The sequence below is a fragment of the Engystomops pustulosus genome, chromosome 5, assembly GCF_040894005.1.
Source record: "Engystomops pustulosus chromosome 5, aEngPut4.maternal, whole genome shotgun sequence".
Classification (NCBI taxonomy): domain Eukaryota; kingdom Metazoa; phylum Chordata; class Amphibia; order Anura; family Leptodactylidae; genus Engystomops; species Engystomops pustulosus.
The window spans coordinates 210824327-210968505 of NC_092415.1; positions in this window are offsets into that span (position 1 = coordinate 210824327).

Below are 144179 nucleotides of genomic sequence, written 5' to 3' on the forward strand. Positions count from 1 at the left end.
CTATATACTATATAATAATGTGACCGTACACTGTCCATATAATACTGCTATATACTATATAATAATGTGACCCTACACTGTCCATATAATACTGCTATATACTATATAATAATGTGACCATACACTGTCCATATAATACTGCTATATACTATATAATAATGTGACCATACACTGTCCATATAATACTGCTATATACTACATAATAATGTGACCATACACTGTCCATATAATACTTCTATATACTATATAATAATGTGACCATACACTGTCCATATAATACTGCTATATACTATATAATAATGTGACCATACACTGTCCATATAATACTGCTATATACTATATAATAATGTGACCATACACTGTCCATATAATACTGCTATATACTATATAATAAAGTGACCATACACTGTGCATATAATACTGCTATATACTATATAATAATGTGACCATACACTGTCCATATAATACTGCTATATACTATATAATAATGTGACCATATACAGTCCATATAATACTGCTATATACTATATAATAATGTCACCATACACTGTCCATATAATACTGCAATATACTATATAATAATGTGACCATACACTGTCCATATAATACTGCTATATACTATATAATACTGTGACCCTACACTGTCCATATAATACTGCTATATACTATATAATAATGTGACCATACACTTTCCATATAATACTGCTATATACTATATAATAATGTGACCATACACTGTCCATATAATACTGCTATATACTATATAATAATGTGACCATACACTGTCCATATAATACTGCTATATACTATATAATAATGTGACCATACACTGTCCATATAATACTGCTATATACTATATAATACTGCTATATACTATATAATAATGTGACCATACACTGTCCATATAATACTGCTATATACTATATAATAATGTGACCATACACTGTCCATATAATACTGCTATATACTATATAATAAAGTGACCATACACTGTGCATATAATACTGCTATATACTATATAATAATGTGACCATACACTGTCCATATAATACTGCTATATACTATATAATAATGTGACCATATACAGTCCATATAATACTGCTATATACTATATAATAATGTCACCATACACTGTCCATATAATACTGCAATATACTATATAATAATGTGACCATACACTGTCCATATAATACTGCTATATACTATATAATACTGTGACCCTACACTGTCCATATAATACTGCTATATACTATATAATAATGTGACCATACACTTTCCATATAATACTGCTATATACTATATAATAATGTGACCATACACTGTCCATATAATACTGCTATATACTATATAATAATGTGACCATACACTGTCCATATAATACTGCTATATACTATATAATAATGTGACCATACACTGTCCATATAATACTGCTATATACTATATAATACTGCTATATACTATATAATACTGTGACCCTACACTGTCCATATAATACTGCTATATACTATATAATAATGTGACCATACACTGTCCATATAATACTGCTATATACTATATAATAATGTGACCATACACTGTCCATATAATACTGCTATATACTATATAATAATGTGACCATACACTGTCCATATAATACTGCTATATACTATATAATAATGTGACCATACACTGTCTATATAATACTGCTATATACTATATAATAATGTGACCATACACTGTCCATATAATACTGCTATATACTATATAATAATGTGACCATACACTGTCCATATAATACTGCTATATACTATATAATAATGTGACCATACACTGTCTACATAATACTGCTATATACTATATAATAATGTGACCATACTCTGTACCTATAATATTGCTATATACTATATTATAATGTGATCATACACTGTCCATATAATACCGCTATATACTATATAATAATGTGACCCTACACTGTCCATATAATACTGCTATATACTATATAATAATGTGATCATACACTGTCCATATAATACCGCTATATACTATATAATAATGTGACCCTACACTGTCCATATAATACTGCTATATACTATATAATAATGTGACCATACACTGTCCATATAATACTGCTATATACTATATAATAATGTGACCATACACTGCCCATATAATACTGCTATATACTGTATAATAATGTGACCATACACTGTCCATATAATACTGCTATATACTATATAATAATGTCACCATACACTGTCCATATAATACTGCTATATACTATATAATAATGTGACCATACACTGCCCATATAATACTGCTATATACTATATAATAATGTGACCATACACTGTCCATATAATACCGCTATATACTATATAATAATGTGACCATACACTGTCCATATAATACTGCTATATACTATATAATAATGTGACCATACACTGCCCATATAATACTGTTATATACTATATAATAATGTGACCATACACTGTCCATATAATACTGCTATATACTATATAATAATGTGACCGTACACTGTCCATATAATACTGCTATATACTATATAATAATGTGACCATACACTGCCCATATAATACTGCTATATACTATATAATAATGTAACCATACACTGTGCATATAATACTGCTATATACTATATAATAATGTGACCGTACACTGTCCATATAATACTGCTATATACTATATAATAATGTGACCATACACTGCCCATATAATACTGCTATACACTATATAATAATGTCACCATACACTGTCCATATAATACTGCTATATACTATATAATAATGTCACCATACACTGTCCATATAATACTGCTATATACTATATAATAATGTGACCATACACTGTCCATATAATACCGCTATATACTATATAATAATGTGACCATACACTGTCCATATAATACTGCTATATACTATATAATAATGTCACCATACACTGTCCATATAATACTGCTATATACTATATAATAATGTGACCCTACACTGTCCATATAATACTGCTATATACTATATAATAATGTCACCATACACTGTCCATATAATACCGCTATATACTATATAATAATGTGACCATACACTGTCCATATAATACTGCTATATACTATATAATAATGTGACCATACACTGTCCATATAATACTGCTATATACTATATAATAATGTGACCATACACTGTCCATATAATACTGCTATATACTACATAATAATGTGACCATACACTGTCCATATAATACTGCTATATACTATATAATACTGTGACCATACACTGTCCATATAATACTGCTATATACTATATAATAATGTGACCATACACTGTCCATATAATACTGCTATATACTACATAATAATGTGACCATACACTGTCCATATAATACTTCTATATACTATATAATAATGTGACCATACACTGTCCATATAATACTGCTATATACTATATAATAATGTGACCATATACAGTCCATATAATACTGCTATATACTATATAATAATGTGACCATACACTGTCCATATAATACTGCTATATACTATATAATAATGTCACCATACACTGTCCATATAATACTGCTATATACTATATAATAATGTGACCATACACTGTCCATATAATACTGCTATATACTATATAATAATGTGACCATACACTGTCCATATAATACTGCTATATACTATATAATAATGTGACCATACACTGTCCATATAATACTGCTATATACTATATAATAATGTGACCATACACTGTCCATATAATACTGCTATATACTATATAATAATGTGACCATACATTGTCCACATAATACTGCTATATACTATATAATAATGTGACCATACACTGTACATATAATACTGCTATATACTATATAATAATGTGACCATACACTGTCCATATAATACTGCTATATACTATATAATAATGTGACCATATACAGTCCATATAATACTGCTATATACTATATAATAATGTGACCATACACTGTCCATATAATACTGCTATATACTATATAATAATGTCACCATACACTGTCCATATAATACTGCTATATACTATATAATAATGTGACCATACACTGTCCATATAATACCGCTATATACTATATAATAATGTGACCATACACTGCCCATATAATACTGCTAAATACTACATAATAATGTCACCATACACTGCCCATATACTACTGCTATATACTATATAATAATGTGATCATACACTGTCCATATAATACTGCTATATACTATATAATAATGTGACCATACACTGTCCATATAATACTGCTATATACTATATAATAATGTGACCGTACACTGTCCATATAATACTGCTATATACTATATAATAATGTGACCGTACACTGTCCATATAATACTGCTATATACTATATAATAATGTGACCATACACTGTCCATATAATACTGCTATATACTATATAATACTGTGACCATACACTGTACATATAATACTGCAATATATACTATATAATAATGTTACAATACACTGTCCATATAATACTGCTATATACTATATAATAATGTGACCATACACTGTCCATATAATACTGCTATATACTATATAATAATGTGACCATACACTGTCCATATAATACCGCTATATACTATATAATAATGTGACCATACACTGTCCATATAATACTGCTATATACTATATAATAATGTGATCATACACTGTCCATATAATACCGCTATATACTATATAATAATGTGACCCTATACTGTCCATATAATACTGCTATATACTATATAATAATGTGACCATACACTGTCCATATAATACTGCTATATACTATATAATAATGTGACCATACACTGTCCATATAATACTGCTATATAATACATAATAATGTCACCATACACTGACCATATAATACTGCTATATACTATATAATAATGTGACCATACACTGTCTATATAATACTGCTATATACTATATAATAATGTGACCCTACACTGTCCATATAATACTGCTATATACTATATAATAATGTGACCATACACTGTCCATATAATACTGCTATATACTATATAATAATGTGACCGTACACTGTCCATATAATACCGCTATATACTATATAATAATGTGACCATACACTGTCCATATAATACTGCTATATACTATATAATAATGTGACCGTACACTGTCCATATAATACTGCTATATACTATATAATAATGTGACCCTACACTGTCCATATAATACTGCTATATACTATATAATAATGTGACCATACACTGTCCATATAATACTGCTATATACTATATAATAATGTGACCATACACTGTCCATATAATACTGCTATATACTACATAATAATGTGACCATACACTGTCCATATAATACTTCTATATACTATATAATAATGTGACCATACACTGTCCATATAATACTGCTATATACTATATAATAATGTGACCATACACTGTCCATATAATACTGCTATATACTATATAATAATGTGACCATACACTGTCCATATAATACTGCTATATACTATATAATAAAGTGACCATACACTGTGCATATAATACTGCTATATACTATATAATAATGTGACCATACACTGTCCATATAATACTGCTATATACTATATAATAATGTGACCATATACAGTCCATATAATACTGCTATATACTATATAATAATGTCACCATACACTGTCCATATAATACTGCAATATACTATATAATAATGTGACCATACACTGTCCATATAATACTGCTATATACTATATAATACTGTGACCCTACACTGTCCATATAATACTGCTATATACTATATAATAATGTGACCATACACTTTCCATATAATACTGCTATATACTATATAATAATGTGACCATACACTGTCCATATAATACTGCTATATACTATATAATAATGTGACCATACACTGTCCATATAATACTGCTATATACTATATAATAATGTGACCATACACTGTCCATATAATACTGCTATATACTATATAATACTGCTATATACTATATAATAATGTGACCATATACAGTCCATATAATACTGCTATATACTATATAATAATGTGACCATACACTGTCCATATAATACTGCTATATACTATATAATAATGTGACCATACACTGTCCAAATAATACTGCTATATACTATATAATACTGTGACCCTACACTGTCCATATAATACTGCTATATACTATATAATAATGTGACCATACACTGTCCATATAATACTGCTATATACTATATAATAATGTGACCATACACTGTCCATATAATACTGCTATATACTATATAATAATGTGACCATACACTGTCCATATAATACTGCTATATACTATATAATAATGTGACCATACACTGTCTATATAATACTGCTATATACTATATAATAATGTGACCATACACTGTCCATATAATACTGCTATATACTATATAATAATGTGACCATACACTGTCCATATAATACTGCTATATACTATATAATAATGTGACCATACACTGTCTACATAATACTGCTATATACTATATAATAATGTGACCATACACTGTCCATATAATACTGCTATATACTATATAATAATGTGACCATACACTGTCTATATAATACTGCTATATACTATATAATAATGTGACCATACACTGTCCATATAATACTGCTATATACTATATAATAATGTGACCATACACTGTCCATATAATACTGCTATATACTATATAATAATGTGACCATACTCTGTACCTATAATATTGCTATATACTATATAATAATGTGATCATACACTGTCCATATAATACCGCTATATACTATATAATAATGTGACCCTACACTGTCCATATAATACTGCTATATACTATATAATAATGTGACCATACACTGTCCATATAATACTGCTATATACTATATAATAATGTGACCATACACTGTCCATATAATACTGCTATATACTATATAATAATGTGACCATACACTGTCCACATAATACTGCTATATACTATATAATAATGTCACCATACACTGTCCATATAATACTGCTATATACTATATAATAATGTGACCATACACTGCCCATATAATACTGCTATATACTATATAATAATGTGACCATACACTGTCCATATAATACCGCTATATACTATATAATAATGTGACCATACACTGTCCATATAATACTGCTATATACTATATAATAATGTGACCATACACTGCCCATATAATACTGTTATATACTATATAATAATGTGACCATACACTGTCCATATAATACTGCTATATACTATATAATAATGTGACCGTACACTGTCCATATAATACTGCTATATACTATATAATAATGTGACCATACACTGCCCATATAATACTGCTATATACTATATAATAATGTAACCATACACTGTGCATATAATACTGCTATATACTATATAATAATGTGACCGTACACTGTCCATATAATACTGCTATATACTATATAATAATGTGACCATACACTGCCCATATAATACTGCTATACACTATATAATAATGTCACCATACACTGTCCATATAATACTGCTATATACTATATAATAATGTCACCATACACTGTCCATATAATACCGCTATATACTATATAATAATGTGACCATACACTGTCCATATAATACTGCTATATACTATATAATAATGTGACCATACACTGTCCATATAATACTGCTATATACTATATAATAATGTCACCATACACTGTCCATATAATACTGCTATATACTATATAATAATGTGACCATACACTGTCCATATAATACCGCTATATACTATATAATAATGTGACCATACACTGTCCATATAATACTGCTATATACTATATAATAATGTGACCATACACTGTCCATATAATACTGCTATATACTACATAATAATGTGACCATACACTGTCCATATAATACTGCTATATACTATATAATACTGTGACCATACACTGTCCATATAATACTGCTATATACTATATAATAATGTGACCATACACTGTCCATATAATACTGCTATATACTACATAATAATGTGACCATACACTGTCCATATAATACTTCTATATACTATATAATAATGTGACCATACACTGTCCATATAATACTGCTATATACTATATAATAATGTGACCATATACAGTCCATATAATACTGCTATATACTATATAATAATGTCACCATACACTGTCCATATAATACTGCTATATACTATATAATAATGTGACCATACACTGTCCATATAATACTGCTATATACTATATAATAATGTGACCATACACTCTCCATATAATACTGCTATATACTATATAATAATGTGACCATATACAGTCCATATAATACTGCTATATACTATATAATAATGTGACCCTACACTGTCCATATAATACTGCTATATACTATATAATAATGTGACCCTACACTGTCCATATAATACTGCTATATACTATATAATAATGTGACCATACACTGTCCATATAATACTGCTATATACTATATAATAATGTGACCATACACTGTCCATATAATACTGCTATATACTATATAATAATGTGACCATACACTGTCCATATAATACTGCTATATACTATATAATAATGTGACCATACACTGTCATTATAATACTGCTATATACTATATAATAATGTGACCATACACTGTCCATATAATACTGCTATATACTATATAATAATGTCACCATACACTGTCCATATAATACTGCTATATACTATATAATAATGTGACCCTACACTGTCCATATAATACTGCTATATACTATATAATAATGTGACCATACACTGTCCATATAATACTGCTATATACTATATAATAATGTCGCCATACACTGTCCATATAATACTGCTATATACTATATAATAATGTCACCATACACTGTCCATATAATACTGCTATATACTATATAATAATGTGACCATACACTGTCCATATAATACTGCTATATACTATATAATAATGTGACCATACACTGTCCATATAATACTTCTATATACTATATAATAATGTGACCATACACTGTCCATATAATACTGCTATATACTATATAATAATGTGACCATACACTCTCCATATAATACTGCTATATACTATATAATAATGTGACCATACACTGTCCATATAATACTGCTATATACTATATAATAATGTGACCATACACTCTCCATATAATACTGCTATATACTATATAATAATGTGACCATACACTGTCCATATAATTCCGCTATATACTACATAATAATGTGACCATACACTGTCCATATAATACTGCTATATACTATATAATAATGTGACCATACACTCTCCATATAATACTGCTATATACTATATAATAATGTGACCATACACTGTCCATATAATACTGCTATATACTATATAATAAGGTGACCCTACGCTGTACATATAATACCGCTATATACTATATAATAATGTCACCATACACTGTCCATATAATACTGCTATATACTATATAATAATGTGACCCTACACTGTCTATATAATACTGCCATATACTATATAATAATGTGACCATACACTGTCCATATAATACTGCTATATACTATATAATAATGTGACCCTACACTGTCCATATAATACTGCTATATACTATATAATAATGTGACCATACACTGTCCATATAATACTGCTATATACTATATAATAATGTGACCATACACTGTCCATATAATACTGCTATATACTATATAATGATGTGACCATACACTGTCCATATAATACTGCTATATACTATATAATAATGTGACCATACACTGTCCACATAATACTGCTATATACTATATAATAATGTCACCATACACTGTCCATATAATACTGCTATATACTATATAATAATGTGACCATACACTGCCCATATAATACTGCTATATACTATATAATAATGTGACCATACACTGTCCATATAATACCGCTATGTACTATATAATAATGTGACCATACACTGTCCATATAATACTGCTATATACTATATAATAATGTGACCATACACTGCCCATATAATACTGTTATATACTATATAATAATGTGACCATACACTGTCCATATAATACTCCTATATACTATATAATAATGTGACCGTACACTGTCCATATAATACTGCTATATACTATATAATAATGTGACCATACACTGCCCATATAATACTGCTATATACTATATAATAATGTAACCATACACTGTGCATATAATACTGCTATATACTATATAATAATGTGACCGTACACTGTCCATATAATACTGCTATATACTATATAATAATGTGACCATACACTGCCCATATAATACTGCTATACACTATATAATAATGTCACCATACACTGTCCATATAATACTGCTATATACTATATAATAATGTCACCATACACTGTCCATATAATACCGCTATATACTATATAATAATGTGACCATACACTGTCCATATAATACTGCTATATACTATATAATAATGTGACCATACACTGTCCATATAATACTGCTATATACTATATAATAATGTGACCCTACACTGTCCATATAATACTGCTATATACTATATAATAATGTGACCATACACTGTCCATATAATACCGCTATATACTATATAATAATGTGACCATACACTGTCCATATAATACCGCTATATACTATATAATAATGTGACCATACACTGTCCATATAATACTGCTATATACTATATAATAATGTGACCATACACTGTCCATATAATACTGCTATATACTATATAATAATGTGACCATACACTGTCCATATAATACTGCTATATACTACATAATAATGTGACCATACACTGTCCATATAATACTGCTATATACTATATAATACTGTGACCATACACTGTCCATATAATACTGCTATATACTATATAATAATGTGACCATACACTGTCCATATAATACTGCTATATACTACATAATAATGTGACCATACACTGTCCATATAATACTTCTATATACTATATAATAATGTGACCATACACTGTCCATATAATACTGCTATATACTATATAATAATGTGACCATATACAGTCCATATAATACTGCTATATACTATATAATAATGTCACCATACACTGTCCATATAATACTGCTATATACTATATAATAATGTGACCATACACTGTCCATATAATACTGCTATATACTATATAATAATGTTACCATACACTGTCCATATAATACTGCTATATACTATATAATAATGTGACCATACACTGTCCATATAATACTGCTATATACTATATAATAATGTGACCATACACTGTCTACATAATACTGCTATATACTATATAATAATGTGACCATACACTGTCCATATAATACTGCTATATACTATATAATAATGTGACCATACACTTTCTATATAATACTGCTATATACTATATAATAATGTGACCATACACTGTCCATATAATACTGCTATATACTATATAATAATGTGACCATACACTGTCCATATAATACTGCTATATACTATATAATAATGTGACCATACACTGTCCATATAATACTGCTATATACTACATAATAATGTGACCATACACTGTCCATATAATACTGCTATATACTATATAATACTGTGACCATACACTGTCCATATAATACTGCTATATACTATATAATAATGTGACCATACACTGTCCATATAATACTGCTATATACTACATAATAATGTGACCATACACTGTCCATATAATACTTCTATATACTATATAATAATGTGACCATACACTGTCCATATAATACTGCTATATACTATATAATAATGTGACCATATACAGTCCATATAATACTGCTATATACTATATAATAATGTCACCATACACTGTCCATATAATACTGCTATATACTATATAATAATGTGACCATACACTGTCCATATAATACTGCTATATACTATATAATAATGTCGCCATACACTGTCCATATAATACTGCTATATACTATATAATAATGTCACCATACACTGTCCATATAATACTGCTATATACTATATAATAATGTGACCATACACTGTCCATATAATACTGCTATATACTATATAATAATGTGACCATACACTGTCCATATAATACTTCTATATACTATATAATAATGTGACCATACACTGTCCATATAATACTGCTATATACTATATAATAATGTGACCATACACTCTCCATATAATACTGCTATATACTATATAATAATGTGACCATACACTGTCCATATAATACTGCTATATACTATATAATAATGTGACCATACACTCTCCATATAATACTGCTATATACTATATAATAATGTGACCATACACTGTCCATATAATTCCGCTATATACTACATAATAATGTGACCATACACTGTCCATATAATACTGCTATATACTATATAATAATGTGACCATACACTCTCCATATAATACTGCTATATACTATATAATAATGTGACCATACACTCTCCATATAATACTGCTATATACTATATAATAATGTGACCATACACTGTCCATATAATACTGCTATATACTATATAATAAGGTGACCCTACGCTGTACATATAATACTGCTATATACTATATAATAATGTGACCCTACACTGTCTATATAATACTGCCATATACTATATAATAATGTGACCATACACTGTCCATATAATACTGCTATATACTATATAATAATGTGACCCTACACTGTCCATATAATACTGCTATATACTATATAATAATGTGACCATACACTGTCCATATAATACTGCTATATACTATATAATAATGTGACCATACACTGTCCATATAATACTGCTATATACTATATAATGATGTGACCATACACTGTCCATATAATACTGCTATATACTATATAATAATGTGACCATACACTGTCCATATAATACTGCTATACACTATATAATAATGTGACCATACACTGTCCATATAATACTGCTATATACTATATAATAATGTAACCATACACTGTCCATATAATACTGCTATATACTATATAATAATGTGACCATACACTGTCCATATAATACCGCTATATACTATATAATAATGTGACCATACACTGTCCATATAATAGTGCTATATACTATATAATAATGTGACCATACACTGTCCATATAATAGTGCTATATACTATATAATAATGTGACCCTACACTGTTCATATAATACTGCTGTATACTATATAATAATGTGACCATACACTGTCCATATAATACTGCTATATACTATATAATGATGTGACCATACACTGTCCATATAATACTGCTATATACTATATAATGATGTGACCATACACTGTCCACATAATACTTCTATATACTATATAATAATGTGACCATACACTGTCCATATAATACTGCTATATACTATATAATAATGTGACCATACACTCTCCATATAATACTGCTATATACTATATAATAATGTGACCATACACTCTCCATATAATACTGCTATATACTATATAATAATGTGACCATACACTGTCCATATAATACTGCTATACACTATATAATAATGTGACCATACACTGTCCATATAATACCGCTATATACTATATATTAATGTGACCCTACACTGTTTATATAATACCGCTATATACTACATAATAAGGTGACCATACACTGTCCATATAATACTGCTATATACTATATAATAATGTGACCATACACTGTCCATATAATACTGCTATATACTATATAATAATGTGACCATACACTGTCCATATAATACTGCTATATACTATATAATAATGTCACCATACACTGTCCACATAATACTGCTATATATTATATAATAATGTCACCATACACTGTCCATATAATACCGCTATATACTATATAATAATGTGACCCTACACTACCATATAATACTGCTATATACTATATAATAATGTGACCATACACTGTCCATATAATACTGCTATATACTATATAATGAAGTGACCATACACTGTCCATATAATACCGCTATATACTACATAATAAGGTGACCATACACTGTCCATATAATACTGCTATATACTATATAATAATGTGACCATACACTGTCCATATAATACTGCTATATACTATATAATAATGTGACCATACACTGTCCATATAATACTGCTATATACTATATAATAATGTCACCATACACTGTCCACATAATACTGCTATATACTATATAATAATGTCACCATACACTGTCCATATAATACCGCTATATACTATATAATAATGTGACCCTACACTACCATATAATACTGCTATATACTATATAATAATGTGACCATACACTGTCCATATAATACTGCTATATACTATATAATGAAGTGACCATACACTGTCCATATAATACTGCTATATACTATATAATAATGTGACCATACACTGTCCATATAATACCGCTATATACTATATAATAATGTGACCATACACTGCCCATATAATACTGCTAAATACTACATAATAATGTCACCATACATTGTCCACATAATACTGCTATATACTATATAATAATGTGACCATACACTGTCCATATAATACTGCTATATACTAATACTGTGACCCTACACTGTCCATATAATACTGCTATATACTATATAATAATGTGACCATACACTGTCCATATAATACTGCTATATACTATATAATAATGTGACCATACACTGTCCATATAATACTGCTATATACTATATAATAATGTGACCATACACTCTCCATATAATACTGCTATATACTATATAATAATGTGACCGTACACTGTCCATATAATACTGCTATATACTATATAATAATGTGACCATACACTGTCCATATAATACTGCTATATACTATATAATACTGTGACCATACACTGTACATATAATACTGCTATATACTATATAATAATGTTACAATACACTGTCCATATAATACTGCTATATACTATATAATAATGTGACCATACACTGTCCATATAATACTGCTATATACTATATAATAATGTGACCGTACACTGTCCATATAATACTGCTATATACTATATAATAATGTGACCATACACTGTCCATATAATACTGCTATATACTATATAATACTGTGACCATACACTGTACATATAATACTGCTATATACTATATAATAATGTTACAATACACTGTCCATATAATACTGCTATATACTATATAATAATGTCACCATACACTGTCCATATAATACTGTTATATACTATATAATAATGTGACCATACACTGTCCATATAATACTGCTATATACTATATAATAATGTGACCATACACTGTCCATATAATACCGCTATATACTATATAATAATGTGACCATACACTGTCCATATAATACTGCTATATACTATATAATAATGTGATCATACACTGTCCATATAATACCGCTATATACTATATAATAATGTGACCCTATACTGTCCATATAATACTGCTATATAATACATAATAATGTCACCATACACTGACCATATAATACTGCTATATACTATATAATAATGTGACCATACACTGTCTATATAATACTGCTATATACTATATAATAATGTGACCATACACTGTCTATATAATACTGCTATATACTATATAATAATGTGACCATACACTGTCCATATAATACTGCTATATACTATATAATACTGTGACCATACACTGTACATATAATACTGCTATATACTATATAATAATGTGACCATACACTGTCTATATAATACTGCTATATACTATATAATAATGTGACCCTACACTGTCCATATAATACTGCTATATACTATATAATAATGTGACCATACACTGTCCATATAATACCGCTATATACTATATAATAATGTGACCATACACTGTCCATATAATACTGCTATATACTATATAATAATGTGATCATACACTGTCCATATAATACCGCTATATACTATATAATAATGTGACCCTATACTGTCCATATAATACTGCTATATAATACATAATAATGTCACCATACACTGACCATATAATACTGCTATATACTATATAATAATGTGACCATACACTGTCTATATAATACTGCTATATACTATATAATAATGTGACCATACACTGTCTATATAATACTGCTATATACTATATAATAATGTGACCATACACTGTCCATATAATACTGCTATATACTATATAATACTGTGACCATACACTGTACATATAATACTGCTATATACTATATAATAATGTGACCATACACTGTCTATATAATACTGCTATATACTATATAATAATGTGACCCTACACTGTCCATATAATACTGCTATATACTATATAATAATGTGACCATACACTGTCCATATAATACTGCTATATACTATATAATAATGTGACCGTACACTGTCCATATAATACTGCTATATACTATATAATAATGTGACCATACACTGTCCATATAATACTGCTATATACTATATAATAATGTGACCATACACTGTCCATATAATACTGCTATATACTATATAATACTGCTATATACTATATAATAATGTGACCGTACACTGTCCATATAATACTGCTATATACTATATAATAATGTGACCCTACACTGTCCATATAATACTGCTATATACTATATAATAATGTGACCATACACTGTCCATATAATACTGCTATATACTATATAATAATGTGACCATACACTGTCCATATAATACTGCTATATACTACATAATAATGTGACCATACACTGTCCATATAATACTTCTATATACTATATAATAATGTGACCATACACTGTCCATATAATACTGCTATATACTATATAATAATGTGACCATACACTGTCCATATAATACTGCTATATACTATATAATAATGTGACCATACACTGTCCATATAATACTGCTATATACTATATAATAAAGTGACCATACACTGTGCATATAATACTGCTATATACTATATAATAATGTGACCATACACTGTCCATATAATACTGCTATATACTATATAATAATGTGACCATACACTGTCCATATAATACTGCTATATACTATATAATAATGTGACCATACTCTGTACCTATAATATTGCTATATACTATATAATAATGTGATCATACACTGTCCATATAATACTGTTATATACTATATAATAATGTGACCATACACTCTCCATATAATACTGCTATATACTGTATAATAATGTGACCATACACTGTCCATATAATACTGCTATATACTATATAATAATGTGACCATACACTGTCCATATAATACTGCTATATACTATATAATAATGTGACCCTACACTGTCCATATAATACTGCTATATACTATATAATAATGTGACCATACACTGTCCATATAATACTGCTATATACTATATAATAAGGTGTCCATACACTGTCCATATAATACTGCTATATACTACATAATAATGTGACCATACACAGTCCATATAATACTGCTATATACTATATAATAATGTGACCATACACTGTCCATATAATACTGCTATATACTATATAATAATGTGACCATACACTGTCCATATAATACTGCTATATACTATATAATAATGTGACCATACACTGTCCATATAATACTGCTATATACTATATAATAATGTGACCATACACTGTCCATATAATACTGCTATATACTATATAATACTGCTATATACTATATAATAATGTGACCATATACAGTCCATATAATACTGCTATATACTATATAATAATGTCACCATACACTGTCCATATAATACTGCTATATACTATATAATAATGTGACCATACACTGTCCAAATAATACTGCTATATACTATATAATACTGTGACCCTACACTGTCCATATAATACTGCTATATACTATATAATAATGTGACCATACACTGTCCATATAATACTGCTATATACTATATAATAATGTGACCATACACTGTCCATATAATACTGCTATATACTATATAATAATAAGACCATACACTGTCCATATAATACTGCTATATACTATATAATAATGTGACCATACACTGTCCATATAATACTGCTATATACTATATAATAATGTGACCATACACTGTCCATATAATACTGCTATATACTATATAATAATGTGACCATACACTGTCTACATAATACTGCTATATACTATATAATAATGTGACCATACACTGCCCATATAATACCGCTATACACTATATAATAATGTGACCATACACTGTCCATATAATACTGCTATATACTATATAATAATGTGACCATACACTGTCTATATAATACTGCTATATACTATATAATAATGTGACCATACACTGTCCATATAATACTGCTATATACTATATAATAATGTGACCATACACTGCCCATATAATACTGCTATATACTATATAATAATGTGACCATACTCTGTACCTATAATATTGCTATATACTATATAATAATGTGATCATACACTGTCCATATAATACCGCTATATACTATATAATAATGTGACCCTACACTGTCCATATAATACTGCTATATACTATATAATAATGTGATCATACACTGTCCATATAATACCGCTATATACTATATAATAATGTGACCATACACTGTCCACATAATACTGCTATATGCTATATAATAATGTCACCATACACTGTCCATATAATACTGCTATATACTATATAATAATGTGACCATACACTGCCCATATAATACTGCTATATACTATATAATAATGTGACCATACACTGTCCATATAATACTGCTATATACTATATAATAATGTGACCATACACTGCCCATATAATACTGTTATATACTATATAATAATGTGACCCTACACTGTCCATATAATACTGCTATATACTATATAATAATGTGACCGTACTCTGTCCATATAATACTGCTATATACTATATAATAATGTGACCATACACTGCCCATATAATACTGCTATATACTATATAATAATGTAACCATACACTGTGCATATAATACTGCTATATACTATATAATAATGTGACCGTACACTGTCCATATAATACTGCTATATACTATATAATAATGTGACCATACACTGCCCATATAATACTGCTATACACTATATAATAATGTCACCATACACTGTCCATATAATACTGCTATATACTATATAATAATGTCACCATACACTGTCCATATAATACTGCTATATACTATATAATAATGTGACCATACACTGTCCATATAATACTGCTATATACTATATAATAATGTGACCATACACTGTCCATATAATACTGCTATATACTATATAATAATGTGACCATACACTGTCCATATAATACCGCTATATACTATATAATAATGTCACCATACACTGTCCATATAATACCGCTATATACTATATAATAATGTGACCATACACTGTCCATATAATACTGCTATATACTATATAATACTGTGACCATACACTGTCCATATAATACTGCTATATACTATATAATAATGTGACCATACACTGTCCATATAATACTGCTATATACTACATAATAATGTGACCATACACTGTCCATATAATACTTCTATATACTATATAATAATGTGACCATACACTGTCCATATAATACTGCTATATACTATATAATAATGTGACCATATACAGTCCATATAATACTGCTATATACTATATAATAATGTCACCATACACTGTCCATATAATACTGCTATATACTATATAATAATGTGACCATACACTGTCCATATAATACTGCTATATACTATATAATAATGTGACCATACACTGTCCATATAATACTGCTATATACTATATAATAATGTGACCATACACTGTCCATATAATACTGCTATATACTATATAATAATGTGACCATACACTGTCCATATAATACTGCTATATACTATATAATAATGTGACCATACACTGTCCATATAATACTGCTATATACTATATAATAATGTGACCATACACTATCCATATAATACTGCTATATACTATATAATAATGTGACCATACACTGTCCATATAATACTGCTATATACTATATAATAATGTGACCATACACTGTCCATATAATACTGCTATATACTATATAATAATGTGACCATATACAGTCCATATAATACTGCTATATACTATATAATAATGTCACCATACACTGTCCATATAATACTGCAATATACTATATAATAATGTGACCATACACTGTCCATATAATACTGCTATATACTATATAATACTGTGACCCTACACTGTCCATATAATACTGCTATATACTATATAATAATGTGACCATACACTGTCCATATAATACTGCTATATACTATATAATAATGTGACCATACACTGTCCATATACTACCGCTATATACTATATAATAATGTGACCATACACTGTCCATATAATACTGCTATATACTACATAATAATGTGACCATACACTGTCCATATAATACTGCTATATACTATATAATAATGTGACCCTACACTGTCCATATAATACTGCTATATACTATATAATAATGTGACCATACACTGTCTATATAATACTGCTATATACTATATAATAATGTGACCATACATTGTCCATATAATACTGCTATATACTATATAATAATGTGACCATACACTCTCCATATAATACTGCTATATACTATATAATAATGTAACCATACACTGTGCATATAATACTGCTATATACTATATAATAATGTGACCATATACAGTCCATATAATACTGCTATATACTATATAATAATGTCACCATACACTGTCCATATAATACTGCTATATACTATATAATAATGTGACCATACACTGTCCATATAATACTGCTATATACTATATAATAATGTGACCCTACACTGTCCATATAATACTGCTATATACTATATAATACTGTGACCTTACACTGTCCATATAATACTGCTATATACTATATAATAATGTGACCATACACTGTCCATATAATACTGCTATATACTATATAATAATGTGACCATACACTGTCCATATAATACTGCTATATACTATATAATAATGTGACCATACACTGTCCATATAATACTGCTATATACTATATAATAATGTGACCATACACTGTCCATATAATACTGCTATATACTATATAATAATGTGACCATACACTGTCTACATAATACTGCTATATACTATATAATAATGTGACCATACACTGTCCATATAATACTGCTATATACTATATAATAATGTGACCATACACTGTCCATATAATACTGCTATATACTATATAATAATGTGACCATACTCTGTACCTATAATATTGCTATATACTACATAATAATGTGATCATACACTGTCCATATAATACCGCTATATACTATATAATAATGTGACCCTACACTGTCCATATAATACTGCTATATACTATATAATAATGTGACCATACTCTGTACCTATAATATTGCTATATACTATATAATAATGTGATCATACACTGTCCATATAATACCGCTATATACTATATAATAATGTGACCCTACACTGTCCATATAATACTGCTATATACTATATAATAATGTGATCATACACTGTCCATATAATACTGCTATATACTATATAATAATGTCACCATACACTGTCCATATAATACTGCTATATACTACATAATAATGTGACCATACACTGTCCATATAATACTGCTATATACTATATAATAATGTGACCGTACACTGTCCATATAATACTGCTATATACTATATAATAATGTGATCATACACTGTCCATATAATACTGCTATATACTATATAATAATGTCACCATACACTGTCCATATAATACTGCTATATACTATATAATAATGTGACCATACACTGTCCATATAATACTGCTATATACTATATAATAATGTGACCGTACACTGTCCATATAATACTGCTATATACTATATAATAATGTGACCATACGCTGCCCATATAATACTGCTATACACTATATAATAATGTCACCATACACTGTCCATATAATACTGCTATATACTATATAATAATGTGACCATACACTGTCCATATAATACTGCTATATACTATATAATAATGTGACCATACACTGTCCATATAATACTGCTATATACTATATAATAATGTGACCATATACAGTCCATATAATACTGCTATATACTATATAATAATGTGACCATACACTATCCATATAATACTGCTATATACTATATAATAATGTGACCATATACAGTCCATATAATACTGCTATATACTATATAATAATGTGACCATACACTGTCCATATAATACTGCTATATACTATATAATAATGTGACCATACACTGTCCATATAATACTGCTATATACTATATAATAATGTGACCATACACTGTCCATATAATACTGCTATATACTATATAATAATGTGACCATATACAGTCCATATAATACTGCTATATACTATATAATAATGTCACCATACACTGTCCATATAATACTGCAATATACTATATAATAATGTGACCATACACTGTCCATATAATACTGCTATATACTATATAATACTGTGACCCTACACTGTCCATATAATACTGCTATATACTATATAATAATGTGACCATACACTGTCCATATAATACTGCTATATACTATATAATAATGTGACCATACACTGTCCATATAATACTGCTATATACTATATAATAATGTGACCATACACTGTCCATATAATACTGCTATATACTATATAATAATGTGACCCTACACTGTCCATATAATACTGCTATATACTATATAATAATGTGACCATACACTGTCCATATAATACTGCTATATACTATATAATAATGTGACCATACACTGTCCATATAATACTGCTATATACTATATAATACTGCTATATACTATATAATAATGTGACCATATACAGTCCATATAATACTGCTATATACTATATAATAATGTGACCATACACTGTCCATATAATACTGCTATATACTATATAATAATGTGACCATACACTGTCCATATAATACTGCTATATACTATATAATAATGTGACCATACACTGTCCATATAATACTGCTATATACTATATAATAATGTGACCATACACTGTCCATATAATACTGCTATATACTATATAATACTGCTATATACTATATAATAATGTGACCATATACAGTCCATATAATACTGCTATATACTATATAATAATGTGACCATACACTGTCCATATAATACTGCTATATACTATATAATACTGTGACCCTACACTGTCCATATAATACTGCTATATACTATATAATAATGTGACCATACACTGTCCATATAATACTGCTATATACTATATAATAATGTGACCATACACTGTCCATATAATACTGCTATATACTATATAATAATGTTACCATACACTGTCCATATAATACCGCTATATACTATACAATAATGTGACCATACACTGTCCATATAATACTGCTATATACTATATAATAATGTGACCATACACTGTCCATATAATACTGCTATATACTATATAATAATGTGACCATACACTGTCCATATAATACTGCTATATACTATATAATAATGTGAACATACACTGTCTATATAATACTGCTATATACTATATAATAATGTGACCATACACTGTCCATATAATACTGCTATATACTATATAATAATGTTACCATACACTGTCCATATAATACTGCTATATACTATATAATAATGTGACCATACACTGTCCATATAATACTGCTATATACTATATAATAATGTGACCATACACTGTCTACATAATACTGCTATATACTATATAATAATGTGACCATACACTGTCCATATAATACTGCTATATACTATATAATAATGTGACCATACACTGTCCATATAATACTGCTATATACTATATAATAATGTGACCATACACTGTCCATATAATACTGCTATATACTATATAATAATGTGACCATACACTGTCCATATAATACTGCTATATACTATATAATAATGTGACCATACACTCTCCATATAATACTGCTATATACTATATAATAATGTGACCATACACTGTCCATATAATACTGCTATATACTATATAATAATGTGACCATACACTGTCCATATAATACTGCTATATACTATATAATAATGTGACCATACACTGTCCATATAATACTGCTATATACTATATAATAATGTGACCATACTCTGTACCTATAATATTGCTATATACTATATAATAATGTGATCATACACTGTCCATATAATACCGCTATATACTATATAATAATGTGACCCTACACTGTCCATATAATACTGCTATATACTATATAATAATGTGATCATACACTGTCCATATAATACTGCTATATACTATATAATAATGTGACCATACACTGCCCATATAATACTGCTATACACTATATAATAATGTCACCATACACTGTCCATATAATACTGCTATATACTACATAATAATGTGACCATACACTGTCCATATAATACTGCTATATACTATATAATAATGTGACCATACACTGTCTATATAATACTGCTATATACTACATAATAATGTGACCATACACTGTCCATATAATACTGCTATATACTATATAATAATGTGACCATACACTGTCCATATAATACTGCTATATACTATATAATAATGTGACCATACACTGTCCATATAATACTGCTATATACTATATAATAATGTGACCATACACTGTCCATATAATACTGCTAAATACTATATAATAATGTGACCATACACTGTCCATATAATACTGCTATATACTATATAATAATGTGACCATACACTGTCCATATAATACTGCTATATACTATATAATAATGTGACCATACACTGTCCATATAATACTGCTATATACTATATAATAATGTGACCATACACTGTCCATATAATACTGCTATATACTATATAATAATGTGACCGTACACTGTCCATATAATACTGCTATATACTATATAATAATGTGACCATACACTGTCCATATAATACTGCTATATACTATATAATAATGTGACCATACACTGTCCATATAATACTGCTATATACTATATAATAATGTGACCATACACTCTCCATATAATACTGCTATATACTATATAATAATGTGACCATACACTGTCTATATAATACTGCTATATACTATATAATAATGTGACCATAAACTGTCCATATAATACTGCTATACACTATATAATAATGTGACCATACACTGTCCATATAATACTGCTATATACTACATAATAATGTGACCCTACACTGTCCATATAATACTGCTATATACTATATAATAATGTGACTCTACACTGTCCATATAATACTGCTATATACTATTTAATAATGTGACCCTACACTGTCCATATAATACTGCTATATACTATATAATAATGTGACCATACACTGTCCATATAATACTGCTATATACTATATAATAATGTGACCATACACTGTCCATATAATACTGCTATATACTATATAATAATGTGACCATACACTGTCCATATAATACTGCTATATACTATATAATACTGTGACCATACACTGTCCATATAATACCGCTATATACTATATAATAATGTGACCATACACTGTCCATATAATACTGCTATATACTATATAATAATGTAACCATACACTGTTCATATAATACTGCTATATACTATATAATAATGTGACCATACACTGTCCATATAATACTGCTATACACTACATAATAATGTGACCATACACTGTCCATATAATACCGCTATATACTATATAATAATGTGACCCTACACTGTCCATATAATACTGCTATATACTATATAATAATGTGACCATACACTGTCCATATAATACTGCTATATACTATATAATAATGTGACCCTACACTGTCCATATAATACTGCTATATACTATATAATAATGTGACCATACACTGTCCATATAATACTGCTATATACTATATAATACTGTGACCATACACTGTCCATATAATACCGCTATATACTATATAATAATGTGACCATACACTGTCCATATAATACCGCTATATACTATATAATAATGTGACCATACACTGTCCATATAATACCGCTATATACTATATAATAATGTCACCATACACTGTCCTTATAATACTGCTATATACTATATAATAATGTGACCATACACTGTCCATATAATACTGCTATATACTATATAATAATGTGACCATACACTGTCTATATAATACTGCTATATACTATATAATAATGTCACCATACACTGTCCATATAATACTGCTATATACTATATAATAATGTGACCATACACTGTCCATATAATACTGCTATATACTATATAATAATGTAACCATACACTGTTCATATAATACTGCTATATACTATATAATAATGTGACCATACACTGTCCATATAATACTGCTATATACTATATAATAATGTGACCCTACACTGTCCATATAATACTGCTATATACTATATAATAATGTGACCCTACACTGTCCATATAATACTGCTATATACTATATAATAATGTGACCATACACTGTCCATATAATACTGCTATATACTATATAATAATGTGACCCTACACTGTCCATATAATACTGCTATATACTATATAATAATGTGACCATACACTGTGCATATAATACTGCTATATACTATATAATAATGTGACCATACACTGTCCATATAATACTGCTATATACTATATAATAATGTGACCCTACACTGTCCATATAATACTGCTATATACTATATAATAATGTGACCCTACACTGTCCATATAATACTGCTATATACTATATAATACTGTGACCCTACACTGTCCATATAATACTGCTATATACTATATAATAATGTGACCATACACTGTCCATATAATACTGCTATATACTATATAATACTGTGACCCTACACTGTCCATATAATACTGCTATATACTACATAATAATGTGACCATACACTGTCCTTATAATACTGCTATATACTATATAATAATGTGACCATACACTGTCCATATAATACTGCTATATACTACATAATAATGTGATCATACACTGTCCATATAATACCGCTATATACTATATAATAATGTGACCATACACTGTCCATATAATACTGCTATATACTATATAATAATGTGACCATACACTGTCCATATAATATTGCTATATACTATATAATACTGTGATCATACACTGTCCATATAATACTGCTATATACTATATAATAATGTGACCATACACTGTCCATATAATACTGCTATATACTATATAATAATGTGACCATACACTGTCCATATAATACTGCTATATACTACATAATAATGTGACCATACACTGTCCATATAATACTGCTATATACTACATAATAATGTGATCATACACTGTCCATATAATACTGCTATATACTACATAATAATGTGACCATACACTGTCCATATAATACTGCTATATACTACATAATAATGTGATCATACACTGTCCATATAATACTGCTATATACTACATAATAATGTGACCATACACTGCCCATATAATACTGATATATACTATATAATACTGTGACCATACACTGCCCATATAATACTGCTATATACTATATAATACTGTGACCATACACTGTCCATATAATACTGCTATATACTATATAATAATGTGACCATACACTGTCCATATAATACTGCTATATACTACATAATAATGTGACCATACACTGTCCATATAATACTGCTATATACTATATAATAATGTGACCATACACTGTCCATATAATACTGCTATATACTATATAATAATGTGACCATACACTGTCCATATAATACTGCTATATACTATATAATAATGTGACCATACACTGTCCATATAATACTGCTATATACTATATAATAATGTGACCATACACTGTCCATATAATACCGCTATATACTATATAATAATGTGACCATACACTGTCCATATAATACTGCTATATACTATATAATAATGTGACCATACACTGTCCATATAATACTGCTATATACTATATAATAATGTGACCATATACTGTCCATATAATACTGCTATATACTATATAATACTGTGACCCTACACTGTCCATATAATACTGCTATACACTATATAATAATGTGACCATACACTGTCCATATAATACTGTTATATACTATATAATAATGTGACCCTACACTGTCCATATAATACTGCTATATACTATATAATAATGTGACCATACACTGTCCATATAATACTGCTATATACTATATAATAATGTGACCATATACTGTCCATATAATACTGCTATATACTATATAATAATGTCGCCATACACTGTCCATATAATACTGCTATATACTATATAATAATGTGACTATACACTGTCCATATAATACTGCTATATACTATATAATAATGTGACCATACACTCTCCATATAATACTGCTATATACTATATAATAATGTGACCATACACTCTCCATATAATACTGCTATATACTATATAATAATGTGACCATACACTGTCCATATAATACTGCTATATACTATATAATAATGTGACCATACACTGTCCATATAATACTGCTATATACTATATAATAATGTGACCATACACTGTCCATATAATACTGCTATATACTATATAATAATGTCGCCATACACTGTCCATATAATACTGCTATATACTATATAATAATGTGACTATACACTGTCCATATAATACTGCTATATACTATATAATAATGTGACCATACACTGTCCATATAATACTGCTATATACTACATAATAATGTGACCATACACTGTCCATATAATACTGCTATATACTATATAATAATGTCACCATACACTGTCCATATAATACTGCTATATACTATATAATAATGTGACCATACACTGTCCATATAATACTGCTATATACTATATAATAATGTGACCATACACTGTCCATATAATACTGTTATATACTATATAATACTGTGACCATACACTGTCTATATAATACCGCTATATACTATATAATAATGTGACCATACACTGTCCATATAATACCGCTATATACTATATAATAATGTGACCATACACTGTCCATATAATACTGCTATATACTATATAATAATGTGACCATACACTGTCCATATAATACTGCTATATACTATATAATAATGTGACCATACACTGTCCATATAATACCGCTATATACTTTATAATAATGTGACCATACACTGTCCATATAATACTGCTATTTACTATATAATAATGTGACCATATACAGTCCATATAATACTGCTATATACTATATAATAATGTCACCATACACTGTCCATATAATACTGCTATATACTATATAATAATGTGACCCTACACTGTCCATATAATACTGCTATATACTATATAATAATGTGACCATACACTGTCCATATAATACTGCTATATACTATATAATAATGTCACCATACACTGTCCATATAATACTGCTATATACTATATAATAATGTGACCCTACACTGTCCATATAATACCGCTATATACTATATAATAATGTGACCATACACTGTCCATATAATACTGCAATATACTATATAATAATGTGACCCTACACTGTCCATATAATACTGCTATATACTATATAATAATGTGACCATACACTGTCCATATAATACTGCTATATACTATATAATAATGTGACCATACACTGTCCATATAATACCGCTATATACTTTATAATAATGTGACCATACACTGTCCATATAATACTGCTATTTACTATATAATAATGTGACCATATACAGTCCATATAATACTGCTATATACTATATAATAATGTCACCTTACACTGTCCATATAATACTGCTATATACTATATAATAATGTGACCATATACTGTCCATATAATACTGCTATATACTATATAATGATGTGACCATACACTGTCCATATAATAGTGCTATATACTATATAATAATGTGACCATACACTGTCCATATAATACCGCTATATACTATATAATAATGTGACCATACACTGTCCATATAATACTGCTATATACTATATAATGAAGTGACCATACACTGTCCATATAATACTGCTATATACTATATAATAATGTGACCATACACTGTCCATATAATACTGCTATATACTATATAATAATGTGACCATACACTGCCCATATAATACTGCTATATACTATATAATAATGTGACCATACACTGTGCATATAATACTGCTATATACTATATAATAATGTGACCATACACTCTCCATATAATACCGCTATATACTATATAATAATGTGACCATACACTGTCCATATAATACTGCTATATACTGTATAATACTGTGACCATACACTGTCCATATAATACTTCTATATACTATATAATATTGTGACCCTACACTGTCCATATAATACTGCTATATACTATATAATAATGTGACCATACACTGTCCATATAATACTGCTATATACTATATAATAATGTGACCATACACTGTCCATATAATACTGCTATATACTATATAATAATGTGACCATACACTGTCCATATAATACTGCTATATACTATATAATAATGTGACCATACACTGTCCATATAATACTGCTATATACTATATAATAATGTGACCATACACTGTCCATATAATACTGCTATATACTATATAATAATGTGACCATACACTGTCCATATAATACTGCTATATACTATATAATATTGTGACCATACACTGTCCATATAATACTGCTATATACTATATAATAATGTGACCCTACACTGTCCATATAATACTGCTATATACTATATAATAATGTGACCATACACTGTCCATATAATACTGCTATATACTATATAATAATGTGACTCTACACTGTCCATATAATACTGCTATATACTATATAATAATGTGACCATACACTCTCCATATAATACCGCTATATACTATATAATAATGTGACCATACACTGTCCATATAATACTGCTATATACTATATAATAATGTGACCATACACTGTCCATATAATACTGCTATATACTATATAATAATGTGACCCTACACTGTCCATATAATACTGCTATATACTATATAATAATGTGACCATACACTCTCCATATAATACTGCTATATACTATATAATAATGTGACCATACACTCTCCATATAATACTGCTATATACTATATAATAATGTGACCATACACTCTCCATATAATACTGCTATATACTATATAATAATGTGACCATACACTGTCCATATAATACTGCTATATACTATATAATAATGTGACCATACACTGTCCATATAATACTGCTATATACTATATAATAATGTGACCATACACTGTCCATATAATACTGCTATATACTATATAATACTGCTATATACTATATAATAATGTGACCATACACTGTCCAAATAATACTGCTATATACTATATAATAATGTGACCATACACTGTCTATATAATACTGCTATACACTATATAATAATGTGACCATACACTGTCCATATAATACTGCTATATACTATATCATAATGTGACCATACACTGTCCATATAATACTGCTATATACTATATAATAATGTGACCATACACTGTCCATATAATACTGCTATATACTATATAATAATGTGACCATACACTGTCCATATAATACTGCTATATACTATATAATAATGTGACCATACACTGTCCATATAATACTGCTATATACTATATAATAATGTGACCATACACTGTCCATATAATACTGCTATATACTATATAATAATGTGACCATACACTGTCTATATAATACTGCTATACACTATATAATAATGTGACCATACACTGTCCATATAATACTGCTATATACTATATCATAATGTGACCATACACTGTCCATATAATACTGCTATATACTATATAATAATGTGACCATACACTGTCCATATAATACTGCTATATACTATATAATAATGTGACCATACACTGTCCATATAATACTGCTATATACTATATAATAATGTGACCATACACTGTCCATATAATACTGCTATATACTATATAATAATGTGACCATACACTGTCCATATAATACTGCTATACACTATATAATAATGTGACCATACACTGTCCATATTATACTGCTATATACTATATAATAATGTGACCATACACTGTCCATATAATACTGCTATATACTATATAATAATGTGACCCTACACTGTCCATATAATACCACTATATACTATATAATAATGTGACCATACACTGTCCATATAATACTGCTATATACTATATAATAATGTGACCATATACTGTCCATATAATACTGCTATATACTATATAATAATGTGACCATACACTGTCCATATAATACTGCTATATACTATATAATACTGTGACCCTACACTGTCCATATAATACTGCTATATACTATATAATAATGTGACCATACACTGTCCATATAATACTGCTATATACTATATAATAATGTGACCATACACTGTCCATATAATACTGCTATATACTATATAATAATGTCACCATACACTGTCCATATAATACTGCTATATACTATATAATAATGTGACCATACACTGTCCATATAATACTGCTATATACTATATAATAATGTGACCCTACACTGTCCATATAATACTGCTATATACTATATAATAATGTGACCATACACTGCCCATATAATACTGCTATATACTATATAATAATGTGACCATACACTGTCCATATAATACTGCTATATACTATATAATAATGTGACCATACACTGTCCATATAATACTGCTATATACTATATAATAATGTGACCATACACTGTCCATATAATACCGCTATATACTACATAATAATGTGACCATACACTGCCCATATAATACTGCTATATACTATATAATAATGTGACCATACACTGCCCATATAATACTGCTATATACTATATAATACTGTGACCATACACTGTCCATATAATACTTCTATATACTATATAATAATGTGACCATACACTGCCCATATAATACTGCTATATACTATATAATAATGTGACCATACACTGCCCATATAATACTGCTATATACTATATAATACTGTGACCATACACTGTCCATATAATACTTCTATATACTATATAATAATGTGACCCTACACTGTCCATATAATACTGCTATATACTATATAATAATGTGACCAAACACTGTCCATATAATACTGCTATATACTATATAATAATGTGACCATACACTGTCTATATAATACTGCTATATACTATATAATAATGTGACCATACACTGTCCATATAATACTCCTATATACTATATAATAATGTGACCATACACTGTCTATATAATACTGATATATACTATATAATAATGTGACCATACACTGTCTATATAATACTGCTATATACTATATAATAATGTGACCATACACTGTCCATATAATACTGCTATATACTATATAATAATGTGACCATACACTGTCCATATAATACTCCTATATACTATATAATAATGTGACCCTACACTGTCCATATAATACTGCTATATACTATATAATACTGTGACCCTACACTGTCCATATAATACTGCAATATACTACATAATAATGTGACCATACACTGTCCATATAATACTGCTATATACTATATAATACTGTGACCCTACACTGTCCATATAATACTGCTATGTACTACATAATAATGTGACCATACACTGTCCATATAATACCGCTATATACTATATAATAATGTGACCATACACTGTCCATATAATACTGCTATATACTATATAATAATGTGACCCTACACTGTCCATATAATACTGCTATATACTATATAATAATGTGACCATACACTGTACATATAATACTGCTATATACTACATAATAATGTGACCATACACTGTCCATATAATACTGCTATATACTATATAATAATGTGACCATACACTGTCCATATAATACTGGTATATACTATATAATAATGTGACCATACACTGCCCATATAATACCGCTATATACTATATAATAATGTGACCATACACTGTCCATATAATACCGCTATATACTATATAATAATGTGACCATACACTGTCCATATAATACTGCTATATACTATATAATAATGTGACCTTACACTGCCCATATAATACTGCTATATACTATATAATAATGTGACCCTACACTGTCCATATAATACTGCTATATACTATATAATAATGTGACCCTACACTCTCCATATAATACCGCTATATACTATATAATAATGTGACCCTACACTCTCCATATAATACCGCTATATACTATATAATAATGTGATCATACACTGTCCATATAATACTGCTATATACTATATAATAATGTGACCTTACACTGCCCATATAATACTGCTATATACTATACAATAATGTGACCATACACTGTCCATATAATACCGCTATATACTATATAATAATGTGACCCTACACTGTCCATATAATACTGCTATATACTATATAATAATGTGACCATACACTGTCTATATAATACTGCTATATACTATATAATAATGTGACCCTACACTGTCCATATAATACTGCTATATACTATATAATAATGTGACCCTACACTCTCCATATAATACTGCTATATACTATATAATAATGTGACCATACACTCTCCATATAATACTGCTATATACTATATAATAATGTGATCATACACTCTCCATATAATACTGCTATATACTATATAATAATGTGACCTTACACTGTCCATATAATACTGCTATATACTATATAATAATGTGATCATACACTCTCCATATAATACTGCTATATACTATATAATAATGTGACCTTACACTGTCCATATAATACTGCTATATACTATATAATAATGTGACCCTACACTGTCCATATAATACTGCTATATACTATATAATAATGTGACCCTACACTGTCCATATAATACTGCTATATACTATATAATAATGTGACCATACACTCTCCATATAATACTGCTATATACTATATAATAATGTGACCTTACACTGCCCATATAATACTGCTATATACTATATAATAATGTGACCCTACACTGTCCATATAATACTGCTATATACTATATAATAATGTGACCCTACACTGTCCATATAATACTGCTATATACTAAATAATAATGTGACCATACACTGTCCATATAATACCGCTATATACTATATAATAATGTGACCATACACTGTCCATATAATACTGCTATATACTATATAATAATGTGACCATACACTGTCCATATAATACTGCTATATACTATATAATAATGTGACCATACACTGTCCATATAATACTGCTATATACTATATATTAATGTGACCATACACTGTCCATATAATACTGCTATATACTATATAATAATGTGACCATACACTGTCCATATAATACTGCTATATACTATATAATAATGTGACCATACACTGTCTATATAATACTCCTATATACTATATAATAATGTGACCATACACTGTCCATATAATACTGCAATATACTATATAATAATGTGACCATACACTGTCCATATAATACTGCTATATACTATATAATAATGTGACTATACACTGTGCATATAATACTGCTATATACTATATAATAATGTGACCATACACTGTCCATATAATACTGCTATATACTATATAATAATGTGACCATACACTGCCCATATAATACTGCTATATACTATATAATAATGTGACCACACACTCTCCATACAATACTGCTATATACTATATAATAATGTGACCACACAATGTCTATATAATACTGCTACATACTATATAATAATGTGACCATACACTGTCCATATAATACTGCTATATACTATATAATAATGTGACCATACACTGTCCATATAATACTGCTATATACTATATAATAATGTGACCATACACTGCCCATATTATACTGCTTTATACTATATAATAATGTGACCATACACTGTCTATATAATACCGGTATATACTATATAATAATGTGACCATACACTGTCCATATAATACCGCTATATACTATATAATAATGTGACCATACACTGTCCATATAATACTGCTATATACTATATAATAATGTGACCCTACACTGTCCATATAATACTGCTATATACTATATAATAATGTGACCATACACTGTCCATATAATACCGCTATATACTATATAATAATGTGACCATACACTGTCCATATAATACTGCTATATACTATATAATAATGTGACCATACACTGTCCATATAATACCGCTATATACTATATAATAATGTGACCATACACTGTCCATATAATACTGCTATATACTATATAATAATGTGACCATACACTGTCCATATAATACTGCTATTTACTATATAATAATGTGACCATACACTGTCCATATAATACTGCTATATACTATATAATAATGTGACCATACACTGTCTATATAATACTGCTATATACTATATAATAATGTGACCCTACACTGTCCATATAATACTGCTATATACTATATAATAATGTGATCATACACTGTCCATATAATACTGCTATATACTGTATAATAATGTGACCCTACACTGTCCATATAATACTGCTATATACTATATAATAATGTGACCATACACTGCCCATATAATACTGCTATATACTATATAATAATGTGACCATACACTGTCCATATAATACTGCTATATACTATATAATAATGTGACCATACACTGTCCATATAATACTGCTATTTACTATATAATAATGTGACCATACACTGCCCATATTATACTGCTTTATACTATATAATAATGTGACCATACACTGTCCATATAATACCGCTATATACTATATAATAATGTGACCATACACTGTCCATATAATACTGCTATATACTATATAATAATGTGACCATACACTGTCCATATAATACTGCTATATACTATATAATAATGTGACCATACACTGTCCATATAATACTGCTATATACTATATAATAATGTGACCATACACTGTCCATATAATACCGCTATATACTATATAATAATGTGACCCTACACTGTCCATATAATACTGCTATATACTATATAATAATGTGACCATACACTGTCCATATAATACTGCTATATACTATATAATAATGTGACCATACACTGTCCATATAATACTGCTATTTACTATATAATAATGTGACCATACACTGTCTATATAATACTGCTATATACTATATAATAATGTGACCATACACTGTCCATATAATACTGCTATATACTATATAATAATGTGACCCTACACTGTCCATATAATACTGCTATATACTATATAATAATGTGACCCTACACTGTCCATATAATACCGCTATATACTATATAATAATGTGACCCTACACTGTCCATATAATACTGCTATATACTATATAATAATGTGACCATACACTGTCCATATAATACTGCTATATACTATATAATAATGTGACCCTACACTGTCCATATAATACCGCTATATACTATATAATAATGTGACCATACACTCTCCATATAATACTGCTATATACTATATAATAATGTGACCATACACTGTCCATATAATACTGCTATATACTATATAATAATGTGACCATACACTGTCCATATAATACTGCTATATACTATATAATAATGTGACCATACACTGTCCATATAATACCGCTATATACTATATAATAATGTGACCCTACACTGTCCATATAATACTGCTATTTACTATATAATAATGTGACCATACACTGTCCATATAATACTGCTATATACTATATAATAATGTGACCATACACTGTCTATATAATACTGCTATATACTATATAATAATGTGACCATACACTCTCCATATAATACTGCTATATACTATATAATAATGTGACCTTACACTGTTCATATAATACTGCTATATACTATATAATAATGTGACCCTACACTGTCCATATAATACTGCTATATACTATATAATAATGTGACCCTACACTGTCCATATAATACTGCTATATACTATATTATAATGTGACCCTACACTGTCCATATAATACTGCTATATGCTATATAATAATGTGACCACACACTGTCTATATAATACTGCTATATACTATATAATAATGTGACCATACACTGTCCATATAGTACTGCTATATACTACATAATAATGTGACCATACACTGTCCATATAATACTGCTATATACTATATAATAATGTGACCATACACTGTCCATATAATACTGCTATATACTATATTATAATGTGACCCTACACTGTCCATATAATACTGCTATATACTATATAATAATGTGACCACACACTGTCTATATAATACTGCTATATACTATATAATAATGTGACCACACACTGTCTATATAATACTGCTATATACTATATAATAATGTGACCACACACTGTCTATATAATACTGCTATATACTATATAATAATGTGACCATACACTGTCCATATAATACTGCTATATACTATATAATAATGTGACCCTACACTGTCCATATAATACTGCTATATACTATATTATAATGTGACCCTACACTGTCCATATAATACTGCTATATGCTATATAATAATGTGACCACACACTGTCTATATAATACTGCTATATACTATATAATAATGTGACCATACACTGTCCATATAGTACTGCTATATACTACATAATAATGTGACCATACACTGTCCATATAATACTGCTATATACTATATAATAATGTGACCATACACTGTCCATATAATACTGCTATATACTATATAATAATGTGACCATACACTGCCCATATAATACTGCTATATACTATATAATAATGTGACCATACACTGTCCATATAATACTGCTATATACTACATAATAATGTGACCATACACTGTCCATATAATACTGCTATATACTATATAATAATGTGACCATACACTGTCCATATAATACTGCTATATACTATATAATAATGTGACCATACACTGCCCATATAATACTGCTATATACTATATAATAATGTGACCATACACTGTCCATATAATACTGCTATATACTACATAATAATGTGACCATACACTGTCCATATAATACTGCTATATACTATATAATAATGTGACCATACACTGTCCATATAATACTGCTATATACTATATAATAATGTGACCATACACTGTCCATATAATACTGCTATATACTATATAATAATGTGACCATACACTGTACATATAATACTGCTATATACTATATAATAATGTGACCATACACTGTCCATATAATACTGCTATATACTATATAATAATGTGACCCTACACTGTCCATATAATACTGCTATATACTATATAATACTGTGACCATACACTGTCCATATAATACTGCTATATACTACATAATAATGTGACCATACACTGTCCATATAATACTGCTATATACTATATAATACTGTGACCATACACTGTCCATATAATACTGCTATATACTACATAATAATGTGACCATACACTATCCATATAATACTGCTATATACTATATAATAATGTGACCCTACACTGTCCATATAATACTGCTATATACTATATAATACTGTGACCATACACTGTCCATATAATACTGCTATATACTACATAATAATGTGACCATACACTGTCCATATAATACTGCTATATACTATATAATAATGTGACCATACACTGTCCATATAATACTGCTATATACTACATAATAATGTGATCATACACTGTCCATATAATACTGCTATATACTATATAATAATGTGACCATACACTGTCCATATAATACTGCTATATACTATATAATAATGTGACCATACACTGTCCATATAATACTGCTATATACTATATAATAATGTGACCATACACTGTACATATAATACTGCTATATACTATATAATAATGTGACCATACACTCTCCATATAATACTGCTATATACTATATAATAATGTGACCTTACACTGCCCATATAATACTGCTATATACTATATAATAATGTGACCCTACACTGTCCATATAATACTGCTATATACTATATAATAATGTGACCCTACACTGTCCATATAATACTGCTATATACTATATAATAATGTGACCATACACTGTCCATATAATACCGCTATATACTATATAATAATGTGACCATACACTGTCCATATAATACTGCTATATACTATATAATAATGTGACCATACACTGTCCATATAATACTGCTATATACTATATAATAATGTGACCATACACTGTCCATATAATACCGCTATATACTATATAATAATGTGACCATACACTGTCCATATAATACTGCTATATACTATATAATAATGTGACCATACACTGTCCATATAATACTGCTATATACTATATAATAATGTGACCATACACTGTCCATATAATACTGCTATATACTATATAATAATGTGACCATACACTGTCTATATAATACTCCTATATACTATATAATAATGTGACCATACACTGTCCATATAATACAGCTATATACTATATAATAATGTGACCATACACTGTCCATATAATACTGCTATATACTATATAATAATGTGACCATACACTGCCCATATAATACTGCTATATACTATATAATATTGTGACCCTACACTGTCCATATAATACTGCTATATACTATATAATAATGTGACCATACACTGTCCATATAATACTGCTATATACTATATAATAATGTGACCGTACACTGTCCATATAATACTGCTATATACTATATAATAATGTGACCATACACTGTCCATATAATACCGCTATATACTATATAATAATGTGACCATACACTGTCCATATAATACTGCTATATACTATATAATAATGTGACCATACACTGTCCATATAATACTGCTATATACTATATAATAATGTGACCATACACTGTCCATATAATACTGCTATATACTATATAATAATGTGACCATACACTGTCATTATAATACTGCTATATACTATATAATAATGTGACCATACACTGTCCATATAATACTGCTATATACTATATAATAATGTGACCATACACTGTCCATATAATACCGCTATATACTATATAATAATGTGACCATACACTGCCCATATAATACTGCTAAATACTACATAATAATGTCACCATACACTGCCCATATAATACTGCTATATACTATATAATAATGTGACCATACACTGCCCATATTATACTGCTATATACTATATAATAATGTGACCATACACTGCCCATATTATACTGCTATATACTACATAATAATGTGACCATACACTGTCTATATAATACTGCTATATACTATATAATAATGTGACCCTACACTGTCCATATAATACTGCTATATACTATATAATAATGTGACCATACACTGTCCATATAATACTGCTATATACTACATAATAATGTGACCATACACTGTCCATATAATACTGCTATATACTGTATAATACTGTGACCATACACTGTCTATATTATACTGCTATATACTACATAATAATGTGACCATACACTATCCATATAATACTGCTATATACTATATAATAATGTGACCATACACTGTACATATAATACTGCTATATACTATATAATAATGTGACCCTACACTGTCCATATAATACTGCTATATACTATATAATAATGTGACCCTACACTGTCCATATAATACTGCTATATACTATATAATAATGTGACCTTACACTGTCCATATAATACTGCTATATACTATATAATAATGTGACCATACACTGTCCATATAATACTGCTATATACTACATAATAATGTGACCATACACTGTCCATATAATACTGCTATATACTATATAATAATGTGACCATACACTGTCCATATAATACTGCTATATACTACATAATAATGTGATCATACACTGTCCATATAATACTGCTATACACTATATAATACTGTGACCATACACTGTCCATATAATACTGCTATATACTATATAATAATGTGACCATACACTGTCCATATAATACTGCTATATACTATATAATAATGTGACCATACACTGTCCATATAATACTGCTATATACTATATAATAATGTGACCATACACTGCCCATATAATACTGCTATATACTACATAATAATGTGACCATACACTATCCATATAATACTGCTATATACTATATAATAATGTGACCATAGACTGTCCATATAATACTGCTATATACTATATAATAATGTGATCATACACTGTCCATATAATACTGCTATATACTATATAATAATGTGACCATACACTGTCCATATAATACTGCTATATACTATATAATAATGTGACCATACACTGTCCATATAATACTGCTATATACTATATAATAATGTGACCATACACTGTCCATATAATACTGCTATATACTATATAATAATGTCACCATACACTGTCCATATAATACTGCTATATACTATATAATAATGTGACCATACACTGTCCATATAATACTGCTATATACTATATAATAATGTCACCATACACTGTCCATATAATACTGCTATATACTATATAATAATGTCACCATACACTGTCCATATAATACTGCTATATACTATATAATAATGTCACCATACACTGTCCATATAATACTGCTATATACTATATAATAATGTCACCATACACTGTCCATATAATACTGCAATATACTATATAATAATGTGACCGTACACTGTCCATATAATACCGCTATATACTATATAATAATGTCACCATACACTGTGCATATAATACTGCTATATACTACATAATAATGTGACCATACACTGTCCATATAATACTGCTATATACTATATAATAATGTGACCATACACTGTCCATATAATACTGCTATATACTATATAATAATGTGACCATACACTGTCCATATAATACTTCTATATACTATATAATAATGTCACCATACACTGTCCATATAATACTGCTATATACTATATAATAATGTGACCATACACTGTCCATATAATACTGCTATATACTATATAATAATGTGACCATACACTGTCCATATAATAATTCTATATACTATATAATAATGTCACCATACACTGTGCATATAATACTGCTATATACTATATAATAATGTGACCATACACTGTCCATATAATACTGCTATATACTATATAATAATGTGACCATACACTGTACATATAATACTGCTATATACTATATAATAATGTGACCATACACTGTCCATATAATACTGCTATATACTATATAATAATGTGACCATACACTGTGCATATAATACTGCTATATACTACATAATAATGTGACCATACACTGTCCATATAATACTGCTATATACTATATAATAATGTGATCATACACTGTCTATATAATACTGCTATATACTATATAATAATGTGACCATACACTGTCCATATAATACTGCTATATACTATATAATAATGTGAGCATACACTGTCCATATAATACTGCTATTTACTATATAATAATGTGACCATACACTGTCCATATAATACTGCTATATACTATATAATAATGTGACCATACACTGTCCATATAATACCGCTATATACTATATAATAATGTCACCATACACTGTGCATATAATACTGCTATATACTACATAATAATGTGACCATACACTGTCCATATAATACTGCTATATACTATATAATAATGTGACCATACACTGTCCATATAATACTGCTATATACTATATAATAATGTCACCATACACTGTCCATATAATACTGCTATTTACTATATAATAATGTGACCATACACTGTCCATATAATACCGCTATATACTATATAATAATGTGACCATACACTGTCCATATAATAATTCTATATACTATATAATAATGTCACCATACACTGTGCATATAATACTGCTATATACTACATAATAATGTGACCATACACTGTCCATATAATACTGCTATATACTATATAATAATGTGACCATACACTGTACATATAATACTGCTATATACTATATAATAATGTGACCATACACTGTCCATATAATACTGCTATATACTATATAATAATGTGACCATACACTGTGCATATAATACTGCTATATACTACATAATAATGTGACCATACACTGTCCATATAATACTGCTATATACTATATAATAATGTGATCATACACTGTCTATATAATACTGCTATATACTATATAATAATGTGACCATACACTGTCCATATAATACTGCTATATACTATATAATAATGTGAGCATACACTGTCCATATAATACTGCTATTTACTATATAATAATGTGACCATACACTGTCCATATAATACTGCTATATACTATATAATAATGTGACCATACACTGTCCATATAATACCGCTATATACTATATAATAATGTGACCATACACTGTCCATATAATACTGCTATATACTATATAATACTGTGACCATACACTGTCTATATAATACCGCTATTTACTATATAATAATGTGACCATACACTGTCTATATAATACCGCTATATACTATATAATAATGTGACCATACACTGTCTATATAATACTGCTATATACTATATAATAATGTGACCATACCCTCTCCATATAATACTGCTATATACTACATAATAATGTGACCATACACTGTCCATATAATACTGCTATATACTACATAATAATGTGACCATACACTGTCTATATAATACCGCTATATACTATATAATAATGTGACCATACACTGTCTATATAATACTGCTATATACTATATAATAATGTGACCATACACTGTCCATATAATACTGCAATATACTATATAATAATGTGACCATACACTGTCCATATAATACTGCTATATACTATATAATAATGTGATCATACACTGTCCATATAATACTGCTATATACTATATAATAATGTGACCATACACTGTCTATATAATACTGCTATATACTATATAATAATGTGACCATACACTGTCCATATAATACTGCTATATACTATATAATAATGTGACCATACACTGTCCATATAATACTGCTATATACTATATAATAATGTGACCGTACACTGTCCATATAATACTGCTATATACTATATAATAATGTGACCATACACTGTCCATATAATACTGCTATATACTATATAATAATGTGACCATACACTGTCCATATAATACTGCTATATACTAGATAATAATGTGACCATACACTGTCCATATAATACTGCTATATACTACATAATAATGTGACCATACACTGTCCATATAATACCGCTATATACTATATAATAATGTGACCATACACTTTCCATATAATACTGCTATACACTATATAATAATGTGACCATACACTGTCCATATAATACTGCTATTTACTATATAATAATGTGACCATACACTGTCCATATAATACTGCTATATACTATATAATAATGTGACCATACACTGTCTATATAATACTGCTATATACTATATAATAATGTGACCCTACACTGTCCATATAATACTGCTATATACTATATAATAATGTGATCATACACTGTCCATATAATACTGCTATATACTGTATAATAATGTGACCCTACACTGTCCATATAATACTGCTATATACTATATAATAATGTGACCATACACTGCCCATATAATACTGCTATATACTATATAATAATGTGACCATACACTGTCCATATAATACTGCTATATACTATATAATAATGTGACCATACACTGTCCATATAATACTGCTATTTACTATATAATAATGTGACCATACACTGCCCATATTATACTGCTTTATACTATATAATAATGTGACCATACACTGTCCATATAATACCGCTATATACTATATAATAATGTGACCATACACTGTCCATATAATACTGCTATATACTATATAATAATGTGACCATACACTGTCCATATAATACTGCTATATACTATATAATAATGTGACCATACACTGTCCATATAATACTGCTATATACTATATAATAATGTGACCATACACTGTCCATATAATACCGCTATATACTATATAATAATGTGACCCTACACTGTCCATATAATACTGCTATATACTATATAATAATGTGACCATACACTGTCCATATAATACTGCTATATACTATATAATAATGTGACCATACACTGTCCATATAATACTGCTATTTACTATATAATAATGTGACCATACACTGTCTATATAATACTGCTATATACTATATAATAATGTGACCATACACTGTCCATATAATACTGCTATATACTATATAATAATGTGACCCTACACTGTCCATATAATACTGCTATATACTATATAATAATGTGACCCTACACTGTCCATATAATACCGCTATATACTATATAATAATGTGACCCTACACTGTCCATATAATACTGCTATATACTATATAATAATGTGACCATACACTGTCCATATAATACTGCTATATACTATATAATAATGTGACCCTACACTGTCCATATAATACCGCTATATACTATATAATAATGTGACCATACACTCTCCATATAATACTGCTATATACTATATAATAATGTGACCATACACTGTCCATATAATACTGCTATATACTATATAATAATGTGACCATACACTGTCCATATAATACTGCTATATACTATATAATAATGTGACCATACACTGTCCATATAATACCGCTATATACTATATAATAATGTGACCCTACACTGTCCATATAATACTGCTATTTACTATATAATAATGTGACCATACACTGTCCATATAATACTGCTATATACTATATAATAATGTGACCATACACTGTCTATATAATACTGCTATATACTATATAATAATGTGACCATACACTCTCCATATAATACTGCTATATACTATATAATAATGTGACCTTACACTGTTCATATAATACTGCTATATACTATATAATAATGTGACCCTACACTGTCCATATAATACTGCTATATACTATATAATAATGTGACCCTACACTGTCCATATAATACTGCTATATACTATATTATAATGTGACCCTACACTGTCCATATAATACTGCTATATGCTATATAATAATGTGACCACACACTGTCTATATAATACTGCTATATACTATATAATAATGTGACCATACACTGTCCATATAGTACTGCTATATACTACATAATAATGTGACCATACACTGTCCATATAATACTGCTATATACTATATAATAATGTGACCATACACTGTCCATATAATACTGCTATATACTATATTATAATGTGACCCTACACTGTCCATATAATACTGCTATATACTATATAATAATGTGACCACACACTGTCTATATAATACTGCTATATACTATATAATAATGTGACCACACACTGTCTATATAATACTGCTATATACTATATAATAATGTGACCACACACTGTCTATATAATACTGCTATATACTATATAATAATGTGACCATACACTGTCCATATAATACTGCTATATACTATATAATAATGTGACCCTACACTGTCCATATAATACTGCTATATACTATATTATAATGTGACCCTACACTGTCCATATAATACTGCTATATGCTATATAATAATGTGACCACACACTGTCTATATAATACTGCTATATACTATATAATAATGTGACCATACACTGTCCATATAGTACTGCTATATACTACATAATAATGTGACCATACACTGTCCATATAATACTGCTATATACTATATAATAATGTGACCATACACTGTCCATATAATACTGCTATATACTATATAATAATGTGACCATACACTGCCCATATAATACTGCTATATACTATATAATAATGTGACCATACACTGTCCATATAATACTGCTATATACTACATAATAATGTGACCATACACTGTCCATATAATACTGCTATATACTATATAATAATGTGACCATACACTGTCCATATAATACTGCTATATACTATATAATAATGTGACCATACACTGCCCATATAATACTGCTATATACTATATAATAATGTGACCATACACTGTCCATATAATACTGCTATATACTACATAATAATGTGACCATACACTGTCCATATAATACTGCTATATACTATATAATAATGTGACCATACACTGTCCATATAATACTGCTATATACTATATAATAATGTGACCATACACTGTCCATATAATACTGCTATATACTATATAATAATGTGACCATACACTGTACATATAATACTGCTATATACTATATAATAATGTGACCATACACTGTCCATATAATACTGCTATATACTATATAATAATGTGACCCTACACTGTCCATATAATACTGCTATATACTATATAATACTGTGACCATACACTGTCCATATAATACTGCTATATACTACATAATAATGTGACCATACACTGTCCATATAATACTGCTATATACTATATAATACTGTGACCATACACTGTCCATATAATACTGCTATATACTACATAATAATGTGACCATACACTATCCATATAATACTGCTATATACTATATAATAATGTGACCCTACACTGTCCATATAATACTGCTATATACTATATAATACTGTGACCATACACTGTCCATATAATACTGCTATATACTACATAATAATGTGACCATACACTGTCCATATAATACTGCTATATACTATATAATAATGTGACCATACACTGTCCATATAATACTGCTATATACTACATAATAATGTGATCATACACTGTCCATATAATACTGCTATATACTATATAATAATGTGACCATACACTGTCCATATAATACTGCTATATACTATATAATAATGTGACCATACACTGTCCATATAATACTGCTATATACTATATAATAATGTGACCATACACTGTACATATAATACTGCTATATACTATATAATAATGTGACCATACACTCTCCATATAATACTGCTATATACTATATAATAATGTGACCTTACACTGCCCATATAATACTGCTATATACTATATAATAATGTGACCCTACACTGTCCATATAATACTGCTATATACTATATAATAATGTGACCCTACACTGTCCATATAATACTGCTATATACTATATAATAATGTGACCATACACTGTCCATATAATACCGCTATATACTATATAATAATGTGACCATACACTGTCCATATAATACTGCTATATACTATATAATAATGTGACCATACACTGTCCATATAATACTGCTATATACTATATAATAATGTGACCATACACTGTCCATATAATACCGCTATATACTATATAATAATGTGACCATACACTGTCCATATAATACTGCTATATACTATATAATAATGTGACCATACACTGTCCATATAATACTGCTATATACTATATAATAATGTGACCATACACTGTCCATATAATACTGCTATATACTATATAATAATGTGACCATACACTGTCTATATAATACTCCTATATACTATATAATAATGTGACCATACACTGTCCATATAATACAGCTATATACTATATAATAATGTGACCATACACTGTCCATATAATACTGCTATATACTATATAATAATGTGACCATACACTGCCCATATAATACTGCTATATACTATATAATATTGTGACCCTACACTGTCCATATAATACTGCTATATACTATATAATAATGTGACCATACACTGTCCATATAATACTGCTATATACTATATAATAATGTGACCGTACACTGTCCATATAATACTGCTATATACTATATAATAATGTGACCATACACTGTCCATATAATACCGCTATATACTATATAATAATGTGACCATACACTGTCCATATAATACTGCTATATACTATATAATAATGTGACCATACACTGTCCATATAATACTGCTATATACTATATAATAATGTGACCATACACTGTCCATATAATACTGCTATATACTATATAATAATGTGACCATACACTGTCATTATAATACTGCTATATACTATATAATAATGTGACCATACACTGTCCATATAATACTGCTATATACTATATAATAATGTGACCATACACTGTCCATATAATACCGCTATATACTATATAATAATGTGACCATACACTGCCCATATAATACTGCTAAATACTACATAATAATGTCACCATACACTGCCCATATAATACTGCTATATACTATATAATAATGTGACCATACACTGCCCATATTATACTGCTATATACTATATAATAATGTGACCATACACTGCCCATATTATACTGCTATATACTACATAATAATGTGACCATACACTGTCTATATAATACTGCTATATACTATATAATAATGTGACCCTACACTGTCCATATAATACTGCTATATACTATATAATAATGTGACCATACACTGTCCATATAATACTGCTATATACTACATAATAATGTGACCATACACTGTCCATATAATACTGCTATATACTGTATAATACTGTGACCATACACTGTCTATATTATACTGCTATATACTACATAATAATGTGACCATACACTATCCATATAATACTGCTATATACTATATAATAATGTGACCATACACTGTACATATAATACTGCTATATACTATATAATAATGTGACCCTACACTGTCCATATAATACTGCTATATACTATATAATAATGTGACCCTACACTGTCCATATAATACTGCTATATACTATATAATAATGTGACCTTACACTGTCCATATAATACTGCTATATACTATATAATAATGTGACCATACACTGTCCATATAATACTGCTATATACTACATAATAATGTGACCATACACTGTCCATATAATACTGCTATATACTATATAATAATGTGACCATACACTGTCCATATAATACTGCTATATACTACATAATAATGTGATCATACACTGTCCATATAATACTGCTATACACTATATAATACTGTGACCATACACTGTCCATATAATACTGCTATATACTATATAATAATGTGACCATACACTGTCCATATAATACTGCTATATACTATATAATAATGTGACCATACACTGTCCATATAATACTGCTATATACTATATAATAATGTGACCATACACTGCCCATATAATACTGCTATATACTACATAATAATGTGACCATACACTATCCATATAATACTGCTATATACTATATAATAATGTGACCATAGACTGTCCATATAATACTGCTATATACTATATAATAATGTGATCATACACTGTCCATATAATACTGCTATATACTATATAATAATGTGACCATACACTGTCCATATAATACTGCTATATACTATATAATAATGTGACCATACACTGTCCATATAATACTGCTATATACTATATAATAATGTGACCATACACTGTCCATATAATACTGCTATTACTATATAATAATGTCACCATACACTGTCCATATAATACTGCTATATACTATATAATAATGTGACCATACACTGTCCATATAATACTGCTATATACTATATAATAATGTCACCATACACTGTCCATATAATACTGCTATATACTATATAATAATGTCACCATACACTGTCCATATAATACTGCTATATACTATATAATAATGTCACCATACACTGTCCATATAATACTGCTATATACTATATAATAATGTCACCATACACTGTCCATATAATACTGCAATATACTATATAATAATGTGACCGTACACTGTCCATATAATACCGCTATATACTATATAATAATGTCACCATACACTGTGCATATAATACTGCTATATACTACATAATAATGTGACCATACACTGTCCATATAATACTGCTATATACTATATAATAATGTGACCATACACTGTCCATATAATACTGCTATATACTATATAATAATGTGACCATACACTGTCCATATAATACTTCTATATACTATATAATAATGTCACCATACACTGTCCATATAATACTGCTATATACTATATAATAATGTGACCATACACTGTCCATATAATACTGCTATATACTATATAATAATGTGACCATACACTGTCCATATAATAATTCTATATACTATATAATAATGTCACCATACACTGTGCATATAATACTGCTATATACTATATAATAATGTGACCATACACTGTCCATATAATACTGCTATATACTATATAATAATGTGACCATACACTGTACATATAATACTGCTATATACTATATAATAATGTGACCATACACTGTCCATATAATACTGCTATATACTATATAATAATGTGACCATACACTGTGCATATAATACTGCTATATACTACATAATAATGTGACCATACACTGTCCATATAATACTGCTATATACTATATAATAATGTGATCATACACTGTCTATATAATACTGCTATATACTATATAATAATGTGACCATACACTGTCCATATAATACTGCTATATACTATATAATAATGTGAGCATACACTGTCCATATAATACTGCTATTTACTATATAATAATGTGACCATACACTGTCCATATAATACTGCTATATACTATATAATAATGTGACCATACACTGTCCATATAATACCGCTATATACTATATAATAATGTCACCATACACTGTGCATATAATACTGCTATATACTACATAATAATGTGACCATACACTGTCCATATAATACTGCTATATACTATATAATAATGTGACCATACACTGTCCATATAATAATTCTATATACTATATAATAATGTCACCATACACTGTGCATATAATACTGCTATATACTACATAATAATGTGACCATACACTGTCCATATAATACTGCTATATACTATATAATAATGTGACCATACACTGTACATATAATACTGCTATATACTATATAATAATGTGACCATACACTGTCCATATAATACTGCTATATACTATATAATAATGTGACCATACACTGTGCATATAATACTGCTATATACTACATAATAATGTGACCATACACTGTCCATATAATACTGCTATATACTATATAATAATGTGATCATACACTGTCTATATAATACTGCTATATACTATATAATAATGTGACCATACACTGTCCATATAATACTGCTATATACTATATAATAATGTGAGCATACACTGTCCATATAATACTGCTATTTACTATATAATAATGTGACCATACACTGTCCATATAATACTGCTATATACTATATAATAATGTGACCATACACTGTCCATATAATACCGCTATATACTATATAATAATGTGACCATACACTGTCCATATAATACTGCTATATACTATATAATACTGTGACCATACACTGTCTATATAATACCGCTATTTACTATATAATAATGTGACCATACACTGTCTATATAATACCGCTATATACTATATAATAATGTGACCATACACTGTCTATATAATACTGCTATATACTATATAATAATGTGACCATACCCTCTCCATATAATACTGCTATATACTACATAATAATGTGACCATACACTGTCCATATAATACTGCTATATACTACATAATAATGTGACCATACACTGTCTATATAATACCGCTATATACTATATAATAATGTGACCATACACTGTCTATATAATACTGCTATATACTATATAATAATGTGACCATACACTGTCCATATAATACTGCTATATACTATATAATAATGTGACCATACACTGTCCATATAATACTGCTATATACTATATAATAATGTGACCATACACTGTCCATATAATACTGCAATATACTATATAATAATGTGACCATACACTGTCCATATAATACTGCTATATACTATATAATAATGTGATCATACACTGTCCATATAATACTGCTATATACTATATAATAATGTGACCATACACTGTCTATATAATACTGCTATATACTATATAATAATGTGACCATACACTGTCCATATAATACTGCTATATACTATATAATAATGTGACCATACACTGTCCATATAATACTGCTATATACTATATAATAATGTGACCGTACACTGTCCATATAATACTGCTATATACTATATAATAATGTGACCATACACTGTCCATATAATACTGCTATATACTATATAATAATGTGACCATACACTGTCCATATAATACTGCTATATACTAGATAATAATGTGACCATACACTGTCCATATAATACTGCTATATACTACATAATAATGTGACCATACACTGTCCATATAATACCGCTATATACTATATAATAATGTGACCATACACTTTCCATATAATACTGCTATACACTATATAATAATGTGACCATACACTGTCCATATAATACCGCTATATACTACATAATAATGTGACCATACACTGTCCATATAATACCGCTATATACTATATAATAATGTGACCATACACTGCCCATATAATACTGCTATATACTATATAATAATGTGACTATACACTGTCCATATAATACTGCAATATACTATATAATAATGTGACCATACACTGTCCATATAATACTGCTATATACTATATAATAATGTGACCCTACACTGTCCATATAATACTGCTATATACTATATAATAATGTCACCATACACTGTCCATATAATACTGCTATATACTATATAATAATGTGACCATACACTGTCCATATAATACTGCAATATACTATATAATAATGTGACCATACACTGTCTATATAATACCGCTATTTACTATATAATAATGTGACCATACACTGTCTATATAATACCGCTATATACTATATAATAATGTGACCATACACTGTCTATATAATACTGCTATATACTACATAATAATGTGACCATACACTGTCTATATAATACCGCTATATACTATATAATAATGTGACCATACACTGTCTATATAATACTGCTATATACTATATAATAATGTGACCATACACTGTCCATATAATACTGCTATATACTAGATAATAATGTGATCATACACTGTCCATATAATACTGCTATATACTATATAATAATGTGACCATACACTGTCCATATAATACTGCTATATACTATATAATAATGTGACCATACACTGTCCATATAATACTGCTATATACTATATAATAATGTGACCATACACTGTACATATAATACTGCTATATACTATATAATAATGTGACCATACACTGTCCATATAATACTGCTATATACTATATAATACTGTGACCATACACTGTCCATATAATACCGCTATATACTATATAATAATGTGACCATACACTGTCCATATAATACTGCTATATACTATATAATAATGTGACCATACACTGTACATATAATACTGCTATATACTATATAATACTGTGACCATACACTGTCCATATAATACCGCTATATACTATATAATAATGTGACCATATACAGTCCATATAATACTGCTATATACTATATAATAATGTGACCATACACTCTCCATATAATACTGCTATATACTATATAATAATGTGATCTTACACTGCCCATATAATACTGCTATATACTATATAATAATGTGACCCTACACTGTCCATATAATACTGCTATATACTATATAATAATGTGACCCTACACTGTCCATATAATACTGCTATATACTATATAATAATGTGACCATACACTGTCCATATAATACTGCTATATACTATATAATAATGTGACCATACACTGTCCATATAATACTGCTATATACTATATAATAATGTGACCATACACTGTCCATATAATACTGCTATATACTATATAATAATGTGACCATACACTGTCCATATAATACCGCTATATACTATATAATAATGTGACCATACACTGTCCATATAATACTGCTATATACTATATAATAATGTGACCATACACTGTCCATATAATACTGCTATATACTATATAATAATGTCCCCATACACTGTCCATATAATACTGCTATATACTATATAATACTGTGACCATACACTGTCCATATAATACTGCTATATACTATATAATAATGTGACCATACACTGTCTATATAATACTGCTATATACTATATAATAATGTGACCATACACTGTCCATATAATACTGCTATATACTATATAATAATGTGACCATACACTGTCCATATAATACCGCTATACTATATAATAATGTGACCATACACTGTCCATATAATACTGCTATATACTATATAATATGTGACCAACACTGTCTATATAATACTGCTATATACTATATAATAATGTGACCATACACTGTCCATATAATACTGCTATATACTATATAATAATGTGACCATACACTGTCCATATAATACTGCTATATACTATATAATAATGTGACCCTACACTGTCCATATAATACTGCTATATACTATATAATAATGTGACCATACACTGTCCATATAATACTGCTATATACTATATAATAATGTGACCCTACACTGTCCATATAATACTGCTATATACTATATAATAATGTGACCATACACTGTCATTATAATACTGCTATATACTATATAATAATGTGACCATACACTGCCCATATTATACTGCTATATACTATATAATAATGTGACCATACACTGTCCATATAATACTGCTATATACTACATAATAATGTGACCCTACACTGTCCATAAATACTGCTATATACTATATAATAATGTGACCCTACACTGTCCATATAATACTGCTATATACTATATAATAATGTGACCATACACTGTCCATATAATACTGTTATACACTATATAATAATGTGACCATACACTGTCATATAATACTGCTATATACTATATAATAATGTGACCATACACTGTCCATATAATACTGCTATATACTATATAATAATGTGACCATACACTGTCTATATAATACTGCTATATACTATATAATAATGTGACCATACACTGTCCATATAATACTGCTATATACTATATAATAATGTGACCCTACACTGTCCATATAATACTGCTATATACTATATAATAATGTGACCATACACTGTCCATATAATACTGCTATATACTACATAATAATGTGACCATACACTGTCCATATAATACTGCTATATACTATATAATAATGTGACCATACACTGTCCATATAATACTGCTATATACTATATAATAATGTGACCATACACTGTACATATAATACTGCTATATACTATATAATAATGTGACCATACACTGTACATATAATACTGCTATATACTATATAATAATGTGACCATACACTGTCCATATAATACTGCTATATACTATATAATAATGTGACCATACACTGTCTATATTATACTGCTATATACTACATAATAATGTGACCATACACTATCCATATAATACTGCTATATACTATATAATAATGTGACCATACACTGTACATATAATACTGCTATATACTATATAATAATGTGACCGTACACTGTCCATATAATACTGCTATATACTACATAATAATGTGACCATACACTGCCCATATAATACTGCTATATACTATATAATAATGTGACCATACACTGTCCATATAATACTGCTATATACTATATAATAATGTGACCATACACTGTCCATATAATACTGCTATATACTACATAATAATGTGACCATACACTGTCTATATAATACTGCTATATACTATATAATAATGTGACCATACACTGTCCATATAATACTGCTATATACTATATAATAATGTGACCATACACTGTCCATATAATACTGCTATATACTATATAATAATGTGACCATACACTGTCCATATAATACTGCTATATACTATATAATAATGTGACCATACACTGTCCATATAATAATTCTATATACTATATAATAATGTCACCATACACTGTGCATATAATACTGCTATATACTACATAATAATGTGACCATACACTGTCCATATAATACTGCTATATACTATATAATAATGTGACCATACACTGTACATATAATACTGCTATATACTATATAATAATGTGACCATACACTGTCCATATAATACTGCTATATACTATATAATAATGTGACCATACACTGTGCATATAATACTGCTATATACTACATAATAATGTGACCATACACTGTCTATATAATACTACTATATACTATATAATAATATGACCATACACTGTCCATATAATACCGCTATTTACTATATAATAATGTGACCATACACTGTCTATATAATACCGCTATATACTATATAATAATGTGACCATACACTGTCTATATAATACTGCTATATACTATATAATAATGTGACCATACCCTCTCCATATAATACTGCTATATACTATATAATAATGTCACCATACACTGTCCATATAATACTGCTATATACTATATAATAATGTGACTATACACTGTCCATATAATACTGCTATATACTATATAATAATGTGACCATACACTGTCCATATAATACCGCTATATACTATATAATAATGTGACCATACACTGTCTATATAATACTGCTATATACTATATAATAATGTGACCATACACTGTCCATATAATACTGCTATATACTATATAATAATGTGACCATACACTGTCCATATAATACTGCTATATACTATATAATAATGTGACCATACACTGTCCATATAATACTGCTATATACTATATAATAATGTGACCATACACTGTCCATATAATACTGCTATACACTATATAATAATGTGACCATACACTGTCCATATAATACTGCAATATACTATATAATACTGTGACCATACACTGTCCATATAATACCGCTATACACTATATAATAATGTGACCATACACTGTCCATATAATACTGCTATACACTATATAATAATGTGACCATACACTGTCCATATAATACCGCTATATACTACATAATAATGTGACCATACACTGTCCATATAATACCGCTATATACTATATAATAATGTGACCATACACTGTCCATATAATACCGCTATATACTATATAATAATGTGACCATACACTGCCCATATAATACTGCTATATACTATATAATAATGTGACTATACACTGTCCATATAATACTGCAATATACTATATAATAATGTGACCATACACTGTCCATATAATACTGCTATATACTATATAATAATGTGACCCTACACTGTCCATATAATACTGCTATATACTATATAATAATGTCACCATACACTGTCCATATAATACCGCTATATACTATATAATAATGTGACCATACACTGCCCATATAATACTGCTATATACTATATAATAATGTGACTATACACTGTCCATATAATACTGCTATATACTATATAATAATGTCACCATACACTGTCCATATAATACTGCTATATACTATATAATAATGTGACCATACACTGCCCATATAATACTGCTATATACTATATAATAATGTGACCATACACTGTCTATATAATACCGCTATTTACTATATAATAATGTGACCATACACTGTCTATATAATACCGCTATATACTATATAATAATGTGACCATACACTGTCTATATAATACTGCTATATACTACATAATAATGTGACCATACACTGTCTATATAATACCGCTATATACTATATAATAATGTGACCATACACTGTCTATATAATACTGCTATATACTATATAATAATGTGACCATACACTGTCCATATAATACTGCTATATACTATATAATAATGTGACCATACACTGCCCATATAATACTGTTATATACTACATAATAATGTGACCATACACTGTCCATATAATACTGCTATATACTATATAATAATGTGACCCTACACTGTCCATATAATACTGCTATATACTATATAATAATGTGACCATACACTGTCCATATAATACTGCTATATACTATATAATAATGTGACCCTACACTGTCCATATAATACTGCTATACACTATATAATACTGTGACCATACACTGTCCATATAATACTGCTATATACTATATAATAATGTGACCATACACTGTCCATATAATACTGCTATATACTATATAATAATGTGACCATACACTGTCCATATAATACTGCTATATACTATATAATAATGTGACCATACACTCTCCATATAATACCGCTATATACTATATAATAATGTGACCATACACTGTCCATATAATACTGCTATATACTGTATAATACTGTGACCATACACTGTCCATATAATACTGCTATAAACTATATAATAATGTGACCATACACTGTCCATATAATACTGCTATATACTATATAATAATGTGACCATACACTGCCCATATAATACTGCTATATACTATATAATAATGTGACCATACACTGTCCATATAATACTGCTATATACTACATAATAATGTGACCATACACTGTCCATATAATACTGCTATATACTATATAATAATGTGACCATACACTGTCCATATAATACTGCTATATACTATATAATAATGTGACCATACACTGTCCATATAATACCGCTATATACTATATAATAATGTGACCATACACTGTCCATATAATACTGCTATATACTATATAATAATGTGACCATACACTGTCCATATAATACTGCAATATACTATATAATAATGTGACCATACACTGTCCATATAATACTGCTATATACTATATAATAATGTGACCCTACACTGTCCATATAATACTGCTATATACTATATAATAATGTCACCATACACTGTCCATATAATACTGCTATATACTATATAATAATGTGACCATACACTGTCCATATAATACTGCTATATACTATATAATAATGTGACCCTACACTGTCCATATAATACTGCTATATACTATATAATAATGTGACCATACACTGTCCATATAATACTGCAATATACTATATAATAATGTGACCATACACTGTCCATATAATACTGCAATATACTATATAATAATGTGACCATACACTGTCCATATAATACTGCTATATACTATATAATAATGTGACCATACACTGTCCATATAATACTGCTATATACTATATAATAATGTGACCATACACTGCCCATATAATACTGCTATATACTATATAATAATGTCACCATACACTGTCCATATAATACTGCAATATACTATATAATAATGTGACCATACACTGTCCATATTATACTGCTATATACTACATAATAATGTGACCATACACTGTCCATATAATACTGCAATATACTATATAATAATGTGACCATACACTGTCCATATAATACTGCTATACACTATATAATAATGTGACCCTACACTGCCCATATAATACTGCTATACACTATATAATAATGTCACCATACACTGTCCATATAATACTGCTATATACTATATAATAATGTCACCATACACTGTCCATATAATACTGCAATATACTATATAATAATGTGACCATACACTGTCCATATAATACTGCAATATACTATATAATAATGTGACCATACACTGTCCATATAATACTGCTATATACTATATAATAATGTCACCATACACTGTCCATATAATACTGCAATATACTATATAATAATGTGACCATACACTGTCCATATAATACTGCTATATACTACATAATAATGTGACCATACACTGTCCATATAATACTGCAATATACTATATAATAATGTGACCATACATTGTCCATATAATACTGCTATATACTATATAATAATGTGACCATACACTGCCCATATAATACTGCTATATACTATATAATAATGTGACCATACACTGTCCATATAATACTGCTATATACTATATAATAATGTCACCATACACTGTCCATATAATACTGCAATATACTATATAATAATGTGACCATACACTGTCCATATTATACTGCTATATACTACATAATAATGTGACCATACACTGTCCATATAATACTGCTATATACTATATAATAATGTGACCATACACTGTCCATATAATACTGCTATATACTATATAATAATGTGACCATACACTGTCCATATAATACTGCTATATACTATATAATAATGTGACCATACACTGTCCATATAATACTGCTATATACTATATAATAATGTGACCATACACTGTCCATATAATACCGCTATATACTATATAATAATGTGACCATACACTGTCCATATAATACTGCTATATACTATATAATAATGTGACCATACACTGCCCATATAATACCGCTATACACTATATAATAATGTGACCATACACTGTCCATATAATACCGCTATATACTATATAATAATGTCACCATACACTGTCCATATAATACTGCTATATACTATATAATAAAGTGACCATACACTGTGCATATAATACTGCTATATACTACATAATAATGTGACCATACACTGTCCATATAATACTGCTATATACTATATAATAATGTGACCATACACTGTCTATATAATACTGCTATATACTATATAATAATGTGACCATACACTGTCCATATAATACTGCTATATACTATATAATAATGTGACCATACACGGTCCATATAATACTGCTATATACTATATAATAAAGTGACCATACACTGTGCATATAATACTGCTATATACTACATAATAATGTGACCATACACTCTCCATATAATACTGCTATATACTATATAATAATGTGACCATACACTGTCCATATAATACTGCTATATACTATATAATAATGTGACCATACACGGTCCATATAATACTGCTATATACTATATAATAAAGTGACCATACACTGCCCATATAATACTGCTATATACTATATAATAATGTGACCATACACTGTCTATATAATACCGCTATTTACTATATAATAATGTGACCATACACTGTCTATATAATACCGCTATATACTATATAATAATGTGACCATACACTGTCTATATAATACTGCTATATACTACATAATAATGTGACCATACACTGTCTATATAATACCGCTATATACTATATAATAATGTGACCATACACTGTCTATATAATACGGCTATATACTATATAATAATGTGACCATACACTGTCCATATAATACTGCTATATACTATATAATAATGTGACCATACACTGCCCATATAATATTGTTATATACTACATAATAATGTGACCATACACTGTCCATATAATACTGCTATATACTATATAATAATGTGACCCTACACTGTCCATATAATACTGCTATATACTGTATAATACTGTGACCATACACTGTCCATATAATACTGCTATAAACTATATAATAATGTGACCATACACTGTCCATATAATACTGCTATATACTACATAATAATGTGACCCTACACTGTCCATATAATACTGCTATATACTATATAATAATGTGACCCTACACTGTCCATATAATACTGCTATATACTATATAATAATGTGACCATACACTGTCCATATAATACTGTTATACACTATATAATAATGTGACCATACACTGTCCATATAATACTGCTATATACTATATAATAATGTGACCATACACTGTCCATATAATACTGCTATATACTATATAATAATGTGACCATACACTGTCTATATAATACTGCTATATACTATATAATAATGTGACCATACACTGTCCATATAATACTGCTATATACTATATAATAATGTGACCCTACACTGTCCATATAATACTGCTATATACTATATAATAATGTGACCATACACTGTCCATATAATACTGCTATATACTACATAATAATGTGACCATACACTGTCCATATAATACTGCTATATACTATATAATAATGTGACCATACACTGTCCATATAATACTGCTATATACTATATAATAATGTGACCATACACTGTACATATAATACTGCTATATACTATATAATAATGTGACCATACACTGTACATATAATACTGCTATATACTATATAATAATGTGACCATACACTGTCCATATAATACTGCTATATACTATATAATAATGTGACCATACACTGTCTATATTATACTGCTATATACTATATAATAATGTGACCATACACTGTCCATATAATACTGCTATATACTATATAATAATGTGACCATACACTGTCCATATAATACTGCTATATACTATATAATAATGTGACCATACACTGTACATATAATACTGCTATATACTATATAATAATGTGACCGTACACTGTCCATATAATACTGCTATATACTACATAATAATGTGACCATACACTGCCCATATAATACTGCTATATACTATATAATAATGTGACCATACACTGTCCATATAATACTGCTATATACTATATAATAATGTGACCATACACTGTCCATATAATACTGCTATATACTACATAATAATGTGACCATACACTGTCTATATAATACTGCTATATACTATATAATAATGTGACCATACACTGTACATATAATACTGCTATATACTATATAATAATGTGACCATACACTGTCCATATAATACTGCTATATACTATATAATAATGTGACCATACACTGTCCATATAATAATTCTATATACTATATAATAATGTCACCATACACTGTGCATATAATACTGCTATATACTACATAATAATGTGACCATACACTGTCCATATAATACTGCTATATACTATATAATAATGTGACCATACACTGTACATATAATACTGCTATATACTATATAATAATGTGACCATACACTGTCCATATAATACTGCTATATACTATATAATAATGTGACCATACACTGTGCATATAATACTGCTATATACTACATAATAATGTGACCATACACTGTCTATATAATACTACTATATACTATATAATAATGTGACCATACACTGTCCATATAATACCGCTATTTACTATATAATAATGTGACCATACACTGTCTATATAATACCGCTATATACTATATAATAATGTGACCATACACTGTCTATATAATACTGCTATATACTATATAATAATGTGACCATACCCTCTCCATATAATACTGCTATATACTATATAATAATGTCACCATACACTGTCCATATAATACTGCTATATACTATATAATAATGTGACTATACACTGTCCATATAATACTGCTATATACTATATAATAATGTGACCATACACTGTCCATATAATACCGCTATATACTATATAATAATGTGACCATACACTGTCTATATAATACTGCTATATACTATATAATAATGTGACCATACACTGTCCATATAATACTGCTATATACTATATAATAATGTGACCATACACTGTCCATATAATACTGCTATATACTATATAATAATGTGACCATACACTGTCCATATAATACTGCTATATACTATATAATAATGTGACCATACACTGTCCATATAATACTGCTATACACTATATAATAATGTGACCATACACTGTCCATATAATACTGCAATATACTATATAATACTGTGACCATACACTGTCCATATAATACCGCTATATACTATATAATAATGTGACCATACACTGTCTATATAATACCGCTATTTACTATATAATAATGTGACCATACACTGTCTATATAATACCGCTATATACTATATAATAATGTGACCATACACTGTCTATATAATACTGCTATATACTACATAATAATGTGACCATACACTGTCTATATAATACCGCTATATACTATATAATAATGTGACCATACACTGTCTATATAATACTGCTATATACTATATAATAATGTGACCATACACTGTCCATATAATACTGCTATATACTATATAATAATGTGACCATACACTGCCCATATAATACTGTTATATACTACATAATAATGTGACCATACACTGTCCATATAATACTGCTATATACTATATAATAATGTGACCCTACACTGTCCATATAATACTGCTATATACTATATAATAATGTGACCATACACTGTCCATATAATACTGCTATATACTATATAATAATGTGACCCTACACTGTCCATATAATACTGCTATACACTATATAATACTGTGACCATACACTGTCCATATAATACTGCTATATACTATATAATAATGTGACCATACACTGTCCATATAATACTGCTATATACTATATAATAATGTGACCATACACTGTCCATATAATACTGCTATATACTATATAATAATGTGACCATACACTCTCCATATAATACCGCTATATACTATATAATAATGTGACCATACACTGTCCATATAATACTGCTATATACTGTATAATACTGTGACCATACACTGTCCATATAATACTGCTATAAACTATATAATAATGTGACCATACACTGTCCATATAATACTGCTATATACTATATAATAATGTGACCATACACTGCCCATATAATACTGCTATATACTATATAATAATGTGACCATACACTGTCCATATAATACTGCTATATACTACATAATAATGTGACCATACACTGTCCATATAATACTGCTATATACTATATAATAATGTGACCATACACTGTCCATATAATACTGCTATATACTATATAATAATGTGACCATACACTGTCCATATAATACCGCTATATACTATATAATAATGTGACCATACACTGTCCATATAATACTGCTATATACTATATAATAATGTGACCATACACTGTCCATATAATACTGCAATATACTATATAATAATGTGACCATACACTGTCCATATAATACTGCTATATACTATATAATAATGTGACCCTACACTGTCCATATAATACTGCTATATACTATATAATAATGTCACCATACACTGTCCATATAATACTGCTATATACTATATAATAATGTGACCATACACTGTCCATATAATACTGCTATATACTATATAATAATGTGACCCTACACTGTCCATATAATACTGCTATATACTATATAATAATGTGACCATACACTGTCCATATAATACTGCAATATACTATATAATAATGTGACCATACACTGTCCATATAATACTGCAATATACTATATAATAATGTGACCATACACTGTCCATATAATACTGCTATATACTATATAATAATGTGACCATACACTGTCCATATAATACTGCTATATACTATATAATAATGTGACCATACACTGCCCATATAATACTGCTATATACTATATAATAATGTCACCATACACTGTCCATATAATACTGCAATATACTATATAATAATGTGACCATACACTGTCCATATTATACTGCTATATACTACATAATAATGTGACCATACACTGTCCATATAATACTGCAATATACTATATAATAATGTGACCATACACTGTCCATATAATACTGCTATACACTATATAATAATGTGACCCTACACTGCCCATATAATACTGCTATACACTATATAATAATGTCACCATACACTGTCCATATAATACTGCTATATACTATATAATAATGTCACCATACACTGTCCATATAATACTGCAATATACTATATAATAATGTCACCATACACTGTCCATATAATACTGCAATATACTATATAATAATGTGACCATACACTGTCCATATAATACTGCTATATACTATATAATAATGTCACCATACACTGTCCATATAATACTGCAATATACTATATAATAATGTGACCATACACTGTCCATATAATACTGCTATATACTACATAATAATGTGACCATACACTGTCCATATAATACTGCAATATACTATATAATAATGTGACCATACACTGTCCATATAATACTGCTATATACTATATAATAATGTGACCATACACTGCCCATATAATACTGCTATATACTATATAATAATGTGACCATACACTGTCCATATAATACTGCTATATACTATATAATAATGTCACCATACACTGTCCATATAATACTGCAATATACTATATAATAATGTGACCATACACTGTCCATATTATACTGCTATATACTACATAATAATGTGACCATACACTGTCCATATAATACTGCTATATACTATATAATAATGTGACCATACACTGTCCATATAATACTGCTATATACTATATAATAATGTGACCATACACTGTCCATATAATACTGCTATATACTATATAATAATGTGACCATACACTGTCCATATAATACTGCTATATACTATATAATAATGTGACCATACACTGTCCATATAATACCGCTATATACTATATAATAATGTGACCATACACTGTCCATATAATACTGCTATATACTATATAATAATGTGACCATACACTGCCCATATAATACCGCTATACACTATATAATAATGTGACCATACACTGTCCATATAATACCGCTATATACTATATAATAATGTCACCATACACTGTCCATATAATACTGCTATATACTATATAATAAAGTGACCATACACTGTGCATATAATACTGCTATATACTACATAATAATGTGACCATACACTGTCCATATAATACTGCTATATACTATATAATAATGTGACCATACACTGTCTATATAATACTGCTATATACTATATAATAATGTGACCATACACTGTCCATATAATACTGCTATATACTATATAATAATGTGACCATACACGGTCCATATAATACTGCTATATACTATATAATAAAGTGACCATACACTGTGCATATAATACTGCTATATACTACATAATAATGTGACCATACACTCTCCATATAATACTGCTATATACTATATAATAATGTGACCATACACTGTCCATATAATACTGCTATATACTATATAATAATGTGACCATACACGGTCCATATAATACTGCTATATACTATATAATAAAGTGACCATACACTGCCCATATAATACTGCTATATACTATATAATAATGTGACCATACACTGTCTATATAATACCGCTATTTACTATATAATAATGTGACCATACACTGTCTATATAATACCGCTATATACTATATAATAATGTGACCATACACTGTCTATATAATACTGCTATATACTACATAATAATGTGACCATACACTGTCTATATAATACTGCTATATACTATATAATAATGTGACCATACACTGTCCATATAATACTGCTATATACTATATAATAATGTGACCATACACTGCCCATATAATACTGCTATATACTACATAATAATGTGACCATACACTATCCATATAATACTGCTATATACTATATAATAATGTGACCATACACTGTCTATATAATACTGCTATATACTATATAATAATGTGACCATACACTGTCCATATAATACTGCTATATACTATATAATAATGTGACCATACACTGCCCATATAATATTGTTATATACTACATAATAATGTGACCATACACTGTCCATATAATACTGCTATATACTATATAATAATGTGACCCTACGCTGTCCATATAATACTGCTATATACTATATAATAATGTGACCATACACTGTCCATATAATACTGCTATATACTATATAATAATGTGACCCTACACTGTCCATATAATACTGCTATACACTATATAATACTGTGACCATACACTGTCCATATAATACTGCTATATACTATATAATAATGTGACCATACACTGTCCATATAATACTGCTATATACTATATAATAATGTGACCATACACTGTCCATATAATACTGCTATATACTATATAATAATGTGACCATACACTCTCCATATAATACCGCTATATACTATATAATAATGTGACCATACACTGTCCATATAATACTGCTATATACTGTATAATACTGTGACCATACACTGTCCATATAATACTGCTATAAACTATATAATAATGTGACCATACACTGTCCATATAATACTGCTATATACTATATAATAATGTGACCATACACTGCCCATATAATACTGCTATATACTATATAATAATGTGACCATACACTGTCCATATAATACTGCTATATACTACATAATAATGTGACCATACACTGTCCATATAATACTGCTATATACTATATAATAATGTGACCATACACTGTCCATATAATACTGCTATATACTATATAATAATGTGACCATACACTGTCCATATAATACCGCTATATACTATATAATAATGTGACCATACACTGTCCATATAATACTGCTATATACTATATAATAATGTGACCATACACTGTCCATATAATACTGCAATATACTATATAATAATGTGACCATACACTGTCCATATAATACTGCTATATACTATATAATAATGTGACCCTACACTGTCCATATAATACTGCTATATACTATATAATAATGTCACCATACACTGTCCATATAATACTGCTATATACTATATAATAATGTGACCATACACTGTCCATATAATACTGCTATATACTATATAATAATGTGACCCTACACTGTCCATATAATACTGCTATATACTATATAATAATGTGACCATACACTGTCCATATAATACTGCAATATACTATATAATAATGTGACCATACACTGTCCATATAATACTGCAATATACTATATAATAATGTGACCATACACTGTCCATATAATACTGCTATATACTATATAATAATGTGACCATACACTGTCCATATAATACTGCTATATACTATATAATAATGTGACCATACACTGCCCATATAATACTGCTATATACTATATAATAATGTCACCATACACTGTCCATATAATACTGCAATATACTATATAATAATGTGACCATACACTGTCCATATTATACTGCTATATACTACATAATAATGTGACCATACACTGTCCATATAATACTGCAATATACTATATAATAATGTGACCATACACTGTCCATATAATACTGCTATACACTATATAATAATGTGACCCTACACTGCCCATATAATACTGCTATACACTATATAATAATGTCACCATACACTGTCCATATAATACTGCTATATACTATATAATAATGTCACCATACACTGTCCATATAATACTGCAATATACTATATAATAATGTGACCATACACTGTCCATATAATACTGCAATATACTATATAATAATGTGACCATACACTGTCCATATAATACTGCTATATACTATATAATAATGTCACCATACACTGTCCATATAATACTGCAATATACTATATAATAATGTGACCATACACTGTCCATATAATACTGCTATATACTACATAATAATGTGACCATACACTGTCCATATAATACTGCAATATACTATATAATAATGTGACCATACACTGTCCATATAATACTGCTATATACTATATAATAATGTGACCATACACTGCCCATATAATACTGCTATATACTATATAATAATGTGACCATACACTGTCCATATAATACTGCTATATACTATATAATAATGTGACCATACACTGTCCATATAATACTGCAATATACTATATAATAATGTGACCATACACTGTCCATATTATACTGCTATATACTACATAATAATGTGACCATACACTGTCCATATAATACTGCTATATACTATATAATAATGTGACCATACACTGTCCATATAATACTGCTATATACTATATAATAATGTGACCATACACTGTCCATATAATACTGCTATATACTATATAATAATGTGACCATACACTGTCCATATAATACTGCTATATACTATATAATAATGTGACCATACACTGTCCATATAATACCGCTATATACTATATAATAATGTGACCATACACTGTCCATATAATACTGCTATATACTATATAATAATGTGACCATACACTGCCCATATAATACCGCTATACACTATATAATAATGTGACCATACACTGTCCATATAATACCGCTATATACTATATAATAATGTCACCATACACTGTCCATATAATACTGCTATATACTATATAATAAAGTGACCATACACTGTGCATATAATACTGCTATATACTACATAATAATGTGACCATACACTGTCCATATAATACTGCTATATACTATATAATAATGTGACCATACACTGTCTATATAATACTGCTATATACTATATAATAATGTGACCATACACTGTCCATATAATACTGCTATATACTATATAATAATGTGACCATACACGGTCCATATAATACTGCTATATACTATATAATAAAGTGACCATACACTGTGCATATAATACTGCTATATACTACATAATAATGTGACCATACACTCTCCATATAATACTGCTATATACTATATAATAATGTGACCATACACTGTCCATATAATACTGCTATATACTATATAATAATGTGACCATACACGGTCCATATAATACTGCTATATACTATATAATAAAGTGACCATACACTGTGCATATAATACTGCTATATACTACATAATAATGTGACCATACACTCTCCATATAATACTGCTATATACTACATAATAATGTGACCATACACTCTCCATATAATACTGCTATATACTATATAATAATGTGACCATACACTGTGCATATAATACTGCTATATACTATATAATAATGTGACCATACACTGTCTATATAATACTCCTATATACTATATAATAATGTGACCATACACTGTCCATATAATACTGCTATATACTATATAATAATGTGACCATACACTGCCCATATAATACTGCTATATACTATATAATAATGTGACCACACACTCTCCATACAATACTGCTGTTGAGGTCAGAGGAGAATGTGCTGACTGGTTAGAAAGGCAACAGTGACTCAAATCGCCACCCGTTACAACCAAGGTAGGCAGAAGAGCATCTCTGAACGCACAGTACGTCCAACTTTGAGGCAGATGGGCTACAGCAGCAGAAGACCACACCGGGTGCCACTCCTTTCAGCTAAGAACAGGAAACGGAGGCTACAATTTGCACAAGGTCATCGAAATTGGACAGTAGAAGATTGGAAAAACGTTGTCTGGTCTGATGAGTCTCGATTTCTGCTGCGACATTCGGATGGTAGGGTCAGAATTTGGTACAACAACATGAAAGCGCGGATCCATCCTGCCTTGTATCAGCGGCTCAGGCTGGTGGTGGTGGTGTCATGGATCCATCCTGCCTTGTATCAGCGGCTCAGGCTGGTGGTGGTGGTGTCATGGATCCATCCTGCCTTGTATCAGCGGGTCAGGCTGGTGGTGGTGGTGTCATGGATCCATCCTGCCTTGTATCAGCGGCTCAGGCTGGTGGTGGTGGTGTCATGGATCCATCCTGCCTTGTATCAGCGGCTCAGGCTGGTGGTGGTGGTGTCATGGATCAATCCTGCCTTGTATCAGCGGGTGAGGCTGGTGGTGGTGGTGTCATGGATCCATCCTGCCTTGTATCAGCGGCTCAGGCTGGTGGTGGTGGTGTCATGGATCCATCCTGCCTTGTATCAGCGGCTCAGGCTGGTGGTGCTGGTGTCATGGATCCATCCTGCCTTGTATCAGCGGGTCAGGCTGGTGGTGGTGGTGTCATGGATCCATCCTGCCTTGTATCAGCGGCTCAGGCTGGTGGTGGTGGTGTCATGGATCCATCCTGCCTTGTATCAGCGGCTCAGGCTGGTGGTGGTGGTGTCATGGATCCATCCTGCCTTGTATCAGCGGCTCAGGCTGGTGGTGGTGGTGTCATGGATCCATCCTGCCTTGTATCAGCGGCTCAGGCTGGTGGTGCTGGTGTCATGGATCCATCCTGCCTTGTATCAGCGGGTCAGGCTGGTGGTGGTGGTGCCATGGATCCATCCTGCCTTGTATCAGCGGCTCAGGCTGGTGGTGCTGGTGTCATGGATCCATCCTGCCTTGTATCAGCGGGTCAGGCTGGTGGTGGTGGTGTCATGGATCCATCCTGCCTTGTATCAGCGGCTCAGGCTGGTGGTGGTGGTGTCATGGATCCATCCTGCCTTGTATCAGCGGCTCAGGCTGGTGGTGGTGGTGTCATGGATCCATCCTGCCTTGTATCAGCGGCTCAGGCTGGTGGTGGTGTCATGGATCCATCCTGCCTTGTATCAGCGGGTCAGGCTGGTGGTGGTGGTGTCATGGATCCATCCTGCCTTGTATCAGCGGCTCAGGCTGGTGGTGGTGGTGTCATGGATCCATCCTGCCTTGTATCAGCGGCTCAGGCTGGTGGTGGTGGTGTCATGGATCCATCCTGCCTTGTATCAGCGGGTCAGGCTGGTGGTGGTGGTGTCATGGATCCATCCCGCCTTGTATCAGCGGGTCAGGCTGGTGGTGGTGGTGTCATGGATCCATCCTGCCTTGTATCAGCGGCTCAGGCTGGTGGTGGTGGTGTCATGGATCCATCCTGCCTTGTATCAGCGGCTCAGGCTGGTGGTGGTGGTGTCATGGATCCATCCTGCCTTGTATCAGCGGCTCAGGCTGGTGGTGGTGTCATGGATCCATCCTGCCTTGTATCAGCGGGTCAGGCTGGTGGTGGTGGTGTCATGGATCCATCCTGCCTTGTATCAGCGGGTCAGGCTGGTGGTGGTGGTGTCATGGATCCATCCTGCCTTGTATCAGCGCCTCAGGCTGGTGGTGGTGGTGTCATGGATCCATCCTGCCTTGTATCAGCGGCTCAGGCTGGTGGTGGTGGTGTCATGGATCCATCCTGCCTTGTATCAGCGGCTCAGGCTGGTGGTGGTGGTGTCATGGATCCATCCTGCCTTGTATCAGCGGCTCAGGCTGGTGGTGCTGGTGTCATGGATCCATCCTGCCTTGTATCAGCGGCTCAGCCTGGTGGTGGTGGTGTCATGGATCCATCCTGCCTTGTATCAGCGGGTCAGGCTGGTGGTGCTGGTGTCATGGATCCATCCTGCCTTGTATCAGCGGGTCAGGCTGGTGGTGGTGGTGTCATGGATCCATCCCGCCTTGTATCAGCGGGTCAGGCTGCTGGTGGTGGTGGTGTCATGGATCCATCCTGCCTTGTATCAGCAGCTCAGGCCGGTGGTGGTGGTGTCATGGATCCATCCTGCCTTGTATCAGCGGCTCAGGCTGGTGGTGGTGGTGTCATGGATCCATCCTGCCTTGTATCAGCGGTCAGGCTGGTGGTGGTGGTGTCATGGATCCATCCTGCCTTGTATCAGCGGCTCAGGCTGGTGGTGGTGTCATGGATCCATCCTGCCTTGTATCAGCGGGTCAGGCTGGTGGTGGTGGTGTCATGGATCCATCCTGCCTTGTATCAGCGGGTCAGGCTGGTGGTGGTGGTGTCATGGATCCATCCTGCCTTGTATCAGCGGCTCAGGCTGGTGGTGGTGTCATGGATCCATCCTGCCTTGTATCAGCGGGTCAGGCTGGTGGTGGTGGTGTCATGGATCCATCCTGCCTTGTATCAGCGGCTCAGGCTGGTGGTGGTGGTGTCATGGATCCATCCTGCCTTGTATCAGCGGCTCAGGCTGGTGGTGGTGGTGTCATGGATCCATCCTGCCTTGTATCAGCGGGTCAGGCTGGTGGTGGTGGTGTCATGGATCCATCCTGCCTTGTATCAGCGGCTCAGGCTGGTGGTGGTGGTGTCATGGATCCATCCTGCCTTGTATCAGCGGCTCAGGCTGGTGGTGGTGGTGTCATGGATCCATCCTGCCTTGTATCAGCGGCTCAGGCTGGTGGTGGTGGTGTCATGGATCCATCCTGCCTTGTATCAGCGGCTCAGGCTGGTGGTGGTGGTGTCATGGATCCATCCTGCCTTGTATCAGCGGCTCAGGCTGGTGGTGGTGGTGTCATGGATCCATCCTGCCTTGTATCAGCGGGTCAGGCTGGTGGTGGTGGTGTCATGGATCCATCCTGCCTTGTATCAGCGGCTCAGGCTGGTGGTGCTGGTGTCATGGATCCATCCTGCCTTGTATCAGCGGGTCAGGCTGGTGGTGGTGGTGTCATGGATCCATCCTGCCTTGTATCAGCGGCTCAGGCTGGTGGTGGTGGTGTCATGGATCCATCCTGCCTTGTATCAGCGGCTCAGGCTGGTGGTGCTGGTGTCATGGATCCATCCTGCCTTGTATCAGCGGGTCAGGCTGGTGGTGGTGGTGTCATGGATCCATCCTGCCTTGTATCAGCGGCTCAGGCTGGTGGTGGTGGTGTCATGGATCCATCCTGCCTTGTATCAGCGGCTCAGGCTGGTGGTGGTGGTGTCATGGATCCATCCTGCCTTGTATCAGCGGCTCAGGCTGGTGGTGGTGGTGTCATGGATCCATCCTGCCTTGTATCAGCGGCTCAGGCTGGTGGTGGTGGTGTCATGGATCCATCCTGCCTTGTATCAGCGGCTCAGGCTGGTGGTGGTGGTGTCATGGATCCATCCTGCCTTGTATCAGCGGGTCAGGCTGCTGGTGGTGGTGTCATGGATCCATCCCGCCTTGTATCAGCGGGTCAGGCTGGTGGTGGTGGTGTCATGGATCCATCCTGCCTTGTATCAGCGGCTCAGGCTGGTGGTGGTGGTGTCATGGATCCATCCTGCCTTGTATCAGCGGCTCAGGCTGGTGGTGGTGGTGTCATGGATCCATCCTGCCTTGTATCAGCGGCTCAGGCTGGTGGTGGTGTCATGGATCCATCCTGCCTTGTATCAGCGGGTCAGGCTGGTGGTGGTGGTGTCATGGATCCATCCTGCCTTGTATCAGCGGGTCAGGCTGGTGGTGGTGGTGTCATGGATCCATCCTGCCTTGTATCAGCGGCTCAGGCTGGTGGTGGTGGTGTCATGGATCCATCCTGCCTTGTATCAGCGGCTCAGGCTGGTGGTGGTGGTGTCATGGATCCATCCTGCCTTGTATCAGCGGGTCAGGCTGGTGGTGGTGGTGTCATGGATCCATCCTGCCTTGTATCAGCGGGTCAGGCTGGTGGTGCTGGTGTCATGGATCCATCCTGCCTTGTATCAGCGGCTCAGCCTGGTGGTGGTGGTGTCATGGATCCATCCTGCCTTGTATCAGCGGCTCAGGCTGGTGGTGCTGGTGTCATGGATCCATCCTGCCTTGTATCAGCGGGTCAGGCTGGTGGTGGTGGTGTCATGGATCCATCCCGCCTTGTATCAGCGGGTCAGGCTGCTGGTGGTGGTGGTGTCATGGATCCATCCTGCCTTGTATCAGCGGCTCAGGCCGGTGGTGGTGGTGTCATGGATCCATCCTGCCTTGTATCAGCGGCTCAGGCTGGTGGTGGTGGTGTCATGGATCCATCCTGCCTTGTATCAGCGGTCAGGCTGGTGGTGGTGGTGTCATGGATCCATCCTGCCTTGTATCAGCGGCTCAGGCTGGTGGTGGTGTCATGGATCCATCCTGCCTTGTATCAGCGGGTCAGGCTGGTGGTGGTGGTGTCATGGATCCATCCTGCCTTGTATCAGCGGGTCAGGCTGGTGGTGGTGGTGTCATGGATCCATCCTGCCTTGTATCAGCGGGTCAGGCTGGTGGTGGTGGTGTCATGGATCCATCCTGCCTTGTATCAGCGGCTCAGGCTGGTGGTGGTGTCATGGATCCATCCTGCCTTGTATCAGCGGGTCAGGCTGGTGGTGGTGGTGTCATGGATCCATCCTGCCTTGTATCAGCGGCTCAGGCTGGTGGTGGTGGTGTCATGGATCCATCCTGCCTTGTATCAGCGGCTCAGGCTGGTGGTGGTGGTGTCATGGATCCATCCTGCCTTGTATCAGCGGGTCAGGCTGGTGGTGGTGGTGTCATGGATCCATCCTGCCTTGTATCAGCGGGTCAGGCTGGTGGTGGTGGTGTCATGGATCCATCCTGCCTTGTATCAGCGGCTCAGGCTGGTGGTGGTGGTGTCATGGATCCATCCTGCCTTGTATCAGCGGCTCAGGCTGGTGGTGGTGGTGTCATGGATCCATCCTGCCTTGTATCAGCGGCTCAGGCTGGTGGTGGTGGTGTCATGGATCCATCCTGCCTTGTATCAGCGGCTCAGGCTGGTGGTGCTGGTGTCATGGATCCATCCTGCCTTGTATCAGCGGGTCAGGCTGGTGGTGGTGGTGTCATGGATCCATCCTGCCTTGTATCAGCGGGTCAGGCTGGTGGTGGTGGTGTCATGGATCCATCCTGCCTTGTATCAGCGGCTCAGGCTGGTGGTGGTGTCATGGATCCATCCTGCCTTGTATCAGCGGGTCAGGCTGGTGGTGGTGGTGTCATGGATCCATCCTGCCTTGTATCAGCGGCTCAGGCTGGTGGTGGTGGTGTCATGGATCCATCCTGCCTTGTATCAGCGGCTCAGGCTGGTGGTGGTGGTGTCATGGATCCATCCTGCCTTGTATCAGCGGGTCAGGCTGGTGGTGGTGGTGTCATGGATCCATCCTGCCTTGTATCAGCGGGTCAGGCTGGTGGTGGTGGTGTCATGGATCCATCCTGCCTTGTATCAGCGGCTCAGGCTGGTGGTGGTGGTGTCATGGATCCATCCTGCCTTGTATCAGCGGCTCAGGCTGGTGGTGGTGGTGTCATGGATCCATCCTGCCTTGTATCAGCGGCTCAGGCTGGTGGTGGTGGTGTCATGGATCCATCCTGCCTTGTATCAGCGGCTCAGGCTGGTGGTGCTGGTGTCATGGATCCATCCTGCCTTGTATCAGCGGGTCAGGCTGGTGGTGGTGGTGTCATGGATCCATCCCGCCTTGTATCAGCGGGTCAGGCTGCTGGTGGTGGTGGTGTCATGGATCCATCCTGCCTTGTATCAGCAGCTCAGGCCGGTGGTGGTGGTGTCATGGATCCATCCTGCCTTGTATCAGCGGCTCAGGCTGGTGGTGGTGGTGTCATGGATCCATCCTGCCTTGTATCAGCGGTCAGGCTGGTGGTGGTGGTGTCATGGATCCATCCTGCCTTGTATCAGCGGCTCAGGCTGGTGGTGGTGTCATGGATCCATCCTGCCTTGTATCAGCGGGTCAGGCTGGTGGTGGTGGTGTCATGGATCCATCCTGCCTTGTATCAGCGGGTCAGGCTGGTGGTGGTGGTGTCATGGATCCATCCTGCCTTGTATCAGCGGGTCAGGCTGGTGGTGGTGGTGTCATGGATCCATCCTGCCTTGTATCAGCGGCTCAGGCTGGTGGTGGTGTCATGGATCCATCCTGCCTTGTATCAGCGGGTCAGGCTGGTGGTGGTGGTGTCATGGATCCATCCTGCCTTGTATCAGCGGCTCAGGCTGGTGGTGGTGGTGTCATGGATCCATCCTGCCTTGTATCAGCGGCTCAGGCTGGTGGTGGTGGTGTCATGGATCCATCCTGCCTTGTATCAGCGGGTCAGGCTGGTGGTGGTGGTGTCATGGATCCATCCTGCCTTGTATCAGCGGCTCAGGCTGGTGGTGGTGGTGTCATGGATCCATCCTGCCTTGTATCAGCGGCTCAGGCTGGTGGTGGTGGTGTCATGGATCCATCCTGCCTTGTATCAGCGGCTCAGGCTGGTGGTGGTGGTGTCATGGATCCATCCTGCCTTGTATCAGCGGCTCAGGCTGGTGGTGGTGGTGTCATGGATCCATCCTGCCTTGTATCAGCGGCTCAGGCTGGTGGTGGTGGTGTCATGGATCCATCCTGCCTTGTATCAGCGGGTCAGGCTGGTGGTGCTGGTGTCATGGATCCATCCTGCCTTGTATCAGCGGCTCAGGCTGGTGGTGCTGGTGTCATGGATCCATCCTGCCTTGTATCAGCGGGTCAGGCTGGTGGTGGTGGTGTCATGGATCCATCCTGCCTTGTATCAGCGGCTCAGGCTGGTGGTGGTGGTGTCATGGATCCATCCTGCCTTGTATCAGCGGCTCAGGCTGGTGGTGCTGGTGTCATGGATCCATCCTGCCTTGTATCAGCGGGTCAGGCTGGTGGTGGTGGTGTCATGGATCCATCCTGCCTTGTATCAGCGGCTCAGGCTGGTGGTGGTGGTGTCATGGATCCATCCTGCCTTGTATCAGCGGCTCAGGCTGGTGGTGGTGGTGTCATGGATCCATCCTGCCTTGTATCAGCGGCTCAGGCTGGTGGTGGTGGTGTCATGGATCCATCCTGCCTTGTATCAGCGGCTCAGGCTGGTGGTGGTGGTGTCATGGATCCATCCTGCCTTGTATCAGCGGCTCAGGCTGGTGGTGGTGGTGTCATGGATCCATCCTGCCTTGTATCAGCGGGTCAGGCTGCTGGTGGTGGTGTCATGGATCCATCCCGCCTTGTATCAGCGGCTCAGGCTGGTGGTGGTGGTGTCATGGATCCATCCTGCCTTGTATCAGCGGGTCAGGCTGGTGGTGGTGGTGTCATGGATCCATCCTGCCTTGTATCAGCGGGTCAGGCTGGTGGTGGTGGTGTCATGGATCCATCCTGCCTTGTATCAGCGGCTCAGGCTGGTGGTGGTGGTGTCATGGATCCATCCTGCCTTGTATCAGCGGCTCAGGCTGGTGGTGGTGGTGTCATGGATCCATCCTGCCTTGTATCAGCGGGTCAGGCTGGTGGTGGTGGTGTCATGGATCCATCCTGCCTTGTATCAGCGGGTCAGGCTGGTGGTGCTGGTGTCATGGATCCATCCTGCCTTGTATCAGCGGCTCAGCCTGGTGGTGGTGGTGTCATGGATCCATCCTGCCTTGTATCAGCGGCTCAGGCTGGTGGTGCTGGTGTCATGGATCCATCCTGCCTTGTATCAGCGGGTCAGGCTGGTGGTGGTGGTGTCATGGATCCATCCCGCCTTGTATCAGCGGGTCAGGCTGCTGGTGGTGGTGGTGTCATGGATCCATCCTGCCTTGTATCAGCGGCTCAGGCCGGTGGTGGTGGTGTCATGGATCCATCCTGCCTTGTATCAGCGGCTCAGGCTGGTGGTGGTGGTGTCATGGATCCATCCTGCCTTGTATCAGCGGTCAGGCTGGTGGTGGTGGTGTCATGGATCCATCCTGCCTTGTATCAGCGGCTCAGGCTGGTGGTGGTGTCATGGATCCATCCTGCCTTGTATCAGCGGGTCAGGCTGGTGGTGGTGGTGTCATGGATCCATCCTGCCTTGTATCAGCGGGTCAGGCTGGTGGTGGTGGTGTCATGGATCCATCCTGCCTTGTATCAGCGGGTCAGGCTGGTGGTGGTGGTGTCATGGATCCATCCTGCCTTGTATCAGCGGCTCAGGCTGGTGGTGGTGTCATGGATCCATCCTGCCTTGTATCAGCGGGTCAGGCTGGTGGTGGTGGTGTCATGGATCCATCCTGCCTTGTATCAGCGGCTCAGGCTGGTGGTGGTGGTGTCATGGATCCATCCTGCCTTGTATCAGCGGCTCAGGCTGGTGGTGGTGGTGTCATGGATCCATCCTGCCTTGTATCAGCGGGTCAGGCTGGTGGTGGTGGTGTCATGGATCCATCCTGCCTTGTATCAGCGGGTCAGGCTGGTGGTGGTGGTGTCATGGATCCATCCTGCCTTGTATCAGCGGCTCAGGCTGGTGGTGGTGGTGTCATGGATCCATCCTGCCTTGTATCAGCGGCTCAGGCTGGTGGTGGTGGTGTCATGGATCCATCCTGCCTTGTATCAGCGGCTCAGGCTGGTGGTGGTGTCATGGATCCATCCTGCCTTGTATCAGCGGCTCAGGCTGGTGGTGGTGGTGTCATGGATCCATCCTGCCTTGTATCAGCGGGTCAGGCTGGTGGTGGTGGTGTCATGGATCCATCCTGCCTTGTATCAGCGGCTCAGGCTGGTGGTGGTGGTGTCATGGATCCATCCTGCCTTGTATCAGCGGCTCAGGCTGGTGGTGGTGGTGTCATGGATCCATCCTGCCTTGTATCAGCGGCTCAGGCTGGTGGTGGTGGTGTCATGGATCCATCCTGCCTTGTATCAGCGGCTCAGGCTGGTGGTGGTGGTGTCATGGATCCATCCTGCCTTGTATCAGCGGCTCAGGCTGGTGGTGGTGGTGTCATGGATCCATCCTGCCTTGTATCAGCGGCTCAGGCTGGTGGTGGTGGTGTCATGGATCCATCCTGCCTTGTATCAGCGGCTCAGGCTGGTGGTGGTGTCATGGATCCATCCTGCCTTGTATCAGCGGCTCAGGCTGGTGGTGGTGGTGTCATGGATCCATCCTGCCTTGTATCAGCGGCTCAGGCTGGTGGTGGTGGTGTCATGGATCCATCCTGCCTTGTATCAGCGGCTCAGGCTGGTGGTGGTGTCATGGATCCATCCTGCCTTGTATCAGCGGGTCAGGCTGGTGGTGGTGGTGTCATGGATCCATCCTGCCTTGTATCAGCGGGTCAGGCTGGTGGTGGTGGTGTCATGGATCCATCCTGCCTTGTATCAGCGGCTCAGGCTGGTGGTGGTGGTGTCATGGATCCATCCTGCCTTGTATCAGCGGCTCAGGCTGGTGGTGGTGGTGTCATGGATCCATCCTGCCTTGTATCAGCGGGTCAGGCTGGTGGTGGTGGTGTCATGGATCCATCCTGCCTTGTATCAGCGGGTCAGGCTGGTGGTGCTGGTGTCATGGATCCATCCTGCCTTGTATCAGCGGCTCAGCCTGGTGGTGGTGGTGTCATGGATCCATCCTGCCTTGTATCAGCGGCTCAGGCTGGTGGTGCTGGTGTCATGGATCCATCCTGCCTTGTATCAGCGGGTCAGGCTGGTGGTGGTGGTGTCATGGATCCATCCCGCCTTGTATCAGCGGGTCAGGCTGCTGGTGGTGGTGGTGTCATGGATCCATCCTGCCTTGTATCAGCGGCTCAGGCCGGTGGTGGTGGTGTCATGGATCCATCCTGCCTTGTATCAGCGGCTCAGGCTGGTGGTGGTGGTGTCATGGATCCATCCTGCCTTGTATCAGCGGTCAGGCTGGTGGTGGTGGTGTCATGGATCCATCCTGCCTTGTATCAGCGGCTCAGGCTGGTGGTGGTGGTGTCATGGATCCATCCTGCCTTGTATCAGCGGCTCAGGCTGGTGGTGGTGTCATGGATCCATCCTGCCTTGTATCAGCGGCTCAGGCTGGTGGTGCTGGTGTCATGGATCCATCCTGCCTTGTATCAGCGGGTCAGGCTGGTGGTGCTGGTGTCATGGATCCATCCTGCCTTGTATCAGCGGCTCAGGCTGGTGGTGCTGGTGTCATGGTGTTGTTGCTGACCATGTCCATCCCTTTATGAGCACAATGTACCCTGTAACATCTGATGGCTACTTTCAGCAGGATAATGCGCCATGTCATAAAGCTGGAATCATCTCAGACTGGTTTCCTGAACATGACAATGAGGTCACTGGACACAAATGGCCTCCACAGTCACCAGATCTCAGTCCAATAGAGCATCTTTGGGATGTGGTGGAACGGGAGATTCGCATCATGGATGTGCAGCCGACAAATCTGCGGCAACTGTGTGATGCCATCATGTCAATATGGAGCAAAATCTCTGAGGAGCTTCCAGCACCTTGTTGTATCTATGCCACGAAGAATTGAGGCAGTTCTGAAGGCAAAAGGGGTTCCAACCCGTTACTAGCATGGTGTACCTAATAAAGTGGCCGGTGAGTGTAGATAATACCGCCATATAGTATATAGATAATACCGCCCATACTGCCTTACCCTGCAGGCTATAGGTGATGTATAATCTGAGTTCCTCTCTTCCTCTGATCCGTCGCTGCGTCTTTTACTGTTTATTCTTCCTTTTTGTCTTATTTTGGGATTTATTTGCTCGGTTTCTTGAGATTTAGGGAGAATTTCTGATGTTTGTTCATTTCCCTGTGATGAGATTTTGTGGTCACTAAACCTCGGCTCTTGTGGACCTTGGTCATTGCTGCAAAACCAAGATACCCCAGGGGCGGGGGAGGGGGAGCCACGGCCAACATCCACAAAAATCTCCAAAAACAAGAATATTTTGGGAAATAAATGGAGTATTCAGGAGCCGCTCGTCAGATGGAACGTCTCATTACTATCCGGGTATTTCATCTCCTGGAGCCGCCAGATTATTACATGTCATGTCTCATCCCACCGCATGTGCGGACCCCGACCCCAAATACCCCCAGAACCTCGACTCTGGCCCAAAATTACCCCCAGAACCCCGACCCTGGCCCCAATTATCCCCAGAACCCCGACCCTGGCCCCAATTACCCCCAGAACCCCGAACCTGGCCCCAAGAACCCCCAGAACCCCGACCCCAAATACCCCCAGAACCTCGACCCCGGCCCCAATTACTCCCAGAACACCGACCCTGGCCCCAAGAACCCCCAGAACCCCAACCCTGGCCCCAATTACCCCCAGAACCCCAACCCCGTCCCCAAGAACCCCCAGAACCCCAACCCTGGCCCCAATTACCCCCAGAACCCCGACCCTGGCCCCAATTACCCCCAGAACCCCGACCCTGGCCCCAATTACCCCCAGAACCGCGACCCCGGCCCCAATTACCCCCAGAACCCCAACCCATATTACCCCCAGAACCCGGCCCCAATTACCCCCAGAACCCTGACCCTGGCCCCAAATACCCCCAGAACTCCGACCCTGGCCCCAAGAATCCCCAGAACCCCGACACCTTTCCCAAATACCCCTAGAACCCCGACCCTGGCCCCAATTACCCCCAGAACCCCGGCCCAAATTACCCCCAGAACCCCGACCCCAAATACCCCCAGAACCTCGGCCCCGACCCCAAATACTCCCAGAACCCCGACCCTGGCCCCAATTACCCCCAAAACCCCGACCCTGGCCCCAATTACCCCCAGAACCCTGGCCCCAATTACCCCCAGAACCCCGACCCTGGCCCCAATTACCCCCAGAACCCCGGCCCAAATTACCCCCAGAACCCCGACCCTGGCCCCAATTACCCCCAGAACCTTGACCCCAATTACCCCCGGAACCCCGACCCTGGCCCCAACTACCCCCAGAACCCCGACCCCAAGAATCCCCAGAACCCCGACCCCGGCCCCAATTACCCCCAGAAACCCGACCCCAATTACCCCCAGAACCCCGACCCTGGCCCCAAATACCCCTAGAACCTCGACCCTGGCCCCAATTATACCCAGAACCCTAACCCCGCCCCCAATTACCCCCAGAACCCCGACCCTTGTCCCAATTACCCCCAGAACCCTAACCCCGGCCCCTGTTACCCCCAGAACCCCAGCCCCAATTACCCCCAGAACCCCGACCCCGGCCCCAATTACCCCCAGAACCCCGACCCCGGCCCCAATTACTCCCAGAAAACCGACCCTGGCCCCAATTACCCCCAGAACCCCAACCCCGTCCCCAAGAACCCCCAGAACCCCAACCCTGGCCCCAATTACCCCCTGAACCCCGACCCTGGCCCCAATTACCCCCAGAACCCAGACCCTGGCCCCAATTTACCCCAGAACCCCACCCTGACCGCAATTACCCTCAGAACCCCGACCCCAATTACCCCCAGCACCCCGGCCCCAATTACCCCCAGAACCCCGACCCCAATTACCCCCAGAACTACGACCCTGGCCTCAATTACCCCCAGAGCCCCGACCCAGATTACCCCCAGAACCCCGACCCTGGCCCCAATTACCCCCAGAACCCTGAAACTGGCCCCAAATACCCCCGGAACCCCGACCCCGGCCCCAATTACCCCCAGAACCCTGACCCTGGCCCCAATTAACCTGGGGATCTCCTGTATATAATGATATATGTACAGCCGGTATAACCTGGGGATCTCCTGTATATAATGATATATGTACAGCCGGTATAACCTGGGGATCTCCTGTATATAATGATATATGTACAGCCGGTATAACCTGGGGATCTCCTGTATATAATGATATATGTACAGCCGGTATAACCTGGGGATCTCCTGTATATAATGATATATGTACAGCCGGTATAACCTGGGGATCTCCTGTATATAATGATATATGTACAGTCGGTATAACCTGGGGATCTCCTGTATATAATGATATATGTACAGCCGGTATAACCTGGGGATCTCCTGTATATAATGATATATATACAGCCGGTATAACCTGGGGGTCTCCTGTATATAATGATATATGTACAGCTGGTGTAACCTGGGGACCTCCTGTATATAATGATATATGTACAGCCGGTATAACCCGGGGATCTCCTGTATATAATGATATATGCACAGCCGGTATAACCTGGGGATCTCCTGTATATAATGATATATGTACAGCCGGTATAACCTGGGGATCTCCTGTATATAATGATATATGTACAGCCGGTATAACCTGGGGATCTCCTGTATATAATGATATATGTACAGCCGGTATAACCTGGAGATCTCCTGTATATAATGATATATGTACAGCCGGTATAACCTGGGGATCTCCTGTATATAATGATATATGTACAGCCGGTATAACCTGGGGATCTCCTGTATATAATGATATATGTACAGCCGGTATAACCTGGGGATCTCCTGTATATAATGATATATGTACAGTCGGTATAACCTGGGGATCTCCTGTATATAATGATATATGTACAGCCGGTATAACCTGGGGATCTCCTGTATATAATGATATATGTACAGCCGGTATAACCTGGGGATCTCCTGTATATAATGATATATGTACAGCCGGTATAACCTGGGGATCTCCTGTATATAGTGATATATGTACAGCCGGTATAACCCGGGGATCTCCTGTATATAATGATATATGTACAGCTGGTATAACCTGGGGATCTCCTGTACATAATGATATATGTACAGCCGGTATAACCTGGGGATCTCCTGTATATAATGATATATGTACAGCCGGTATAACCTGGGGATCTCCTGTATATAATGATATATGTACAGCCGGTATAACCTGGGGATCTCCTGTATATAATGATATATGTACAGCCGGTATAACCTGGGGATCTCCTGTATATAATGATATATGTACAGCCGGTATAACCTGGGGATCTCCTGTATATAATGATATATGTACAGCCGGTATAACCTGGGGATCTCCTGTATATAATGATATATGTACAGCCGGTATAACCTGGGGATCTCCTGTTTATAATGATATATGTACAGCCGGTATAACCTGGAGATCTCCTGTATATAATGCTATATGTACAGCCGGTATAACCTGGGGATCTCCTGTATATAGTGATATATGTACAGCTGGTATAACCCGGGGATCTCCTGTATATAATGATATATGTACAGTTGGTATAACCTGGGGATCTCCTGTATATAATGATATATGTACGGCTGGTATAACCTGGGGATCTCCTGTATATAATGATATATGTACAGCCGGTATGACCTGGGGATCTCCTGTATATAATGATATATGTACAGCCGGTATAACCCGGGGATCTCCTGTATATAATGATATATGTACAGCCGGTATAACCTGGGGATCTCCTGTATATAATGATATATGTACAGCCGGTATAACCTGGGGATCTCCGGTATATAATGATATATGTACAGCTGGTATAACCTGGGGATCTCCTGTATATAATGATATATGTACATCCGGTATAACCTGGGGATCTCCTGTATATAATGATATATGTACAGCCGGTATAACCTGGGGATCTCCTGTATATAATGATATATGCACAGCTGGTATAACCTGGGGATCTCCTGCATATAATGATATATGTACAGCCGGTATAACCTGGGGATCTCCTGTATATAGTGATATATGTACAGCCGGTATAACCTGGGGATCTCCTGTATATAATGATATATGTACAGCCAGTATAACCTGGGGATCTCCTGTATATAATGATATATGTACAGCCAGTATAACCTGGGGATCTCCTGTATATAATGATATATGTACAGCCGGTATAACCTGGGGATCTCCTGTATATAGTGATATATGTACAGCCGGTATAACCTGGGGATCTCCTGTATATAATGATATATGTACAGCCGGTATAATCTGGGGATCTCCTGTATATAATGATATATGTACAGCCGGTATAACCTGGGGATCTCCTGTATATAATGATATATGTACAGCCGGTATAACCTGGGGATCTCCTGTATATAATGATATATGTACAGCCAGTATAACCTGGGGATCTCCTGTATATAATGATACATGTACAGCCAGTATAACCTGGGGATTTCCTGTATATAATGATATATGTACAGCCGGTATAACCTGGAGATCTCCTGTATATAATGATATATGTACAGCCGGTATAACCTGGGGATCTCCTGTATATAGTGATATATGTACAGCCGGTATAACCTGGCGATCTCCTGTATATAGTGATATATGTACAGCCGGTATAACCTGGGGATCTCCTGTATATAATGATATATGTACAGCCAGTATAACCTGGGGATCTCCTGTTTATAATGATATATGTACAGCCGGTATAACCTGGGGATCTCCTGTATATAATGATATATGTACAGCCGGTATAACCTGGGGATCTCCTGTATATAATGATATATGTACAGCCGGTATAACCTGGGGATCTCCTGTATATAATGATATATGTACAGCCGGTATAACCTGGGGATCTCCTGTATATAATGATATATGTACAGCCGGTATAACCCGGGTATCTCCTGTATATAATGATATATGTACAGCCGGTATAACCCGGGGATCTCCTGTATATAATGATATATGTACAGCCGGTATAACCTGGGGATCTCCTGTATATAATGATATATGTACAGCCGGTATAACCTGGGGATCTCCTGTATATAATGATATATGTACAGCCGGTATAACCCGGGGATCTCCTGTATATAATGATATATGTACAGCTGGTATAACCTGGAGATCTCCTGTATATAATGATATATGTACAGCCGGTATAACCTGGGGATCTCCTGTATATAATGATATATGTACAGCCGGTATAACCCGGGGATCTCCTGTATATAATGATATATGGACAGCCGGTATAACCTGGGGATCTCCTGTATATAATGATATATGTACAGCCGGTATAACCCGGGGATCTCCTGTATATAATGATATATGTACAGCCGGTATAACCTGGGGATCTCCTGTATATAATGATATATGTACAGCCGGTATAACCTGGGGATCTCCTGTATATAATGATATATGTGCAGCCGGTATAACCTGGAGATCTCCTGTATATAATGATATATGTACAGCCGCTATAACCTGGGGATCTCCTGTATATAATGATATATGTACAGCCGGTATAACCCGGGGATCTCCTGTATATAATGATATATGTACAGCCGGTATAACCTGGGGATCTCCTGTATATAATGATATATGTACAGCCGGTATAACCTGGGGATCTCCGGTATATAATGATATATGTACAGCCAGTATAACCTGGGGATCTCCTGTATATAATGATATATGTACAGCCAGTATAACCTGGGGATCTCCTGTATATAATGATATATGTACAGCCGGTATAACCTGGGGATCTCCTGTATATAATGATATATGTACAGCCGGTATAACCTGGGGATCTCCTGTATATAATGATATATGTACAGCCGGTATAACCTGGGGATCTCCTGTATATAATGATATATGTACAGCCGCTATAACCTGGGGATCTCCTGTATATAATGATATATGTACAGCCGGTATAACCTGGAGATCTCCTGTATATAATGATATATGTACAGCTGGTATAACCTGGGTATATCCTGTATATAATGATATATGTACAGCCGATATAACCTGGGGATCTCCTGTATATAATGATATATGTACAGCCGGTATAACCTGGGGATCTTATGTATATAATGCTATATGTACAGCCGGTATAACCTGGGGATCTCCTGTATATAGTGATATATGTACAGCCGGTATAACCTGGGGATCTCCTGTATATAATGATATATGTACAGCCGGTATAACCTGGGGATCTCCTGTATATAATGATATATAAACAGCCGGTATAACCTGGGGATCTCCTGTATATAATGATATATGTACAGCCGGTATAACCTGGGGATCTCCTGTATATAATGATATATGTACAGCCGGTATAACCCGGGGATCTCCTGTATATAATGATATATGTACAGCCGGTATAACCCGGGGATCTCCTGTATATAATGATATATGTACAGCCGGTATAACCTGGGGATCTCCTGTATATAATGATATATGTACAGCCGGTATAACCTGGGGATCTCCTGTATATAATGATATATGTACAGCCGGTATAACCCGGGGATCTCCTGTATATAATGATATATGTACAGCTGGTATAACCTGGAGATCTCCTGTATATAATGATATATGTACAGCTGGTATAACCTGGGGATCTCCTGTATATAATGATATATGTACAGCCGGTATAATCTGGGGATCTCCTGTATATAATGATATATGTACAGCCGGTATAACCCGGGGATCTCCTGTATATAATGATATATGTACAGTTGGTATAACCTGGGGATCTCCTGTATATAATGATATATGTACGGCTGGTATAACCTGGGGATCTCCTGTATATAATGATATATGTACAGCCGGTATAACCTGGAGATCTCCTGTATATAATGATATATGTACAGCCGGTATAACCCGGGGATCTCCTGTATATAATGATATATGTACAGCCGGTATAACCTGGGGATCTCCTGTATATAATGATATATGTACAGCCGGTATAACCTGGGGATCTCCTGTATATAATGATATATGTACAGCCGGTATAACCTGGGGATCTCCTGTATATAATGATATATGCACAGCCGGTATAACCTGGGGATCTCCTGTATATAATGATATATGTACAGCCGGTATAACCTGGGGATCTCCTGTATATAATGATATATGTACAGCCGGTATAACCTGGGGATCTCCTGTATATAATGATATATGTACAGCCAGTATAACCTGGGGATCTCCTGTATATAATGATATATGTACAGCCGGTATAACCTGGGGATCTCCTGTATATAATGATATATGTACAGCCAGTATAACCTGGGGATCTCCTGTATATAATGATATATGTACAGCCGGTATAACCTGGGGATCTCCTGTATATAATGATATATGTACAGCCGGTATAACCTGGGGATCTCCTGTATATAATGATATATGTACAGCCGGTATAACCTGGGGATCTCCTGTATATAATGATATATGTACAGCTGGTATAACCTGGGGATCTCCTGTATATAATGATGTATGTACAGCCGGTATAACCTGGGGATCTCCTGTATATAGTGATATATGTACAGCCGGTATAACCTGGGGATCTCCTGTATATAATGATATATGTACAGCCGGTATAACCTGGGGATCTCCTGTATATAATGATATATGTACAGCCGCTATAACCTGGGGATCTCCTGTATATAATGATATATGTACAGCCGCTATAACCTGGGGATCTCCTGTATATAATGATATATGTACAGCCGGTATAACCTGGGCATCTCCTGTATATAGTGATATATGTACAGCCAGTATAACCTGGGGATCTCCTGTATATAATGATATATGTACAGCCGGTATAACCTGGGGATGTCCTGTAAATAATGATATATGTACAGCTGGTATAACCTGGGGATCTCCTGTATATAATGATATATGTACAGCCGGTATAACCTGGGGATCTCCTGTATATAATGATATATGTACAGCTGGTATAACCTGGGGATCTCCTGTATATAGTGATATATGTACAGCCGGTATAACCTGGGGATCTCCTGTATATAATGATATATGTACAGCCGGTATAACCTGGGGATCTCCTGTATATAATGATATATGTACAGCCGGTATAACCTGGGGATCTCCTGTATATAATGATATATGTACAGCCGGTATAACCTGGGGATCTCCTGTATATAATGATATATGTACAGCCGGTATAACCTGGGGATCTCCTGTATATAATGATATATGTACAGCCGGTATAACCTGGGGATCTCCTGTATATAATGATATATGTACAGCCGGTATAACCTGGGGATCTCCTGTATATAATGATATATGTACAGCCGGTATAACCTGGGGATCTCCTGTATATAATGATATATGTACAGCCGGTATAACCTGGGGATCTCCTGTATATAATGATATATGTACAGCCGGTATAACCTGGGGATCTCCTGTATATAATGATATATGTACAGCCGGTATAACCTGGGGATCTCCTGTATATAATGATATATGTACAGCCGGTATAACCCGGGGATCTCCTGTATATAATGATATATGTACAGCTGGTATAACCTGGGGATCTCCTGTATATAATGATATATGTACAGCTGGTATAACCTGGGGATCTCCTGTATATAATGATATATGTACAGCCAGTATAACCTGGGGATCTCCTGTATATAATGATATATATATATACAGCCGGTATAACCTGGGGATCTCCTGTATATAATGATATATGTACAGCTGGTATAACCTGGGGATCTCCTGTATATAATGATATATGTACAGCCGGTATAACCTGGGGATCTCCTGTATATAATGATATATGTACAGCTGGTATAACCTGGGGATCTTCTGTATATTATGAAATATGTACAGCCGGTATAACCTGGGGATCTCCTGTATATAATGATATATGTACAGCCGGTATAACCTGGGGATCTCCTGTATATAATGATATATGTACAGCCGGTATAACCTGGGGATCTCCTGTATATAATGATATATGTACAGCCGGTATAACCTGGGGGTCTCCTGTATATAATGATATATGTACAGCCGGTATAACCTGGGGATCTCCTGTATATAATGATATATGTACAGCCGGTATAACCTGGGCATCTCCTGTATATAGTGATATATGTACAGCCGGTATAACCTGGGGATCTCCTGTATATAGTGATATATGTACAGCCGGTATAACCTAGGGATCTCCTGTATATAATGATATATGTACAGCCGGTATAACCTGGGGATCTCCTGTATATAATGATATATGTACAGCTGGTATAACCTGGGGATCTCCTGTATATAATGATATATGTACAGCCGGTATAACCTAGGGATCTCCTGTATATAATGATATATGTACAGCCGGTATAACCTGGGGATCTCCTGTGTATAATGATATATGTACAGCCGGTATAACCTGGGGATCTCCTGTATATAATGATATATGTACAGCCGGTATAACCTGGGGATCTCCGGTATATAATGATATATGTACAGCTGGTATAACCTGGGGATCTCCTGTATATAATGATATATGTACATCCGGTATAACCTGGGGATCTCCTGTATATAATGATATATGTACAGCCGGTATGACCTGGGGATCTCCTGTATATAATGATATATGTACGGCCGCTATAACCTGGGGATCTCCTGTATATAATGATATATGTACAGCCGTTATAACCTGGGGATCTCCTGTATATAGTGATATATGTACAGCCGGTATAACCTGGGGATCTCCTGTATATAATGATATATGTACAGCCGCTATAACCTGGGGATCTCCTGTATATAATGATATATGTACAGCCGCTATAACCCGGGGATCTCCTGTATATAATGATATATGTACAGCCGCTATAACCAGGGGATCTCCTGTATATAGTGATATATGTACAGCCGGTATAACCCGGGGATCTCCTGTATATAATGATATATGTACAGCCGGTATAACCTGGGGATCTCCTGTATATAATGATATATGTACAGCCGGTATAACCTGGGGATCTCCTGTATATAATGATATATGTACAGCCGGTATAACCTGGGGATCTCCTGTATATAATGATATATGTACAGCCGGTATAACCTGGGGATCTCCTGTATATAATGATATATGTACAGCAGGTATAACCTGGGGATCTCCTGTATATAATGATATATGTACAGCCGGTATAACCTGGGGATCTCCTGTATATAATGATATATGTACAGCCGGTATAACCTGGGGATCTCCTGTATATAATGATATATGTACAGCCGGTATAACCTGGGGATCTCCTGTATATAGTGATATATGTACAGCCGGTATAACCTGGGGATCTCCTGTATATAGTGATATATACACAGCCGGTATAACCTGGGGATCTCCTGTATATAATGATTTATGTACAGCCGGTATAACCTGGGGATCTCCTGTATATAATGATATATGTACAGCCGGTATAACCTGGGGATCTCCTGTATATAATGATATATGTACAGCCGGTATAACCTGGGGATCTCCTGTATATAATGATATATGTACAGCCGGTATAACCTGGGGATCTCCTGTATATAATGATATATGTACAGCCAGTATAACCTGGGGATCTCCTGTATATAATGATATATATATATACAGCCGGTATAACCTGGGGATCTCCTGTATATAATGATATATGTACAGCTGGTATAACCTGGGGATCTCCTGTATATAATGATATATGTACAGCCGGTATAACCTGGGGATCTCCTGTATATAATGATATATGTACAGCTGGTATAACCTGGGGATCTCCTGTATATTATGAAATATGTACAGCCGGTATAACCTGGGGATCTCCTGTATATAATGATATATGTACAGCCGGTATAACCTGGGGGTCTCCTGTATATAATGATATATGTACAGCCGGTATAACCTGGGGATCTCCTGTATATAATGATATATGTACAGCCGGTATAACCTGGGCATCTCCTGTATATAGTGATATATGTACAGCCGGTATAACCTGGGGATCTCCTGTATATAGTGATATATGTACAGCCGGTATAACCTAGGGATCTCCTGTATATAATGATATATGTACAGCCGGTATAACCTGGGGATCTCCTGTATATAATGATATATGTACAGCTGGTATAACCTGGGGATCTCCTGTATATAATGATATATGTACAGCCGGTATAACCTAGGGATCTCCTGTATATAATGATATATGTACAGCCGGTATAACCTGGGGATCTCCTGTGTATAATGATATATGTACAGCCGGTATAACCTGGGGATCTCCTGTATATAATGATATATGTACAGCCGGTATAACCTGGGGATCTCCGGTATATAATGATATATGTACAGCTGGTATAACCTGGGGATCTCCTGTATATAATGATATATGTACATCCGGTATAACCTGGGGATCTCCTGTATATAATGATATATGTACAGCCGGTATGACCTGGGGATCTCCTGTATATAATGATATATGTACGGCCGCTATAACCTGGGGATCTCCTGTATATAATGATATATGTACAGCCGTTATAACCTGGGGATCTCCTGTATATAGTGATATATGTACAGCCGGTATAACCTGGGGATCTCCTGTATATAATGATATATGTACAGCCGCTATAACCTGGGGATCTCCTGTATATAATGATATATGTACAGCCGCTATAACCCGGGGATCTCCTGTATATAATGATATATGTACAGCCGCTATAACCAGGGGATCTCCTGTATATAGTGATATATGTACAGCCGGTATAACCCGGGGATCTCCTGTATATAGTGATATATGTACAGCCGGTATAACCCGGGGATCTCCTGTATATAATGATATATGTACAGCCGGTATAACCTGGGGATCTCCTGTATATAATGATATATGTACAGCCGGTATAACCTGGGGATCTCCTGTATATAATGATATATGTACAGCCGGTATAACCTGGGGATCTCCTGTATATAATGATATATGTACAGCAGGTATAACCTGGGGATCTCCTGTATATAATGATATATGTACAGCCGGTATAACCTGGGGATCTCCTGTATATAATGATATATGTACAGCCGGTATAACCTGGGGATCTCCTGTATATAATGATATATGTACAGCCGGTATAACCTGGGGATCTCCTGTATATAGTGATATATGTACAGCCGGTATAACCTGGGGATCTCCTGTATATAGTGATATATGTACAGCCGGTATAACCTGGGGATCTCCTGTATATAATGATTTATGTACAGCCGGTATAACCTGGGGATCTCCTGTATATAATGATATATGTACAGCCGGTATAACCTGGGGATCTCCTGTATATAATGATATATGTACAGCCGGTATAACCTGGGGATCTCCTGTATATAATGATATATGTACAGCCGGTATAACCTGGGGATCTCCTGTATATAATGATATATGTACAGCCGGTATAACCTGGGGATCTCCTGTATATAATGATATATGTACAGCCGGTATAACCTGGGGATCTCCTGTATATAATGATATATGTACAGCCGGTATAACCTGGGGATCTCCTGTATATAATGATATATGTACAGCCGGTATAACCTGGGGATCTCCTGTATATAATGATATATGTACAGCCGGTATATCCTGGGGTTCTCCTGTATATAGTGATATATGTACAGCCGGTATAACCTGGGGATCTCCTGTATATAGTGATATATGTACAGCCGGTATAACCTGGGGATCTCCTGTATATAATGATATATGTACAGCCGGTATAACCTGGGGATCTCCTGTATATAATGATATATGTACAGCCGGTATAACCTGGGGATCTCCTGTATATAATGATATATGTACAGCCGGTATAACCTGGGGATCTCCTGTATATAGTGATATATGTACAGCCGGTATAACCTGGGGATCTCCTGTATATAGTGATATATGTACAGCTGGTATAACCTGGAGATCTCCTGTATATAATGATATATGTACAGCTGGTATAACCTGGGGATCTCCTGTATATAATGATATTTGTACAGCCGGTATAACCTGGGGATCTCCTGCATATAATGATATATGTACAGCCGGTATAACCTGGGGATCTCCTGTATATAATTATATATGTACAGCCGGTATAACCTGGGGATCTCCTGTATATAATGATATATGTACAGCCGGTATAACCTGGGGATCTCCTGTATATAATGATATATGTACAGCTGGTGTAACCTGGGGATCTCCTGTATATAATGATATATGTACAGCCGGTATAACCTGGAGATCTCCTGTATATAATGATATATGTACAGCTGGTATAACCTGGGGATCTCCTGTATATAATGATATATGTACAGCCGGTATAACCTGGGGATCTCCTGTATATAATGATATATGTACAGCTGGTATAACCTGGGGATCTCCTGTATATTATGAAATATGTACAGCCGGTATAACCTGGGGATCTCCTGTATATAATGATATATGTACAGCCGGTATAACCTGGGGGTCTCCTGTATATAATGATATATGTACAGCCGGTATAACCTGGGGATCTCCTGTATATAATGATATATGTACAGCCGGTATAACCTGGGCATCTCCTGTATATAGTGATATATGTACAGCCGGTATAACCTGGGGATCTCCTGTATATAGTGATATATGTACAGCCGGTATAACCTAGGGATCTCCTGTATATAATGATATATGTACAGCCGGTATAACCTGGGGATCTCCTGTATATAATGATATATGTACAGCTGGTATAACCTGGGGATCTCCTGTATATAATGATATATGTACAGCCGGTATAACCTAGGGATCTCCTGTATATAATGATATATGTACAGCCGGTATAACCTGGGGATCTCCTGTGTATAATGATATATGTACAGCCGGTATAACCTGGGGATCTCCTGTATATAATGATATATGTACAGCCGGTATAACCTGGGGATCTCCGGTATATAATGATATATGTACAGCTGGTATAACCTGGGGATCTCCTGTATATAATGATATATGTACATCCGGTATAACCTGGGGATCTCCTGTATATAATGATATATGTACAGCCGGTATGACCTGGGGATCTCCTGTATATAATGATATTTGTACGGCCGCTATAACCTGGGGATCTCCTGTATATAATGATATATGTACAGCCGTTATAACCTGGGGATCTCCTGTATATAGTGATATATGTACAGCCGGTATAACCTGGGGATCTCCTGTATATAATGATATATGTACAGCCGCTATAACCTGGGGATCTCCTGTATTTAATGATATATGTACAGCCGCTATAACCCGGGGATCTCCTGTATATAATGATATATGTACAGCCGCTATAACCAGGGGATCTCCTGTATATAGTGATATATGTACAGCCGGTATAACCCGGGGATCTCCTGTATATAATGATATATGTACAGCCGGTATAACCTGGGGATCTCCTGTATATAATGATATATGTACAGCCGGTATAACCTGGGGATCTCCTGTATATAATGATATATGTACAGCCGGTATAACCTGGGGATCTCCTGTATATAATGATATATGTACAGCCGGTATAACCTGGGGATCTCCTGTATATAATGATATATGTACAGCAGGTATAACCTGGGGATCTCCTGTATATAATGATATATGTACAGCCGGTATAACCTGGGGATCTCCTGTATATAATGATATATGTACAGCCGGTATAACCTGGGGATCTCCTGTATATAATGATATATGTACAGCCGGTATAACCTGGGGATCTCCTGTATATAGTGATATATGTACAGCCGGTATAACCTGGGGATCTCCTGTATATAGTGATATATGTACAGCCGGTATAACCTGGGGATCTCCTGTATATAATGATTTATGTACAGCCGGTATAACCTGGGGATCTCCTGTATATAATGATATATGTACAGCCGGTATAACCTGGGGATCTCCTGTATATAATGATATATGTACAGCCGGTATAACCTGGGGATCTCCTGTATATAATGATATATGTACAGCCGGTATAACCTGGGGATCTCCTGTATATAATGATATATGTACAGCCGGTATAACCTGGGGATCTCCTGTATATAATGATATATGTACAGCCGGTATAACCTGGGGATCTCCTGTATATAATGATATATGTACAGCCGGTATAACCTGGGGATCTCCTGTATATAATGATATATGTACAGCCGGTATAACCTGGGGATCTCCTGTATATAATGATATATGTACAGCCGCTATATCCTGGGGTTCTCCTGTATATAGTGATATATGTACAGCCGGTATAACCTGGGGATCTCCTGTATATAGTGATATATGTACAGCCGGTATAACCTGGGGATCTCCTGTATATAATGATATATGTACAGCCGGTATAACCTGGGGATCTCCTGTATATAATGATATATGTACAGCCGGTATAACCTGGGGATCTCCGGTACATAATGATATATGTACAGCCGGTATAACCTGGGGATCTCCTGTATATAATGATATATGTACAGCCGGTATAACCTGGGGATCTCCTGTATATAATGATATATGTACAGCCGGTATAACCTGGGGATCTCCTGTATATAGTGATATATGTATAGCCGGTATAACCTGGGGATCTCCTGTATATAGTGATATATGTACAGCTGGTATAACCTGGAGATCTCCTGTATATAATGATATATGTACAGCTGGTATAACCTGGGGATCTCCTGTATATAATGATATTTGTACAGCCGGTATAACCTGGGGATCTCCTGCATATAATGATATATGTACAGCCGGTATAACCTGGGGATCTCCTGTATATAATGATATATGTACAGCCGGTATAACCTGGGGATCTCCTGTATATAATGATATATGTACAGCCGGTATAACCTGGGGATCTCCTGTATATAATGATATATGTACAGCTGGTGTAACCTGGGGATCTCCTGTATATAATGATATATGTACAGCCGGTATAACCTGGAGATCTCCTGTATATAATGATATATGTACAGCTGGTATAACCTGGGGATCTCCTGTATATAATGATATATGTACAGCCGGTATAACCTGGGGATCTCCTGTATATAATGATATATGTACAGCCGGTATAACCTGGGGATCTCCTGTATATAATGATATATGTACAGCTGGTATAACCTGGGGATCTCCTGTATATAATGATATATGTACAGCCGGTATAACCTGGGGATCTCCTGTATATAATGATATATGTACAGCTGGTATAACCTGGGGATCTCCTGTATATAATGATATATATACAGCCGGTATAACCTGGGGATCTCCTGTATATAATGATATATGTACAGCCGGTATAACCTGGGGATCTCCTGTATATAATGATATATGTACAGCTGGTATAACCTGGGGATCTCCTGTATATAGTGATATATGTACAGCCGGTATAACCTGGGGTACCTATGATGTCAGAGGCAGTCAGGGAACACACAAAAAAGACAAGAACAACTCACAGTCTGTTTTTTCTAAGATTGTGTCACAAGATACGTTTCAGGCTGAGGTTATGTCGTATCTCCCATTGTCTGAGGTAGCAGGGTGGATGCAGTGTGGAGGGGGAGCTCAGATTCAGGGAGATAGGTGCTGCCTCGGTAACAATCTGCAACATCCTTGCCAATGCAAGGCAGAGGAGTTGTTGCGAATAAGCCCCTAATATGTGTGTTCCCCTAATAGAGAGTCTGATCAGCTCCTCTGCAGGACACTACACATATACTTAGGTAATTGTGTAGCGGTAGATTCTGCCTGGATAGGCAAGGGTTAAATATTGTTCATTGTTGTCATCCAATAATATGCCTTAATGCACTTAATTGTGAACTGGAGTGTGATTGGAGGAGGAGACCACCTGACCAGGGGAGGAGTCAGTCTCTTCAGGCCCAGCTCTGCTAGTGAGCAGACCTACTCTCTTGAGACCCAGCTTCTGACTGAGAAGCACCACAGGCCCCCTAGGCCTCAGCAGCTCTATAGAGTGTCAGTCCACCTTCAGGGCTAACACTGAACCATCTCAGGATACAAGCTGCAGCTAGCAGCATTGGACACAGCTCCATCCCAGCCTGCCCCTGCATCCAGACTGGTGAACAGACTCCTGTGGTTCCCTCTCCAAGATCACTCCCAGTATCCTACCTCTGTAAGGAATCGTTTGGCACGTTGCCTCCGGCTGGTCCCTGCTACGGTTGTAACATCAAGGGCGCCCCATCCATCTACCAGGGACACATACTACAGACTCTAAGGGCTGCCCCAGGGAGAACCAGTACATCAGCCTCTCCCTCAATATCATTTCTCGCACACACCACCCGCTGGAGACCTGCCAGGCTGTAGGACAGCCCTCCGGTCCCCATACCAAGCACCGTGACACTAGCGTGCCTAGGCCGCAACCGCCAGCCACTCCAGTATTCCGGGCCCCAAGAAAAGGCTAGGCCCCGGTGGGGGATGTTGCAAGTGGCACAAAGTACCGTGGAGGAGGAGTCGGAGTGTGAGCGGCTGGAAACGAAGAGGGTTAATCTTGGATTTCGGCGCAGGCCGCGCCTGAGTCCCGGCGAGCGTGTCCTGCAACTGGAGGAGAGCACCGCTGAGCACCATCGAGCCCCTGTTGCCTACTGGACATCGAGAACGGAGTCGTTTGTGCACCGGAGCTGTCCTGTCACCGCGGCTGATCCTGGGTGAGTACCGCTGGGGAAGTTAAAGGGGGGTAGAGATTGTTTCGACGCTAGGTTAATTGGCTCACCTCCCAGGGAATAGTGACTGTGCTTTAAATTGCCCAAGTCCCTATTACTGGCCATCACCCATAGCAACGGATATTGTGTACCCCTCAGACCTCATTACGCTAGTTCAATCATGTCAGCCCAAGACGAAGACACGGAACCGGGGCAATTCCCATCCCCCGGTCCCTCCTCATGGTATCGGAGCATGTTAAACCCGCCAGAGAACCCCTTCAGCCCTGCTACCGCCAGTATCCCCGGGACTCCCACCATTATGCCTCTGACTATGCCCTACTATCTGGGGGTCCCCTAGTTACCCCACTACGAAGGAGAATTACACACTCTCTCTATATTCAGAGCCAAGCTGTTAGCTACCTTCGCCCTGTATCCCTTTACAGAGCAACATAGTGGACATTTTAACCGGGCAATTAAAGGGACCCGCTCTCCGGGAAGTCAAGTCTTGGCCCCAAGAACAATGCCAGAATGCGGTTCAACCATGAGTAACACCATGCGGACACCATGAGTAAAATACTCGACCGGCTGTCCCAGTTGGAAGTAACCGTCTCCTCCAAAAGGAGGAAACCACCAGAGGACTCTGTACAGCCAGTCACTCCCCGTGACTCCCCAGCCAACCCGCGCCCAAGGGGGGCAAAGTCTATAAACACCTGGAGTCAGAAAGAACCCCGCCAGCGGTACAGCTACTGTGGTAAATACGAGCATGAAGAGAATGGATGACCTCCAAGGGAAGAACCTTTAAGTCCCTGAGATTCCAACTGGATGCCCAGGTTCGTGGGGACTCGCTCCATGGTTCATGTAACCATCAACGGAGTAACCCTACCGGCCTTAATTGATACCGGCTCTCAAGTAACTACCCTCTGAAGTGCTACCAAAAAGGAGCATCCTTGACCCAGCCTCCCAAGGCTTACTTGAACATTATTGCTACCAATGGGATAACCGTACCCATTCGCGGCTACTGGGAACCCACACTAATCATTGGAGACACCGAGTTAACCAGGAAGGGCGTAGTGGTGACACAAGTGCCTGAAGGCGGTAAGTTCCCCCTGGTACTGGGTACCAACGTCCTCCGCAACTGCTACCCTGAAGTGCTGAAGGCTCTCCACAACTCTCTACCAACAGTGTCCAGCGATTCTCGGAAGTCAATTCAGGAGACTATGCAAGTCCTAGCGGCACAATAGAAGTTTGCTGGCCCCAATGGAGAAATCTGCAGAGCCCGGTCAAGGATCCACAACCTGTCTGCCTTCAACTGAGACGTTAGTATGGTGTGGAGCCTGCATGGGCGTTCAAGGTCAAGACTACCAGGCTATGATAGAACCCCTACCAGCTGACAAAGACCTGCCCATTCTAGCCGTCAGGAGCCTAGTCACTGTATCTAGAGGACAAGTACCCATCAGACTGCTAAACGTGGAAGACTCCCCAGTGGATTTGAGAAGATACCAAGCCGTAGCCACTCTCTTCAGCGTCCACCCTTAAGACTTAGTGGAAACCTCTCTGTCTCCAGCAGCTGGAGGTGAAGCAAAGTGCTGAGGGTGAGCCTGCCGAGCAGTCCTGGTGGCTTGAGCTCAACATTGGAGACAACGATATCACTCCTGCAGACCAAATACAAGGTGTCCTAGATGTCGTCATGAAGCACCACCAGGCCTACTTTAAACACCCACTGGATTTTGGCCGACTACCCTGATTCAACATACCATCCCTACTGGCTCTCATCCTCCTATCAAAGAGAGGTACCGGACCATACCTCCAGCCCATTACCAAGAGGTAAAGAAGCTGGTACAAGAGATGAAGACAGCCAATGTTATCCGGGAGAGTCACAGACCATGGGCTGCTCCGCTGGTCCTTGTGAAAAAGAAGGATGGGACCCTTCAATTCTGTGTTGACTATAGGAAGATCAACAATATCACCCACAAGGATGCCTATCCGCTGCCTCGAATCGAGGAATCCCTCGCAGCCCTATGGTCAGCGGCCTACTTCTCTACCCTGGACCTGACCAGTGGCTACTGGCAAGTGGCCATAGTGCCAAAAGATAGGGAGAAGATGGCCTTCACTGCCCCAATGGGCCTGTTCAAGTTCAATAACATGCCTTTTGGCCTAATCAATGCCCAAGGCATGTCCTCCTGTACTTGGATGATATCATCATCTACTCCAAGACCTACAAAGAGCATCTCCAACATCTGGCTGAAGTCTTCCAAATTCTGACCCAGCATTGGTTGAAGGTAAAGCCGTCCAAGTGCCACCTATTGCAGCCTAGTGTAAAGTACCTTGGACATGTGGTGAGTGCTGATGGAATCGAGCCAGACCCAGATAAAATTGCAGCTGTCCATAACTGGCCTACCCCATCTACTATCGGGGACATCAAGAGCTTCTTGGGATTTGCCAGCTACTACAGGCGATTTATCACAAAGTTTGCCCAGTTAGCAGCCCCTCTGCAAGAACTCCTAAGGGCATTGCCAAAAGAGGGTCAATGATCCCGAGCAGCCATTGAATGGACAGCAGAACGAGAAGCAGCCTTCCAAATGCTGAAGCAAAGACTAACTGAGCCTCCGGTGTTAGGATACCCAGATTACAGTCTGCCCTTCATACTCTACACTGATGCAAGCAGGATTAAGGAGCTGTACTATCCCAGCTTCAGAATGGAACTGAAAGCGTCATAGTCTACGCCAGCCGTTCCCTTCGAGAACCGGAACAGAACGACCAGAATTACAGCTCATTCAAGTTGGAGTTTCTGGCGTTAGTCTGGGCTGTGACCAAAAAAGTTCAAGGACAATCTAGCTGCTTCCTTCTTCACAGTCTTCACAGACAACAACCCCTTGGCGCATCTGAACACCGCCCGGCTTGGAGCCCTGGACCAGCAATGGGCTTCCAGGTTAGCAAACTTCAACTTTACTATCAAGTACCGAGCTGGCAAGATCAACGACAATGCTGATGCTCTGTCCCGTCTTGCTGCGATCCCTACTCCAGTGTCGGATTCTGGAGACGACGACAAAGAAATGGTAATTTTCTCTCAACAGGAACTAAGGAGATCTCAGTAAGTACCAGCGAGATCTGCAGGAGTACCAGCTGTCCCAACACAAAGGTTGGAAGCCGAAGGCCGTCTGCTTTGCCGATCCTGAGGAACTGCTACTGACTGCAACTCTGATACAGAGTAATCCCTACGGGCTGTATCCCTTACCAGGTACTGTAGATATATTGTAAATAATGCTTCTCTGCTACTCCCAGTTGGGCTGAGCCCCTTAAATCCTCTGAGCCAGAGACTTTCCTGGGACTCCTTCCCCCTATTTATGATACAGTCAAGAGACTCTCCTTGAACTGCTCACCGTTGTTATCTGCAATTTTTTTACCAACCTCTGCTGATGCCGAACCACATCTCCACAAAGGATTCCATTTCCCTCCATGGAAGAGGAGACCCTTTGTTTATCTGCACTCTTCCTCACACCAAGGGCTGCGCCCAGAAGATGGACTTTGTTTCAAAACCCTTCTGAGAGACTTTTAGCCATTCGCTACAAGGAAAAGTTGCCAATGACTTTGTGTTGCACTGAATGCTCTTTATTTGCAGGAATGGGACATTCTGCTTGCCTTTTCTATGCATTTTTCTCCACAGGAAAATGGACATTCTCGCTATTGCTACTCTGAGTAGCCATTTCATGTAACGTATGTAACGTTTAAGCAATTGACCCATTGGGCTGCTAAAAGCCAATGTGTGTTTGAAACATGTTTGCACAACTCTCAATGCCATTTCGTCAGTGAGTTTGCACTTAACCATTTTATAGGCTTTGCAGGATTGTAGTGTGACTGTGTTGGACCGTCTTCATATTTAAATCCTGATCGCAGGCTTACACCTAGAACTCGAGCTCGGTACTTGTGTGGCTTCTGTAAACTGCGGGTCCTTAGGGGACCAGGGGTGTTTATCCAGTAGCACCTAGATGTCATACACTCATGGTAAGACCGTCAGACGGCAGGTAAAAGTGTAATCTGTACATATTGCATGTACTACTACTATTACTATTTGTCGCTAAGGAAGAAGAGTTTTCGAACAAATAGTCAGGCCTTGGTGTAAGGAGTGGATTACAGGACATGACACCGCACCTTTCCCTGCTACACAGTAGATTTAAGGGCGTTAGATACCAACTGTCACATTCAGTGTATTTATGTACCTAGTCCAACACCAACCCAGGTGCCTGTAGCCAGGACCATGGCGGTTTGTCCCCTACACTGCACATAGCCAGCACTTCTAAGCAAGTGCGACTTATACCATCTACACCCCTGCTGGCTGTTAAACACCTGGACCCTCCAGAGGCCATCTGCTGCTGGACAGCGTAGGTTCTCTTTTTCCATATCTGGTCCAATAGTCGAGCCATGGGCGGCTCTTTCAATTGCCCTGGAGGTATGCAACATACCTGCCAATGCAAGGCAGAGGAATTGTTGCGAATAAGCCCCTAATATGTGTGTTCCCCTAATAGAGAGTCTGATCAGCTCCTCCTCAGGACACTACACATATACTTAGGTAATTGTGTAGCGGTAGATTCTGCCTGGATAGGCAAGGGTTAAATATTGTTCATTGTTGTCATCCAATAATATGCATTAATGCACTTAATTGTGAACTGGACTGTGATTGGAGGAGGAGACCACCTGACCAGGGGAGGAGTCAGTCTCTTCAGGCCCAGCTCTGCTAGTGAGCAGACCTACTCTCTTGAGACCCAGCTTCTGACTGAGAAGCACCACAGGCCCCCTAGGCCTCAGCAGCTCTATAGAGTGTCAGTCCACCTTCAGGGCTAACACTGAACCATCCCAGGATAAAAGCTAAAGCTTCCAGGATTGGACTCATCTCCATCCCAGCCTGCCCCTGCATCCAGGCTGGTGACCCAACTCCTGAGGTTCCCTCTCCAAGATCACTCCCAGTATCCTACCTCTGTAAGGAATCATTTGGCACGTTGCCTGCTGTCACTGTTGGTTCAAATAAAGAACTGCTACAGCTGTAACACCAAGGGCGCCCCATCCATCCACCAGGGACATATACTACAGACACTCAGGGGTTGCCCCAGGGAGAACCAGAACATCAGCCGCTCCCTCCATATTTCTCGCACACACCACCTGCTGTAGAGCTGCCAGGCTGTAGGAAAGCCCTCCGGTCCCCATACCAAGCACCGTGACATCAGCGTGCCCTAGGCCGCAACCGCCAGCCACTCCGGTATTCTGGGCCCAGCTGCCTCCAGGCCCCAAGAAAAAGCTAGGCCCAGTGGGGGATGTTGCAAATCCTAGGGCCGACTCTGTAAAGGAGAGTCTTGCAGGCCTGATGGAGGGAGATCGCCCTCAGATGGAGACAGCAGCAGCTGGTAGTCTGCAGGCAACCCTATCTCCAATCCCTGTGACAACCCTTCCACCCGACCCCTGTGACAACCTTTCCTCACAACTCCTTAACAAACATGTCTCCGACCCCTGTGGCAACCTATCCCGGTGACAACCCTTCCTATAATTCGTATGACAACCCTTCCTACCGACCTCTGTGACAAACCTTCTTACAATCTGTGTGACAAGCCTTACTCCAATCCTGATGACAACCCTACCACTAATCCCTGTGACAACTCTCCTTCCGATCCATGTAACAACCCTTCCACCCGACCAACCCGGCGTCTATAGGACCTCACATGGTGATGCCTCCTCCTGTGTATACATTGTATAGGGGGAGGCTTCTGTAGGACCTCACATGGTGGATGCCTCCTCCTGTGTATACATTGTATAGGGGAGGTGTCTGTAGGACCTCACATGGTGATGCCTCCTCCTATGTATACATTGTATAGGGGGAGGTGTCTGTAGGACCTCACATGGTGATGCCTCCTCCTGTGTATACATTGTATAGGGGGAGGCGCCTGTAGGACCTCACATGGTGGATGCCTCCTCCTGTGTATACATTGTATAGGGGAGGTGTCTGTAGGACCTCACATGGTGGATGCCTCCTCCTGTGTATACATTGTATAGGGGGAGGCGTCTGTAGGACCTCACATGGTGATGCCTCCTCCTATGTATACATTGTATAGGGGAGGTGTCTGTAGGACCTCACATGGTGGATGCCTCCTCCTGTGTATACATTGTATAGGGGAGGTGTCTGTAGGACCTCACATGGTGGATGCCTCCTCCTGTGTATACATTGTATAGGGGGAGGCGCCTGTAGGACCTCACATGGTGGATGCCTCCTCCTGTGTATACATTGTATAGGGGAGGTGTCTGTAGGACCTCACATGGTGGATGCCTCCTCCTGTGTATACATTGTATAGGGGAGGCGTCTGTAGGACCTCACATGGTGGATGCCTCCTCCTGTGTATACATTGTATAGGGGAGGTGTCTGTAGGACCTCACATGGTGGATGCCTCCTCCTGTGTATACATTGTATAGGGGAGGCGTCTGTAGGACCTCACATGTTGGATGCCTCCTCCTGTGTATACATTGTATAGGGGAGGCGTCTGTAGGACCTCACATGGTGATGCCTCCTCCTGTGTATACATTGTATAGGGGAGGCGTCTGTAGGACCTCACATGGTGATGCCTCCTCCTGTGTATACATTGTATAGGGGAGGTGTCTGTAGGACCTCACATGGTGGATGCCTCCTCCTGTGTATACATTGTATAGGGGGAGGTGTCTGTAGGACCTCACATGTTGGATGCCTCCTCCTGTGTATACATTGTATAGGGGAGGTGTCTATAGGACCTCACATGTTGGATGCCTCCTCCTGTGTATACGTTGTATAGGGGGAGGCATCTGTAGGACCTCACATGGTGATGCCTCCTCCTGTGTATACATTGTATAGGGGGAGGCGTCTATAGGACCTCACATGTTGGATGCCTCCTCCTGTGTATACATTGTATAGGTGGAGGCGTCTATAGGACCTCACATGGTGGATGCCTCCTCCTGTGTATACATTGTATAGGGGAGATGTCTGTAGGACCTCACATGGTGATGCCTCCTCCTGTGTATACATTGTATAGGGGAGGCGTCTGTAGGACCTCACATGGTGATGCCTCCTCCTGTGTATACATTGTATAGGGGAGGCGTCTGTAGGACCTCACATGGTGGATGCCTCCTCCTGTGTATACATTGTATAGGGGAGGCGTCTGTAGGACCTCACATGGTGGATGCCTCCTCCTGTGTATACATTGTATAGGGGAGGCGCCTGTAGGACCTCACATGGTGGATGCCTCCTCCTGTGTATACATTGTATAGGGGGAGGCGTCTGTAGGACCTCACATGGTGGATGCCTCCTCCTGTGTATACATTGTATAGGGGAGGCGTCTGTAGGACCTCACACGGTGATGCCTCCTCCTGTGTATACATTGTATAGGGGGAGGCGTCTGTAGGACCTCACATGGTGGATGCCTCCTCCTGTGTATACATTGTATAGGGGAGGTGTCTGTAGGACCTCACATGGTGGATGCCTCCTCCTGTGTATACATTGTATAGGGGAGGTGTCTGTAGGACCTCACATGGTGGATGCCTCCTCCTGTGTATACATTGTATAGGGGAGGCGTCTGTAGGACCTCACATGGTGGATGCCTCCTCCTGTGTATATATTGTATAGGGGGAGGCGTCTGTAGGACCTCACATGGTGGATGCCTCCTCCTGTGTATACATTGTATAGGGGAGGTGTCTGTAGGACCTCACATGTTGGATGCCTCCTCCTGTGTATACATTGTATAGAGGAGGCGCCTGTAGGACCTCACATGGTGGATGCCTCCTCCTGTGTATACATTGTATAGGGGAGGCGTCTGTAGGACCTCACACGGTGATGCCTCCTCCTGTGTATACATTGTATAGGGGGAGGCGTCTGTAGGACCTCACATGGTGGATGCCTCCTCCTGTGTATACATTGTATAGGGGAGGCGTCTGTAGGACCTCACATGTTGGATGCCTCCTCCTGTGTATACATTGTATAGGGGAGGCGTCTGTAGGACCTCACATGGTGATGCCTCCTCCTGTGTATACATTGTATAGGGGAGGTGTCTGTAGGACCTCACATGTTGGATGCCTCCTCCTGTGTATACATTGTATAGGGGAGGCGTCTGTAGGACCTCACATGGTGATGCCTCCTCCTGTGTATACATTGTATAGGGGAGGTGTCTGTAGGACCTCACATGGTGATGCCTCCTCCTGTGTATACATTGTATAGGGGAGGCGTCTGTAGGACCTCACATGGTGGATGCCTCCTCCTGTGTATACATTGTATAGGGGGAGGCGTCTGTAGGACCTCACATGGTGGATGCCTCCTCCTGTGTATACATTGTATAGGGGGAGGCGTCTGTAGGACCTCACATGGTGGATGCCTCCTCCTGTGTATACATTGTATAGGGGGAGGTGTCTGTAGGACCTCACATGGTGGATGCCTCCTCCTGTGTATACATTGTATAGGGGAGATGTCTGTAGGACCTCACATGGTGATGCCTCCTCCTGTGTATACATTGTATAGGGGAGGCGTCTGTAGGACCTCACATGGTGATGCCTCCTCCTGTGTATACATTGTATAGGGGAGGCGTCTGTAGGACCTCACACGGTGATGCCTCCTCCTGTGTATACATTGTATAGGGGGAGGCGTCTGTAGGACCTCACATGGTGGATGCCTCCTCCTGTGTATACATTGTATAGGGGAGGTGTCTGTAGGACCTCACATGGTGATGCCTCCTCCTGTGTATACATTGTATAGGGGGAGGCGTCTGTAGGACCTCACATGGTGATGCCTCCTCCTGTGTATACATTGTATAGGGGAGGCGTCTGTAGGACCTCACACGGTGATGCCTCCTCCTGTGTATACATTGTATAGGGGGAGGCGTCTGTAGGACCTCACATGGTGATGCCTCCTCCTGTGTATACATTGTATAGGGGAGGCGTCTGTAGGACCTCACATGGTGATGCCTCCTCCTGTGTATACATTGTATAGGGGAGGTGTCTGTAGGACCTCACATGGTGATGCCTCCTCCTGTGTATACATTGTATAGGGGAGGCGTCTGTAGGACCTCACATGGTGGATGCCTCCTCCTGTGTATACATTGTATAGGGGGAGGCGTCTGTAGGACCTCACATGGTGATGCCTCCTCTTGTGTATACATTGTATAGGGGAGGTGTCTGTAGGACCTCACATGGTGATGCCTCCTCCTGTGTATACATTGTATAGGGGGAGGCGTCTGTAGGACCTCACATGGTGGATGCCTCCTCCTGTGTATACATTGTATAGGGGGAGGCGTCTGTAGGACCTCACATGGTGGATGCCTCCTCCTGTGTATACATTGTATAGGGGAGGTGTCTGTAGGACCTCACATGTTGGATGCCTCCTCCTGTGTATACATTGTATAGAGGAGGCGCCTGTAGGACCTCACATGGTGGATGCCTCCTCCTGTGTATACATTGTATAGGGGAGGCGTCTGTAGGACCTCACATGGTGATGCCTCCTCCTGTGTATACATTGTATAGGGGGAGGCGTCTGTAGGACCTCACATGGTGATGCCTCCTCCTGTGTATACATTGTATAGGGGGAGGTGTCTGTAGGACCTCACATGGTGATGCCTCCTCCTGTGTCTTTGGACAGTTTAATGTTCTTCATTGTCTTTGTATTTTGCTAATTGTATCTCATTGAATACATTGGGGGTCATTTACTAAGGGCCCGGTTCGCGTTTTCCCGACGTGTTACCCGAATATTTCCGATTTGCGCCGCTTGTACATGAATTGCCCCGGGTTTTTGGCGCACGCGATCGGATTGTGGCGCATCGGGGCCGGCATGCGCGCGACAGAAATCGGGGGGGCGTGGCCGAACGAAAACCCGACGTATTCGGAAAAACCGCCGCATTTAAATGCCGAAAATGTGTCGCTTGGGGAGCGCTCACCTTCACCTTCTATGGCAGCGATGGCGAACCTATGGCACGCGTGCCAGAGAGGGCACGCAGAGCCCTCACTGCTGGCACGCGCCCCATCCTCCTAACCACTACCAGGTGCGGACAACCACTGTCCACACCTGGTTGTCATGGCTGTTAGCAGTATCGGAGCTGCGCTCCGATACTGCTAACAGCCATGACAGAGCAGGGTGCTGACACTTCCTGCTCTGTCACTACGATCACATCAGCGCACAGGACGGTAAGCGTCCCAGCGCTGGCAGCGAAATGATGTCATTACGCTGCCAGCGCTGGGCACCTTACTCCGTGTGCGCTGCAGTGATCAGCCGGAGGAACGAGGTGAGGTTTTTTTTTTTTTAACTCGCGCATCCACGGGGCATAGATCAGCAGGAGGCTGATTTCCTGCCCACTCCCGCCCCTCCCCTCCCCTAAGCAACCGGCCCGAAACTTACTGCGCCGCTACCACAAGCCCCTGCGCCCGAACCCCAGCTGCTATCGCACCCCTACCCCCCCGCCCAAACTCCGCCCACTACTGCAATTTGCCTGCACGAACTCCGGCCGCTCTCACTACCCCCCCCCCTCAACTCCGGTCACTGCCCTGCATCACCCCCTCCCCTGGAACTCATGCCTCATAACCCCATTGCCCCGAACTCCAGATGCTGCATTACCCCCCCCCCCCTGCCCTAACTCTGGTCGCCCACCCTCTGCCCATCTACCCTACTGACCCCCCGGAACAACAGACACCTGAACTTCTGCCTGCCAGCATGGCCGCCACCTTGGACAACCAAAGAGTAAGTAACATATGTATTTATATGTATGTATTTATGTATATGCATATTATATTATATATTTATACCTGTGTGAGGGCTTATTTTTTGCGTAACATATTTTACTTCTCATTTATTATTCCATGTCGTGTACTGGGAAGCTGGATTTTAATACTTTCGCTGTGCGCTCCAAATCATTTGTCTCCTTTATTCTTTGGTTCGGTAAACTCACAGAAAATACCCGATTTGTAGGTTTTATTGTGTTTTAATACTTTTTCAAAAATTAAAACAGTATACGAAAAAGAAAATAGTTTCGCCATATTGTGACGCTGATAACTTTAGTGCACGGAGCTGGGGAGGTTTGGGTTTTTTTGCTTTATGAGCCGTTGTTTTCATTGCTACCATTTTGAGGACTGCGTGACCTTTTGATAACTTTTTATTACTCTTTTATGTGATGTAAAATGGTGTAAAAGTGGCGTTTCAGTGTGTATAGGACTGCTGGAATCCAAGCTCAGACAGTCCTGTGTAAATTGATTCTAAACTAAACCGTCAGTTTTCAGGTTAATTTGCCGTACTGGCACTTTGCGATAAGTCATTAGGTTTTGGGTTGCAGTTTGGGCACTCGGTCTCTAAAAGGTTCGCCATCACTGTTCTATGGGATGGTGCATTCCGGGGCGTTAAGATTATTTTCGGCGCTGCAGCGCCACCTGGTGGACGGCGGAGGAACTACCATCTTAAATCCCAGCCGGACCCGAATCCTGTGCAGAGAACGCGCCGCTGGATCGCGAATGGGCCGGGTAAGTAAATGTGCCCCATTGTGTATTTCTGAAGCTTTTCATCTGTTTATGGTTATATTACTGTAACAATGTTACTAATTCCCTCCCAGCGCCCCCTAGTGTCCCCCAATAGACCTGCGCCTCCCGCTTGTCCATCCGTCCGCCAGCGCCTGCTGCGCACTGAGGCAGAAAATCAAGAGATCAGCAAAGTACGGACTAAAAATACTCTGGCGCAGAGATGGGACGCGGCAGAGCCCCGCAAAACGCTGGAGGAGGAGGGGGGGGGGGCTGAGCCCCGGCCACAGGCAGGACGCAGGACGCAGGAGGAGGAGGAGGAGGAGGGGGGGGGGCTGAGCCCCAGCCACAGGCAGGACGCAGGAGGAGGAGGGGGGGGAGGGGGCTTAGCCCTGGCCGCACGCAGGACGCAGGAGGAGGAGATGAGGTTTAGTATCCGTGGCTGAGCCCCACCTGCGCTGTACGGTATTTTGCATCTCCATGAGGCGGCTCCAGATCTCACGTCTGTCACTTTCCAGTAGACTGCGGCCCCTGAGAGTCTGCGCCAGTTTTCTGTCTGACTTTGCTCTAGAAAGAACGTGGACACTGCTGACACCTCTATATACAAAGTGTCTGCGTACAGTAGTGTTACGGCTGCTCTGCACCCAATGTGACGCATTCTGCATATAAAGGGGCGTCCGGGGCTCAGTCGGACCGTGTGGCACTTGTATCATGCAAAGTCTGATAGAAATGCGCCGCACACACCATGTTACAGATGCATCAAACAAAACTGGTGCCCTCTGTAGGGGCAGTGCAGGGGCAGCCAGATTCATGGAGAACTTGAACCAGAAATCCTGAATGTGGCGCCCCCTGCACTATACACAGGACACTGCACATAGTACGCACCCTGCACTATACATAGCTCCCTGCACATAGTACACACTGCACATAGTACACACTGCACATAGTACACCCCCTGCACATAGTACACACCCCCTGCACATAGTACACACCCCCTGCACATAGTACACACTGTACATAGTACACACTGCACATAATACACCCCCTACACATAGTACACACTGTACATAGTACACACTGCACATAGTACACCCCCTGCACATATTACACACCCTGCACATAGTACACACTGCACATAGTACACCCCCTGAACATATTACACACCCTGCACATAGTACACACTGCACATAGTACACCATGCACATAGTACACACACTGCACATAGTACACCCCCTGCACATAGTACACCCCCTGCACATAGTACACACCCTGCACATAATACACCCCCTGCACATAGTACATCCCCTGCACATAGTACACCCTGCACATAGTACACACCCCCTGCACATAGTACAACCCCTGCACATAGTGCACACTGCACATAGTACACCCCCTGCACATAGTACACCCTGCACATAGTACACCCCCTGCACATAGTACACCCCCTGCACATAGTATACCCCCTGCACATAGTACACCCCCTGCACATAGTACACACCCTGCACATAGTGCACACTGCACATAGTACACACCCTGCACATAGTACACACCCTGCACATAGTACACACCCTGCACATATTACACACCCTGCGCCTAGTACACCCCCTGCACATAGTACACCACCTGCACATAGTACACCCCCTGCACATAGTACACCCCCTGCACATAGTACACACCCCCTGCACATAGTACAAACCCTGCACATAGTACACCCCCTGCACATAGTACACACTGCACATAGTACACACCCTGCACATAGTACACCCCCCTGCACAAAGTACACCCCCCTGTACATACTACACCCCCTGCACATAGTACACCCCCTGCACATAGTACACCCCCCTGTACATACTACACCCCCTGCACATAGTACACCCCCTGCACATAATACACCCCCCTGCACATAATACACCCCCTGCACATAATACACCCCCTGCACATAGTACACCCTGCACATAGTAGACCCCCTGCACATAGTACACCCCCTACACATAGTACACCCCCTGCACATAGTGCACCCCCTGCACATAGTACACACCCCTGCACATAGTACACACCCCCTGCACATAGTACACACTGCACATAGTACACACACTGCACATAGTACACCCCCTGCACATAGTACACACTGCACATAGTACACCCCCTGCACATAGTACACACCCTGCACATAGTACACACCCTGCACATAGTACACACCGCTCATAGTACACAGGACCCTGCTCATAGTACGAACTGCACATAGTACACACCCTGCACATAGTACACACCCTGCACATAGTACACACCCTGCACATAGTACAAACTGCACATAGTACACACCCCCTGCACATAGTACACTCTGCACATAGTACACACCCTGCACATAGTACACACTGCACATAGTACACACCCTGCACATAGTACACACCCTGCACATAGTACACACCCTCTGCACATGTTGGGGGGGTCTGGTGTATAATGAGGACACATTGGGGGGGGATCTGTTGTGCTCAGTGATGTTGTTACTGTCCTTATCTCCTGGCACTTTCCTCCTTTCCTTATTTTTCTTCCTTCTGCTGTTCCCGGACAGAACATTGAACATTCCAGTAAAAGTTCTGGATAATGTGCGTCCTGATATCCGCTGCTCCGGACATTCTCACTTTGTTCCGTGTATTTGTAAACAACGACCTTGTAAAATTTTCACGGCATAAGATTTACGTATGACTGGATTTTTATTGCAGATTACAGCGATCCTGCGCCGCTCCGGACTCGTATATTATCCGGATAACCCGTCTATTCCATCACAGGCTTCATGAATCAACGTCTAAAGCGCGAGGACCGCCATCTGCACCGAGGTCTCCATAAAAGGGGAAATGAGATGCAGCGACAACAAACTACACGTTATAGTAATTAAAGGAACTGAACATCATCAGAAGTGATAAAATGTTACGATCATCTGCAACACCCCGGACAGTGCATGGGCATGGTGGTAATAGCGCCCCCTCTCCAGTTCAGGATCTGTCTGGGGAGCTCATCCTGAAGCTGCTGCTGGGAGAACTTACTGATTGCAGCTGCAGAGTTAACACTGTGATATGTTACTGGAAGCAAGCTGGAGTGTGATTGGAGGAGAGCTACCACCTGACCAGGGCAGTATATAAACCCCTGCTGGGCGGGAACACATGGTCTTGGATTCCAGTCAGTAGATAGAGGAGCAGGTCCAGTGTGCGGTTATTGCAGAGCTGCTCTCCAGACCCACCACCAGGAGGAAGAGCTATCTCAGGTCGCTGTCTGACACCTATGGCGAGTCTGGAGACTTAAGCCCAAGAGCAGAGGTCCCAATCTGTACTCTACCAGCCCAGCCTGCAGTTACCACCAGGCTGCGTGTTGCCCCCCTGTGGACCGGCTCTCCATGACTCTTCCAGCTTGAGATTCTGCTGTGAGACCATTTGGCCGTTGCCTGCTGTTGTTCAATAAAGAACCGTGAGTTGCTTTGCACAACGTTGCCTCCGTCTGATCCCTGGATACGGCTGTTACCACCACGGGCTCCCCATCCATCACCCAGGGACTTATATTACAGACACTCAGTGGTGGCCCCAGGGAGAACCAGTACATCAGCCTCTCCCTCCATATTTCTCGCACACACCACCTGCTGGAGAGCTGCCAGGCTGTAGGACAGTCCTCCGGTTCCCCCATACCAAGCACCGTGACACTAGCGTGCCCTAGGCCGCAACCGCCAGCCACTCCGGTATTCTGGGCACCGGCTGCCTCCAGGCCCCAAGAAAATGCCCTGGTGGGGGATGTTCCAGATCCATACAAAGAGCAATGTTATATGTATGTACAAGAATACAACTGTATGTGACCAGTGGTCCTGGTGGTCTGGGGTCTGTATCTTCTGTGTTTTATCCTCATGTCTCTTATTTCTGTTCTCTCTTGTATCTGGATTTTAGTTTATGAAAATTTCTGACTTTTCAGAAAGTGATGAAAATGCCAAAAACTACATCTACCTTTAGATAATGTGAAGGTAGGTACTTACTACTCACCTCCCTGTCCTGTGCCCATCACCAGAAAACATTTTTGTATCTTTTTGTATCCAAGAGCCTGAGTCGCCAATTGGATCCGCTGATAAGTAATTTATTCATGGCCCTGGGGGGACTGGCTCCGCCTACACAGGGTCAGCAGAGCCGGTGATGTCATCATCCCTCCCTGCGCTATACTCACACTGTGCGCCATCGTAGCAGGATGAGGGATAGTGAGAGTCTCTCTTAAAGGGGTTGTCCAGGACTAACTACGACTAATTGCGGTGGCTGGGGGTGGGCTACAAAATGAACCAGCACTTACATCCTCATCTGTCCCGGTGTTCTGTGCTCTCTCTTTGCCACGCCCCAGCACAGAAGCTCCGCCCCGTCCAGTTCCAGCGGCCAGACACGCCCACCTGTCCACTGCCCCGGTGCTGTATCAGATGCTCACACATTGTAGGTGGAGCCAGTCAGCCGAGGGCCATGAATAAATTACTAATCTCAGGCTCATTTGCATATTTTAAGTTTTATCTCTATGAAATGCGTCCGTTCTAAATGACACGTAAAGAAGATTTCTGGTGATGGGCGGGGAGGTGAGTAGTAAGTACCTACCTTCAGGGAATCCCATAGAAGATTCCTGTAAAATTCTCTCTAATTATTCGGGAATTTGGTAAATAAAGCAGGAAAAATGTATTCAGATTAACACGGCGGCTGGAACCTTCCGGTTCCAGCCGGACCTTTCTCCCTGGCTTGGAGGTAACTGGCATCTAATAATAATAATAATAATAATGATAATAATAATAATAATAATAATAATGATAACAATAATAATGATAATAATAATGATAATAATGATGATAATAATAATAATAATAATAATAATAATAATAATAATAATAATAATGATAACAATAATAATGATAATAATGATGATAATAATGATGATAATAATGATGATAATAATGATAATAATAATGATAATGATAATAATAATAATAATAATAATAATAATAATAATGATAACAATAATGATAATAATAATGATAATAATGATGATAATAATGATAATAATAATGATAATAATGATGATAATAATAATAATAATGATAATAATAATGATAATAATGATGATAATAATGATAATAATAATGATAATAATGATGATAATAATAATAATAATGATAATAATAATGATAATAATGATGATTAATAATGATAATAATAATAATGATGATAATAATAAGGGTGATAATAATAATATTAATAATAATGATGATGATGATGATGATTGTAATAAGTCGTTGACATTTATGTAGAATTTGTTTCCTTTAATCAAGGATTCTGGCGATGATTAGCAATCACTGGGGCGCGATCCATTGTACTGCGCTCCACTATATGCAGCCGCCACATCCACATCCACATCAGGAGGTGCAGGACAGACAATGAGCTCCTGATTATCAGGCTCCGGGGGGGAGGGGGGAGAGGTGTACAGGAGGTCGGGAGGTTTTACTGCTTCAAGGGTCGGTCCACATGTGACGTCCAGGACTCCAGAACCGGCTGCAATCTACTGCAAGGTCCGGCGGCCACTGACCCAGATCTTGCACTGCAAACTTCATACAGATTATACCCCACCACTAGGGGGAGCTCTGTGTGTATATAACATGTAGCTGTCATTGTTTCCTCCTCACTATTGTCCTTTGTCCTGACTCCTCTTTCTATCCGGACCCCTTTGTCCCTTCCTTAGAATCCTCTGCACTGATACATAGTAACAGAACCAGTGATACATTTCCTAATATGATGGGTCATTGGATCTGATGGCAGCAATTATCGGATGTATCAGCAATATTTTTCCCCCCGCTCCCCGTTCATTACCCGGGAACGGGACAGTAATGGAGGGAGAGGTGATTGGGGATGTCATGCGGCTCTAAGTAATGGATGCGAGTCTTGGCGCGCGCTCGGCTCTGCTGTGTCATCACCTGACATGAAATGTGACTTTTATGTTCTGTCTCTTACTTTATTAACATTCAACAAGAAGCTTTCGATGGGGAGATGAAGATTTACCGGAAACTGATGGATGGAGCAGATGGTGACAGCGGAGAAGCACAAAGCATGCGGCTTCTTAAAGGTCCTACGTCTGCGCATGGACATCCGGACACCCCCTTTAAATAGAGCCGGGCCCCCCGGAGACACATTCATGGCTCTTGTTTTATTGTAGGATGTTCCTTATCTTGTCCCACAATTCCTTCTGCTCGGATGGATGATAAATCCGGGGAATAGAATTCTAGGAGAGCAGTGAGGACTGACACTCGTATATAAGAGACCACCCTGGACTGCGGGTGACACCGCTGCGGGTGACAGGGGGGTCTGGCCGGGAGATGACACACATAAAGGTCACCATCAGATCATGGAGAAGCGGCAACCACAGAATCAAAAGTGACAGAAGCAGAACAGGATCAGCGGGAAAATCCGGAACCCAAATGCCAAGAGAAAGGTCATCGCCATCTGCAGAGGAGATAAGAGCAGCCCCCACCAGTAATGGTCAGCTCCTGGGTCCACAAAGGATTGTAACAAACCCTCAGCTGTGAGAAAACCAGGGCAGGATGGATGATCTGTAGTTAGGAGCTCCCCAGTCACTGACAGCAAGCGGAGATTTTAATGCAAGCTCAAGATCCGGAAATAGCAGAAGCTTTAATTATTTCTGGCTGAGCCCTTTAATAGGGTGGGGGTGGGGGGGAGATGTGACTTACCTGATGCTCAGGAGAACGGATCGGTCTGTTCTGGGGCTTGTGATACAGTAAATAAGTTTGGTCTTTTTCTTTTGTGCTTCGTTCTGGGGACTCTATTCGGGTCAGTATTTATTCTGAGGTCCATTCTGGTTTCGGGGTGTTTTAATTGATGGATCTGGCTGTGCTTAGGTTTTATCTTCAGCTCTGGTCTGGGGTCTGGATGTATCTGAGCCTCTGGTTTGGGGGTCTCTTTATTATTGGGTCTTGGTTGGGCTCAGGTGTATTGGCGGCTCTGGTCTGGGGTCTGGATGTATCTGAGCCTCTGGTTTGGGGGTCTCTTTATTATTGGGTCTTGGTTGGGCTCATGGTATATTGGCGGCTCTGGTCTGGGGTCTGGATGTATCTGAGCCTCTGGTTTGGGGGTCTCTTTATTATTGGGTCTTGGTTGGGCTCAGGTGTATCGGCGGCTCTGGTCTGGGGTCTGGATGTATCTGAGCCTCTGGTTTGGGGGTCTCTTTATTATTGGGTCTTGGTTACGCTCAGGTGTATTGGCGGCTCTGGTCTGGGGTCTGGATGTATCTGAGCCTCTGGTTTGGGGGTCTCTTTATTATTGGGTCTTGGTTGGGCTCAGGTGTATTGGCGGCTCTGGTCTGGGGTCTGGATGTATCTGAGCCTCTGGTTTGGGGGTCTCTTTATTATTGGGTCTTGGTTGGGCTCAGGTGTATCGGCGGCTCTGGTCTGGGGTCTGGATGTATCTGAGCCTCTGGTTTGGGGGTCTCTTTATTATTGGGTCTTGGTTAGGCTCAGGTGTATTGGCGGCTCTGGTCTGGGGTCTGGATGTATCTGAGCCTCTGGTTTGGGGGTCTCTTTATTATTGGGTCTTGGTTACGCTCAGGTGTATTGGCGGCTCTGGTCTGGGGTCTGGATGTATCTGTGCCTCTGGTTTGGGGGTCTCTTTATTATTGGGTCTTGGTTACGCTCAGGTGTATTGGCGGCTCTGGTCTGGGGTCTGGATGTATCTGAGCCTCTGGTTTGGGGGTCTCTTTATTATTGGGTCTTGGTTGGGCTCAGGTGTATTGGTGGCTCTGGTCTGGGGTCTGGATGTATCTGAGCCTCTGGTTTGGGGGTCTCTTTATTATTGGGTCTTGGTTAGGCTCAGGTGTATTGGCGGCTCTGGTCTGGGGTCTGGATGTATCTGAGCCTCTGGTTTGGGGGTCTCTTTATTATTGGGTCTTGGTTGGGCTCAGGTGTATTGGCGGCTCTGGTCTGGGGTCTGGATGTATCTGTGCCTCTGGTTTGGGGGTCTCTTTATTATTGGGTCTTGGTTGGGCTCAGGTGTATTGGCGGCTCTGGTCTGGGGTCTGGATGTATCTGAGCCTCTGGTTTGGGGGTCTCTTTATTATTGGGTCTTGGTTGGGCTCAGGTGTATTGGCGGCTCTGGTCTGGGGTCTGGATGTATCTGAGCCTCTGGTTTGGGGGTCTCTTTATTATTGGGTCTTGGTTGGGCTCAGGTGTATTGGCGGCTCACGTCTGGGGTCCTCATGTATCTGAGCCTCTGGTTTGGGGGTCTCTTTATTATTGGGTCTTGGTTGGGCTCAGGTGTATCGGCGGCTCTGGTCTGGGGTCTGGATGTATCTGAGCCTCTGGTTTGGGGGTCTCTTTATTATTGGGTCTTGGTTGGGCTCAGGTGTATTGGCGGCTCTGGTCTGGGGTCTGGATGTATCTGAGCCTCTGGTTTGGGGGTCTCTTTATTATTGGGTCTTGGTTGGGCTCAGGTGTATTGGCGGCTCAGGTCTGGGGTCCTCATGTATCTGAGCCTCTGGTTTGGGGGTCTCTTTATTATTGGGTCTTGGTTGGGCTCAGGTGTATTGGCGGCTCTGGTCTGGGGTCTGGATGTATCTGAGCCTCTGGTTTGGGGGTCTCTTTATTATTGGGTCTTGGTTGGGCTCAGGTGTATTGGCGGCTCTAGTCTGGGGTCTGGATGTATCTGAGCCTCTGGTTTGGGGGTCTCTTTATTATTGGGTCTTGGTTACGCTCAGGTGTATTGGCGGCTCTGGTCTGGGGTCTGGATGTATCTGAGCCTCTGGTTTGGGGGTCTCTTTATTATTGGGTCTTGGTTGGGCTCAGGTGTATTGGTGGCTCTGGTCTGGGGTCTGGATGTATCTGAGCCTCTGGTTTGGGGGTCTCTTTATTATTGGGTCTTGGTTACGCTCAGGTGTATTGGCGGCTCTGGTCTGGGGTCTGGATGTATCTGAGCCTCTGGTTTGGGGGTCTCTTTATTATTGGGTCTTGGTTGGGCTCAGGTGTATTGGCGGCTCAGGTCTGGGGTCCTCATGTATCTGAGCCTCTGGTTTGGGGGTCTCTTTATTATTGGGTCTTGGTTGGGCTCAGGTGTATCGGCGGCTCTGGTCTGGGGTCTGGATGTATCTGAGCCTCTGGTTTGGGGGTCTCTTTATTATTGGGTCTTGGTTGGGCTCAGGTGTATTGGCGGCTCTGGTCTGGGGTCTGGATGTATCTGAGCCTCTGGTTTGGGGGTCTCTTTATTATTGGGTCTTGGTTGGGCTCAGGTGTATTGGCGGCTCTGGTCTGGGGTCTGGATGTATCTGAGCCTCTGGTTTGGGGGTCTCTTTATTATTGGGTCTTGGTTGGGCTCAGGTGTATTGGCGGCTCTGGTCTGGGGTCTGGATGTATCTGAGCCTCTGGTTTGGGGGTCTCTTTATTATTGGGTCTTGGTTAGGCTCAGGTGTATTGGCGGCTCAGGTCTGGGGTTCTCATGTATCTGAGCCTCTGGTTTGGGGGTCTCTTTATTATTGGGTCTTGGTTGGGCTCAGGTGTATTGGCGGCTCTGGTCTGGGGTCTGGATGTATCTGAGCCTCTGGTTTGGGGGTCTCTTTATTATTGGGTCTTGGTTAGGCTCAGGTGTATTGGCGGCGCAGGTCTGGGGTCCTCATGTATCTGAGCCTCTGGTTTGGGGGTCTCTTTATTATTGGGTCTTGGTTGGGCTCAGGTGTATTGGCGGCTCTGGTCTGGGGTCTGGATGTATCTGAGCCTCTGGTTTGGGGGTCTCTTTATTATTGGGTCTTGGTTGGGCTCAGGTGTATTGGCGGCTCTGGTCTGGGGTCTGGATGTATCTGAGCCTCTGGTTTGGGGGTCTCTTTATTATTGGGTCTTGGTTGGGCTCAGGTGTATCGGCGGCTCTGGTCTGGGGTCTGGATGTATCTGAGCCTCTGGTTTGGGGGTCTCTTTATTATTGGGTCTTGGTTGGGCTCAGGTGTATTGGCGGCTCTGGTCTGGGGTCTGGATGTATCTGAGCCTCTGGTTTGGGGGTCTCTTTATTATTGGGTCTTGGTTGGGCTCAGGTGTATTGGCGGCTCTGGTCTGGGGTCTGGATGTATCTGAGCCTCTGGTTTGGGGGTCTCTTTATTATTGGGTCTTGGTTAGGCTCAGGTGTATTGGCGGCTTAGGTCTGGGGTCCTCATGTATCTGAGCCTCTGGTTTGGGGGTCTCTTTATTATTGGGTCTTGGTTGGGCTCAGGTGTAGTGGCGGCTCTGGTCTGGGGTCTGGATGCATCTGAGCCTCTGGCTTGGAGGTCACTTTATTATTGGGTCTTGGTTGGGCTCAGGTGTATTGGCGGCTCTGGTCTGGGGTCTGGATGTATCTGAGCCTCTGGTTTGGGGGTCTCTTTATTATTGGGTCTTGGTTGGGCTCAGGTGTAGTGGCGGCTCTGGTCTGGGGTCTGGATGTATCTGAGCCTCTGGTTTGGGGGTCTCTTTATTATTGGGTCTTGGTTGGGCTCAGGTGCATTGGCGGCTCTGGTCTGGGGTCTGGATGCATCTGAGCCTCTGGCTTGGAGGTCACTTTATTATTGGGTCTTGGTTGGGCTCAGGTGTATCGGCGGCTCTGGTCTGGGGTCCTCATGTATCTGAGCCTCTGGTTTGGGGGTCTCTTTGTCTTTTGGCCTTGGCTGTGCTTAGGTTTTATTTTTGGCTCTGGTCTGGGGTCAGGTATATCGGCGGCTCTGGTCTGGGGTCTGGATGTATCTGAGCCTCTGGTTTGGGGGTCTCTTTATTATTGGGTCTTGATTGGGTGCAGGTGTATTTGTGGCTTTGGTCTGGGGTCCGTATGCATCTAAACCTCTGGTTTGGTGGTTTCTTTGTGTTTTGGTCTGGGGTTGTTATTATTCTGGGGTCCGTACTGTACTGTGGAGTCATGATGTGGGTTCTGTAGCTATTTTGAGGGTGGTCTTTGTCTTGCATGTTTTGATGTCTGGTTTGGGGTCCTTAGTTATAGAGTCCCTTCTTATTCTTGGGTCTGTATTTATCCTGGATTGTGGTTGGGGGGTTGTAATTGATTGTGGGGTCTGACATGTCCGGTCCGAGCAGGTGAATGTTATGGTCACTGGGCGGAGGGTAACCTGCTGATGGGTGGGTGTCATCTCCTCGGCCCCCACCCATGAGGAGGTCACTGTCTATAAGCGCTGAGCTCAGCAGTCTCCCATAGAGAGTGACTAGAAGAGGCTCCATACACGAGACCCTCACTCCCCTCATCAGGGCAGATAGACCCCCAACACTCTGCCATGTAATCAGAGAAGACAAATCCATCTGTATCCGATCAGGCAGGACTTGATCTGTCACTGGATCCCGACTCCTCATTAACCCCTCGGTGGATGGTTGTTGATCCTTTCCAGATACGACGTGTTGTCAGAGTAAACGCTGCCGTCCCGGAGACATCGGATAATTGTCACTTTTATTCTGCAGATGTCGGGAGCAGCGGGATGAAGCGATACATGGCGGGTATTGATGAGTTCTTGTCTTGGCGCAGACACTAACGACATGTGTTCTGTTTTATGAAAAGAACAATTAAAGAGACAGCGACGATAATAAAGCAGGAACCACAGTGGGGGAGGTGGGGGGGTGGTAATTATAACATTATACTAATCATCATCACTGAGAACACAAGTCTCCATCAAACACAAAACATTCCGGAACATGAGAGATACTGTAGCTACAGAAACAGCACAAATCACTGGATGCAGGTGACTAGTGATGCACAAATCCAAAAGTTTGGGTCCATAGTGAACATGACAGGTTCGGCACCCAGGAATTCGGTAAAAAGTGGTGAGAAGCGGGGCCCCTTGCCCCAGATTAAGCATGTCTATAATTGGCCAGATAGGGCGAGGTTACTGCTCATCATAGGGTCAGGCAGGCAGGGACTCCTCAAATACCAATGATTGCCCTTTTCAGGGCACTTAGATATATAGAGGAGATGACAGGCTACTCAGAGGCTGCTATAGTGCGGGACCAGGGGAGCACTATTACATCAGTAGTACCTTACATTACTAGTCTTAGGAATATTTGCAGCAATGATGGACCAGGATTCCAGATGACGTGGCTGTGCCAGCTCCGCTCAAATTCCACTGGAATCAAAATTGAAATAGTCAAAATCTTCAGTCCCTGGATTGTAACTGCAGTGAGATGAAGGGTTTATAGTTTCCTCATTGCGTCTTTCACTGCAGAGAGAATAACTGGGACCGATCACCCGGAGAAGCTTCAGCCTCAGTGACATTTACATCATTGTCTGAAATAAATGTTCTGATTGTTACATCAATGTTTATTGAATTGTTTATGTTACAATTTTATAAAACTTCTCAAGCCTCTTGTGGTCAGAATAACTGCGTAATATTCACACCTGTGCATTGCAGGACTCTAATCCTAGGTGAAGCACATGACTCCAGAAGTGTGTTCCCCCCTAGATATGTAGTCTGTGCCCCCCTGGATGTGTAGTCTGTGCTCCCCTGGATGTGTAGTGTGTGCCCCCTGGATGTGTAGTGTGTGCCCCCCTGGATGTGTAGTCTGTGCTCCCCTGGATGTGTAGTGTGTGCTCCTGGATGTGTAGTCTGTGCTCCTGGATGTGTAGTCTGTGCCCCCCTGGATATGTAGTCTGTGCCCCCCTGGATGTGTAGTCTGTGCCCCCCTGGATGTGTAGTCTGTGCCCCCCTGGATGTGTAGTCTGTGCCCCCCTGGATGTGTAGTGTGTGCCCCCCTGGATGTGTAGTGTGTGCCCCCTAGATGTGTAGCGTGTGCCCCCCTGGATGTGTAGTGTGTGCCCCCCTAGATATGTTGTCTGTGCCCCCCTGGATGTGTAGCGTGTGCCCCCTAGATGTGTAGCGTGTGCCCCCCTGGATGTGTAGTGTGTTCCCCCCTAGATATGTAGTCTGTGCCCCCCTGGATGTGTAGTGTGTGCTCCCCTGGATGTGTTGTCTGTGCCCCCCTGGATGTGTAGCGTGTGCCCCCTAGATGTGTAGCGTGTGCCCCCCTGGATGTGTAGTGTGTTCCCCCCTAGATATGTAGTCTGTGCCCCCCTGGATGTGTAGTGTGTGCTCCCCTGGATGTGTAGCGTGTGCCCCCCTGGATGTGTAGTGTGCCCCCCTGGATGTGTAGTCTGTGCTCCTCTGGATGTGTAGTCTGTGCTCCTCTGGATGTGTAGTGTGTGCCCCCTGGATGTGTAGTCTGTGCCCCTGGATGTGTAGTGTGTGGCCCCCTGGATGTGTAGCGTGTGCCCCCCTGGATGTGTAGTCTGTGCTCCTCTGGATGTGTAGTCTGTGCTCCTCTGGATGTGTAGTGTGTGCCCCCTGGATGTGTAGTCTGTGCCCCTGGATGTGTAGTGTGTGGCCCCCTGGATGTGTAGCGTGTGCCCCGTGGATGTGTAGTGTGTGGCCCCCTGGATGTGTAGCGTGTGCCCCCCTGGATGTGTGGTCTGTGCTCCTCTGGATGTGTAGTCTGTACTCCCCTGGATGTGTAGTCTGTGCCCCCCTGGATGTGTAGTCTGTGCCCCCCTGGATGTGTAGTCTGTGCCCCCCTGGATGTGTAGTCTGTGCCCCCCTGGATATGTAGTCTGTGCCCCCCTGGATATGTAGTCTGTGCCCCCCTGGATGTGTAGTCTGTGCCCCCTGGATGTGTAGCGTGTACCCCCGTGGATGTGTAGCGTGTGCCCCCTGGATGTGTAGTCTGTGCCCCCCTGGATGTGTGGTCTGTGCCCCCTGGATGTGTAGTCTGTGCTCCCCTGGATGTGTAGTCTGTGCCCCCCTGGATGTGTAGCGTGTGCCCCCCTGGATGTGTAGCCTGTGCCCCCCTGGATGTGTAGTCTGTGCCCCCCTGGATGAGTAGTCTGTGCCCCCTGGATGTGTAGTGTGTGCCCCCCTGGATGTGTAATCTGTGCTCCTCTGGATGTGTAGTCTGTGCTCCCCTGGATGTGTAGTCTGTGCCCCCCTGGATGTGTAGTCTGTGCCCACTGGATGTGTAGTCTGTGCCCCTGGATGTGTAGTCTGTGCTCCTCTGGATGTGTAATCTGGGGCCCCGTGGATGTGTAGTGTGTGGCCCCCTGGATGTGTAGCGTGTGCCCCCCTGGATGTGTAGTCTGTGCCCTCCTGGATGTGTAGTGTGTGCCCCCCTGGATGTGTAGTCTGTGCTCCTCTGGATGTGTAGTCTGTGCTCCTCTGGATGTGTAGTCTGTGCCCCCTGAATGTGTAGTCTGTGCCCCTATAGATGTGTAGTGTGTGCCCCCCTGGATGTGTAGTCTGTTCCCCCCTGAATGTGTAGTCTGTGCCCCCCTAGATGTGTAGTCTGTGCCCCCTGGATGTGTAGCGTGTGCCCCCCCTGGATGTGCAGTCTGTGCCCCCCTGGATGTGTAGTCTGTGCCCCCTGGATGTGTAGTGTGTGCCCCCCCTGGATGTGCAGTCTGTGCCCCCCTGGATGTGTAGTCTGTGCCCCCTAGATGTGTAGTCTGTGCCCCCCTGGATGTGTAGTCTGTGCCCCCCTGGATGTGTAGTGTGTGCCCCCCTAGATGTGTAGTGTGTGCCCCCCTAGATGTGTAGTCTGTGCTCCCCTGGATGTGTGGTCTGTGCTCCTCTGGATGTGTAGTCTGTGCCCCCTGGATGTGTAGCGTGTGCCCCCCTGGATGTGTAGTCTGTGCCCCCCTGGATGTGTAGTCTGTGCCCCCCTGGATGTGTAGTGTGTGCCCCTTGGATGTGTAGTGTGTGCCCCCTGGATGTGTAGCGTGTGCCCCCCTGGATGTGTAGTCTGTGCCCCCTTGGATGTGTAGTCTGTGCCCCTTGGATGTGTAGTGTGTGCCCCCTGGATGTGTAGTGTGTGTCCCCCTGGATGTGTAGTCTGTGCCCCCTTGGATGTGTAGTCTGTGCCCCTTGGAAGTGTAGTCTGTGCCCCCTGGATAATAACCAAATTTACCCTCCAACCAAGAAGGGAAAGAAGAGACACTAATGCACATAGTTATAAATAAAAGTATTGACATAACCTTTATTAATGATACAGGGTATAATACACTTTAAAAAGAAGGACAAAAAACCATGAAGACAAATTATGTGGCCTCACAGTGGAGGGTATCCACAGATTACAGCATTGTATAGGGTGGTAAACACAAAAAGACCAAAGAAGGGGCGGTAGCATTCCAGGCTAGGTGGAGCTAATGCCTATCTATGTAGGGTGTGAATGACTGGTAGCCAGAGGGACAGTGCCTTACCAATACTATACTCATGTGTGGGACAGGCAAATGGCCTCAAGGCTTAAAGTATGTGGTGCCAAGGAACTTGGCTGTAAGGCTGCCAGTGCTTACCTATTAAGTGTGGTATGCTCCACCGCCCGGGAAGCCCGCCTCCCCCCTGGATGTGTAGCGTGTGCCCCCCGGGATGTGTAGCGTGTGCCCCCCGGGAAGTGTAGTCTGTACTCCCTGGATGTGTAGTCTGTGCCCCCCTGGATGTGTAGTCTCTGCTCCCCTGGATATGTAGTGTGTGCCCCCTGGATGTGTAGCGTGTACCCCCGTGGATGTGTAGTGTGTGCCCCCCGGGATGTGTAGTGTGTGCCCCCCTGGATGTGTAGTCTGTGCTCCCTGGATGTGTAGTCTGTGCTCCTCTGGATGTGTAGTCTGTGCCCCCCTGGATGTGTAGTCTGTCCCCCCTGGATGTGTAGTGTGTGCCCCCCTGGATGTGTAGTCTATGTCCCCCTGGATGTGTAGTCTGTGCTCCTGGATGTGTAGTCTGTGCCCCCCTGGATGTGTAGTCTGTGCCCCCTGGATGTGTAGTCTGTGCCCCCTGGATGTGTAGTCTGTGCCCCCTGGATGTGTAGCGTGTACCCCTGTGGATGTGTAGTCTGTGCCCCCCTAGATGTGTAGTGTGTGCTCCCCTTGATGTGTAGTCTGTTCCCCCCTGGATGTGTAGTCTGTTCCCCCCTGAATGTGTAGTCTGTGCCCCTATAGATGTGTAGTGTGTGCCCCCCTGGATGTGTAGTCTGTTCCCCCCTGGATGTGTAGTCTGTGTTCCTGGATGTGTAGTCTGTGCCCCCCTGGATGTGTAGTCTGTGCCTCCCTGGATGTGTAGTCTGTGCCTCCCTGGATGTGTAGTCTGTGCCCCCCTGGATGTGTAGCGTGTGCCCCCCTGGATGTGTAGTCTGTGCCCCCCTGGATGTGTAGTCTGTGCCCCCCTGGATGTGTAGTGTGTGCCCCCCTGGATGTGTAGTGTGTGCCCCCCTGGATGTGTAGTGTGTGCCCCCCTGGATGTGTAGTGTGTGCTCCCCTGAATGTGTAGCGTGTGCCCCCTGGATGTGTAGTCTGTGCCCCCTGGATGTGTAGCGTGTACCCCCGTGGATGTGTAGCGTGTGCCCCCCTGGATGTGTAGTCTGTGCCACCCTGGATGTGTAGTCTGTGCCCCCCTGGATGTGTAGCGTGTGCCCCCTGGATGTGTAGCGTGTGCCCCCTGGATGTGTAGCGTGTGCTCCCCTGGATGTGTAGTGTGTGCCCCCTGGATGTGTAGCGTGTGCCCCCTGGATGTGTAGTCTGTGCCCCCCTGGATGTGTAGTCTGTGCCCCCTGGATGTGTAGTGTGTGCCCCCTGGATGTGTAGTGTGTGCCCCCTGGATGTGTAGCGTGTGCCCCCTGGATGTGTAGTCTGTGCCCCCTTGGATGTGTAGTCTGTGCTCCTTGGATGTGTAGTGTGTGCCCCCCTGGATGTGTAGTCTGTGCTCCTCTGGATGTGTATTGTGTGCCCCCCTGGATGTGTAGCGTGTGCCCCCTGGATGTGTAGTGTGTGCCCCCCTGGATGTGTAGTCTGTGCCCCCCTAGATGTGTAGTCTGTGCCCCCTGGATGTGTAGTCTGTGCCCCTATAGATGTGTAGTGTGTGCCCCCCTGGATGTGTAGTCTGTTCCCCCCTGAATGTGTAGTCTGTGCCCCCTGGATGTGTAGTGTGTGCCCCCTGGATGTGTAGCGTGTGCCCCCTGGATGTGTAGTCTGTGCCCCCTTGGATGTGTAGTCTGTGCTCCTTGGATGTGTAGTCTGTGCCCCCTGGATGTGTAGCGTGTGCCCCCCGGGATGTGTAGCGTGTGCCCCCCGGGAAGTGTAGTCTGTACTCCCTGGATGTGTAGTCTGTGCCCCCCTGGATGTGTAGTCTCTGCTCCCCTGGATATGTAGTGTGTGCCCCCTGGATGTGTAGCGTGTACCCCCGTGGATGTGTAGTGTGTGCCCCCATGGATGTGTAGTCTGTGCCCCCCTGGATGTGTAGTCTGTGCCCCCCTGGATGTGTAGTCTGTGCCCCCCTGGATGTGTAGTCTGTGCCTCCTGGATGTGTAGTCTGTGCTCCCCTGGATGTGTAGTATGTGCCCCCTGGATGTGTAGTCTGTGCCCCCCTGGATGTGTAGTCTGTGCCCCCCTGGATGTGTAGTCTGTGCCCCCCTAGATGTGTAGTCTGTGCTCCTGGATGTGTAGCGTGTGCCCCCCTGGATGTGTAGTCTGTGCCCCCCTGGATGTGTAGTCAGTGCCCCCTGGATGTGTAGTGTGTGCTCCCCTGGATGTGTAGTGTGTGCTCCCCTGGATGTGTAGTCTGTGCTCCCCTGGATGTGTAGTGTGTGCTCCCCTGGATGTGTAGTGTGTGCTCCCCTGGATGTGTAGTCTGTGCCCCCTGGATGTGTAGTCTGTGCCCCCTGGATGTGTACATGTACCCCTGTGGATGTGTAGCGTGTGCCCCCTGGATGTGTAGCGTGTGCCCCTCTGGATGTGTAGTGTGTGCCCCCTGGATGTGTAGCGTGTGCCCCCTGGATGTGTAGTCTGTGCCCCCTTGGATGTGTAGTCTGTGCTCCTTGGATGTGTAGTGTGTGCCCCCCTGGATGTGTAGTCTGTGCTCCTCTGGATGTGTATTGTGTGCCCCCCTGGATGTGTAGCGTGTGCCCCCTGGATGTGTAGTGTGTGCCCCCCTGGATGTGTAGTCTGTGCCCCCCTAGATGTGTAGTCTGTGCCCCCTGGATGTGTAGCGTGTGCCCCCCTGGATGTGTAGTCTGTGCCCCCCTGGATGTGTAGTCTGTGCCCTCCTGGATGTGTAGTGTGTGCCCCCTGGATGTGTAGTGTGTGCCCCCTGGATGTGTAGCGTGTGCCCCCTGGATGTGTAGTCTGTGCCCCCTTGGATGTGTAGTCTGTGCTCCTTGGATGTGTAGTCTGTGCCCCCCTGGATGTGTAGTCTCTGCTCCCCTGGATATGTAGTGTGTGCCCCCTGGATGTGTAGCGTGTACCCCCGTGGATGTGTAGTGTGTGCCCCCATGGATGTGTAGTCTGTGCCCCCCTGGATGTGTAGTCTGTGCCCCCCTGGATGTGTAGTCTGTGCCCCCCTGGATGTGTAGTCTGTGCCCCCTGGATGTGTAGTCTGTGCTCCCCTGGATGTGTAGTATGTGCCCCCTGGATGTGTAGTCTGTGCCCCCCTGGATGTGTAGTCTGTGCCCCCCTGGATGTGTAGTCTGTGCCCCCCTAGATGTGTAGTCTGTGCTCCTGGATGTGTAGCGTGTGCCCCCCTGGATGTGTAGTCTGTGCCCCCCTGGATGTGTAGTCAGTGCCCCCTGGATGTGTAGTGTGTGCTCCCCTGGATGTGTAGTGTGTGCTCCCCTGGATGTGTAGTCTGTGCTCCCCTGGATGTGTAGTGTGTGCTCCCCTGGATGTGTAGTGTGTGCTCCCCTGGATGTGTAGTCTGTGCCCCCTGGATGTGTAGTCTGTGCCCCCTGGATGTGTACATGTACCCCTGTGGATGTGTAGCGTGTGCCCCCTGGATGTGTAGCGTGTGCCCCTCTGGATGTGTAGTGTGTGGCCCCCTGGATGTGTAGTGTGTGCCCCCCTGGATGTGTAGTCTGTTCCCCCCTGGATGTGTAGTCTGTTCCTCTCTGGATGTGTAGTCTGTGCTCCTGGATGTGTAGCGTGTGCCCCCCTGGATGTGTAGTCTGTGCCCCCCTGGATGTGTAGTCTGTGCTCCTGGATGTGTAGCGTGTGCCCCCCTGGATGTGTAGTCTGTTCCCCCCTGGATGTGTAGTCTGTGCTCCTGGATGTGTAGCGTGTGCCCCCCTGGATGTGTAGTGTGTGCCCCCCTGGATGTGTAGTCTGTGTTCCTGGATGTGTAGTCTGTGCCCCCCTGGATGTGTAGTCTGTGCCCCCCTGGATGTGTAGTCTGTGCCCCCCTGGATGTGTAGTCTGTGCCCCCCTGGATATGTAGTCTGTGCCCCCCTTGATGTGTAGTCTGTGCCCCCCTGGATGTGTAGTCTGTGCCCCCCTGGATGTGTAGTCTGTGCCCCCCTGGATATGTAGTCTGTGCCCCCCTTGATGTGTAGTCTGTGCCCCCCTGGATGTGTAGTGTGTGTGCCCCCTGGATATGTAGTGTGTGCCCCCTGGATGTGTAGTGTGTGCCCCCCTGGATGTGTAGTCTGTGCCCCCTGGATGTGTAGTCTGTGCTCCCCTGGATGTGTAGTATGTGCCCCCTGGATGTGTAGTCTGTGCCCCCCTGGATGTGTAGTCTGTGCCCCCCTGGATGTGTAGTCTGTGCCCCCCTAGATGTGTAGTCTGTGCTCCTGGATGTGTAGCGTGTGCCCCCCTGGATGTGTAGTCTGTGCCCCCCTGGATGTGTAGTCAGTGCCCCCTGGATGTGTAGTGTGTGCTCCCCTGGATGTGTAGTGTGTGCTCCCCTGGATGTGTAGTCTGTGCCCCCTGGATGTGTAGTCTGTGCCCCCTGGATGTGTACATGTACCCCTGTGGATGTGTAGCGTGTGCCCCCTGGATGTGTAGCGTGTGCCCCTCTGGATGTGTAGTGTGTGGCCCCCTGGATGTGTAGTGTGTGCCCCCCTGGATGTGTAGTCTGTTCCCCCCTGGATGTGTAGTCTGTTCCTCTCTGGATGTGTAGTCTGTGCTCCTGGATGTGTAGCGTGTGCCCCCCTGGATGTGTAGTCTGTGCCCCCCTGGATGTGTAGTCTGTGCTCCTGGATGTGTAGCGTGTGCCCCCCTGGATGTGTAGTCTGTGCCCCCCTGGATGTGTAGTCTGTGCTCCTGGATGTGTAGCGTGTGCCCCCCTGGATGTGTAGTGTGTGCCCCCCTGGATGTGTAGTCTGTGTTCCTGGATGTGTAGTCTGTGCCCCCCTGGATGTGTAGTCTGTGCCCCCCTGGATGTGTAGTCTGTGCCCCCCTGGATGTGTAGTCTGTGCCCCCCTGGATATGTAGTCTGTGCCCCCCTTGATGTGTAGTCTGTGCCCCCCTGGATGTGTAGTCTGTGCCCCCCTGGATGTGTAGTCTGTGCCCCCCTGGATATGTAGTCTGTGCCCCCCTTGATGTGTAGTCTGTGCCCCCCTGGATGTGTAGTGTGTGTGCCCCCTGGATATGTAGTGTGTGCCCCCTGGATGTGTAGTGTGTGTGCCCCCTGGATATGTAGTGTGTGCCCCCTGGATGTGTAGTGTGTGTGCCCCCTGGATATGTAGTGTGTGCCCCCTGGATGTGTAGTGTGTGCCCCCCTGGATATGTAGTGTGTGCCCCCTGGATGTGTAGTGTGTGCCCCCTGGATGTGTAGTGTGTGCCCCCCTGGATGTGTAGTCTGTGCCCCCTGGATGTGTAGTCTGTGCTCCTGGATGTGTAGTCTGTGCTCCTGGATGTGTAGTCTGTGCCCCCCTGGATGTGTAGTCTGTGCCCCCCTGGATGTGTAGTCTGTGCTCCTGGATGTGTAGTCTGTGCCCCCCTTGATGTGTAGCGTGTGCCCCCCTGGATGTGTAGTCTGTGCCCCCCTGGATGTGTAGTCTGTGCCCCTCTGGATGTGTAGTCTGTGCCCCCCTGGATGTGTAGTCTGTGGCCCCCTGGTTGTTTCGGGGTCCTGCGTAGCGCCAGTGTTTCGTCTCCCGGATCCTCCGCTGTTTTCCTCTGTGGCTCCGCTTCCTCTCTCTGGTGTCTGCCGCTTCTTCCATCTCTTTCATGATTCGTTGCTGTTATCTTCTCTTTCCACTTGATTCTGGTGAATTCCAAGATAAAAGCTTCCGGATCTTTCATCTGACGGTAAAACGTTTTGTATTGTACAGGAAGACAACACCCCCCCCCCCCCCCGATAAGGGGACACCCGGCGCCTCGGCTCCACTCATCATCAGAATGGTAAAAAATATAAAAACTATCAATTCTCTAATATCATAAGAGTGAGAAGACACTTCACCAACAACCTAGAGATCTCTAATTCTACACACTGCTATAACTTCTACTTATACTACACACATACTACTATAACTTCTACTAATACTACACACATTCTACTATAACTTCTACTAATACTACACACATACTCCTATAACTTCTACTAATACTACACACATACTCCTATAACTTCTACTAATACTACACACATACTACTATAACTTCTCCTAATACTACACACATTCTACTATAACTTCTACTAATACTACACACATACTACTATAACTTCTACTTATACTACACACATACTACTATAACTTCTACTAATACTACACACATTCTACTATAACTTCTACTAATACTACACACATACTCCTATAACTTCTACTAATACTACACACATACTCCTATAACTTCTACTAATACTACACACATACTACTATAACTTCTACTAATACTACACACATTCTACTATAACTTCTACTAATACTACACACATACTACTATAACTTCTACTAATACTACACACATACTGCTATAACTTCTACTTATACTACACACATACTACTATAACTTCTACTAATACTACACACATTCTACTATAACTTCTACTAATACTACACACATACTCCTATAACTTCTACTAATACTACACACATACTCCTATAACTTCTACTAATACTACACACATACTCCTATAACTTCTACTAATACTACACACATACTACTATAACTTCTACTAATACTACACACATACTCCTATAACTTCTACTAATACTACACACATTCTACTATAACTTCTACTAATACTACACACATACTCCTATAACTTCTACTAATACTACACACATACTCCTATAACTTCTACCAATACTACACACATACTACTATATCTTCTACTAATACTACACACATACTCCTATAACTTCTACTAATACTACACACATACTGCTATAACTTCTACTAATACTACACACATACTACTATAACTTCTACTAATACTACACACATACTACTATAACTTCTACTAATACTACACACATACTACTATAACCTCTACTAATACTACACACATACTACTATAACCTCTACTAATACTACACACATACTACTATAACTTCTACTAATACTACACACATACTATTATAACTTCTACTAATACTACACACATACTACTATATCTTCTACTAATACTACACACATATTCCTATATCTTCTACTAATACTACACACATACTACTATAACTTCTACTAATACTACACACATACTACTATAACTTCTACTAATACTACACACATACTACTATAACTTCTACTAATACTACACACATACTACTATAACTTCTACTAATACTACACACATACTACTATAACTTCTACTAATACTACACACATACTACTATAACTTCTACTAATACTACACACATACTACTATAAGTACTACTAATAATACACACATACTCCTATAACTTCTACTAATACTACACACATACTACTATAACTTCTACTAATACTACACACATACTACTATAACTTCTACTAATACTACACACATACTCCTATAACTTCTACTAATACTACACACATACTACTATAACTTCTACTAATACTACACACATATTCCTATATCTTCTACTAATACTACACACATATCCCTATATCTTCAACTAATACTACACACATACTATTATAACTTCTACTAATACTACAAACATACTACTATAAGTACTACTAATTCTACACACTGCTATAACTTCTACTAATACTACACACATACTACTATAACTTCTACTAATACTACACACATACTACTATAAGTACTACTAATACCACACACATACTACTATAACTTCTACTAATACTACACACATACTACTATAACTTCTACTAATACTACACACATACTACTATAACCTCTACTAATACTACACACATACTACTATAACCTCTACTAATACTACACACATACTATTATAACTTCTACTAATACTACACACATACTACTATATCTTCTACTAATACTACACACATACTCCTATAACTTCTACTAATACTACACACATACTGCTATAACTTCTACTAATACTACACACATACTACTATAACTTCTACTAATACTACACACATACTACTATAACTTCTACTAATACTACACACATACTCCTATAACTTCTACTAATACTACACACATACTACTATAACTTCTACTAATACTACACACATACTACTATAACTTCTACTAATACTACACACATACTACTATAACTTCTACTAATACTACACACATACTACTATAAGTACTACTAATACTACACACATACTCCTATAACTTCTACTAATACTACACACATACTACTATAACTTCTACTAATACTACACACATACTATTATAACTTCTACTAATACTACACACATACTACTATATCTTCTACTAATACTACACACATACTCCTATAACTTCTACTAATACTACACACATACTACTATAACTTCTACTAATACTACACACATACTACTATAACTTCTACTAATTCTACACACATACTACTATAAGTACTACTAATACTACACACATACTCCTATAACTTCTACTAATACTACACACATACTACTATAACTTCTACTAATACTACACACATACTACTATAACTTCTACTAATACTACACACATACTCCTATAACTTCTACTATTACTACACACATATTCCTATATCTTCTACTAATACTACACACATATTCCTATATCTTCTACTAATACTACACACATACTATTATAACTTCTACTAATACTACAAACATACTACTATAAGTACTACTAATTCTACACACTGCTATAACTTCTACTAATACTACACACATACTACTATAACTTCTACTAATACTACACACATACTACTATAAGTACTACTAATACCACACACATACTACTATAACTTCTACTAATACTACACACATACTACTATAACTTCTACTCATACTACAAACATACTACTATAAGTACTACTAATAATACACACATACTCCTATAACTTCTACTAATACTACACACATACTACTATAACTTCTACTAATACTACACACATACTACTATAACTTCTACTAATACTACACACATACTCCTATAACTTCTACTAATACTACACACATACTACTATAACTTCTACTAATACTACACACATATTCCTATATCTTCTACTAATACTACACACATATTCCTATATCTTCAACTAATACTACACACATACTATTATAACTTCTACTAATACTACAAACATACTACTATAAGTACTACTAATTCTACACACTGCTATAACTTCTACTAATACTACACACATACTACTATAACTTCTACTAATACTACACACATACTACTATAAGTACTACTAATACCACACACATACTACTATAACTTCTACTAATACTACACACATACTACTATAACTTCTACTAATACTACACACATACTACTATAACCTCTACTAATACTACACACATACTACTATAACTTCTACTAATACTACACACATACTACTATAACTTCTACTAATACTACACACATACTCCTATAACTTCTACTAATACTACACACATACTACTATAACTTCTACTAATACTACACACATACTACTATAACTTCTACTAATACTACACACATACTACTATAACTTCTACTAATACTACACACATACTACTATAAGTACTACTAATACTACACACATACTCCTATCACTTCTACTAATACTACACACATACTACTATAACTTCTACTAATACTACACACATTCTATTATAACTTCTACTAATACTACACACATACTACTATATCTTCTACTAATACTACACACATACTCCTATAACTTCTACTAATACTACACACATACTACTATAACTTCTACTAATACTACACACATACTACTATAACTTCTACTAATTCTACACACATACTACTATAAGTACTACTAATACTACACACATACTCCTATAACTTCTACTAATACTACACACATACTACTATAACTTCTACTAATACTACACACATACTACTATAACTTCTACTAATACTACACACATACTCCTATATCTTCTACTAATACTACACACATATTCCTATATCTTCTACTAATACTACACACATACTATTATAACTTCTACTAATACTACAAACATACTACTATAAGTACTACTAATTCTACACACTGCTATAACTTCTACTAATACTACACACATACTACTATAACTTCTACTAATACTACACACATACTACTATAAGTACTACTAATACCACACACATACTACTATAACTTCTACTAATACTACACACATACTACTATAACTTCTACTCATACTACAAACATACTACTATAAGTACTACTAATACCACACACATACTCCTATAACTTCTACTAATACTACACACATACTACTATAACTTCTACTAATACTACACACATACTACTATAACTTCTACTAATACTACACACATACTACTATAACTTCTACTAATACTACACACATACTCCTATAACTTCTACTAATACTACACACATACTCCTATAACCTCTACTAATACCACACACATACTACTATAACTTCTACTAATACTACACACATATTCCTATATCTTCTACTAATACTACACACATACTACTATAACTTCTACTAATACTACACACATACTATTATAACTTCTACTAATACTACAAACATACTACTATAAGTACTACTAATTCTACACACTGCTATAACTTCTACTAATACTACACACATACTACTATAACTTCTACTAATACTACACACATACTACTATAAGTACTACTAATACCACACACATACTACTATAACTTCTACTAATACTACACACATACTACTATAACTTCTACTAATGCTACACACATACTATTATAACTTCTACTAATACTACACACATACTACTATAACTTCTACTAATACTACACACATACTACTATAACTTCTACTAATACTACACACATACTACTATAAGTACTACTAATACCACACATTACTATAACTTCTACTAATACTACACACATACTACTATAAGTACTACTAATACCACACATTACTATAACTTCTACTAATACTACACACATACTACTATAAGTACTACTAATACCACACATTACTATAACTTCTACTAATACTACACACATACTACTATAACTTCTACTAATACCACACACATACTACTATAACTTCTACTAATACTACACACATACTACTATAACTTCTACTAATACTACACAAATACTACTATAAGTACTACTAATACTACACACATACTCCTATAACTTCTACTAATACTACACACATACTACTATAACTTCTACTAATACTACACACATACTACTATAACTTCTACTAATACTACACACATACTACTATAAGTACTACTAATACCACACATTACTATAACTTCTACTAATACTACACACATACTCCTATAACTTCTACTAATACTACACACTACTATAAGCACTACTAATACTACACACATACTACTATAAGTACTACTAATACTACACACATACTGCTATAACTTCTACTAATACTACACACATACTCCTATATCTTCTACTAATACTACACACTACTATAAGTACTACTAATACTACACACATACTACTATAAGTACTACTAATACTACACACATACTGCTATAACTTCTACTAATACTACACACATACTACTATAACTTCTCCTAATACTACACACTAATATAACTTCTACTAATACTACACACATACTCCTATACTGCTTAGGCTTCTCTCCCACAAGTGAGTGCAGTCAGTGAAAATCACTCCGTGTGCTGATGGATTCTCCTGAACCTCCGATCACTGGAATGTTCTGACCTGCTGAATTCATATCAGTGACCAGAGGTTCGGGTCGGGAGAACCCATCAGCACACGGACTGTTTCTCACTGACTGCACTCGCTTGTGGGAGAGAAGCCTAAGTAGAAGATATAGGAGTATACATCACACTCGCTACAAACATACTATTACTTCCAGCTCCTCCTACTACTAAACCTATGTCTACTAATACTACCACTACTAAGAATACTACTATAATATTACTATAACCTCCAGTAATACTACACTCCGTATACTATCACTTCTAAATTCTATTACTACTACTGCAATCATACTATTACTTCTAGTTCTAATAGTATAAATACATATATATTACTACTTATGCTACACCCATTCTACTACTACTAGTAAGCACAAGTACAAGTGTACTACTATTACTACAGACACTTACTACTCCTAGTACACAGTCCATTGCACACCTCACAACCAAAGCTGCAAGAAATATTCAAAGATTCCAAAGTATTTATGGGAATATTAGGAAAACCTCCCGGGATAAGCTGTGAGTACATGTAACTACACGCACGACACGTGAGGAACATGTGATCACAGAAGGAACCCAACATTACTCCATACAAGTTATTATAGATGTGATCACATGGGTAGAATCTCATATGTGATGATGTATAAGTTGTATCATTCTATACATTGTCATGTTTCATTGTTATTTTTATTATTATTGTTTCATTGTTATTTTTATTATTATTTTCATCATTTTGTATAATGATTGCACTTATTATTTTGTTACAATGTATACATTTTATTCCTGTTGGTTTTCTTTTATGATTATTTTGTTATTAATATTATTGTAATTATTATTTTTCTATTATTAGTTACCAGTATTTCGCCGCGTCCTCTGATGATTCCTCCGTGCTGTGGACTCCTGAGATGCTAATGAGTCCGTGTCCTCGTGCGCTCCCTCAGCAGGGGGCGCCAGGAGCGGCGGGCGTCCACTTAGCGCTCCGTGATAATTAGGTCGCTGCGCTCCTCAGAATTTGTATTTGTTCTCTCCGTTTTATTGATTCGGGAGAACTTTAGCCTTTTGTTCTTTCGGTTTTAATCACTTTATGATTTTCTAAATGAAAGATTTTCGGTTTTGTGATCGGCAAATTACTAAGATTTACAGAACCCAAAACTAAGGCACGAAAAATGCAGAACACAAGAACATTATTTCAAGCGTATTAACATCGTAAGATTATCCTGTGGGGGGATGAATCCAGATACTAAAGGGGGCGGCAGAAATCTTCACTCTCTGAACTTTTCCTCATTTTTAAACTTCCATGAGGCTCATGTATCATTATTTCTGCGCGGCAAATTGTCGAATTTTTGTGACTTTTCCCGTTTTTGCGGCATTATTGTGACTTTTGACTCGTCGTTTGTCAAGTCCGCCTTGTCTGCACCTTGTGCCTTATGCATCAATGTTTCCCAGATGTTCCGTGCAACTTTTCACAACGTTTCACATTTTAGCGCCATTTTTGCGACTTTTTTTGGCGCAAATCTGCACCTGGTCCAGGGCAGCTGCAAATGAAGGGTTTTTTTCATGGACCCGATTTTAACATGTAAATTGGAATTATTTCACACGCTTTAAATGTTTAAAATTTTGCACCGTAACCTGTTTTGTCAGAATTCTGAAATTTTTGCATTTACATTTTTATTTTTATTTATTGGTTACTTTTAAGGGTGCGGTCGCACATACTGGTCTAATTGCGGTTTTAATGCATTTTGAGAGCAATTACAGCAGCTGTGGAGAAGTGATTTGCCTAATTACATTACTGTCAACATGTGTGTTTACAAAACGCAATATAAACGCCATGTGTTAACATTGCATTGACTATGTGTTTTGTAAATACAAATGTTAACAGTAATGTTATTAGAAAAAATGACCTCCTCAGCTGAATGTGAAGCCATTTCTTTCTCTATTGCGTCAAAACACTCGCGTCCTCCCGGGTTTATGCTGTATCTGTATTATTATATATTACGTGCCGGTGTCGTCATTTATAGCAGAACTTTTTGATTGGTCCATATAAATTAGGCACAAAACACAATACAGAAAGGTGAAGTGGAAAAGCTCCGTATCAGCGTCCACATAACAATCGTATCCCACAAAGTCAAAATAATCGGACAAAAAGAACTGAACCAAAATACATGGCTTCATAGATCTTTACAGAGTGCGGCCTCCAAATGTTTGTAAAGAGCCGACAAGGAATAACCCAAGAAGAGCGACTAACTAAAAAACACATAGTAAAAGTGATGAGCGGAAAGAAACGGAAACAACCTGCATAAACATTGGGGAGTCCTGTAGGGAATCAGCCCCGAGCATTATGGGACAACAACTGTCCCCCAAGATAACAACACAATTCGTAAACCCAGGCAGAGGCCGTCATCAATCATCAGCCCCATAAGGAGAATGAAGCCCTCCCAGTACAAGTGTCCATGACTCAGCGTCCAGCTCATGGGACGTATCTGCTATATGTGACCGTACGACCCCAGTGTTACACACCGGGATGAAGAAACACGGGAGAACTCCGCGCTCCTTCTCACACCAATCCCCATCCTGGTCGCCCCATATAGAAAGTACCGGATCAAAGAGATTTCAAATGCTTTGTCGTTGTAAAATCTATTGCAATTATAAACTAGGCTCCTTAAACCCATAGGATGTAAATGAGGTCAGCGAGGTCAGCGGGGTCAGCGGGGTCAGCGGGGTCAGCGGGGTCAGCGAGGTCAGCGGGGTCAGCGAGGTCAGCGGGGTCAGTGGGGTCAGCGAGGTCAGCGGGGTCAGCAAGGTCAGCGGGGTCAGCGGGGTCAGCGAGGTCAGTGAGGTCAGCGGGGTCAGTGGGGTCAGCGAGGTCAGTGGGGTCAGCGGGGTCAGCGAGGTCATTTATTATATCACCATCATCTGCATAGTCTCTGCTAGAGATGAGCGAACATGCTCGTCCGAGCTTGATGCTCGGTCGAGCATTAGGGTACTCGAAACTGCTCGTTACTCGGACGAATACTTCGCCCGCTCGAGAAAATGGCAGCTCCCGCCGTTTTGCTTTTTGGCGGCCAGAAACAGAGCCAATCACAAGCCAGGAGACTCTGCACTCCACCCAGCATGACGTGGTACCCTTACACGTCGATAGCAGTGGTTGGCTGGCCAGATCAGGTGACCCTGGGATAGACTAGCCCCTGCCCGCGCTGCTCGGATCATTCTGTCTCTGGATGCCGCTAGGGAGAGAGCTGCTGCTGCTCAGGGAAAGCGTTAGGGTGTTCTATTAGCTTACTGTTAGGCAGGAGTGATTCTACAAGAACCCAACAGCCCTTCTTAGGGCTACAATAACGTTATACATTTTTTATTTTAATTTGCATCTTTTACCATTTTGTGAGGAATTAGCAGGGGGACTTGCTACCGTTGTGTTTAGCTCTTAGTGGCGCACATATCCATAGCAAAGACCGAAGTGGGAAAATTCAGTAGGGGTTGGATTTCTATTAGGCAATAACTCAGTGTCATCTCATCTGGCATAGTACTGTGCTTCCTTTGATACTTGGCTAGAAAATAGCCATAGGAGAATACAAACAGCTTCTTGAAGCCTACAGTAGCGTTCTATATATTTGATTTCTGGTTGATCTGCTGGTGGCTGTAGTTTCTGCAGTGCATGTACTAGCCAATTCTGAGCAATTTGTAGTGAGACTTGCGACCGCTGTGTTCTGCGCTTAGTGGCGCACATATCCATAGCAAAGGCTGAAGTGGCAAAATTCAGTAGGGGTTGGATTTCTATTAGGCAAGAACTCAGTGTCATCTCATCTGGCATAGTACTGTGCTTCCTTTGATACTTGGCTAGAAAATAGCCATAGGAGAATACAAACAGCTTCTTGATCTTGAAGCCTACAGTAGCGTTCTATATATTTGATTTCTGGTTGATCTGCTGGTGGCTGTAGTTTCTGCAGTGCATGTACTAGCCAATTCTGAGCAATTTGTAGTGAGACTTGCGACCGCTGTGTTCTGCGCTTAGTGGCGCACATATCCATAGCAAAGGCTGAAGTGGCAAAATTCAGTAGGGGTTGGATTTCTATTAGGCAATAACTCAGTGTCATCTCATCTGGCATAGCAGTGTGCTTCCTTTGATACTTGGCTAGAAAATAGCCATAGCAATAGGATAGCATTGTTTGGTTTTAAAAACTCAAAAAAAAACAAAAAACACAAAAAAAAAAAAAAAAACACAAAAAAAAACAAAAAAAAGTAAAAAAAAAAATAAAGTTATAACTCTCATTTTAAAAATGTTTAACCCGAGGGCTAGGGGTAGAGGACGAGGGCGGGGACGTGGGCGTCCAACTACTGCAGGGGTCAGAGGCCGTGGTCCTGGGCGGGGTGAGACACCACCTGCTGATGAGGGAGCAGGGGAACGCCGCAGAGCTACACTCCCTAGGTTCATGTCTGAAGTTACTGGGACTCGTGGTAGAGCACTGTTGAGGCCAGAACAGTGCGAACAGGTGATGTCGTGGATTGCTGACAATGCTTCGAGCAATTTGTCCACCACCAGTCAGTCTTCCACGCAGTCCACCCATGTCACCGAAATCGCCACTCCTCCAGCTCCTGCACCTCAGCCTCCTCCCCCCCAGTCTGCCCCCTCCCAGGAAAATTTGGCATTTGAACCGGCATACTCTGAGGAACTGTTTTCTGGACCCTTCCCACAGTCACAAACCACTTGTCCGGTTGCTGCTGAGCAATTTTCCGATGCCCAGGTTTTCCACCAGTCACAGTCTGTGGGTGATGATGACCTTCTTGACGTAGTGGAAGTGTGTAAAGAGGTGTCCGACGATGAGGAGACACGGTTGTCAGACAGTGGGGA